General features: G+C 41.3%; 5 protein-coding genes across 17 annotated transcripts; 3 read left to right on the top strand and 2 right to left on the bottom strand.

Annotated features, from left to right (window-relative positions):
* Positions 1 to 1,230: 1,230 nt before the first annotated feature.
* SNU13 (small nuclear ribonucleoprotein 13) lies at positions 1,231 to 5,343 on the top strand. Its single transcript, XM_089523731.1, has 3 exons — positions 1,231 to 1,371; positions 3,541 to 3,661; positions 4,525 to 5,343. Exons 1-3 carry the CDS (start codon positions 1,369 to 1,371, stop codon positions 4,785 to 4,787), a joined length of 387 nt encoding a protein of 128 aa, XP_089379857.1. The 5' UTR covers positions 1,231 to 1,368; the 3' UTR covers positions 4,788 to 5,343.
* Positions 5,344 to 8,610: 3,267 nt separating this feature from the next.
* On the bottom strand, positions 8,611 to 32,863 carry XRCC6 (X-ray repair cross complementing 6). Of its 3 annotated transcripts, none has more exons than XM_089523729.1 (13): positions 32,544 to 32,863; positions 29,695 to 29,788; positions 28,289 to 28,401; positions 26,415 to 26,553; positions 23,810 to 24,064; positions 22,537 to 22,720; positions 22,070 to 22,256; positions 21,197 to 21,365; positions 18,536 to 18,697; positions 15,571 to 15,700; positions 12,826 to 12,926; positions 10,067 to 10,180; positions 8,611 to 9,067 (listed from the first exon to the last, which is right to left on the bottom strand). In XM_089523729.1, the coding sequence occupies exons 2-13, from the start codon at positions 29,771 to 29,773 to the stop codon at positions 8,868 to 8,870; spliced, it is 1,833 nt and encodes a 610-aa protein (XP_089379855.1). In that variant the 5' UTR covers positions 29,774 to 29,788; positions 32,544 to 32,863; the 3' UTR covers positions 8,611 to 8,867. The 3 variants fall into 3 exon arrangements, with proteins under 3 accessions (XP_089379855.1, XP_089379853.1, XP_089379854.1); XM_089523727.1 differs by having other exon boundaries at positions 8,611 to 9,070; positions 32,544 to 32,861; XM_089523728.1 differs by lacking the exon at positions 32,544 to 32,863 and adding an exon at positions 32,104 to 32,271 and having other exon boundaries at positions 8,611 to 9,070.
* A 249-nt stretch (positions 32,864 to 33,112) lies between these two features.
* On the top strand, positions 33,113 to 46,459 carry DESI1 (desumoylating isopeptidase 1). Its single transcript, XM_089523730.1, has 6 exons — positions 33,113 to 33,354; positions 39,339 to 39,360; positions 41,077 to 41,146; positions 41,749 to 41,858; positions 42,834 to 42,956; positions 44,659 to 46,459. Exons 1-6 carry the CDS (start codon positions 33,144 to 33,146, stop codon positions 44,750 to 44,752), a joined length of 630 nt encoding a protein of 209 aa, XP_089379856.1. The 5' UTR covers positions 33,113 to 33,143; the 3' UTR covers positions 44,753 to 46,459.
* Positions 46,460 to 56,518: 10,059 nt separating this feature from the next.
* Positions 56,519 to 82,299, top strand: PMM1 (phosphomannomutase 1). Of its 7 annotated transcripts, XM_089523724.1 has the most exons (9): positions 56,682 to 56,780; positions 60,023 to 60,086; positions 64,177 to 64,294; positions 65,348 to 65,424; positions 69,790 to 69,881; positions 71,718 to 71,817; positions 72,171 to 72,246; positions 74,104 to 74,219; positions 81,396 to 82,299. In XM_089523724.1, exons 3-9 carry the CDS (start codon positions 64,228 to 64,230, stop codon positions 81,582 to 81,584), a joined length of 717 nt encoding a protein of 238 aa, XP_089379850.1. In that variant the 5' UTR covers positions 56,682 to 56,780; positions 60,023 to 60,086; positions 64,177 to 64,227; the 3' UTR covers positions 81,585 to 82,299. The 7 variants fall into 7 exon arrangements, with proteins under 7 accessions (XP_089379846.1, XP_089379848.1, XP_089379852.1 ...); XM_089523720.1 differs by lacking the exons at positions 56,682 to 56,780; positions 60,023 to 60,086 and adding an exon at positions 56,519 to 56,667; XM_089523722.1 differs by lacking the exons at positions 56,682 to 56,780; positions 60,023 to 60,086 and adding an exon at positions 56,519 to 56,667 and having other exon boundaries at positions 78,213 to 81,481.
* Positions 82,300 to 83,115: 816 nt separating this feature from the next.
* CSDC2 (cold shock domain containing C2) lies at positions 83,116 to 112,503 on the bottom strand. 5 transcript variants are annotated; one of them, XM_089523714.1, is made up of 4 exons: positions 112,299 to 112,503; positions 96,477 to 96,666; positions 93,812 to 93,934; positions 83,116 to 88,173 (listed from the first exon to the last, which is right to left on the bottom strand). In XM_089523714.1, the coding sequence occupies exons 2-4, from the start codon at positions 96,650 to 96,652 to the stop codon at positions 88,011 to 88,013; spliced, it is 462 nt and encodes a 153-aa protein (XP_089379840.1). In that variant the 5' UTR covers positions 96,653 to 96,666; positions 112,299 to 112,503; the 3' UTR covers positions 83,116 to 88,010. The 5 variants fall into 5 exon arrangements, with proteins under 5 accessions (XP_089379840.1, XP_089379842.1, XP_089379841.1 ...); XM_089523716.1 differs by having other exon boundaries at positions 96,477 to 96,663; XM_089523715.1 differs by lacking the exon at positions 112,299 to 112,503 and adding an exon at positions 111,293 to 111,395.
* Positions 112,504 to 119,380: the final 6,877 nt, after the last annotated feature.

Below are 119,380 nucleotides of genomic sequence, written 5' to 3'. Positions count from 1 at the left end.
TTGTTATGTCATTTTATACCCAAAAGGAAGGGAGCCCTGTAGTATTAAATGAAAACTTGATCTCCTCCTTTGCCACCAGCAAAAGCTAAAGGTCTTCTGTAAAGTCGAAGGCTTTCATGGCCAGCATCCATAGTTTTTTGTGGGTTTTTCGGTCTGTGTGGCCATGTTTTAGCAGAGTTTCTTTGATGTTTCGCCAGCATCTGTGGCTGGCATCTTCAGAGAAATGTCAGAAAGAAACTCTGCTAGAACATGGCCACACAGACTGAAAAACCCACGAAAAACTAAAGGTCTTCTTCTTATATTATTATTATTATTATTGGGCCTGAACAGACAAGCCGAAATAAAGCTGCTTCGGGCCACTTTGGAGGTATGCTGTTTAATTGACAGGTGCATCAAGAGGCCGAAAGCTGCACCAAATCTGTGCTCCAGTGTGGCTTTGGCGCGACTTCTGGCTTCTTAGGTTGCAAGCGGCATTTAAACACTATGCCTCCAAAGTGACCAAAGCAGCTTCATTTTGGCCTGTCTGTTCAGGCCCATTATTACTGTATTATTATTATTATTATTATTATTATTATTATTATTAATGTCGTTTTATACCCAAAAGTAAGGGATCCCTGCAGTACTCAATGAAAACGCCAGAGGTCGCTTTATATCTGTGTTGTTTATTTATTATGGCAGTTATACCTTGCTCTTTAGAGCTCTTGCAGCACCTTTGAGACTCACTGAAAGAAAGGAATTGGCAGCATGAGCTTTCCTAGGCTTCAGCCTACTTCCTCAGATGCGTTGTTGTCCTTGTTGTTGCAGTTGTCTTTCTACACTCCAAAGGAAGGGAGCCTAGGCTTGCCATAATTGTCCACTTTTACCAGGGACAAAATGTGGAACAAATTCAAGACCAAACTGTAGGACAACTGCAGGACAAAACTCAGCCCAAAATGTAGGACATTGAAGAAAAATGGTGGACCTTAAATGTCCTACATTTTGAGCTGAGTTTTGTCCTGCAGTTGCCCTACAGTTTGGTCTTGAATTTGTCCTACATTTTGTCCCTGGTAAAAGTGGACAATTATGGCAGCCCTAAGGGAGCCCCGCCGCCGCCGCCGCCGCCGCCGCCGCAGTGTTCATTGGAAACGTGACCTCCGCCTTTGCCACCGCCCAACGCTAGAGGTCGCTGCTGCTGCTGCTGCTGCGGCGGGAGCTCTTGCAGAGTGGAGCTCAGTCACAGGGGGGCATTTCCTGCCGTGACCCGACGTCACTTCCGGGAGCGTGGTTTTCTTTCCTGCGTTGCCCAGCGTTGCTCGTTCGTTCATTCGCCTCCTCCTCCTCCTCCTCCGTGAAGCTTTCGGGCCGAGAGGATCCTCTTCCTTGGCGGCCATGGTGAGCGGGGAGTGTGCGCGCCTGGAGGCCGCGTTCGCCTTCTGGGAGGGAGAGTATTCTCGGGCAGAGGGGCTCCTCGTGGCTTGCCTTTCCCCGCGTGCAGGAACCCAGGCCCCCTCCTCCGTCCAGGCCTTCTCTCCAGGAGAGAGCTTCGCAGGACTCAGAAGCAGGGAGGCTTAGAGTTCTAGGAGCGTCCCTAGGTCCTCCATCCCCCCCCCACTGGAATGTCCTCCATTTGCAGCCTCCTCCTCCTTGGAAGCGAGGAGCACATCAGGTCGCCCTGGCGAAACGGAAGCTCCTCGCCCGCTCTGCCCAGCCAGGCTTGTGTTTCGATCGCCCTGATGGGTTTTGAGTAGAAATGGGGAAATAAAACAGAGGGCTCTCCATATCCAGGGATTCAAGCATCCAGGCTTGAAAAAAGTATGCCTCTCAAATGACAAGCCCTGGTTTTGCCACTTTCTGTAAGGGGCGCCATTTTACTCAGCCAGAGATGTTGGCACCCACAGGGAGTCTTCAGCAGATAGCAAGGGACCACTCTAGATCTTCTGTATTATACACTCCCCCTCCATATTTGTGGCTTCGATATTTGCGGATTTGATTATTCACAGATTTGATTAATATGTTCCCTCTAGGAATATCTAGGTCCTCCAGTCCAACTCTATGGTCAACTTTAACTAAAAATTACACTGAAGGACCTAGAGGTTCCTAGAGAGAACACTCCACTAGGCCTTTGTAGCTCCTCCAGCACAATCTCTATGGTCAGTGTCTGTTGGACGTTGACCACAGAGTTGCCCTGGAGGACCTGGAGATTCCTAGAGAGGTGACCTTTCAGATAAAAACATGGTGTTTTTGTTATTTGCGCCACATGTATATATTTTATGTATATCTTATATACAAAAGATATACAGTGGTTCCTTGCCATCTGCTGAGGATTCCCTGTGGATGCCAGGTGTACCTGGTGTGGAGCAAGAAGGGGTGTCTCCTCTCCTTCTTGCTCACCAAGCAGGACCCAGAGACCACATCTCCACCCCTCAGCACTTCCTTCTGTTGCAGGACCTTAGTATTCAACTTACAGGGAGTGTATTCAAAGATTCATTGTCAGGCTGCTGGAATGCTATTTGAAAGAGACAGGTCTGCAGTTTCTTGCTTATATTCTACACTTTGGGCCCGAACAGACAGGCCAAAATAAAGCTGCTTCAGGTCACTTTGGAAGTATGCTGATTAAATGATACATGCATCCGAAGAGGCTGGAAGCCGCACCAGAGCCATGCTCCCATCCTAAGGACTGGAGCACAGCTTTGGCACAGCTTCTGGCCTCTTAAGATACGATAACAGCATACCTCCAAAGTGACCCAAAGCAGCTTTATTGTATTGGCCTGTCTGTTTGGGCCCATAGTATCGGAAACAAGGTCAGATCTAAAAAGGAAATACAAGCAAAGGGTGAGCAAGGGATCTTGTTTTGAACATGCACTTAATAAAAATGAATGGAAACACCATTTCAAGTCCTTCACTTAGAGCAGAAAAATGAATCTATGAATAAATATACTCAACTGAAAGACCATACACAAAGGGTTATTTCAGCACCTTTGAGACTAACTGAAAAATAGAAGTTGGTCGCATGAGCTTTTGTAGACTTGAGCCTACTTTCTGAGATGCATGAACTGAAATGCAATTGCTATTGGTGTGGAATGAGTGTATTCTCAGCATATTAAACTTAGGACGATGAATGTTAGAAGTGCAGTGGTGGCGCAGTGGTTAAATGCCTGTACTGCAGCCATTCACTCAAAACCAGAAGGTTGCGAGTTCAAGACCAGCAAAAGGGCCCAAGCTCGACTCAGGCTTGCATCCTTCCGAGGTCGCTAAAATGAGTACCCAAACTGTTGGGGGCAAATTAGCTTACTTGCTAATTAGCTTACTTGCTGTTCACCGCTATGATCTTTGGAATAGCGGTATATAAATAAAACAAATTATTAATTATTATTAAGAGCAGGGACTCTCTTTGGTTGTTGAGTGGTAAAGTGACATTTGAGCGATGAAAGAAAGGGCGTCTTAAAAATGTAAGAGTTTAAATGATGGAAAGATAACTAGCTAATAATGCATTAATGTAGCTGAAATAAACTTGAAGAATCTGACTTCTTTCTTTTACCCTAATTTTGTTTCTTTCTCTAGATCGAGGCAGAAGTTAATCCTAAAGCTTATCCACTTGCTGATGCTCAGCTCACTAAGACATTGCTGGATCTTGTACAACAATCCTGTAACTACAAACAGTTACGCAGAGGTGCCAATGAAGGTGAGATATGGTTATTCTTTTGTTCCAGAGCATTTCACATACTTGTAACGTATAAGGTTTTTGTTGTTGCCTCAAGATTCAAAGGACAGAATGCATGTATATCAGTATGCAAAAGAGCCTTCTATCTTTCAACACTTAACAAAGTAGGTTACCAGCAAGGCTTTTCCAATGTAGCTTTGAAAGTGTCATCTAAACTTTCATTTCAATTTTTGTTACATCAGTCTGAGTCTCAATCTAAAACTGCTGAGAGGAAATTCACCCAGAGGTCAACTGATATACTTTGATTTATGTGTTGCATTCCAGTCTGTCCACAGCCCTTTATAAGAAGTAATGATAACCTGTGAAGCATGTATGTGTGGACAGGGCCATTTAGTATTGGAGGTTTGACACACAAGATAGCTAATCAAAACTGCATGTGAAGGATAGTTTAATTGCAAATATTGCTATTCAGGATGTCTGTATTTCTAACATTCCAGGTGGAATAAATTAGCACTTAGTTCTTTAGATGCCAGACATACCTTTATTTACCACCAAGTTGGCTTCAACACAATAGGCACCCTAACACCTCCTGGTCTTGCAAACTCAGGACCATGGCTTCCTTGAATAAAAGGTGCCCATCTTGCCTAATAATTAAAAATTATCAGTGTTATTAGTTTCTTTACAAGCGCAATAATTATCCAAAAGTGATTTATATGAAACCTGTTCTGCTGGGTCTATTATTATTATTACTATTAAGCTTTATTTATATAGCACTGTAAGTTGAACCTAACAACAGCCCCTTTAACCTAGTTTGACATAACTGAATATAACCAAGTAATTTAAGGACACCATTGTAGTAATTGTACCATTTCTTTTTTTCACAGCCACTAAAACCTTGAACAGAGGAATAGCTGAATTCATTGTGATGGCTGCAGATGCTGAGCCCCTTGAGATCATCCTTCACCTCCCACTACTTTGTGAGGACAAAAATGTGCCCTATGTATTTGTACGCTCCAAGCAGGCCCTGGGACGGGCATGTGGTGTTTCTCGGCCTGTCATCGCTTGTTCCATTACTATCAAGGAAGGCTCACAGCTGAAGCCACAAATACAGTCTGTACAACAAGCCATTGAAAGACTATTGGTTTAGGTCTTTTGAGCCACTCATATTAAACATAAATAATTTGAAATGTTTTCTTTAAACATTTTCCCCAATCTTGTCATTTGTACAGTACCTTTCTTTAGTTTGTCTACCAAATAAATCTTACCCATCTCCATTTCTCAGTCATATTTGCGCTTAGACTTTTCAACAAAAGAATTCTCAGTCCATTGATTTAAAATCTTGCTGATGAGGTGAAATAGCTATGTCCAGTGGGATTTAACTAGGTCAGTTGCCCTTTCTCTCAATGAAGATGCATTTGTGGATCAATTGCCTGTTAAAAATTTGAGTTCTAATAAATTCAGGGAATCTAATGTTCTGGCTGATGTGATGACCTGCTGAATTTACTAATATCCCTTGTTTTTATGAACAAGTGAAGGACAGATAAGAGCCGAATGTTCAGCTTTGATAAGAACACGAAGAAATAAATGGTAGGTTACAACCTTTGTATTTTAACTTCTTTTAAAAAGTAGTTCCTTAATTATCCATTATGTCTAATGTTAAAATACTCAGCTGTACCATAAAGCTTTATTAATTAAAAGTTGTATTTGAGGCTGATTTCTTAGTTTGTAACATTACCATTACTACCTTATCCATATTTGCATTCTCATATTATGCTGCAAGAACGAAAGAAATATACTTAGTCCACCTTGTGGTGGCTGGGTAGACAAAGTAGTTGCTATCCATGGCCTAATACATTTATGAAACACTGCAGGCCATTACAGTTTTAGGTGGAACACACTGTCCTTGACAGCAACTTGCCTCTCTCGTAACATTGGATGTGCCATTATACACAAATGGATTTATCACTAGTACAAATACACGAAGGGGTTAGTGAGTGAAAAAGATAGATAAATAAATAAAAGGAGGCAAAGTGATCCCTTGAAGCCACTGTGTAATTAAGGAATAACACTTCCTTCCGCCCATATGGAAGAAAAATGCCACTACACACCAGCACAAAGCAGGGCAAGCCATCTCTCTCATTATGACCTTATAGTCTTTTCTGTCGTCACTTACCCGTCAGTACTCCTGCAGGATTCAACAGTGCCAGAATTTAAACTCCAGGATGCTTAAGTTGATTGAACTGTCCTAGTAGCAATGACTGATTACCAATTATGTCTTCCCATTGACATTTGTTACATTTATATCCCACTTTTTCTCCATTGAGCACAAAGATGGCACATACAAATTCCCTCTCCATTGTATTTCTATAACTCCAGTGAGGTATATCAGACTGTATCATTGCCACAAGGTTTAGCAAGTTTCATGACTTAATATGGGGTAGAATACAGATCTTCCAAGTCTCACTGCCCACATTCCTCACAATTATACTTTGGCTCAAGGCATTGCAGGCTGGGGTCATGTCCAGGATCCACAACAGAAGCAACCAAATCACATTGCACCTTGCACAGCAGCCTTGAGTCTGTTCTTATGTTGCAGATGGGATAAAATATTTGAATGACATTGCCTGCTGAAAACCTAACCAAAGATGGGGCTAGCCACAGCAGCTGTGCGCTGTTCTCTTTGTTGCATTATGTCGGAGTGGATCAATGTTGTCAGGTGTTGTATGCCCCAAAACCATGCAGAAAGGCCCAATGCATGAAAATACACAAAAATTGCCACACAAACTCTAGATACATGAAGGGGTTAGTGAGTGAAAAAGATAGATAAATAAATAAAGTAATACCATCAAATACTTGTTTTCATTTGTAGTCCTCAAAATGGCAACAGGAAGTGATGCATCATCACTGAGACTAGACAAAAACGGAGGGTTTAGACTTGCTGACTGGCCCAACAGTGGCATGGGGAGGAAACTCATTCTTGCCCCAATCCCCTCAGTTGCTCATCCTTGTATTAGGCGGTTGCAGCATCAGTCTTGATGCTAAGTTAGCTCAGTTATATGGGTTTTGATTCTCCACACCGAGTTTTCAAAGGTACTGGTAGAATTCACCAATTGCTATCTTTCTAGATGGTCTATTTTATTACATAGCTTTTAAGAAACTCTTTGCTCCTTGTGAAGCTGGTTACAGAATTGTGCCAGATTCATTCATATGAGGATATACTTACATTTTCTATGTTCTCTTGACAACCTACGGTATTTAATTTTAAGCACTTTTAATTGAATTGTTTTTAAAATACTACATTTATCTATTTACCTGTTTCCCATTTTCATCAGAAGAAAGACTCAAGCAAGCAGTAAATAAACCGCTCAGATTCCCAGTGATTGGGCGGTATATAAAATAAAAATAAATCCTATTATTATTATTATTATAACATGTTGTGGTCAGCCACCATGTTGCAGGAAAAGTGAGGAAGGTGACTTGGTTGTGAGAGGAGGAGTTATAGTGGTGGTGCCCTTCACTTTAAATTACTTCACTTTTTTGCTCACTTTTGTATGATTTTAACTATTGTTTTAATTTGCAAGCCGCTTTGTGTCCCATGTTGGGGCAAAAAGCATGATATAAATACTGTAAATGTAGTAACAATAACAATAATAATTTATTTAATTAAATAGATTGGATAGTGTGGTCTAGTGCATATACTTGGTATCCTATATGGCCACAATCACATCTCACACATAACTATCTCAGCAGATTAATGCTTGGAGAGGAAACCAATAACAGGTCTAACAAGGGGGTTTATACCACGCATGCTCTGAGCAAAACTAATGATCATTTGCTGGATGTGAGCACACAGGTTCAGAGCAAAGTTCCTGTGAAGACCTTTTGTAACAGAACAATAATACATTTAAAAGATTAGTGTTTTGTTGTGTGTTTTTTTATTTTGACCACCAGCTGCTCAGGAGGAGTATTAATATCATTTTAATAAAGGGGAAGCAGAGGCAGGCAGAAAGGCAAGCACCTACATTTCAAGTTGGATTTCAAACTTAAAAAGTACTTCTTTGTATTTTAATCTTGTCCTTATTTTTCTAAAAAAAATGGGGGGGGGGGTTGTAAAAAGAAAAGTCTGAAAGTTAATCGGAATGGTGTCTTTTTTAAAGAGTTCCTGTGGTTAGTCCACTATGACTGCTTCTTGGCAAATGTTTAATATATATTTTTAAGTGGAAGGGCTTAAATGTCTACATTAAATGATAGTAAATGTTACATATGACTTTCAAATACCTCCAGTATTTATTGGGTGCTCTTTTTATCCTGACCTTTTGTGATGCCTGGATTTGGCTTTTGAAGCTTGTTCTATTTTGGGGGGGACATGGCAGTGTCTTTTGATACCTGTATTAGTGTTAGCCATCCTGCAGTTCCCTAACACCCTCCAAGATAATCTGTATTGATGGTCTAAGCATCTTGATTTTTCCCCTTTATACATGGAGGTTATTGAGGAACAAGAGAATGGTCATTCTGATTACTACTATCTAACCATTTTAGAACAATGGTGAGTGAATATAACAAATTATTAGAAATAAATTATTTGAAAATTTTAATACCACTTTATATGTAGATTTATTTCCTATCAGTTACAGCCTATGTTAAATATTCAAAACAGCTTGCTTACAGGATAGTCAAACAAAAGCTTCTGACTACAATTCAGTAGTCCACATGATGGAAAAAGTTGGAAGCCTCTGTATTACAGTAAAAGCAGAACAAAATCACTTAGTTCTGATATTCAACAGTATACACTTAAGCAAGCATTCTTCTCAAACCAATTAAGAGCTAAGTTACAAAAAGGTTACTAAAGCTCAAACACTAGGTTCTATAGAACAATGCAGTTCTTGTAACAGCCTACTTTTTCCAAAAACATATTATTCATCATTTTGTATTGTTGCGTTTAAAAGAACTAAAAGAAAAAAAGACACCAATTTTTAAAAAGTCTATTTATTAAAGATATAGAAAAGTCACACAATTTGTCATAAAGCCTAGAATCAGAAGAGGAAGAAACTTTTTTTTTCTATCAGTAAGTCATTCCATCCAGGTACTATAAATCTCTTGGGGCGGCAAACATTCCTACATGCTTTTGATGTGATTACAGATATCCTGTATCTTTTTTTTCCCTTGTCAAGATCTAAGACTTAGGGAGCAGATGATGATACTGAGCAGCTGACTGAGTGCACAGAACTCAGTGCTTACTGAAATATTCAGTCACTACATCTAAAAGCTCTTGCTTCTTTGCACCCCCCATCAGCTTATAAATTCTGCATACTTCCTTCAGAACTGGTACAGTAAGTTTACCCAAAGTGCCTTTTTTAACATGATTCCTCAGCTCCTCCTCAGAGATTTCAATCTTGACTTTCTTTTCGGGTTGTTCAGTACCATCACCTGCTGTAAAGAGATTTTCCAGTTAACTGTTTGCTACTTAGGCCTTGCTATCATTCAAATACCTTACAAAGAATCCTAGAATGACAAGATATCACATAGATTCACACTCTAATCATTTTTAAGCCGGTCTAGCCAGTGTCAAGCTACAAGGATGTAAATAGCTTAATACCTCCAAACAATACATACTTTAAGCTTTCAGAGAAAACCAACTGTAATCCAACCACAGGCAGTTATGAATCAAGAACAGAAAATGACAGATAGGCCTTTAAATACCTATCTATATATTTATGGGGTTTTTGCATACTAGTATGTGGTCAGATTAGACTAGGGCATGTATCCATCTACCTTCGGAAAGATAAGTCATACCATATATACTCATGAATAAGTAAAAAAAACTGACAAAAATTGACTAAAAAACCTGGATTTACTTACTATTATTATTTAATACAACCCACATATCATTGTTTGAATTGTATATATATAAAGCCATAAAATCCAATCCAATATGCAGCAATCAATTCAAATTCTTTACTAACTTTCTCCTGACATCGTCTGTAATGTCATCATGCCAATTTCCCTTCTCTCTCCCTAATCTTGTGTAAACCCCTTCCCCTTAGTTTGAAATTATCATCTGTTATAACCTGTTTTAGATCAGGAGACAAATAGATGGAAGATCAACAATGCCATTTACACCTCCCACTGCACCCTTAAAATAAACAGATCCACTCCTTCTCTTTAGCTCTTCCTAAGTATATTCCTTCTATGCATTTTAAAGAGAGGAAAAGATGTTTGTGACATACCCTAAGTTTTATCCTTAACATATTCGTGGGCCATAGCATAATCCATAATTTTGGCCACAAAGCCTGCCCTTGAGGTCAATTTATAGATTAGTATATATGGTACTTGGATTTCACACCAGAATTTTGAAAATTTTAAAGAAAAGTTGTATGTCATTGGAGGATATATCTATAACTTCTTTATGCGCTCTTCAAGTCTCACCTTGTTTTCGCTTTGTAGCTTTTCCATCAGGATCATAGCCTGGTGGGTACACTAGTTGCTTGAACTCCTCCACAAGGTTATCCAGCCTGTGATCGATGACCTCAACTTTGGGCACTGGAAAGTAAGAAAACAACCCAGAAGAGACTGTATTAGAATTTACATTAAAATATATAGAAATAATAAGTCTACAAATAAAGTTTACATGCACTTTGAACTTAAAAGGAATACAATTCAAGAGCATCATCATTATCATTACTGTTATCCTGCCTTTTTCCTATTCTAGGACTTGAGGCATCTGACAATAGTTTAAAACAAGCACGGTTAGCAATTTATATCATAAAAACACTACAAATGCAAGACAAACTACCAATAAAGATCAGACTAAAAAATAGTCATTAAAAGAAAACAACAGATACAAAATACAACCCATTATATAAGGTTCATTACTCTTTAAGTAGCCTGTCTTCAAAGGCCTGGTGAACCAAAAAAGGCCTTAACCTACTTGTAGAAAGATAGCAAAGAAGGTGCTAGTCTAACCTCTCTAGGAGAGGAATTCCAGAGTCTGATAGCAGCCACCAAAACAGCCCTCTCCCAAGTTGCCACCAGATGTACCTGTGAGGGTGCTGGAACAGGGAGAAGGGCCTCACCAGAGGATTTCTAAACAATGGCAGGCCCTTACGAGAGATTATGAGCCATCAAATAACCTGGATTAAAAACCTGCATAGGGTTTTATAGATCACAACCAGAACTTGAATTGTGCCTAGAAATGGGCAAGCAACTAGTGGAGCTATTGTACAAAGGTGATGCATGCTACTAGTACCCAGCTCCAGTTAACAATTTGACTGCAGCCCTTTGAAGCAAGTGAAGTTTCCAAACACTCTGCAAAGGAAAACCCACATGTAGAATGCCACAATAATACAAATGAAATGTAAGAAAAGCATATGTCACCATCATCAAATCTGACATCTCTAGGAATGGGCACAGCTGGCACACAAGCCTTAACTGGGCAAAAGCACTTTTGACCTCTGCCAAAATCTGAGCTTCCATGCTTGGGGCTGAATCCAGCAGTAACCCAAGTTTAGATCCTGCATTTTGAGGGAGTGTAATCCCATCCAGCACAGGCCAAATACCTATTCCCTTATCTACTTTTCAAATGACCAGGAACATGTCTGTGTTGTCAGGATTCAATTTCAATTTGTTTCAGCCTCATCCAGTCCATTGCTGATGGCACGAACCAGTTTAGAACCAAGATAGCTCCCTTGGATTGAGGTGGAAAGGGGTAATGGATCCATTTATATATTCATGGCAGCAGACCCCAAACCTCTGGATGATATCTCCCAGCAGTTTCATATATATGTTAAATAGCATAGGGGACAAAACAGAAAACTGAAGCACCCCACTGACTAGCAACACCTGGGTTTGCACCTCAAAGAAGGATCAAAGCCACTGTAAAAGTGCCTCCAGGTCCTATCCCACCAAAGCAGTCTAGAAGGATAACATGATCCATTGTATAAAAAGTTCCAGTTCCTGAGGTAGGTCATCCACTAAGACAACCAAAAATATCTCTGTTCCATAGCCAGGACTGCAACCAGACTGAAATTAATATAAATGATCTGTCTCATCAAGGAACACCTGGAGCTGGGAGACCACCACACACTCCAGTACATTGGCCAAAAATAATGTTGGAAACTAGCAATAGCTGTCCAAACACAATGGGATCCAGGGAGGCCTTTTTCAGTAGCAGTCTTATAACTGCCTCTTTTAAGCATGCCAGAACTCTATCTTGCTTTAGTGAGGAACTGGTCACTCCCACTACACATTGACCCAATCTCCCTCTCTCTTTTTTGATAAGCATAGATCTAGCATGCATGTAGTGGCTCATATCAGGAATACTGTCAACATCATGCTGTACAATTTAAAAAAAAACAATCATTGGAAAAGTGGAGACCAATATTACATTTACAGGATCTGTATTAATTATAGCATACAAGTCAAAAGGAAATCTGAGTAATTTTATCTGCAAAGTGCTGACCAAGTTGTTCACAGCAGGCTCTCTCATGGGCCTGCCTGGGAAACATACCATGATGAGCAGACAAGTATGTTTTGAATGCTCAGGAACTAGTAGCGTCTAATGAAAAATATTGCTTAGCAATATTTTAATTTGTAAAAAGAATACATCTAGGACATAGTGAATGAAGTATTACTTAAACAGGGAAGGAAAAAACAAAAATTGACACTGCACAGGCTGAAGTGCTTCATTTCTTTGTTTCAACCTTTGCTTCAATATGACAAGATGTCAGAAATGCTAGATAAGAAAAAGCAGTAAGAATAATTAGTTAATTTTAAATAATTTAGTTGATCAATTGCATTCCAGAAAGCTAAAAAAAAATAGTTAAGGAAATCTTCATTATTACTCATAAAGGTTCTTGGGAAAAGGAAGTCTAGAGTAACTAGTACACCTAGCCGCCTGGAAGGAATCAATTGGACCCCTTTAAAAAGATTAAGGTGTTAGTCTGCTGTATCAAACGTTGAAAAACAGAGTCAAAATAGAATTCTAGCATTAAGCTGGGCAAGTTAAAATCCAGTTTTTGGTGTTAGGCAATATTTAGTTGCAGTTTACCAGTAATTTATCTGGTTTACCCTATCAGATACTGCTCTTACTCTTATGTCATTCTTAACTGTGTTTCTAAACTTTTATGAATAGTTGGAAACATTTTTTTTTTTAAACCACCATTTTCAGGACATCAAATTATTCTTACTGGTCAGATCCTCAGTTTTTTCAGGTTCCATCAAGTCCAGTGCCAGGGCTTCTAGGTTCATATAATGCTGCTGCAGAACTGGATTCTCAAAACTCTCACTCCTGAAGCCCAAGTAAAAAAGCAAAAACAAAGTGAATGTTGTCCAAAAACTAACACCCACAAACCGTTGTTATTTCTCTAAAAACATTTCTCCAACTTATGATTCTCCTATGGAGATGTGATAGCTGTTGCCTCCATTCAAACAGGATAAAAAAGACAGGGGCAGTGACAGAACAGAATGCAACTGGGCAGGAAAAACCCCCTAAGATCTGCAATATCTTTGTGAAAACATATTCAAAAGCTTTTTGCTCAGATACTGGTGAGTTTTTGAAATTTGTCTTCACCTGGAATAAGGTGCAATAACTTTGTTCTATGAATGAAGAACAAGAGAAGCTCCAAAATATCATTCTGTGTGAGCTTAAATACATTTATTATTATTATTATTATTATTATTATTAAGCTTTATTTATATAGCGCTGTAAATTTACACAGCACTGTACATAAAATCTTTTAATTAGACGGTTCCCTGCCTTCAGGCTTACACTCTAAGAAGACACGACACAAAAGGAGAATGGAACGGTGGGGGGGGGGGAGAGGATCAGGTCCAGCATTCTTCTCTCCCTCTGAGGCCTGGATCAAGGCAGATGGACAGATGGAGGGCTCTGTATCTTAAGGATAGGCCTGATGGCATTGGCCCTCCCTCTCTCCCCCTCGGAGGCCAGGATGGAGTCAGATGCCTTGTGGGAAGGGTTCAGTTCCTTTAGGGAGGCCCGATGGCAAGGCCTACCTTTCTCAACAACAGGCTTTGATCATACTTGCACTGCTAACTGCCCTATTCAATTATATGTATACCTCAGTTAACGAAGTAGATGTGTCCCTGAGAATTACTACTTTCACAGAAAATGTGGTACTGGAATCAGAAATAACGGGATAAGATATAGGTTCCTAGAATAAGGGTAAGTTCCTACACTACAAAAAAGAGAAGCACAGTTCAACATGAGAAGCAAGCTGTTTATTCAAAATTAACAATCTTCATGGGTGGAATGAAACAACCAGGTCAGTAAGCCTTGCATAAGTAAACAAAAACATTTTGAACTTTCTATTGGTATGCTTTTTTTATGATTTCCATTGTGTTGATCAAATTTATAAATCCACTTTTTAAATATGCTGGGGGTAGCTGGTGAGATAGGCATAGCCTCCCTCTAACTTTGTTTTGTTCTTCATACATTCTCAGCAAGACATTCTGGAAGCAGCTGCTGCTTACCTTGCAATTGCCTACAATTACCTTGCAATTACCTTTCACCTACAGGCAATACCACTACTGTAGGATCAGCTAGAGCAGAACCCCATTCTTTCCCAGCTTTTTTAGACTGCATGCCATTGGCAGTTTATATGTTGATTTTATGATATCTGTACAGCATCATGTATACCTATGGCACTACACAAATTATTGTTGTTGTTGTTGTTATTGTTGCTATTGTATTGTTTACTGCAAACTCACTACTGTGACCTGACAACGTGTATGTTTCTCCAACTCTGCTTCACCATCCTCCCAATGCTGCTAAAAAAATTCCTGCTAGACAGCAGCTGAGGAGAAAAAGCAAGCTGGGCAGCAGTAAAAAGATTTTATAAAAAGAGCTTCACTGTCAGAGGCTTTGTTTACATATGCTTATAATATGTCCTGAAGACCTGAGTACTACTTCTAAAAAAGCAAAATTTTGCAACTACTTGCCTATGCACTTGGAAACTGAAGTCAATTAAAATTTTCCAGTGCAAGTTATATCAGTTGCTTATGTTGTATGCCAAAATTTGTTAAACTGACACAACCCTTATTTATAACAGGCATTTTGAATATGTGCTATATATTATATTCGTCTATGGCTAATATCCAGATATTACTATGCCTTATTTTATTTCCCACCTTTCTTCCAATATGGGACCCAAACTAAATAAATATGTTCCTTTTGAGCAGAAATGATTTTGTTTCATTTCCAAATGTACATCACTGCATTCACAGATATACTTGATGTAGAATATCTAAGTCTAGGAATGTTAGGCTGTTTTGTTTGTAACAGATCTGAATGCACAGAAAGTTGCACTACTTGAAATGTTAAGCTCATTTCAAGTATAGTCGCAAAATTTGGATCCTCTGTTACCACCAAGTAAGCTGTAAATATTGCAAACATACAGTATCTAGAATCCTCAGAGCTCTTCTCTAAGAGTTGTTTGCCAAATATACATATACAGCGCGCTTGCATCATATGCGGGCGCGCTGTATGCGGCTTTCAGCATATGCTGAAAGCCATGCGGAGTGCATGGGGCGGCACATCCCATTCGGATGAATGGGGCGTGCACCTGTGGTGCGTGTGTGCCGCCGCATTCGCGGTATTTGGCTTACACGAGGGATCCCCTACGTAAGCCAAGGGCAGACTGTATTATACCCTGGTGGGGCAGTGGTTAAATGCCTGTACTGCAACCACTCACTCAAAACCAGAAGGTTGTGAGTTCAATACCAGTGAAAGGGCTCAAGCTCAACTCAGGCTTGTATCCTTCCGAGATCACTAAAATGAGTACCCAGATTGTTGGGGGCAATAAGCTTACAATTTGTAAACCGCTTAGGGAGTCCTTAAGTGCACTGATAAGTGGTATAGAAATGTACTTGCTATTGCTATATTAATTTTGCACTCTTCTCCTCTGCATCATTACCTGTATTTGAATCGAAGCTTCTGAACAATTTCCTTCATTTTGTTCACTTGTTCTTGATTAGCTGGGACCTTCTCTGTAAAGTCAATTTTCCGTTTGTCATCTGCATATGGTAGGAAAATTAGATGAAAACCTAAGTAGAAGAGGAGAAAAATAAATGGGAAGAAGTTTCACATGAAAATTCCTTTGTGTCAATCCAAGATCCAATTTTCAGAATCTAAATTTATAGATATAACCCAGTTAGCAAAATGTGACACTAAGTTAGAATCAGTAGAGAAGTGAAAGCCCAGGAAAAAAACTGGAAATTATTTGTTGGGGGAAGCTTTTTCTGTTTTGTTCTGAAATCATTTTTCCAGAAAAATTGAAAAACTGGATTATGGGATCAATCAAATTTATTATCACCACAGATCAGTCATAAAAAGGGTAAGAACAGAACACAGCAGAAAATCAGGTTTTAAAAATACAGCTCCCAAGAATTCCTGTATATCCTTAAGTTCAACAATCAGCTTCTAAATCAATACCAAATAGTAATCACTAGGAATAAGGTGAGCCATAATGGGATCTGACTAACTTTCCTGTGGAACATGCTAACATTCAAAACTTTGGAATCTTCAACACAGGTTCTTTAAATGAATCTGAAAAGGAGGTATAAAAGATTTCAGAATTATATGAGAACTTTTCCAAAATGGGATCTATATGCTGTTTATGAATGTCCTTATAATACAGGCAATATAGCAGAACATGAGCAGCCATCTGAACCATGCCTGACTGGCAGGGGAATATACACTGTTCATGAGGATTTCATAAGTATCTGCCTTGCAGTGTGGCTCTGGCAGAATGCTGAAACAGGCCAAGGTAAAAGCATAATGGCAGATGGAGCAAGGTTTGTGCTATAGTTGCCAGTTGTAATAATAATAATAAAATAAAAAATTATTTAAATCCCGCCCCTTTGAGGTCAATCAGGGCGGCTAACAATAATAAAATACAATACAATATATATCAAAAGGATAACAATGAATGTTTGCATTGTGTTCCTGCAAGGCTATATCCCAGATCTCTTTCATTACTGTTTCCTTGGCTCTAGGGAGTCCCACATACAGCACAGCTGAAGAGGAAAACCCATACTGTTGTATATAATCTCAAGAAATAACAAGAGAGTAATTTCCAGGTGAATGTTCTCTCATTTTATGATGAAAAATTAAGCAATGTAAAGTGTATATGAAGACATTTAACTAGACAATCATCCTTCTTCCTATGGCTGTATTGATAGTTCTCCTGTTTGTTTGTTTGGGGTTTTGTTTTGTTTTGGTAATGATGTAATACAATCTGAAATTTCAGCATATCATGAACTTCCTTCAGGAGATTGAAATGGCTGCACAAAAATTATTTGCTTTTCAAATAACTTGCATATAGTATTTCAAACCAAAGGTCAAATAGAATTCATACTTGAATGTACACATCTGTCAGAAACATGGAATAAAGAATACAGATTTTGTTTCAATTGAAACCACAGCAGAAATTCCACTCATACATTACTGCCTTCTCATCTCCTTTAGTCCCCTGTTGTGTGCCTTTTTGGCAAGTTTCTTTAGAGGGGATTTGCCATTGCCATCCTCTGAGGATGAGAGTGTGCAACTTGCCCAAGGTCATCTAGCCTCCTACACCTTCCTAAAATTTGCTGTTTAGTCAAAGGAGCCCTGCCCACATGTGTCATCCTTGGGGGTACAGAAAACAGCAGTGGGAAGGGAGAAATGGTGGCATTCACCTCGCAGAAATGTCATCATGTTCAAAGTATCTTCACACCCAGCGCCGTACATCTGGTGTGACTGCTCCAAGATGTTAGGATATGGTTATGAAGGTGATATGTTATGTAATACACTATACATTTAGAATGTATCCAAAATAATCTTGTGTACTGTTTATTGTGCAACTGGATGCTAATGAATGTATTAGTAGCAACCAAAATAACTTAAGAGACAGTGAAAACTGAATATAATAACATATAATCATTAAGACACAATGATAAATGGAGAAAAATCTATATCCACCTATGATGCTAACATTAATGTTATAATCTACCAATCTTTCTGTTAAATAGCAGGAAAACATCTGGCAAAAAGGAGAGGATTTACTGTAACCAACTCTTGCTCTTTTCAAGCAAGGGAAATGTGTCAGGAGGTAGTGAGATTTGTTGCTATACGTTCTTCTTTATTACATATTCCAAATGACGTTTTGCCAGTCATACACTGTTTTAGGCTATTTCCATTTCTTTTCTGAAGCATTCTGAAATATTTTGCTGCTCCTTGAAAAGTGAGGATTTTTTTTAAAATAAACCAATACATTTTGCCATCACATGAATTGTGTTAATCACGGCCAGTGTGTACAGTCCTTCACCCACCAACCAATTTTAGAATACAATCACTCTCTGTCCTATTTTCTTTCTTCCCCCATGCTCACAATGCCTCCTTTTAATCTTTTTAGTTTTTAAAAACCTCTTTCTGCAGATTTACCAATAAAGCAATAATGTCTTGAGATTGGAAATATTTTTTTAAAACCTCCACACATACTAGTCAACAGCAACTTGGGTTGAAGCTGCAAGACTGGGAAAGGCAGGCATTTCTGGAAGCCTCTCTCCACCTCAGTTCTGATTGACATGTGTGTGTGTGATGTGTACTTTTCTGAGCATATAAGCTTACTATTCCTTTTGCACTGAAGCACTGGAGTTTTTATGAAGATCACTCCCCAACACACACAAAATAGAAATAGCACTGTTATAGTTTATTATTCAAAATGTAAAACATGAGGAGGCATGAGGGAAGATGGATTGCAACACATATCTGTTGCAACATATGTGGACATCACAAAAAAGAGGCTCACAAATGAATTGAAATGTAAAGTAAGGAGCGTGTTGAGTTAGGGAAGCAACAAAGAAGTGCCATGAAATAGAAACACCAAGAATTTAAATTACCTGGAGGAGATATCTGCACATTCTGCTCATCCAGTTCTTCTTCCTGAGGGACCAGGGCTATAAATCTAGGAGGGATGTTTCGACGAGGAATGTACCTACATATGGCCATCACTCCTTTCTCCAGACACTTTGTTAGCAGGGCACTGAATAGTGCTGTGCTTCCTATAAATGGAATTCCATGTTCATAAGGTTACTTGATTTTGTGCTCAAGACATTTCATTGAAATCGTAGAAAATACAATGAGCTTTCCAAGTGTGCCCCTTGCCTTTTGATTGCATTTGCCAATTCTTTTCCAAATGACGTATTTTTCCAAATATATTTTAGTTACACTTGTTAAATGAAAACCTGGGAGTCTGCTCAGATTGCTCAAGTTTAATTATGCATAAATCCAAGGACAAACCAGGACAGATCTTTTAAAAAGAGGATAAACAGTATTATTGCCAAGTCAAATGATTGGTAACCAAAACAGAGCCAGACACAAACTATGAAAAAAAATAACTGGAAGATATACCCTATTTTTTGCATGTGGCTATTTATGTGTGGTTACCACAAATTAGAAGAAATAATTTGTTTTTAAATGTGCTGCTTTGGGGGCTGATAATAATACAAGTTGTGCATTCCTAATCCAGAAATTCAAAAACCTCCAAAACCCAAAATATTTTGTTGCCAGCCTCCCATTTCTGCCTTTGGAGCAACAGGAGCAGCACTGCTGCTCCTTCGTCTCTCAGTTCATCAAGTCTGAGACACAAGGCTGGAGAAAGACTTGAGGCTCTGTGACATGCATTAGTTTGGGATTCCTGCCATTTCACAGCTCCTCGGTCTCTCTCCAGCCATGTCTCCTTCCAGCCTCTTGTCTCTCTATAGCCTTGCAAATACAGTACATACTACACTGCTTTTGTGTATAGTATATACTGTAATGTGAATGCAAATATAGGTATTCCAAAATATGAATAAATTCTGACCCCAGGCATTTCAGGTAAGGGGTACTCAACCTGTAATAAACAACAGCAGCAGCAGCCACCCTAATACATTACTTTCAATTTTACATAATAATGGTATTCTTTACACCCATTATATGATGCAGATTATTTTACCTAATTAAAATGTATATACTGCAGTCACCCAAGGCATCATACAATCGAGTAAAACACAGTAATAAGAACATATATCGATCATCACCTTCATTCACGAATAACAAATTTAGGTGGCTAAATGCTTAGATTCAGAAGAAAAACAGAGTCAGCCCCAAATGATAATGGCTTTTATATAGTGGCTCAAGCCATTAACAGCATAAGCATTCTAGATAACCAGTGAATACATAAAAATTGTATCAAGATGTGGAAATTCCATAAAATGTACTACATTGGACGAGAACAGTTTACTTTTATTGTCATGGAGCCTGTGTCTGATGTGAACAAGCTGGCAACTTCAAGCAGAGAAAAATAGTAGTCCTATGTCATTGCCTCATTCTTCTACAGCACCTTGCTACATGAGGCCAAATCACTGAAAAGCAGCTCCCGCATGACCATTGACTACAGCACTGATCAGGCATTTGCCTGAACATAGTACTAAAACAAGGGAGGGGACATGGGCTTGCATGTACCTCCTACTCCCCCCCACACACACACACACAACATTCCCAAGCATCCAGAGGTAAATTAGACCTGTGCACACTGAATACAATGCTATGACAGGGAGCTCTGACTGAATTACTGGAAACTTGATAAATGAACACATATATAAGTCCCACTGATACAATGGATCTATTCTAGTTGGGTCTAATAATTCAATTTTGGGCTAAACTGTTATCCCAGTTAGAGCTTCTGCAAATGAATTCTACTCAGCAGGCTTTTCCGCTATTTCATTCTTTCTCTCTGTGATCTTCTTTGATGACTCTTTCTCCACAATGTTTGTTTTAATGTCAATGTCAGAATGTCCTGGGAAGTTAATGTCCTTCCACTTGTTTTTGAAAATTACTATTTCTGATGTTAATCAGATTTTATTAAATCTTAAAACCATAGTCATTATACTAAATCAAAAACATTTAAAATAAAAAAACATGCATCTACAAAGTTAAAAATCCTAAGAAAAAGAAATTTTTGAGCCTTTTAAAACCCCAGAAATCTTTTTAAACTGTTATGTGTCTCGTTTTCAGTTGTTTCCCTTTCCTTTTTTCATTAAAATTAGCCAACAGTAAACAGAGCACAAGCTAGTTAAATCCTTGTAAAAGAAAATTCAGTTTCTATTGAATCACTCAGTTTATCATGTAGCCAACAAGTTAAGATACATAATATTTTCTACAATATGAATATAAGCAAAATTCCACTAGATGTCAAATTTGTGTCCATTTATTACTCTGCATAGAGATTGATCTTTCTGCCCTACAGACAGACCAAGCTGACAGAAGATGGCATATGTTGCATTGGAAGATAAGCAATTGAATGAACCTCTCAAGTTCTGAGTGACATAGTCAGATTCTATAGTAATATTGCTAGGGTGAATATGGGGACACAGCTATCAATCAACCTCCAAATCTCATCCAAAAATTTCAATAATATTACCACCACCATTTTTACATTCCAAATCCTACTTTTCATACTGTAATTATTTCTCACTCAGGAGTACTGTATCAAATAGACCATCATTTAGAAAAATGCATACCACTAATCAAGGATTCATCTGGATAGATGAATTGAGCTGGCCTGATGTAATGATGCCGTTTCAGCATTAGCAAGGGCTTGAAGCCAATCAGATATAAGCCTGGTGAATCAAATCGTTTTGTTTCTTCCACCTCTTCTTTCTCCAGCACAATTTGACGGTTCCCATAGATCTAAAAATGGAAGGGGTAAGAAAAGAAGTGACAGCCAGCACAGTCTGAGCACTGGACAATGATCCTGGCAATCACGGTTTGATTTCTGACTCTGCCATGGAAACCCACTGGGAGACCATGGGCAAGTCACACACTCTGAGATTCAGAAAACTCTGTGATAGGTCATAAGGTTCCCATAAGTCGGAAATGACTTAAAGGTGCAAAACAATAACAATCACAAAAAGAAAAGAAGCTATGGGAATTGCAGCAATGGCAACCCACCCATTAGAAAAAAATACAGATCTCGGCAAGTGAAATTGTAATATTTACTACAAGTGTTAGCTTATAATACATTTTCATTGTAAGAAGTTAGCCACTTCAAAGAGTCTGTAGTGAGCCTCTGGCTGCATCCGCACTGCAGAAATAAACCAGTTTGACACCACTTTAACTGCCACAGCTCTAGGCTCTAGAACTGTGCGAAGTGTAGTTTGTTACTGAACCAGAACGGAGCAGAAAATAAATATACTTTGGTGCATAACTGATACTAAAAGAGCCTTTAGCAATTGCCAAAGTATACAGGGCCAGCTTACTAGAGTCTGAAAATCATGACAGACATTATAGTATGCCTGGAAGAGTTCCTCCAATGTTTAAATGACCATTCAAGTTTTCTAACATGGAAAATGAAGGAGGGGAGAATGAATACATAGATTGTCAAGGAACATTACCTGAGCCCTCTTTGTGTCACTAGGCAGAAGCAAGCTACCTGTCTCTCGGTTAAAGGTTCGTGTTTTTGTTTTCACAGGCTCATTTGTTTCTCTGTAAAGTTTCACCGGAGGCTGTTTGAAAGCTTTTTGGACTAAGTTGAAAATACCAACAGTAAGAGCCACATCTTTTCCCAGATAAAAATTCAACCTGTGTAAAATCAAGAAATACAGGCTTAAGCTTTGTACATCTTACATTGCATATCTACTTCCAATTTAAAGAGACAAAAGCAAAAGTCAGAAGAGTCTTAGTCTGAAACATCATAAAAGCAGATTCCCATATACTGACATTGTATACTGTTAGCATTTGGCCTTCTATCATCTCCTATAACTCACTTCAAGAAGATTCCCCTCCCCCAACAGGTCCCCTTACCACCCCACAAAATATGATGAGAAGTTAGAAGAAGATGATGGAAATTTTTGATATTCACCTGGCTAAGGCTCGCTTCCTTGTCTCCTTTGCTCGTACTTTCTTCATAAGGTCTACTAGCTTGCCAGACTCATCAAAGTGGACTCCCAAGTCCTCATCTTCTGCTGTATTAATGATGTCCCTGTAGAACAAGGAGATATCAAATCCTCCTGGCTTCCTCAGGTGCATTAAGTCAAGGTATATACCTAAAGTCAAAGCAAAATTGGAGTAAATTTATTGTTCACTTTTTGTACTGGAAATTACACATTATAATTCCTTCAGCTTTCACTATTAAAGTTTTATGACTTGTTTCCCATACAGCTAAAAGGTACCAGCAGGAATTTAGCAGGCCCAAAAGAACCCTAAGGTTTACAGAAATACAAAAAATACCCAGTAGGAATCCCCTCTACAGCCCAATAAAGACTATGGGCCAGACAGACAGGTCAAAATAAAGGTGCTTCAGGTCTCTTTGGAGGTATGCTGTTTAAATGACACATGCATCTTAAGAGGCCAGAAGCTGCGGCAAAGCTGCGCTCCAGTCCTTTTGTTCCTCGTCCTATCACTGGAGTATGGCTTTGGCGCAGCTTCCAGCCTCTTAAGATGCATGTGTCATTTAAACAGCATACCTCCAAAGTGACCCGAAGCACCTTTATTTTGGTCTATGTGTTTGGGCCCTAAGTGCGCTCACTAGAATGTTAACTAACTCTTGTGATAGGAAGAGGAACAAAATGGACCAGCTAAAATCCTAAACAAGAAGCATATATTTACAATGTCTCTTTGCAAACTCTCACTTATTTTACAGATTTTACAGGCACAAGCTTAAAAAGCATAAGAAAAAAGAGCCAATGGAATAAGCATGAAGCAATGGGTATGGCCTAAATATTGGCTCTTAATAGTACAGCACAACAACATCAACCCCTTCATATTTTTTTCAGTTGCAGGAAATAGAAACACTAATAACAAATGTGATCCCAAAATTAGAGCCCCTTCAAATCAAGCATTAAATTAGCACTAGGCAACAGTGTTCTAATCCCCTCTCATCCACAAAGATCTAGTGTTGGAATTTGGTACAGCTACTATCTCTCAAACTAACCTACCTCACAAAACAGCGTGGCAGAACACTGTGAAGTCCTTGAAGGGTATGCTATAAATGCAGTTTTAAAAAAATGAATAAATAAGCTCCAAAATTGTTCCTACCAAATTTGCAAAGATGGGATTCAGCAACCCCTGCTTGAATTGATGAAAAAGGTATAATCTTTATTACAAGTTATACACCTTTAATTAGAAATACTAACCTGTCTCTTGGAGGTCAGTAGCTTTAGTCCTAGCAAATCTTGCTTTAGTGTTGTCTTGATCATGAGGGTTATCTTCGTTGGTGAACAACATTATCCTCTTGTGGCTCATCTTGAGGCGGACATCACTGAAGAGATTAGAGCAAACCCAAAGTGCCTCACCTAATGAGTAATCGGTACTGTGGCCAAATGATCTGCTGAAGAGTGCCTTTCCCTGTGCTCCTTTGTACTTGGCCAATTCTAACACACGTTTTGCCCCTAACGGTAGACAAGAACAAATGACTTATGACTTGTTCCTTGTTCTTTCCAAAAGCAAACAAAAGAGAAAATGACTGCACTTCTACTCAAAGCCATGAACAAAAGTCATAATTTGCAGATTTTTAAAAACAGCTTGTGGGCGTGGTCACCCGGCCCAACGTCGCCGCCCCTGGGATTTGCTCCATGTGCGTGCAGTGCAAAATTCACAAAGAAATGCGGAGACTGGAAGGAGCTTGTCAGTGACGTAAAGCACTACTTTATTCTTCCCTTCACCCATCACAGAGCCACCTGGATACCTGGCCCAGTTGCTTCACTGAGGCCGTGGGTAGTCTTTGCCCTCTCGGCGTCCGTGTCCACACACTCTTCCTAACCCCGTTACTTCACAGGGTGAGTGTGGCTCTCCCGCCTAACCTGGTCTTGCCCGGCCGAATGCCTTTTCACAAGGTTCGGGGACGCGGTGGGCGGTATTCCCAAGCGGGGCTGTCCCGTCCCTCCTCCGTTGGGAGCCTGGCCGCCCCTGCTACGTCCCGCCGTCTCTCTCTAGCTGCCCACCAAGGCTCTTCTCCCTCTCTAAGCCCCTCTCGCCTCCAGCCTACTTCCGGGTTCCACGGCTGGTCACCCCCTTCGACCGCTCTCCGAGGACACGCCGGGTGGACAGTCAAGACTGGGCCTACACGGACTCTTCCTCCCAGGGAGAGGTTCCTCCGGGCCCTCTGGCTGCCTCCAAACTCCTGCCGCTCTTCCTCTCTCCCTCTCCCGGAGGCCTCCTCGCGTCCCAATCTTCCGGCCGCTCTCCTCCCCCCTTGCGCCTCTCCCTTCCCTTTTATCAGGCTTCCTGGGGCTCCACCCCTTCCCACCGGTCTGGCCCTTGATTGCTCCCCCGGTTCCAGCTGGCTCCTTCCTGGCCGCCTCCCCCCTCCTGGGTCCTCAAGCCTTTCTCTCGCCCGCTCAACCCGACCTCTACTCTCCTCCTCTCTACACAGTTGTCTTGTGTTTCTTGTCCCCTTTGGGAAACCAGTCAAACTCTCTACACAGGGTTTTTGGTGTCTGTGTGTGTAATCAAGAGCTTAATATTTTCTAAATTTTTTAATAAATATGGATCAAAAATGGAAAAGTAGTAGTTTTGATCACATTAAAGATGAGCAAAATAACTTATTTCAGAATTTGATTATAAAAAAACTTTTTTAGTATTTTGGAAAAAATATCATCTACTCTTAAGAGTAGATGAATCCCACCTGTTACATAAAATACCTTTTTCTTATGTTTATTTATTTTATTTACTTATATCTTGCTCTTCAGCTGCAAAACTCTCAGAGTAGCTTACAGATCGAAACTTTGACAGTTCGTATGTTTTTTCACATGTTGCTTTTTTAGTTAATGATGAATTTACAATTTACAATCCTTACTCTGTATTACTGGAGAGCCAGCATGGTGTAATGGTTAGAGCATTATCTAGGACATTGCAAGATCAGGCTTCAAATCCTGGCTTAGCCATAGAAACCCACTGGGTAACCTTGGGCAAGTCACACTCTCTCAGTCTCAGAGGATGGCAATGACAAATCCACTCTGAAGAAACATACCAAGAAAATCCTATGATAGAATTGCCTTAGGGTCATCATATGTCAGAAACAACTTGAAGGCACACAACAACAACAAACTCTGTATTACTATTATTGTTGTTGTTATTATTATTACAGTGTATTCATTTGTATCCTGCCTTTCTTCCAAACCTGGGACTTAATTAAACATATGCTAACTTGTGTGAGTTTTATCTTCACACTGGTTTTTCTTTGGGTTGTCAGGCCATGTGTTACTGGGCTAATATTGGCCAAACTACAGACCTGCAGTTTGCAGCGTGGTGGCGGCAGCAAAAAGGTTAGGGAGCGCACACCATTTACACACTCCCTAACCCTAGTACGTACTGGGTGCGGAAAATGGCGGCGTGACATCGCGAGGTGTGCCAATGGCGCAGTGTGGCGTCACTGGCACGCCATAAAAAGAAGCCGCTTTTTGCAGCTTCTTTTTCTTGCCGCCGCCAAGCTGCACGGTATATCTGCTGCAGCTTGCCGGCGGCACAAACAGCACCACCACCAAACCGTCCTTTAAGGACAGTCTGTAGCATGCCATTGTTATGTAAATTTGGTTGTAGTAGAAAAGAAAAACCAGTGTGAAGATAAAACTCACACAAGTTATCATATGTTTAATGTATCAGAGCAAGAATTCTATAAATGGGTGAGGGCAACATATTAAGTAAGTGACTATGTGACACATAACATGAAGTGCTTGAGTTGATCCTGGTCAATCAGAAAACCATCTCTAGTGGGCAAACTATTTCAATAGCTGTCATTACCTGGATTGTCCAAATCCTGAAGAACATAAACATGCTTAAAATCCACTGAATTTTTGTGTTGCTCTGTACCATAAAACACAACACCAACAAGGTCCCTGTCATGGCTGATGATCTTGTTTGTGTATACATTCTGGATGCACTAATAAAAAAAAAACACAAGTCAACTAGGAAAAAGAAAAAAAGGGGCCTATGAAGAAAAGAGCATTTTTACATTGACTCAAGAGTTTTAAGAGATGGATGAAGTTAGAATTTCTAGAAATTACTCTAAAGACCACACTGTCTTTCAAAATCAATGGCTAAGAAAATCTAGTTACAAAGATGCTTTGTACCAATAGATCATCCTCAGTATTGTCAACATTATGGGTGGGGAACCAGCAGCCCACAGATCTCCACTCATTCTTGCCCCAATGCAAAGCTTTTTCAGACATAATTGCAAGGGTCAGCTTGAAGAAAGACACTGCAGCTGCAGACAGACAAGGTATTTTAAACAGTATACACCCTTTTGTATATGGACTCAGAAAATCAACTAAAACAACTCTTCCCATAATTATTATTTTATAAATAAATAAAAGTTTCAGTCCCAGTAGCATTCCCAGATCTATGTGAAACTGTCCACATTAATTTAAGGAGTTTAGGCTCTGATTTCCTAAACAGAGTTTCAGATTATGAAAACTGACAGACTGGGCTGCATGTTGCTTAAGAACGTGCCCATTACAACAGTAAAGTTTGAGTCTCCCTTATCCATTTTTGAAATCCAAAATATTTCAGAATCCAAATTGTCCACATGGGTGGCTGATATAGTGATATCTTTGCTTTCTGATGGTTCAATGTACACAAACTTTGTTTCATGCATGAAATTATTAAAAAATATTGTATATCTTCAGATTATATTTATGTGGTACAGTATATAGGAAATAGGAATTTCATGTTTAAACTTGGGTCCCATCTCCAAGATATCTCATTATGTATACACAAATATTCCAAGATCTGAAAAACCCTGAAATCTATAGAAGTTCTGATCCCAAGCATTTCAGATAAGGGAGACTCAAACTGTATTTAAGAATGACTGATCAAATACCACATAGTGCCTACTATGAAAGAATGCTTCTGCTTCCCAATGAACTATATGTAGAGTAAGTTAAAAGTATTTTTACCATATTATAATAATGAGTCCCAATTTGGGGGAATAGGCAGGATATAAATAAAGTTAGTAGCAACAACATACAGAGGGATGCTGTCTTGAAGTTCTCAAACTCACACAGATGGAAGAGAAAAACAACATTTCCAAAGGCTTTAATCTTTTTACAGTTTTAGTTCTCCATTTAAAGACAGAATTTAATTAACAGAACAAAACCTTGTGCAGTTAACAGAAAATTAAAAAAAAAACCACCCTGAAACTTCCCCTCCACAGTAAAATATTTATAATAATAATAATAATAAAGTTTTTATTTGTATACCGCCCTTCCTTCAGATCAGGGCGGTTTACAGCAATTTAAAATACAATACAATGTAAAATAACAATAAAACCATAACACAATTACAAAAACATAAAAACAAAAAGGCCCCAGGGTTAGCCAATCCCATTGCCAGTGCGGCGGAGGAGGCTTATAGGACCTTATTCAGGGAATGCGGTCCGGAACAAAAAGGTCTTTAGGTCCCGTCTGAATTGGGCCAGGGAGGTAGCTGAGCGGAGCTCTATGGGCAGCGTGTTCCAAAGGGCCGGGGCGGCAGAATGGTAATGGTAATGGAGTTATGTAAAAATAGTAAGACCATAAAATTGAATTTTGCTAACTTCTGCTAAACTGATTATATTATTATAACACATGTCAAACTTCAAAATGTGAAATCATTAACTTTACAAAGGGTTATCTTACCTGGATTGTCATATCAAAAGGAGCCAAATCATCATTATCATAGGAATCAAACATGGCTCTTGAGGCATCCACTAAGAAAACCAAAGCATCTCGTCCTGAATATTTATATTCTCCTACAGAGGAAAAATGTCAAATGTTCTATACATCACCCTTTTTATTACATTCTTTTATTTAACATTATTTAACTATAAACAGAATGTTCATCAGACTATGCAAAAAAATGTTCTAAAGGAGAACAGAAAGGGGATGCATTTGTATATGAATCCATGGCGTGCTTCTCCTTATTAATCAAGGACAAACATGTGATTTTGTTCAACAATTTCTCTACAGTGTAGCCCATCACACCTTGCCCAGGTCTAATAGTTGTCAGTACTACTATTGCCAAGAAGTTACACAAAACAATGTGTTCTATCTACTCTACTTCAGGAGATTTTTTGTGAAAAAGCAAAAGATGAGAGGTGCTGCTGAGTGATGGAAAGGCCTTGGAAGGTAAAATACCAGAGGCCACATCCTCTGAAGCCTCTGGAGACAATGCATGCAGGAACTTTTGCTTTAAGGTATATTTGTTAATCTCAACTGGATTACAGTTATTAAATCAATATCTGAATTGTAAGCCACTACTTATGTAAATCTCATTGAGTCAATGGGTTCATTTAATTGGGACTAGCAAATGTATTTAATTCTGTCTTTAAAGGCTGGAAACTGCTTTTTAAAATATAGGAGCAACTGGGGTGGCAGGAATGGCTGTGGGCAGTAGCAGTAGCTTAGGGGGTGGCAGGAATGGCTGGGGTAGTGGAGGGAGGTGGCAGCAGCAGCTTGGGGAGTGGCAGTGGCTTGGGAGAACAGCAGGAGCGGCTGGGGGTGGCAGGAGCAGCTGGGGACAGTGGCTTGGGAGGGTGGAAGCAGTGGCTGAGGGGGTAGAGGAAGCGGCATCCTAGCGCAGTTGAAATGTGCACACTTCCACCTGTGTCGGTACCACCTTTGTGAATGGCCAAAACAGGGCAGGGAGGCTGCAGTGAGAATCCCCCAAGGATGCTGATGACAAGGAGAAGCTGCTGCCCAGCCAACAGCAAAGCTACTCTTCCCTCTCCTGCCGCTTCTGCTCCCTCCCCAGAGAGAGAGCTGGATGGCTATGAAGCCACAAGGGGCACATTCACCCCTCTGCTGCAGCGGGAGGAAGAACCCACCAGGGTGTCACCCCCTGTGAGGTGTCATCTTATGCAGTCCATACCTCCCCCTCCAGTGATGCCACTGGCCTAACAATCCCCATAAGAAAGAAATGATTTGATGGCATACAACAAATTTTTAACATTATGGTAGCAGACTAGCTGAAAGTCTGCTAGCTTGAACTCAACACTCATGTGACAAATTAATAATATATACATGCCCATAAGATTGATTCTTACCAATTGTTTCAACTTCTTCATCTTGTTCCTCCCCTTCCTCCCCTTCTTCATTTTTGTAGTAAGATACCCAGTCTGACATGGCTCTCAATCCTTGCTAAAGAGAATAAATGGAGCAGATTAACATTATAACAAAGGATTAACAAGTGATCCCAGAAATCCCTTCAAATCATAATTTTGAGAGGATAAACAATAAGAGGAGAAAGAAGAAAGTTGTTCCTTAATTCTAAATGGTTGTCTTATACAGTGCCTTTTCAGAAAACACAAGAGAGACATTTGATACATCTTCCATTATTTCTGATTTTGCTCTCTGGAACCTGGATCTCCAAACCCAAATTCACTCCCTGTATCCCAACAGCTCTGTCAACAGCAGCATTTTGTCCAACAGCTTATGTAAATTTCCCCATGATGAATAAAATAAGATAATCAACTGCAATGATAATAGAATCATAGAAGCAAAGAGTTGGTAGAGACCGCAAGGGCCATCCAGTCCAACCCCATTCTGCCATACAGGAAATCTCAGTCAAAGCATCGCCGACAGATGGCCATCCAGAATCCACCATTCCCCAAGGAAGTGTGTTCCACTGTCAAACAGCCCTTACTGTCAGGAAGTTCCTCCTAATGTTGTAATGATGTTTTAGGCTCAGTAATTAAAATGAAGTTCAATAAATAAAATGAGACAATTACTTCTGTGCCAAGTTAATAGTAAAAACTATGTGCAAGTGTGGCAACGCTAGCAACCAAATTAAAAAAAGTCAAATGCACCCTAACTGGTGATCTCTGCCAGAAACAGAGGAAAAATTCAAGAAAGCCTTGCAATTTTAACTCAGCCAACAAATTACTGTTAATTTTTATGCTGACATAACTGGAGTGTGAAGAAACACTGTTTTGTGTAAATGTTCATATTAAGAGCAAATATCCTATGGATTCTGCAAATCACGCCTTGCTGGTTTCTTTTTGCATTAGTATGAAGAACCTTCACAGGAAACAGTCATATTCATTGGCTATACGAAGCAGGGACTAAGATGTTGGTAGGGATAGATGAACAACGACTGACCAACTGAAGGATATATAAGCTGAAATGTAAGTTCCACTATGTCCAACAGGATTAATTTCAGAGTAATTGCGTACAGATAGGGTTGCCATTTCCCACTTTTGGGTGGGATTTTCCCAGTTTTGGGGCATTTGGGAAGGTCTCGTCCTGCTTTTTAAAATTTCCTGAGTTTTGGCCACCGCCGCCACCCGCGAGGGAGCCGCGAGGAGGGGTCTAGCTGGCCGGCTAGGCCCCAAACAAGAAGGCCTTCCTGTGGCTCCCTCGCAGGCAGTGGCAAAATGGCGGTGGTAGCGGCCAAAACCCAAGGCCTCCTTCAGTGGCTCAGCCAGCTAGGCCCCAGAGGAGGTGGCCTTGCCATGGCGAGGCCTCCTTCTGCGATTTTGTCCTACATTTTGTCCCGGTTTGGTGGTAGCAAATTGTGGCAACCCTATGAACAGAACATACTTTTGCCATTGGAAAGGTATGCTGCACAGCCAAATATGTTTCTCTGTAGGCCCTCACTTGCCCTATCTGCTACATAAGACAGTAACTGTAAATAATCCAGAGGGCTCTCTGCAATACTGTTGTAATATGGTTCTTAAGAAACACAAATGGAGGTCATCTCTCAGCTACGTTGGACACAGGCCCTACAACATATGCTACTGTACACTGCAGAAATAATGCAGTTTCACACCATTTTAAGTGCTGAAACTCTGTTGAACGGAATCCTGGGATCTGTAGTTTTACAAGGTCTTTAGCCTTCTCTGTGAAAGAGTGCCGGTGCCTCACAAAACTACTACCGTATATAATCGACTATAAGTCGACCTCATGCATAAGTCGAGGGCAAGTTTTGGGGCCAAAATTATGGATTTTGGTATGACCCGTGGATAAGTCGAGGGTAAAATTTAGAAGCATATAACAAAGGATCTAAAGGACGAAGCAAAGCAAAATAATGTCAAAGAACTTATAAAATTCCAGCAGACATAACTCTATGTGCTTGTTCTTAAGACTGGATGGATGAGGGAGCAGAGGGGGGTCAGAGCTTCACATATGATAGTTTTGCTTTTCATCAGGAGATGGCTCCTTCTTTTAAATAAGGGTTAAAGTACAGTACTTACACTGACCGTGGATAAGGCGACTCAGGTTTTTGGGGTCAATTTTTTGACCTAAATTTCTAGACTTATACATGGGTATATACAGTAATCCCAGGAATCTGTAGGCAGGGCAGTTAACATGGTGCGAAACTGTATTACTTCCACACTGAAGATGCACCCGTTATTTTTAAACAAAGTATACTTTTCCAAAGGGGGGGAAAATTACCACGATGCACATGTCAAGCCCTGTTGAGAAGTGGATCCTGGGGAAATGTCCAATGTTACCTGGAGTCACCAAGTCACCATGATGAGGCAGCGTTTGGGCCGTGCTGAGTCATGGGAGGTGACACTGTCATGGGCAGATAACCCTGCAACGTCACCCTGCATGGGGGAACTGTGCAGAGGGTACACACCAAGAAGAAGCTGGACTATGTCACTATAAGTCTAAGTAATGAGTATAGATACACAACTGAGTGCTAAAGACGTGATGAGGAACACACTGCAGAAATAATAATAACCTGGTTTGGCACTGCTTTAACTCTTTGTCTGGCTCTTTGCTATGGAATTCTGGGCCCTTTGGGCCCCACAACAAACTCCAACTCCCAGAATTCCATAGCAAAGAGCCAGACAAAGAGTTAAAGCGGTGCCAAACCGGTTTATTTCGACTCAGACAGCCCTGAGGGGCCGCCATTTTGCCTTCGCAAAACAACCGTTATTAGTATTACCTGCTTCGCTTTAGCCTCGCGCCACAGCTACACAACCCCTTTCCCTTGTCAATCACGACTAGGCCCCGCCTCCCTCCAATCGCAGAGGTCCAATCAGAAGGCGAGGAGGGGGGGAAGAAAAAGAAAGAATAGCTTTGCTATGACTCTTATTAGCGCTGGTCTTCCACTTTTAACTGCTCAGGCCGGCTGCCTCCCATTGCATTGTGGGATATGTAGTAGTTTAGAGAGAAAGGGCATCATTTAGAACGCTCAGCCAAATCCCAAGAAGAGCGGTAACAGCGGAACAACAGCGGCACTGTAAGAGTGCAGCGCGCGCGGTAAGGATTGCGTCACGCGCTCGACGTCACACGCAACGTCACCTTTTGGACCCGGCGGCCGGAGATGCAAGTCACGTCGCCCCGCCTCCGGACGACAGCCCCGCCCACCAGCAACTCCTCGACCACTCACGTCTCGCCAAAGCCTTCAAGCTCCGCCCACTCCCAAAGTTCCGACCAATAGCCCAGAGGCAAGCCCTGGTCACATTGTCCTCACAAAACAACGACCCGCCCCCTCATAGAGGCGCCTTGACAGGCAGGCGGGTGGTCAGTGTCAGGGCGGCGCATGCGCAGAAGGCGCGTTGCCTCCTCCTCTCCTGTCTCCTTCTGTCAGTTGGTGGTCGACGCCGGCGGCGCCGAGAGCCTGGGCTCTGCACCTCTGGGGCTTCGCGGCGGAGTCAATGCCATGGACTCGCCCCCGATGCTGCACCCGGTGAAGCTCTACGTTTACGACCTCTCCAAGGGCATGGCCAGGCGCCTCAGCCCCATCATGCTCGGTAGGGAAGGCAGGGGGACCCGGTCCTTTAGCGGGAGAGGCAGCCTCAGGCAGGAGCTGCACTTAGCGCTGGCCCTGCTTCACACACGAAGCAGCTGGATTTGGTTTCAGATGGCACTTTCCCCCCAAGAAGGGAATGGACTTCAGTCTGATTCCTCAGATGCATCTCAGGAAGTAGGCTTGCGTCCATGAAAACCCTGCTGCCAGCTTCTTTCTCTGGTTAGTCTCAGAGGTGCCACAAGGTCTAATACGGCAATGTCTTTGAATTCTCCCAAAAAGTAAGGTCATTGGAGTGAGACTTAAGTTGGCATTTCTTCACACAAACAACACCCCAAAAATAAGGGGGTACTTGAATGTAAGATGGCACCCCAAAGAACAAAGTAATTGGATGTGTATTTAAACTGGCACTTCTTCACCTCCTACTCCAAATAATAAGAGAACTGAGATTTAAGATGCCACTACTTCAGTCCCTCCCCCAAAAGGCAGAGGGGGAAATGCAGGGGCCCTCCCCATAACCTGTGGCAAAAGGGGGGTTTGTTTGGCGACCCCTCCCTTTTACCACAAGATGTGGGGGGAGCCCATGCATTTTCCTTTCTGTATTATTGGGAGTGGGAGAAGAAGCTTTTTTTTTGGGGGGGGGGGGATGAAGAAGTGCCATCTTAAATCAAACCAGGAAGATTGGGGGGACCTGTATCATTCTCCATGCTGAATAACAGAGAGGGAATCCCTCTTTCATCCTCCTCCTCCTCTTTGCCTGCCCACATCAGGCATGAATCTGTTGTTATTGTTGTTTGGCTTTCAGCCTTATGTTGACTCTAGGGTGAACATAAGGTTTTCTTGGCCAGTTGCTTCAGAGGGGTTTTTGCCATGGCCTTCCTCTGAGGCTGAGAGTGTGTGGCTTACCCAAGGTCACCCAATGGGTTTTTTGGCTGAGCCATGATTCAAACCCTGGTCTCCAGAGTCCTAGGCCAGTGCTCAAATAGCGCCCTGGTGGCGCAGTGGTTAAATGCCTGTACTGCAGCCACTTAACTCAATGCCATCCAAGGGCTCAGGGTTGACTCTGCTTTGCATCATTCTGAAGTCACTAAAATGAGTACCCAGTTTGTTGAGGATTGTAAACTGTTTAGGTGTGCTGATAAGCAGTATAGAAATGTACTTGCTATTGCCACCCCACACTGGCTCTCTGTGGACCCTGAACACACACACACCTTCCTCCACACCTTGTTATGCAAGAGGCTTCCAGGGGCTTCATAAGCTCAATCCACTCTGATCATGAAAGTGGTACTTGGCCTTGATGCAAAACAGACTCCTTCCTCTCCCAAAGTATAATAACAGGCAAAATTAACAAAAGCGTGAGGCCTTTATTGGGCCAGTAGTGAAGAGAGTACTGAAAAGCATGTTGAAAAGCAGAAAGTGAGGAGATAAGCTGCATATGCTCTGAGATGATCAATTGTTTATTCACAGAATCATAGAGTTGGAAGAGACCACAAGGGCCATCCATTCCAACCCCCTCCATGCAGGAAATCTCAATCAAAGCATCCCCTGTGACAGATGGCTATCCAGCCTCTGTTTAAAGACCTCCAAGGAAGGAGACTCCACTACCCTCCGAGGAAGGAGTTTGTTCCTCTGTCAAACAGCCCTTACTCAGTATTTTTGTTTAAAAGTTGCCATCTCAGAGCATTGCAGCTGTTCTCCTCCCTGTTTTCTATCTTTAATGGGCCAACTGAAGTGCATAAAACACATGTCGTAAGTGTTCAAAGGGAAACATTTTTCAAAGCAGCGCTTCAAAAGCTTGCAACATAAATTTTATTTATTTTGCTTGCGCCCACAAAAGTATCACTGTTTTATGGATTTGGGATGTTATTTCTCTTCCCAACTTGGCTTTTCTCCTTGTCCCTCTTCACAACCAGTGAAACACTTGGATAGAAGCTGGACCATAACTCTCACTCCAGGCTGATCAAAAAGATGTGACTGCGGGCACAACTGTCATAGGAGGGATGGATTTCAAATATCATTTTTTAAAAACTCACTACTGCGATGCCTCTTTTTCAGCACATCATAGAGGAGATGTTAATACTTGTACTTAATCTTATTCCAATGCATATAGTCACCCTAAAAAAGAATAAAAGCTCTCTTGTTGCAATTTTTGAAGAGGTAACTCAGTGCACCTTTAAAATTAAGTTTTATTCTAGCATGGTGTACCATCATTGTGTAGTGCTTTGAGCATTGGACTATGACCCTGGAGAGCAGGGTATGAATCGCCACAGAAACCCACTAGATGACCTTGGGCAAGTCACACTCTCTCAGCCTTAGAAGATGGCAAAGGCAACCCCCCTCTGAAGAGACTTGCCAAGACCCCATAATAAGCTTGCCTCAGGGTCACTGTAAACTGGAAACAACTTGAAGGCAGACAACAACAATGATGGCTGTATAGAGTGATGTCAAATAGGACAAATTGTATTATTAACACTGATCACAAGCTTTCAGAGAAGTAGTTAGCATAAATATCCTGGCAATATGTAAGGAATTAATCTGCTTGCTATGCCATTAATTACCTTTGAAATGTTGCAGCAGCATTTTTCTCTTTATGTATGTGAGGTATACACTTACAGACAAACTCATCTCCACTGCTAGGTGAATGAACCAGTTCACTGCCGTATATTAATCACCTCAAACCATTAAATTAGTATCTGTCAGAAAAATTACTAAGTCCTAAAGTGAAGGAATGACATGTTTGCAGAGAAAAATACAATCTTTTGCCCAAGTTCACAGAAGTGAAAGGTAGCAAAGTAAGTAAGGGAAAGTCCTTCATTTAGATGAAAAGTTCTCTGTTTATAATACCTGAAAATGAACAGTGCAACCTAAGAGCCTAACATAAGTGTAAGTTACTTTTGATGATATGAGAAGAAGGGGGGGTTGCATACAGTGGTGAATGCTTGTTTGCACACAGAACCTCACATAATACCTTCTGTACATTAGGGATGCAGAAGACCTGCTCCCAAAGAATTCATAATCTTTAAAACACACACACAACATTAGGAAATCAGAAAGGCAGGAGAGTTAAACAGAACCATTGTGAGTTACAGGCACTTTGTAAATACACTGGAACTGGAACTTTAAGTCAAGTGAAATCAAAAAGTTTAAAACACATTTTTTGACAGTGCAGTGCTGTGCATTTTAATTGGAAGGAAGGTCTTTTGAGTTCACTGGGGCTTATGTAGGAGTGTAGTTCAAGATAGCTGAAACCCGAGAGTGGTTCTTTAGGATATATGCATTTGGTATGGGGCTATATATACCTTTTGGAATATCATTGCTACACAGCAATCTTAATCTTCACAAATGGCAGCCTGCGAGGGATTTGAATGTGGTGAGGATCCCTTTCTGCCACCAGTGAGGAGCACAACAGATTTGCCCCACAGGTCCTATTGCCCTGTTTGTGCTTGCAAATGAGTCCATGGCCACATAAATTTGGAAGCCCAAAAATGGGACATTCTGGGGACAGTGCTGAATCTAATCTTCTGACTCCAAAGTGACATCTTTTACCCAAAAAAATATCATTGCATTTAAAGGGAGTTTTAAGAGATAAGAGAGAGGAAAAGCACAAAACACATATGCGTGCACTCCCTGACTGATGGAAAATGGCAAGTTTGTAGACTCTTACCCCTGACCCAAAATAGGAATGCGCTGCCCATTACATGCAATAATACCACCTTTAGCTGCCTTGAGTCCCTGTATAGGGAGGAAGGTAGGATACAAATAAATACATAATAACAACAGCATCACACTGTTTGATTGAATTAGATACCAAAATTTGTTTGTTGCATATGATAGATCAGATCATCCCTTTGCCCTCCACAGAGTGTTTCTGTTTTGTTTGGCTCTTGTTGTTGCTAAGTGCCCTCGAGTTGACATTTCCAATCCCCCCTGTCCTCCACTGCTCTGCGCATGTCTGCTCATGGCTCAGGCCAGTGGCCTCTCTGATTGAGTCCAACCATCTGGCATGTGGTTCAGAGTAAGGTAATTTAACTTAGATTGTATAGAAATTAATTGAAGAAATTGACTATGACTTAGCTTGAGATACATTGAGATCTAATCCTTTATTGCTAATTTCTAAGATGGTAGAACAGTGATTTCGGCAAGCAAGTGAAAACTCTTGAGTATACTTAGTAGAAGGATGAGATACTGGTAATTATTATTAACGTCTCCCAACAAAACAATGGCTGTTTTTGCTTCCATGGTGGTTCTGTGGTCACAGTGGTGAGTTTGCACGGTCACTGTGACAAAGAAGAGTGTCCCACAACAAGCAACTCATTTAGCTGTCACAGAACAGAGTGCAAGTACATCCCACACTGAACTCTGTTCCAATTAAGGCTAAGCCTTAAATATTGCAGAGTTACGCAAGTTTATCCTCAGGGTTTTTTTCTTTTCCCAACAAAAGGGTGTGTGTAGTTGAATCAAAAATTACTCTTTCTACTAAAGTTATTTTGCCAGGCTCCCAAGCAGCTTGGAGGAAACATCTTATGTTAAACAAAAACACCCTGTGTATACAAGCACGTATCTGATTTCTTTTACATAGTCCATACCTTTGCTCTCTAAAAAGCTCTTCCCAATTTTCAAGTTTTTTCACCTCTAAGGATAAAATACGATTCCAGATAGTATATTTTCTGCCACTGTGATTGTTCTATATAATATGAGTGAATGGTTGGGAACGGTTTTTTTAATTTATGAAAGAATCTTTACACTTTGCTCCCATGTATGTTTACTGAAATATAGATCCCACTGATTTTAGTGGGACTTGTTACCAAGTACATTGATACAGAAATAAAATCTGAAAACATGCTGAGAATGGGGGCGGGGGAATACTGTATTCATAGCATTTCCTAGATTAGCTTTTTTTGAAAATCACTTTCACTTTTGTTGTCAAGCCTGAGATCATCCAGTAGGCCACCTGAATTAGTAAGATACTACTGGTCAAAAGAAAATAACAAGAAATACCGTAGTTTTCTTGACGAAGATTTATGTGATCTGGCATAGCAGAAAGATTATACTTTACCATGAATCATTGTAATAAAGCTTTACATATTAGCTTACAAATTTTTTACTACCCTATAACTTCAATAGGAACTGCCATTATAAGAGGTGGGTGGGTGAGAGGACTTTCTTTCTTAGGTTTACAAAATGTTGCTCTGCTTGATTGACTAGGGGTGATTCACAAGCATTACAGGCCAGTAAGTATTTTGTAAGGTTAGATTGCAATAAGAGTATGTTTGGAACTTACAGCACATCTCCTGAACTACTTCTAAAGTAGAGCCCACCAACAGAGTATGTATGTTGATAGCAGAAACAAGCCTTATGTTACCTTTGGAAGCCTGACACTGTTTGGTATCAGTTAAGATAAACCTCCAGGTATTAGGGTATGAGTCATTCATTCCCTGTTATGTCAAATGCCAATTTCTCCATTTCAGATTGGGACAGTTTATATACCGTAGTCTTCCTTGCACTCTGTTGCGTTCCTAATGTTGGTATCACTCAGTGAGGGTGCTGGGGGGGGGGGGGGGCAGCAGTGGCCTGATCTGCCCCCACCAGCCATCCACTGAGACCAGGCATGAGCCAGCCAAGATACCGGGGAAAGGTGGGAAGGGCAGACATGTTCACACTCACCCCTCCTTCTCTGCTCCTTTTCTCCCTCAGCTGAGAGCCAGGGCAGCAGAGAAGGGGCAGATGTTAGCAGCACTGCACCCTTCCCATAGCGGGAGGAGGGCCCAACCGGGTATCACCCCTCATGTCAGGTATCACACAATATGGTGTGTACCACCACCCCCACCCCCACACACACACCTAGTGACACCACTGCTTGTTCTTTTAGAAAGGCTATCTTATGAGATTGTATGAAACTGGTAAGGAAATTGAATTGATAGCTATGGGAATTAACTAACTGCAACATGTACACTTTCTGATTATCACTTTTCTTCTTTCTTTACATAGGCAAGCAGCTGGATGGCATCTGGTGAGTAACCACATTTCAAATTACGTAGTGTTTTAATAGTGTGAAACATAGTTAGCATTCTAAATAAAGCATCTCCTGTGCAAGTTAGTATAGGTAAGTGCTTTGCCTGTTCCTTCCAATACTGAAAAATATCTCGGTTTTGGCTGTTGCTGACTGTAGCACCTCCTCTGTCCTAAGGATTCTACCTATACAAAGAAACCTTATTTGTTTTTGTTTTTTTCAGTAAGACTCTCACTCAACAATAGTAAGTGAATTAGCTTAGGATGTCCTGTTCATCACATAGATTTGAGGTGGCAGCATTTAATTGCTTAATTGATTAACAGGCTTTTGGCTTTTTAAAAATTATTAGCTTAGTAGTTGAATAAGCTTTTGGCTTTTTAAATGATGTGCTTACTAATAAAGCTGCATTTTAATTATTCAGTTTCAAAATAACTTAGGAACAATTGCTTGCGGCAGGAATCACCTTAGAAGAGGCATTTCTCAAACAAGAACCTGGCTTCTTTTAAGATGTTGCCCATTGCAACATGTGTGCAGATCTTAATAGCAAATAATGCCGCCCCCCCCCCGAACCATTATTTTATTTACGCACAAAGTGTGCAGCTTTGTTAGTTTTTAGAAACATACCTGTTGTTTAGCTAAACCTCACATATCTATCAACTTCTTTTGGCAACAGCCCTATGTAAACTGCACATATATAGGAGACAGCCTTTTCATCCCAATTGCTAATTCCCCTATGCAGTTGAACGAAAGGTTCACTCTCATTCTTGTGCTGATGTAGACAAAGCATTACCACCTGTATATATAAGAACTGTCAGGATAATCCCAACTGTTGCAAATGCTAAGCAGATATTTTGTAAGGAAACCTAAAAGAGGGAACTCTCCTCTAGCCTGAACAGCCCCATAATAATTTATTAGAATGAAATATTTAAAGATTGAGATGGGGGAAGAAGTGACAACTGGACAGGAAGAAGAATGGAATGGAATGAATAAGTAAGAGACAGGGTAATACAAAATGGAGAGAATGATCCATCTCATTTCCTATGTAGTTTATTTGTGAGTTCATACAGATGAACTTTTTAAATTTCCCTAGACACAGAATTGAGAACTGTTAAAATGAATGGGAAAATCCCATTATTTTAATGTAGCTAGTATTGGACATCATTGTGCACATGTTTATGAATGCACATTAAAATCCAGAAACCACAAATGGAGGACAGGGGACACAAAATGAACAAAACGTATAACTGCCTAGTAATATGAGCATGCCTGAGTGATTATAAAATAGTAACTGATTGTTGGCAGAAGGATGAGGGGAATGGAACAGAATGGAACCCCGAACAGAAGCATTCCACACTACATTTTGCTACAAGCTCTCTTGTGTATCTATTACTGTATGGGACAGAAGATACAATTCAAAATTAGATAAAGCTGAACATCTGTTTTTACTTTCATTAATCTTTGTTTTTGTTCTTTCTGTAAAATATGATGGACTAGAGCAGGGATTTTGGACTTCAGCTCCCAGAATCCCACACTATTGACCAACATGGCTGAGGCTTCTGGGAGCTGAAGTCCAAAATCTATTAAAAGGCACAGTTTGGGGACCACTGTACTAGAGGCTTGGTTGTTGCTGTTTTTGTTTTGTTTTTACCTATGATCTTGTCTATTCTCTGTTGTAACTTCTTGTTTATTTCTGGTCTTCTCCTCTCCTCCTCTTAGGCACACCTCTATAATTGTCCACAGGGATGAGTTCTTCTATGGTAGTGGTGGGATCTCCAGTTGTCCTCCTGTAAGTTTAGCATTCGCAGAACTCATTTTCTAACCCTACCTCTGTCTCATCCTTTTCGCCATAGATTTGTTTTTCTGTTTCTGTACCCTATATAGAAAAAGTATAGTATCATCAGATACTGAATATTAGATACTACGTGGTCCAAAACTTTAGAATAATTAAATAAAGCTTCTGGTATGTTTCATTCACTCTCCACAGTATCACCTTTCTGCGGCCAGTGCTGACTCTACAGCTTTACTTGTACAGTAGGTTTTGGGTATATATTAAACTTTGAGATTTTAAATAGCTTATCCCTAGAGTTGGCTCACCTGAGGCTCTGAGTCTGTCTTTAAAATGACAGTATTTATCTGTTCTTTAAGGTGATGTGTTAAAAAAAAACCAGTTGAAATCAAGGCTGTTTGTCTTCTTTCCTTTTATTCCCTACCCACAGACTGAGGTTGTTTCAGGCACCTTCCAGAATTTGGTTACTATAAACTCCATGGAAGTTGCAAGCATGTGGGTAAAAGGAGAGATGAGAAATCTTTCACCATGATGTATTTGCTACATAAGAATGAGAAACTGCTCTTGATGTCATAATATCCTTGTGGATATAAATTTTACAGGGTGGAACGCTGCTTGGACCCCCAGACTCTATTGTAGACTTGGGGTGCACAGAAGTTTCAGAAGACCTCTTCCTGGAGTACTTGTCCTCATTGGGGGAATCTATATTCCGGTGAGAATGCTACTTTGTTTATATTCTAATGTTCTGTGAAAGATGCAGTAATGTGGAAGCTGCTTGGTACAGATCTCACAAGCATTCTCCTTTTTTAAAATGAAAAAAAAAAGTTTGAATTGGTTTAACTGGCATTACAGAGACTGCATCCGGAATTCAGAGATAATCCGGTTTGACACGACTTTAATTGCCATGGCTCAATGCTATGGAATCCTGGGATTTGTAGTTTTGGGAGACATTTAGCCTTCTCTGTCAGAGAGATCTGGTGCCACAGCAAACTACACTTTGAGTGGTAGTAGTTATAGTGGTATCAAACTGGATTATTTCTGCAGTGCAGATGTAGCCAGAGATGCCACTTAAAATTATTTAAGTCATATTTCATCATAGAACTGAAAGAGACCTCAAGGGCCATTCAATCCAACCTCCTGCCATGCAGGAATACACAATCAAAATACCCCTAACAGATGGCCATCCAAACTATGTTTCAAAACTTCCAAAGAAGACTTCACCACACTCCAAGGGAGTGTGTTCATCTTATATTGTATCTCTTTCTCAAAAAGACTGAAATAGTATAGATACGTTCCTAATGTAGGGGAGTTATATCCCTTAGATTTCTTTGATCTCAAATATTGTGAAATCCTAGATCACTTAATTTGGGATACAAGCTAAAGACACTTTATCTGAATCATGTACTGATTTGTTGTTAGACTCTTGGGAGTTTTAGTCCATTTTAATTTAATTGATATTCTTGTAATACGTCCATAAAAGAGTGACAGTGAATCTAAACTTGATTAGTGGCATCTATACTAATAAATGTTTGATGATAGCATACTAGTGCAAAAACAGAAGCCTTCTAGATCTTTTAACAATTGTTCTTTTATCTGAGGTCTTTCTTGCTTTATATAGTTTGTTTCCACTTTTTTGCTCCTTCATTAGTTCATACATTCTTGTTTGAACTCTTCTTTTTGATCACAGAGGAGAGTCTTATAATCTCTTTGACCATAACTGCAATACATTCAGCAATGAAGTGGCACAATTCTTAACAGGGAGGAAGATTCCTTCTTACATCACTGACCTTCCATCTGAAGTCCTTGCAACGTGAGTAGGGTCTCCTTATTTTCTATGTACAGAAAATATAATGGATGAGTACACTATTATTATGCATGCCAGATTTATCAGCCTGGGTTCTTCAAGAATTCTCAATGTTTGGCACTGCTCTTGGTAGTTTGAAATGCCAATACATCTTCCAAGCTAGTCTAAAGTAAACAGCATTGCCAAGTTTTTAACACAGCAATAAGGGACAGTCAAAATTAATGACAATCAGAAAATACCCATTAACAAGTTTATAATATACCTAAATATCAAAGGAAAGTATTGATTTCAGTTAATCTAGTATGTACTTCTCTGTAAAATTAGCATATTGTCCACATTCATAAATTGCATGATGAATTCAGTTCTATGTTTATGAAGGGCTTACCTCCGAAAATACAGGATTTTCTGGCATTTCAATCAGTGTGTGTAAGAAGAAATGCTTTTCAATTCTCAAATAAGGGACATCTCATATAATAAGGGGCACTTGCCATCCCTTCAGGGGACAAACTTTTTGGCCCTCAAATAAGGGATATGCCTTAGAATAATGGACACCTGGCAACACTACATGCAAAAGATGCTAAGGTCATGACAAACTGGCGATTTTATTTTGAAGACAAAGCAACTACAATAAGACCCTCACTACAGGTAGCTGTGTCAGTTTCTTGCTCAAAATCCTTCTCCTTGGTTTCTGTTTGTCCTCAGAGGTGTGAATGCAGTAAGCAGTATGTGTGGGGGGAAATAGCATTTAGGCAAAGGTGTCCCCCCCGGAAGCCAGTGACAAGCTACATTTTAAACCTAATAGCAAATGAAGAAGGTATTCTAAAAACAGCACCCCACCCCAAAGATGACCTGGTTGCACACAGATCTCTGTCAGCTATAAGACAGAGAGGTGTAGCATGTATATTAATTTCAAGGAAGAGCAGAAATAAAGTCTAGCTATGGGTAACTGCCATCAAAATCAGCATGCTCTTCTGGTGTGTTGTGAGGCATCCTTGAAAACATTACAAGGGTTCCTAAGGCTCATCTCCTGGATTGCATTCTGTTGCTGCTTGGGATACTAGAATGTAGTGAGCAATTCCACACCAAGCTAATTTGTATTACTTTAGATGCTGCATCTGCATGGCAGAAATAATCCAGTTTGATACCACTTCAATTGCCATGCCTTGGTGCTGTAGAATTCTGGGAACTGTAGTTTGTTATGGCATCAGAGCTCTCTGACAGAAAAGGCTAAATCTCACAAAACTACAGTTACCAGAATTCCACAACATTGAGCTGTGGTAGTTAAAGTGGTGTTAAACTGAATTATTTCTGTAGTGTGGATGCAGCCAGAGCTAAAAAGTGCAGATGAAGTCTAGAAAAAAAGTTAAAATGTAGCAAAGGAGAACTGCTTCCATGTCCCTGTATTTTTAGTTCTGAGGTAGGGGGAGAGATGCTTGTGCTGGTCTCATTTGCACTCATTGACATTTGGTTTGCAGATGGCTGAGATGCTGATTCTTTGTTCATCATGTATTTTTTTTACAAGAACTATCTATTGAATGAGCACATTACATGCTCCCCTCTTTGTAGATGTGCCCTTAGTAGTTGTGCTTCATTCTTCATTAGAGTCAGCTTTCTTTTCCATTTCCACTGAGAAATTATTTGTGTACAGAGTGAGTTGAATTCATAAACATCTTCCCCCTCCCCTTTTTTATTTTGCTTGTTACTTCAGGCCCTTTGGACAAGCTTTGCGGCCTCTACTTGATTCAGTCCAGATCCAGCCACCTGGAGGAAATACTTTCAGCAGACACAATGGACAGAGCTAGCAGACATATTGGAAAGTGCCTCGATTCACCATGGCATTTCTTTTTTAAACTCCAATGCACCAGATTCCTGTCTTTTAATTTCATGCCAGAGTTCACAGCAAGATGGCATTTCAGACTTTTTAGAAAGATTATTTACTGGACTGCATGTGACATGATGCTACCAGGAAAAAAGCAATTGTCATAAAGTCAAATAGCATATTTACTTACTACAGTTGTTTTTGTCATGGTTCCCTTTAGATGCTTTTGAAAAATCACTTCTGAGAAACTGGGATTAGGAAGCTCATTTGCACGATTAAGAGCAACCTGGATGGCACAATGTATACTAGCTTTAGACATCCCTTGCCAAACTGACTTTTTCATTACCCTTTTTCCAATGTATTTCTAGCAGCTGTATCCTCAAAGGGGTGAATCTTGCAACACTAAAGTTCTAAATACTAAACCAGTACTAAATATAAATATCCTTTTTTAACAGGAAAAAAGATAAACACACTCACTGTGAAATAATTTTAAGGAATGTTTCTTAAATTTGCAATATAATTTAGTTTGTCAGTGGGAGTAATCTCTATGGTAAGCATAGGATGTATTTTTACTTCTAGATGAATGGCTGCAAAAAGGCCACCATCTGTTTTTCAGTACCTAAACTGGACCAGAGACAGAGTTTGGACTATACAGGGCCATGTGGAGCAAACCCTGCAATGCATTTGTAGTCATAAATGAAGAATTTTTTTAAATCACTTAGAATGGAGAGCTCACTCTAAGCAGTGTCTCCATGTTACAAAGAAGGCAACTGTGTCTGTTTGTCTAATATGTCACATACCTTCTATTACAATTATTTCTCCAAAAGGTTAAGGCTGATAACACAGGCAATTTAAATTTGAGGCAGATAACACGATGCTAATTCTGGGGGGAAATCCAAATCAGAATGAATGTCCACCACCTTAAGTAAAAAAGATTTAAGCATACAATTCAAAAATATAAACTGACATGATCTGCTGAAAATAAATAAGTGTGGTGTTTGACACTCACCTGTCCCCAAATACGACTCCAGTTGAGAGGAGAGGAGTGCCACACCTGTTTTTGTGAACAAAGAAAGATGACTAGTCTAGATTCAGATTTGAATCATGTCTGGTCCAGAATGTTATGTCTTCCTTCAAACATCCTTGCCAGAATATTGAGGGAGCTTTCAGGGACAAGGGCAAAAGAATACAGTATGTTACTGGTATTTGTTTACCCTTCTTTGTAGTGAGCATGATCAGAGAAGTGTTGATGGGCATTGGTTTGAAACTACTTTGCGGAAGAATACACCTTAACAAAAAAAAAAAGATCTTGCCACACCTGCACCCCAATTCACTTTTTTGGCTGTTATTTCAATTAGCTTGGAAATCTTGGGCCCTTTTTGATAGCCAGGTGGCCCCAGGTGCTCCTGAGAGAATTATGCAGCCTTCCAAATGTTTTGAATAAAAAGTCCCAGTAGAACTAGCCAGCACTGCCAATGACATACTGGGAATTGCAGTCCAGCAGTATCTGAAGAACTGCATGATTCCCATTCCCTAAAAGGTGCAAAGTAAAAATGACATGCTTGGCAAGAAGACAGGAAAACCACTTAATGTTCATATAATGTATAATGTTAATGCTTAACTTATAATAGTATTTAAATGTGCAAATATAAAATGGCACACTTATTAAGTAAACAAATTATGATCTGGAGATACGTTGTCTGTCCTTTTACATTGAGGCACCAATAACTGATGCAGCTACTGTACTTCCCAGACTATAGCTTGCCCTCTTTCTTTTCCTCGTGTGAAATAAAACTAGAATATTCCTTGCTACAGCAGAAAGGAAGAAAATGATGATGTTGGTGGAGTAATAATAAGATAGGAGGTACTGCTACTGTCTCATCCTCTCCTGCTCCTGTCAAAACCTGTAGACAGGATCTGTAATTGGGAAATTGGCAATTGGATGTTATTCTCCCTGTGGTAGCATTTTGCACCTGTTTTGCTTGCTATGACTCTGGAAAAAGATGAAAATGAATCTGGCTCTGAATGTTTCTTCAGTATGTCATCCTCTGCTTGTAGAAACATCCCTGCCTCCTCTCTTCCACTTTATTGCTTTTCATGTAGATTTCTGGTAGGGAAGAGATCAGCAGGTACAAAGTAACTTTAATACCATTACAAAATAATCCTGCTGTAGTTTGCAAAAACACTGAATAACTTAATAATTATTTCTTTCTATTTCTAAGGCCACATCAAAATTTTATATATTTACTCCTTAGTCAGGTCCACTGAATTTAAAGGGATGTACTTTCTAGTATGTGTATTTAGGATTGTGGCTATAGAAATGCCAATTAGTTGTATTTTAGTTATGTATACCATCTAACACATTCCTTCTATTTTTCTATGTGCCTTTCTCCAGATGACTAGTACATCTGCTCAGCTGGAGAAATGGTGAAAGTCCTGGAACTTAACTTGACCATGCTTCTTAGCACTTTCCTTCTCACAGGTTTAGGAATGTGCAGTGTGATCCTATCCATGTTTACACTGCTGCTGATTTCAATGGACCTAACTCCCCAACAAGTGTGTATAGGATTATAGGTGTGGGCATTTTCATTGGGACTGAAGAGAGATTATGACTCTTGCATTAGGCAATTTGATCTGTCCTCCTACTTCTACTGACCATTTGATTACTCCTGTAATAGAGATTTGCTCTATTACAGGAATAGTAAAATGGTACATTAGAAGTACATACATTACCTGATATGTTACACCTCCTACCAATTACCTGAGTATTCTTAGTGAGGCTATTTCATAGTCCATGGTCCTGTTTTGAAATGGTTAGAAAAGAGAGCCATCTAGATGCCCAGCATTCCACTCAGTCCCATGTATTTATAAGTATATAAAAGTATGAAACATGTATATGTATGTACATTTATGCATTTCCAACTGGAAGTGACTGACAATAGGCTGGTGAACCTGAACAGCCCTTTTATGAGAGGAGAGGCTTAGCCCAAGTGGTGAGTCTGTTATTTCTGGGGCATTCCCCTTTCCCCGTTTTATAATTAAAATAAAGTCTTTGCCAGAAACTGTAATTTATTTGGTTTGGGTTTATTTTTTTATTTTACTACTGACATCTGCCTGTTTACCTTAATAGAATATAGTCATCACTGGACTTGTAATAATGCTAGTAACACAAGAAGGTGGTAATATTAGTAACGTAAGTGGGTCTTGCTCAGTGTAGGAAACTGAGCAGTATCCTCCTACTCCAGTGGTCCCCAGACTGTGTTCTTTAAGGGATTTGAACTTCAGCTCCCAGAATCCTAGACTATTGACTAACATGGCTGAGGCTTATGGGAGCTGAAGTCCAAAATCTCTTAAAGGACACAGTTTGGTAACCACTGGAGTAGGTGGATACTGCTCAGTTTCCTACACTGAGCAAGACCCACTTACGTTACTTTCAGGTTTCCAATATGTAAAATTACACAACTACTGAACAGAGAGAGCTAAATGGATTTCCAGTCATTAGAGTACAGTTGTCCCTCCATATTCGCTAGGGTTAGGGGAACAAGACCCCTGTGAATATGGAAAAACCACAAATAACAAAAACACTGTTTTTACCTGACAGGATACCTCTCTAGGAATCTCTAGGTCCTCCAGTACAACTCTGTGGTCAATGTCCAACATACACTGACCATAGAATGGCACTGGAGTAGCTACAAATGGTCTTTCAGTGCAACTTTTAGCTGAAGTTGACCATAGGGTTGCACTGGAGGACCTAGACAGTCCTAGAGAGAACATATTAATGAAATCTGTGAATAATCAAATCCACAAATATCAAAGCCGCAAATATGGAGGGATAACTGTATATCAATCGCAATAGACTAAATTGCGATTAATTTAATATTTCTGCTTGCACATTTTTTCTACCCCTCAAATTAGGGTAAGGATTTTATTGTTGGCGTGCTTGTGTTACCCAAAGTGCACACTATTGAAACTTTGTGTCTGCAACACATGCCACTGAAACTCAGTACAGGCTGGAGAACTCCTTCTCCCACACATAGAAGCTGCAAACACAATAGAATGCTGAGTACTCTCAAGGAGGCTTTTAATCTTCATTCCACTGTTTACAAATCTTGCTCACACCGACATAATGTCTCACCAATACTATACACCACACACCAACCACATCAGGTATTGAAGCTCCTCTCTTATATACATATCCAGTGCTGGAGCTTCTAGCCCAATCCCTTCCTGGTGTGTTATACTTATTTCCTGTCCCCCCATGTGACATGACTCTGCAAATTTGCCACCTGGTGACTTCATGTCCTGCCAGTGTATCATCAGCTTCCTATGACACAGCAGGCTTCAAATGCTGGATCATCATGGTTCCTTCCTGAACAAGCGTTACCTCTCACCTTTGTCTCACATCCTGGACATTTTCCCTGGATGCTGCAATCCTGACATTTATCTGTAGTTATCATGCCTCCTTAAGACATTTTAGAGGGTTTAGATGGAAGTGCCGTAATCTAAATACCCTAAGGGCATTAGATATTGTCTGATATCTAATGGAAGCTAAGCTGATATGGAAGCTAAGCAGGTTCAGCCCTTGTTAGTATGGGAGACCTTTGGTCAGTTTGATAGCCTTCAGCTTCCAGTCACGGAGCTGTTCTTCATCCTAAAAAGCATTTGCCTTCTTTCCTAAACTTCTCCTTTAGCATTTTTTTTTTGGGGGGGGGGGGAGTATGTACTATATTTTTGGCACATAAGTTAAACTTGTATGTTGTGAACCACTTTGCTCTGAAGGAAAAGCGGTATACAAATAAATATTATTATTATTATGAAACAGGTAGGGTGATAAGATGCAGCTTTGACTGACCCCTTACCAACTGGAGATCATTATTTTTCTCTGTATTCTGTCCTGACAGTAGCCTCTTGTCCCTAGTACAAGTTATGCACCAGGATGATCAAATATTGTGGCACACCCATTTCTTTAAAAGCAATGCAAAATTTTCATGATCCATATAGTTAAAGACTTTGCTATAATGTATAAAGCACAGACCAATTTTCTTTTGAGATTCTTTTGAGTGTGCTCCATTAGCCAATATATATTAGCAATATGAACCCTAGTGCCTCTTCCTTTCCTGAACCCAGACTGGACATAGCATATCTTGCTCTATATATGGTAAAAGTCTTCATTGAAAAATTCTGAGCATCACTTTGCTTGCATGGAAAATTAATGCAATGCTCCTGTGGTTATTGCAATCCCTGGTGTCCCCTTTCTTGAGCACTGGAATGTATATTAAATATTTGCAAACTGTGGGCCATTGTTTTCCATATTTTTTGATAGATTTTAGTTAGAACTAGAGCAGATTCTTTATAGAGTGAAGCTGCTCTGTTGGTATGCCATTTGTTTCTGATTATTAATTTTCAATTTCAATTTGTCATCATAAAGTTGAACCTCAACTCATTTCAATAAATTACCTATAGGTGGTGCTAGCACATATTCAGCCTTAATCATGTCTTCGCTTTAAGTTTTAATCTATTTGGAATTCTTAAATTAGCTGCTTTTACTCAAGAAAAGTATAATCAGGAAGGACATTTTATGTGGATAAGCACATTTTTCCACTGCAGCTTCCATAGCCCATCATCTATTTTCCTTATGTTTAGAAACCTCTGGTTTGAAATAATGTTGGATTAACCTAAAACCCCATAAGCGACTTTGTCATTTTGACATGGGGAAAATCACCACATCCTGCCCATTATAATCCAAATTGTTAGTACAATCTGCCATATATGTAAGACCTGATGCTTTGTGTGACAAGCTCATTGTTGTCATAGTGGCTCTGACATCCTGAACTTCACTGAAAAGGGTAGGTTGTGAAAGGTCCCTCAGAAGAATCCTGAGGGTCTCCAGCACCATCCCCAGGATGGCCACTGTCAGTTCTGATAAAAAGGTATTTAAGAGGACAGTATAACAAAACCACACTGTTTTGCAGTCTACTATATATACATTTACTCAAATCTAAGACACTCCTGGAAAGGAATGTGGAATCATAACAGACCTCATAGACTCATAGAATCACAGAGCTGGAAGAGATCCAAGGGCTGCCCAGTATAACCCCCCTGCCATGCAGGAACACGCAATCAAAGCACCCTCGACAGATGGCCATCCAGCCTCTGTTCAAAAACCTCCAAAGGAGAAGACACTACCACTCTCTGAGGGAGTGTGTTCCACTGTCAGGAAATTCCTCTTAATGTTGAGGTGGAATCTCTTTTCCTGTAGCTTGCATCCATTGTTCTCTTATTCTCCTCAAATGTTCTCTTATTCTCTGGAACTGGAGCAGAAAACAAGCTTGCTCCATCCTCAATATGACACCCCTTCAAATACTTAAACAGGGCCATCATATCACCTCTTAACCATCTCTTCTCCAGGCTAAACATGTCCAGCTCTCTAACTAAGTCTCTCCTCATAAGGCATGGTTTCCAGGCATGGGTTGTTATTTTTTACTCACATTGCTGCCTTTCTGATTCTAGCCTGGCGCTACAGTGAAAACCCTAGTGAACAGATGGGATGTTCAGTCCATCTCTCTGATCAAGCCAGAATTTGGCAATTCATCATGCCAGGTCATCTGACTCCTCTGTGATTAAAGTTCAGATGGATTTTTATAGCTTTCTCATTTAACAATCTAGTGCTCAACAGCCGTACTTTAAGATTGAGGGCCCTTTCACTATGATTCCACTTTAAGTAACATCATATAGCATCCCAGGATTTGCTGTTGAAGGAAGAAAATTTGGAATTCTCAGACAGAGATCTCTAGTACCTCAGCAAACTACAAACCTCAGGATTCCATCAGATGTTGGCATGGCAGTTAACGTGGTATAATAGTGTAGTAATTGTGTATGTCATGGCAACTGTGCAGTTCCTAAATCCAAATCAGGCCTAAAATCCATTTAAAATGGGTTTAGAAAATCAGTTTTATCCAAAAGTCCCTGTAGTTGCACCATTATCTAAGGCTTAAGCTTCTTTCTCCCAAACAGGATAATGGTAGATAGTCATCCACATGATCAGGGAGAGTGTTTTGTTTTGTTCTGGACTGGACTGAAGAGTGATTCTATCACTGATTCCTTCAGGCAGGCTCTGCTTTTTCTGTGGAGTCGCAAGTCTTCCACTGATCAAAATAAAGAAGTATGTCGTGAGATCTTGCAGCACCTTTGAGACTAACTGAAAGAAAGAAGTTGGCAGCATGAGCTTTCATAGACCTGAGTCTACTTACTCAGATGCATTTGGTCCTTCTTTCTTTCAATTAGTCTCAAAGGTGCTGCAAGATGTCTCTACATACTGATTCTACAGACTAATATGGCTATATCTTTGAATTCTTCCAAAACAAAGTCTTGCTCTGTGGTTTGGGAACATTTAATAGATGATCTCATTGTCATCTGAGAAAGTAATCCATCTGACAGTTTTAACAATTCAGTCAGCATGAATGAACTATTATTGCAAACAATGCCTAGCCTTGAGGGCATGAGCCACTGCCAGCAGAGGCTGAAGTCAGTAAATCCACTTTGGGCATGAGCTTTAACTTTCAAGGAGCTATCCAAGGTTCTGAAACCAACCAACCAACCCTCATAAACCTGCAGCACCTTGGATAGCTTCCTTGAAAGGTCACAGCAAAGTCTGAAAGAAATTCTCTGTCCCATAGAGCCATCAACCACCACATAGCAATACTGGGTTAGACCAACCAATCTAGTCACATCTGTTATCAGATGTGTATGGGTGGAGAAAAGAGCTGTGAACCTGCCTAGACAACTGGAATTCAAATGCATTGTTTAATGCAAACAAACATGTGGCAGGAACACAGGAAATTCTGTCACTGCTACAACAGGATAATTCACTTTCAAAATATATTATGAATGGACAAAGGATTCATTTATTATCAACCCACTAGACACTGGAATGTTTACAGTAAAACCTTTCTAAAAATCACAAATCCCCTCCCGCCACAATATTCAGCTTGCATGCCTCCATGATCACGCCAATGAAAATTTTCAGACATAACAAAAAAGGAGCCCTTAATCTTATGGTGTTGATATAACACTCTAGTAGTTGTTGTTACTCTGATTCCTCCTTTTTCCCAGCCCACAGGGACTAATTTGTATCTGTTTTAAGTGATTCCCAAAGTGGGCCCTATGCCCCCTCAAGGGGCAGTGGAAGGATCCAGGGGGGCAGTGAGGTAGAAAGGGGGAGGTGGGAGAGTCTTCAGCCAAAGTATTGTGGTAGACGAAACACAAGGGGAACCAGTGGCCTTTAGGACCATGGTGGGGATGAGGATTACAATAAACTTCTTTTCAGGGTCCCCAGAAAACCACCACACTGCCTTGCTGATCATTTTGGGTGGTGGTGTCTCCCACTCTTTGCCTGCCCATGTGAGCTCACTGCTTTACCAGTGTCTTTTGCTAGTAGAGGCAATAAGCTATATAAATAAAGCATAATAATAATAATTGGAAAACTTGTGCAAGGCTTGGGCACAGGACATCGCTTCTGTGGCTCAGACTGGCACCATTTTGGGACAGATGGGAGCAAAGAGTTAGGAGCACATGGTGGTGGGGGAGAAGTGGTGGCAAAAAGGAGCTTTTTGCTCCACTCTGGGGCCACAACAGGGTACAGTTCCAAGAATTCCCTAGCATTGAGCCAGGCAGTTAAAGTGGTGTCAAACTGGATTATTTCTGCAGTGTGGATGCAGCCCAAGTCCCATGCACGTGGAATACCTCCAAGTCTCATTCTGACAAGGTGACCTAGAAAGCTATCGGTATTGGATGATACGGAAAGTCAAGTCGTACAGCAGAACCAACAGGGACATGCTCCCCCTGTCACCAGCATACATAATCCACTAAGGCAGTGGTTCTCAACCTGTGGGTTGTGACCCCTTTGGGAGGTCGAACGATCCTTTCACAGGGGTTGCCTAAGACCATCAGAAAACACATAATTCAGACGGTTTTAGGAATGAGATACTGCTCCTCTATCCACTGGGGGTCACCACATCATGAGGAACTGTATTAAAGGCTCACGGCATTAGGAAGGTTGAGGACCACTGCACTAAGGCAACCAAAGCAATCTCATTTAAACCCTCTGCACTGCTGCTTCATATACCAGCTGCACTAAAGAGCTTTGTTCAGAAGGCCAGGCAAAGGTGGCCTAAGTAACAGTGTGAACTTTGTATCACTAGAACACTATGATTTATCCCTCTTATCTTGGTGATCACAAAAAATAACATTCACAAAGAATCTCTTACCTTCCTTGCAGTAGGAGATGACTTAAGATTGTCCTTTGGGTGGCTTGCACTAGATAAACATGCAAATAGTTTAGATAAAAGTAATAGAACATCCTGATGAACTGGACTTTGGGCCAGGATACCTTCAGCTGTAAGAAGAGCATTCCTCTTTTTACTGCAATTGATTAAGGGGACAGCTTTCTGCAAATTCAGAACAGGTTTCTTTCATAGGAAAACAACTACAATTATAAATAAAGCAGGGGGGGGGGAGAAAGAAGGGGAAAGCATGTATGATTTTAGGTGGATACTCATGCAGCTTCGCATACATTCACCATAGTCTAAATCAGGGGTGGGCAAATGTAGGGGATGAGCCACTCTGAAAGCATTTGCTTCTGAAGTATAGGGTGCAAATACAATGAATAAACAAAGAAATAAATAAAATCTCAGAAAAATATGGTTGAGTACATAATAAAATACATCATTATTTTATTATATATTCAACTGTACATCATACATAATAAAATACAGTATACTACAGTGTGCGGCATAGTGGCCTGAGTGTTTGACTACAACTCTGGAGACCAGGGTTTGATTCCTGGCTCAACCATGAAACCCACTGGGTGACCTTGGGAAAGTCACATCCTCTCAGCCTCAAGGTAAGGCAATGACAAGCCTCCTCTGAAAAAATCTTGCCAAGAAACCCCCATGATAGGGTTGCCTTAGGATCACCACAAGTCAGAAACGACTTGAAAGCATATAACAGCAACAAAGGTGTATAGAAACCCTATAAAATGAAGATGCCAGCCACAGATGTTAGCGAAATGTCAGGAAGAAACTCTTCTAGAACATGGCCACATAGCCCAAAAAACCCACAAAAAACTATGGATGCCGGCCATGAAAGCCTTCGACTTCCTATAAAATGAATTTATGTTTCTATCGGTATTCTAAACTTTTGTTTGGCCATGTCCTCCCATTTTTCCAGGCTGTCCTCCGTTTGGTGGTGTCCTGTCTTCCTTGGTGATAAGGAGGACATCTCTGGTTCCCCTAGACCAGCATGTAGAGTGACCTATGTCCTCCTTTTCCAAGACATGTCCTCCATTTCCACCTTCTTCCAGGAGGATATTCCAAAATATCCTCCATTTTGAGCAGGGATAAGAAGCATGAATTTACCTGTATATGAGCCTTTCGAACTTTTATTTGGTCATGTCCTCCTTTTTGCTTGAATGTCCTCCCTTTTGAGCAGGGCTAAGAATCATCAAATTTATATTTACATGAACGTTTAGAGCTTTTATTCGATCATGTCCTACCTTTTCTTGGATGTCCTCTAGTTTGAGCCTTGCTAAGAAACATGGATTTACATTTACATGAGTCCTTTCAGTTTTTATTTGGTCATGTCCTCCCTTTTCTGGAAGGTCCTCCCTTTTGAGTATGCCTCGGAAGCATGAATTGGCCTTTATGGGAGTGTTCTGAGTTTTCATTTAGTCATGTCCTCCCTTTTTCTTGAATGTCCTCCCTTTATAAGCATGCCTGAAGCATAAATGTACCTTTCTATGAGTGTTCTGAACTTTTATTTGGTCATGTCCTCCTCTTTTCTTGAATGTCCTCCATTTTGGACATTGACCCAGGAGCACGAATTTACATTTACATGAGTCCTTTCAGCTTTTATTTGCTCATCTCCTCCTCTTTTTTTTCCCTTTGGAAAGTCTTCCATTTTGAGCAGGACTAAGAAGCAGAAATGTATCTTCCTAGGAGAGTTTTGAGCTTTTATTTGGCCATGTCCTCCGTCTTCTTGAATGTCCTCCATTTTGAGCATGCCTTAGAAGCATGAATCTACCTTCATGGGAGTGATTTGAGCTTTTATTTGGCCATGTCCTCCATTTTGAGCATGCCTCAGAATCATACACCTATCTTCATGGGAGTGTTTTGAGCTTTTATTTGGCCATGTCCTCCATTTTGAGCATGCCTTAGGAGCAGGAATCTACCTTCCTATGAGTGTTTTGAGCTTTTATTTGGCCATGTCCTCCATTTTGAGCATGCCTCAGAATCATACACCTATCTTCCTGGGAGTGTTTTGAGCTTTTATTTGGCCATGTCCTCCATTTTGAGCATGCCTTAGGAGCAGGAATCTACCTTCCTATGAGTGTTTTCAGGTGTTCTTTGGCCATGTCCTCCATTTTGAGCATGCCTCAGAATCATACACCTATCTTCCTGGGAGTGTTTTGAGCTTTTATTTGGCCATGTCCTCCATTTTGAGCATGCCTCAGGAGCATGAATGTACCTTCTTCCTGGGAGCCTGCCTTGAGTCCTGAGTGTTTGGAGCCCCTTCCTTCAGGGCCTCCTAATCTGGCAAGGAGCGTGGAGTGAGAGAGTGAGAGAGTGAGTGAGTGAGCGGGGGATGTGTGTTTAGGCGGGTTCCCTCGGGTCACGTGACAGGGCCTCTGCGCGGCCATTGGCTGTCTCGGGGCCTTCTCCTCCGCCGCTCCCTCCCTCCCTCCTCAGGAGGACTGACTGGGGCTCCGAAGGCGCCGGAGAGGGGGGCCCTGCTCAGGACTCAAGGATGGCCGCCGCCGCCGCCCCCGCTGAGGCTGCCCCGGGTGGCAGGCGCGTCCTCTGCCTCTTCGACGTGGACGGGACCCTCACGCCGCCTCGGCAGGTAAGGGGCCGGCAGGCAGGGCCACCGCGTGCGTCCTCCATCTCTGCCTCCTCCTCCTCTCCAGCAGGAACCCCAAAGCGCCCTCCATTTTGAGAAGGACTAAGAAGCTCAGGGTGAGCACGTGCCCTCCTTTCTTCCATGACACGTCCTCCTTTTCAGTCTTCTGCCCAGGGGGAATTCCAAAGCGTCCTCCATTTTGAGAAGGACCGAGAAGCAGTCTATAAATTTACATTTATATGATGCCTCTTGTCCAGGAGGAGTTCCAAAGTGTCCTCCATTTCCAGCAGGACTGAGAAGCATAGATTTACATTTCTATAAGTGCTTTTAGCTCAGGTGACCAAAGGTCCTCCTTTTCCCCCAGGAACCCAGGAGGGGAGGCCAGGTGGCCCCAAGAGGTGAGGGGTCCCTGGCCATGATGGAAGACGTGCCCCTGGAGTTCACTCTGGGTCGAAAGGGATGGTGCCGACAGACCGGGCCAAGGCTGCAGCTGGGCACCCTTCCAATGAGGCATTTAGGGGCCGATTATGACACTGACAAAATGTAATCAGTATCCCATAATAACGTCCGGGTGATCATTATTCCTTGACGATACCCCTTCTTCGTAAGGTGCAATCTGCAGACCTCTATCATATCAGGTATTCGGAGGGTCCAGTGTGTCAATCTGGATGGTGACTACTAGAGATAAGTTAGCAACTACAAATCAAAACAAACTTTCTTTGCCATCCCCAGCCAGTATTGCTACTCTGGTTGTGGAGGTTGCATGGTTTAGTCTGACACATTTTGGGCCGTGCCTAAGAAAATGCACAATCCGAGGAAAGGGGGTAAAGATACTGACCCCCCCGCCACCTGTTTTTACCTCTGGCACTTAATGTGGAGGTGTTGAACTGTCAGAGGACAACATTCAGTATGGACCATTCCAGGGAGCAGGAGAGGCAGACCAAAGCAACAGGCTGGGTTAAAAAAGTGCCAGCCTATTTAAGCTGAAAGCTTAGTTTACTGTTCATAAAAGAGATATGGGGGCGAGGGCACACAAAATCTGGGTAACTAACAAAGAGTGGTATTATGGGGTAGAGGGCATAGCTATTTGGGGGAGTCCAGAAAAGCTAGATTGGAGTTTGTGGAAAGACAGACCCACCCCAGCAGGTCTTTAGTTCCCCCCATTCTGTTCCAGTGGATCGGAAGTGTATCCCAAGATATCCATACCTGAGGTTTCCTTTACATCACTTGCACAACTTGGCATTAGGAAGGCGCCAAAATTAAAATAGGCTAAACTTCTTCAGGCCACAGATAGGTTTTAATTAAATATTAATTAATTAATAATTCATTATTAATATTAATTCCGTCCTCCTCTTCCTCTGCCTGGCCCTCTCCTCAGGAGAAAGCCGAGTGGCGGTGAAGCCTTGCCTGTCCTCCTCCTCCTCCTCCATCCGGACTTCTCTTCCTGAGAAGGCTGAGCAGCAGAGGAGCCATGTGGGGCAAGCATTTGCACCTCTGCCTTATATGAAAAATGCTTTTCTCTTTTTTCTTTTTGTCTGCCCTCAAACTTTCTTGGATGACTTTCAGTTTTAATTGACTGGTTGGGATGGGGGAGGGGATTTCTTTCCACTCTCTCATTTTGTCTTGCTCGCACCCTGACTGTAACACATCTTGCTGTGTCAATTTCGCACCCTCATCCCATTACACAAGAAGTTATACAACCATAAGTTGAACTTATACTTACAGAAGCGCAAATCCAATTTACACTTGCATAACTCACTTTTTTATTATTACAGAGGCCGAAAGTTTCTGCTGACCACACAGTCACCAAACTTCCTCACCCAAATCCACTGTGTCTGTTAATGCATCCCCTACTGACCATAGGAGACTGAGAAGCAGAGCAGCATCCAATTATCTTCCTAAAGGCAGCAAGGTGTAGTGGTTTGAGTGTTGGACTATGACTCTGGAGACCAGGGTTCAAGTTCCTGTTCAGCCATGGAAGCCCACTAGGTGACCTTGGACAAGTCACATTCTCTGAGCCTCAGGGGGAGTCAATGGCACCCCCCCCCCGAACAAATCTTATTTTAAAAAACATGATTAGTTTGTCTGAGGGTCGCCATACACTGCAGACGACTTGAAGGCATACAATACCCAACAATGGCATCATCCTTTGGGTCCTCTGGAGGATCCCCTGGAAGTCACAGAAGATTTATGTTGCTGTGTTATGTCATAGTTCCACCTGTGTGGAACTTTACAGTGCTTTTCCCGAGCCAGGATCTCCTCTTGATCTTTCAGTTCACAAGGATAGTTTTCTGGCATCTTACACAAAATACCAATACAAGACTACTTGTATTGCAAAAGTGCAACATTTGTTCATTCACAGACAGGCCTTATCTCAGCTGGATGGACAGTGTTAGACAAGTCTGGATAAAAGTTAACCCTAGCACAGGGGTGGACAAGTGCACCCCATGGGCCACATACAACCCTTCAGGGATGTTTTTATGGCTCCTAAGGCTCAACCATTTTTATTTAATTATTTATTTTGCAACTGAATTCCCGCAAATGACCTCTAAGCGTTGTGGAGGTCATTTCTACCCCTGGACTCTCCAGGGATCAAAACAATTTTTTTTGCAAAGTTTTCCCAAAAAAATTATCCCACCTCAAAATGCCCCAAAATACTCTCCAAGAGCCCCAAAACATAGTGAGAATGACCCTGTGATCCCTAGATGGCATTTGGGGGCAAGACATTATTAATTTTTGCAGGAAAAGAGGTAAAGTGTGTGGCCTTTCAAGAGAGTTAATGGAAGCCTAATACTCTCCTTTTAGCACATGCTAGGCTGAGTCAAATAAACACTGGCTGTCACTTGAGCATTGTTCAGTTTTGCCACAATTAAAGGGTTCTTAGTCAGTATCCTCTGAAACACAGGGAATGGCAGAAGAAGGAGTCTCCTCTAGTTCATATATTTTAAAGCTACTTCCATGATGCTAACCATTTCCCCCCTTAAGGATTATTGTACGCTTGACCAGGCAAACCCAAAATTCTCTCTAGCTGTGGTTGCATTCTCCCTCCTGTCAATCAAGAGCTGTCACTACAGCACAAAACGAAGGTTGTTCATTACATCTGTGTTTGTCAAAGAACATGAAGCAAGATATTCCAGTGGCTGCAGGGCAGTGTGACGCTGAGGTTATGTAAGTCTGTCTAAGTATAGGACCTGTTTAGACCAGTTGAACAGCTTTCTGCTTCTGACTTTGGGTCTTCCACTCTTTTATATTGAACTTATTACCCCGTTGTATTTTAATTCTAACCCGGGGAGTTACTGGACCATTGACGTAGCCCAGGAATTATGCTCCTAATCCTTGTGCCCATCTGTTTGTCTAGGATAGCCCAAAAATCAGAATTGACCTCTGAGCACATTGAGGTAGCAGTTGAATCAGCAAATGCTGTGAGTATGCTGGGCTGGAACTTGCTTTATCCTCATCAGTGGAGGATGCTTTCTCATCACTTTTGCGGAAGATTCACCTGTCACTCTGGTTGTCTTTTACTCAAAGAAGAAGGAAGATTTGTCTTTTACCTCAGGCAACAAATTATCTTAGATTAACTAAGAGAAAAGTAGATACAGACTAGGCCCCTTGCCTGCTTGAGTCTAAAGAGCATGCACATAGTGCCTGATACTGAATCACACAGTGGTCTAAATGTAAATGTTAGTCCCAATTAGAGTACAGCCAGTGAATCAGTGGGGCCCTGGTGGCGCAGTGGTTAAATGCCTGTACTGCAGCCATTCACTCAAAACCACAAGGTTGCGAGTTCAAGACCAGCAAAAGGGCCCAAGCTCGACTCAGGCTTGCATCCTTCCGAGGTCGCTAAAATGAGTACCCAAACTGTTGAGGGCAAATTAGCTTACTTGCTAATTAGCTTACTTGCTGTTCACCGCTATGATCTTTGGAATAGCGGTATATAAATAAAACAAATTATTATTATTATTATTTGCTAAAAAGTGAGTCAGCACTTAGAGAACCAGTGTGGGGAAATGGTTTGAACATTGGACTATGACTCTGGAGACCAGGGTTCAGCCATGGAAACCCACTTTGGGCAAGTCACACACTCTTAGCTTCAGAGGTAGGCAAAGGCAAAGCCCCTCTGTGCAGATCTTGCCAAGAAAACGCTGTGATAGGTTTGCCTAGGGTTGCCATACTTGAAAACAACTTGAAGGCACACAACAAGAAGTCAACACTTATGTGAATCCTATTGAGTGATCTATTAGGGGCTGGTATTTGGATTTAGGTGAGGGTGGGAAATGTGGTCTTCTAGATTTTATTGAACTACAACATCCAGCATTCCTGACCATTGGCTATGAGTGGCTGGGACTTGCACTCCAACAACATCTGGAGAGCTGTGTGATTCCTACCCCTGATTTAAGCTCAGATATCCATCTTACATGATCCACCTTAGGGCCACCCACACTCCAAATTATGTTAGACTAACATGCGCCATTTAGTAATATTATGCTGTCAATTAAACTTGATATAGTCTAGATCATCAGAATTTCTAATCCAAACTACTGTCTAGGTGAATATTATTTTTTCTGACTGTCAGCTGGTTTCCAGGATTTCAGACCAAAGTTTCTCCCAACCCTACTTGGAAATATTGGGAATTGAACCTGGGACTTTCTGCATGCCATGAATGTGGCCTTTATATCAGTTGGTACACTCTCAGAAACATTAGCTTTGTCTGGTGTTATTTTCTTTTTTTGTGTATGTGTGTGTGATTAATGTATCTTTGCTTTTATATTTTACATAACACTGTTCTTTGTATGTTTTCTATAACATTCTGTGGACTGACAGAACACCCAATAAAGCTCTTTAATTTTTTTTAAAATGGTCAGAATACTGCTACTTTATAGATCTTTCAAAATAAGAAACATAAATGAGGTGTAGTTGGTGTTGTTTCCAAGTTTATTATTACAGTGACTACACTTATTTGTAGACCTTGCTAGATACAAATTGTTTTAGAAAATTGCTCCCTTCATATGTATCTGCAGGTCCAAAAACACATTGCAGAAGTAATCCAGTTCAAGACTGCTTTAACTTCCCTGGCTTAGTGCTAGGGGATCCTGGGAATTGTAGTAATTTTGGCACCAGAGCTCTCTGACAGAGAAGGCTAAATGTCTCACAGAACTACAGTTCCCAGAATTCCCTAGCATTGAGCCAGGGCAGTTAAAGCAGTCTTAAAATGGATTATTTCTGCAGTGTGTTTTGGACCATAGGCTTTTTTATTTTCTTTCTTTTTTTAAAGAAGAAACCTTAACAGAATGATCACAGCAGACTGGGCAGGACCGTCCTAAGTGGGATAGAATGAAGGGGCTTGTTTGTTATTATATGTCTTCAAGCCAACTCCAATTTATGATGAATCTATCATAGCATTTTCCTGATAGGACATATTCTGAGGTAGTTTGCATTCTTTCATTGCATTCCTTTTAGGCTGAGAAAATGTGACTTGCCCAAGATCAAACAATGGGTTTCCATGGATTCAGACCATGGTCCCCTGGAGTCATTATTCAGCACTCAAACCACTACACCGCACTGACTCCTGAAATGGATAGTACAAGCCACAAAAGTGGAGGGGAGCTTTATTTCTTTTCTTTAACAATTCCCCCACCCCCAGTGATTTGAAGGACAGGGGCCCAATCTTGGGGTCTCTCAGGAACATTAAACAATCTTAGATCCAGTGGATCCAGAGGCTGACTGTGATCAACCTGTTTTCTCAAGGCCCAAAGTTTGAAAAAAATATTTTTGGAGACTGTAGCTCCCATAATAACTGACCAGCATGGCTACTAGTTATTCTGACTAGGGGCTGCTGGGAGCTATAGTCCAAAAAACTCTGTCCAAGCCTGGCTGGGAGATGAAATGTTCCCCTTAATACCTCCCAACACACTCATACTTGTATTAAAAGCCTTCTGTCTCTACACAGTGGTAATGTCTTTGTCAGGATTTCAGAAAGGCGTATTGTCTAGCTGTCCCTGGAGATCACGGGACTTAAACCTGGGACATTCTGCTTGCAAAGATCTCCCAGATCTCTTTCCAAATTTTGTGTTATCAGAGGAGACACAAGGAGTGTTTGTAGGGCTCAACAAATGGCATCCTGCTTCACTGTGTAGGCCGTTTTGTATATAAGAACTTTGCCTTCTGTTACTTGGACCCGTGCAGCATCAAGAAGAGAGAAATCAAACCTCTAGGCCAAAGGAGCACTTGATTAAGTTTGGGGTGTGGGGACTGCCAAAAACCCCACTTACCCTGGGATAATTTATATCAGGCTTTCCTTCAAGATTTTACAAAAGATTCACATCATCATCTGTGTGAACAACGATGCAAATAGACCTGAATAGACTCAGGATAAAACTCTCCATTCCTTTAACAGCTTTTGAAAGCTCAACTTCTTCTCCAGCGAAACAGCCACCACTGGGGAGAAAAGAGAGGGGAAAATGGAGGGGGAGAGAAAGGGATACCAGGTCCCCTCTGTCTGACTGAGGGGTGCTGGTGGATGTGGGGACAAGGGAAGGATGCCCACACATGTGAGCAACCAAACTCACAGAGATGCAGATAAACGTGGTACCTGGAAAGATGCAGTTCTGTGCTGTGAATAACAAACCTGGACTGCATGGGAGAGAGACATCGTTCTGGTTTAAAAAAACCAACAACATGTGAATGAGGCCAGAGATAGAGTAGAGGGGGCAAATTGGCTCACCATTTCAGCAGCAACAATTACAAAGATCTTTTATCCCAAGGATGGGAGGCATTCTGAATTAGGAGGCAGAGCAGAGACAAGTGTCAGCTCCCAAAGCCCATCTGGGGGGAACAGGAATGCCATTTGCCCATCCCATTCTTTAGCACTTTAAGTGGTCACCCATCCTCTGTTTCAAATGCAATTAGAGCAGTTCTTTTTAAAACACACACAGAGAGTCAAGGCAGGGTTTGTCACTTTCTCTGGAGACTAATTTGCCAGCTACCATTTAGGACGAAATGGTAGAAACCCCCCTCATCCTAAGGTAGCCCATTTAGTTAAATTGTGGGTTGTACGTCTTGCTTTTCATTGATTTTGACTCTTCCACATCTACCAAATGTAAATCTAAGGACTTTCAGCTTTGGGCACCTGGTGCCCAAGCTGACAAAAACTCCTTCTGCTGTCACAGCGTATTTATTAGCTTTTAGGGCAATGTAAGACTCCTGAATTTTTGTTTGTTTCACAACAAAGTAAAAACTGGAGATGTTTCCTCTTCCTTTAATAGTTGTACAGAAGGGGAATTTCAGCAAGTGGTGCTTGTTATTAGTTGCACAACAAGCAACATTGCTGACATTTCCTCTTCTGCACAGCCATACAGGAGCCTCTCCAGTTTTCATTCTTGCAATGACTTGAAGGCCCAACAGCAACTCAACAGTCTCTCGGGTTTCCATTGTGGCAAGCCTAGATACCAGTGTGTTGCTAGTTATGGCTTTTCCAAACAAACGGTAATTTCTCTCTTTTTCCATTGTACTCAGAAAATTGAGCCAGAAGTAGCAGAATTTCTTCAAGAGTTGCGTAAAAGAGTGATGATTGGTGTGGTGGGTGGTTCAGACTACTCCAAGATAGCCGAACAGCTAGGAGAAGGTGACGAAGGTGAGCAAATTACCCTTCTTTTCTCTATGCCCATTACTTTGCTGAATGCATAACAACAAGTCTACTGCAAGATTTTTAAAAAAAAATAAATTGGATTCATGTGGGCCAGCTCACATATGCAGGGAAAATATGTGGTGTGACTGCCTTTGGAATGTATCATTTCATTTCAGGATCTGATATTATAGACAAAGTTTCCTCCACAGGTCTGAATTGGTATAGTATGTGCCACTGGTATTTCTTTGTGTTTGAATCAACCCTTCTGAAGCAAGAGGAAGCAAACTAACAATTTAAATACAGATGTTATTGCATTGCAACTCCCAGCATCTCTCACCACTGGCTATACTGATAGGAGTTGCAGTTGAGCAATATATGGAGTGCCACACACTGCTCATCTAGGACATAAGGGAACATGAACTGCTTGGTTTAGCAATAACTAATTTACTGGTTCTAGGAAAGGCCAGTGTTAAATAACTGCGGCTGTAGTCTTGTGCACAGTAATCTTCAAATAAGACCCCATGAACACACAGAGGTTCACTTGTGAGTCAATAGGTTGAAGATTGCTGTGTATGTGCCTGAGATACCCTTCCAGATAGGTAGGCCAGGGGTTTCCAACCTTTTTGACGTACTGAGCCCTAAGGGCTCCACGGAGCATAGGTTGGGAATCACTAGGCTAGGCAAAAGAAAGCAATTGGAAAGTCGCAGTAAGAAACAATTCGGTTCCAATGGTTTTTCCATCCCATAACTGCTTTCTCACTTAGTATACTCTGTGTGAGCATCACTAATGACATTCATGAGCATCACTGTAGAGTCCATCAAGACCAGCAGTGCTAGTGAGATCACAGAATTCTTATTTATATTTATGTATTTATTTACGGTATTTATACCCCACCCTTCAGCCATAAAGGCTCTTATACATCTTATAAATCATTTTTGGACCTTAGCCACCCGAATGACCAAAAAAAAATGCATTAAAATATGTATCTGACCTTCATTTCTCTTCCCTCACATCTTCCCCTCAACATCTTCCCTTCCCCTACAAATCCATTCCCACAGTCATCGACAAGTTTGATTATGTCTTTGCGGAAAATGGCACTGTGCAGTACAAGAATGGGCAGCTAATCTCCAAGCAGGTAGGCTGAGCCTCCTTGTGTCCTTCTGCAATCCAAGTTACAAATTCCTACCTTTCCCTCCCTGCACAAATCTCTCACAGAAAAAAAATGGCATCCCAAGCCTCCCACAGTATATGCTTCCACAGAATAATCAAATCAAAAGGAAGGCAAAAATCAGGATGGGGGAACCATAAATAATGATGTTTTGCCACACAATGGTTGGAATCTGGTTGGTTAGTCTCAACTGGAGTATATCTACCGATTCAAATCTTGAATAGTGAGTCAACACAGAAATTGTTGCTGTTGTTAACTGCCACCACTAGAAAAGACACCAATGCTCAGCAAAGTAGAAACCATGAGGAAAAGAGGAAAATCACATTCCATATGGATAGACTCAATCAAGGAAGCCACAGCCCTGAGTTTGCAAGACCTGAGTAGGGCTGTTGCAGGGATGTAGCCAGGATTTTGGGAAGGGGGGGTCCAGACTAAGAGCCACCATTTTGAGAGGGTAAGAGCCCCCCCCCCCCCCAGACACAAAAAGAGAGTTGAACTTTTACCTCAGGATGGCACCACTTTAACTTCCGTCATGGCTCCGTGCTATGGAATCTTGGGATTTGTAGTTTTGAGGAGCTGTTTAGCCATCTCTGTCAGATGCCACAACAAACTACAAATCCCAGCATTCCATGACATGGAGCCAAGGGCAGTTAAAGTGGCATCAAACTGGATTATTTTTTCAGTGCAGATGCAAACTGAATCCTTCCTCTGAAGGTGTTTACATCAGATAAATTCAGGTCGATAAAGCAAAGTGCAGCTGCTCAAGCAATGAGCGGCAGCCACCCTGTTCATGCTCAGAGACACTCTGTTCATGCTTTGAGACACTGCATTCCAATTTCTGAGCTGAGCTAAGAACCCAGGCTGCATCCACACAACATTTTATTCCCACTTCCAAGAGGGATTTTTAATTCCAAGGCATACACACACACACACAATTTTTAATTCCAAGACTCATCTATCTATCTATCTATCTATCTATCTATCTATCTATCTATCATAATTTTAAATTCCAAAACATTATACCTCCCTTTCTTTTTATGAAAAACAAACCCCTTTAAGAGAATCCTATTTTGGGAGAAAGGCAGGATATAAAATCAAGCAATAAAAAATTATAGTGCAATAGTCCATCAGTGCATGGCTTGTATTATAAGACTTTATAACTTTAAAACTTTATAATTTTAAAAACAATTAAAATCACAGTAGGATCAGAGTGCTATAGAATCATGGAATCATAGAGTTGGAAGAGACCGCAAGGGCCATCCAGTCGAACCCCATTCTGCCATGCAGGAAATCCAAATCAAAGCATCCCCAACAAATTATGTAATGGGGGTGTCCATCTACATGTAGGACATTCAAAAAATAGTTCACTACCACCAAACCGGGACAAATGTATAAAAATGTAGGACAAAATCAAGGATAAAATGTAGGGCAAATTGTAGGACAAAATTTAGCCCAAAATGTAGGACATTCAAAAAATGGAGGACATAACCAACTAAAAGTGAAAAATAATATATATATATATATATATATATATATATATTTAAAACTACATTAATACAAATCCTTTTATCATAGAGATCTTGTTGCACCTCTGAGACTAAATGCATCTGAGGAAGCAGACTCTCTCAGTTAATAATAATAATAATAATAATAGAATTAAGGGACATTAGGAGGCAATAGTAGAGAAATCATGCAGTAGCTGGGGGCTTGGTGGCTGCAGCCTCTCCAACACAAATGGAGGCTGCTTTGCAAAGGAGAGGCTGAGAGGTAAGATAGAACCCGGGACGTCCCACGCCTGAAGGGGGGGTCCAAACCCCTCTGACCCCCCCCTTGGCTACGTCCCTGGCTGTTGACAATAGGGTGACTTTGAGGTCTCTCATTCATAGGGTTGCCATATGTTGACAGAGATAAATCCAGTTAATTCAGTGGGTCTACTCTAGTCAGAAATAACAACAGTATGCCCAGTGTGTTTTTCTATATCATCTTCTTCAGAGACACTGAGAAGAAATGACAAGTAGTGAACAGTACTAAACATTTTTTTAAAAACCCTAGATAATAATATAGATGTTATAACAGCACCTAAGTTATCCAGCTTAGCTTCATTAAATTCTATTCTTCTGTTATCTCTTGATGTCATTTCTTTATGCAATTGTTAGTTGAGTGGATGCTAGTGTTTTCTCTTTTTTGATTTCTTGTATTGCCCCTGAGAAGGGTGATACATCAGAAACATATTTTGTATCACATAACATTCTTCAAACATAATTTGAGCATCATTTTCTTCAGTTCTGAGCAGCATTTTTTTAGGCTTCCCCCTCAAAGGCTCAGGCAGATATATATCAAAAGCGGTGCTCAGTCAAATATTGAGGTCCCAATCCATCTAGGGCTTTCAAAATCAACACCAACACCTTGAATTCAGACTAGAAGTGTATCAGCAGCCAATGCAGCTCCTTTAGAACCAGTATAGTAAGAGGAAGCTGTTAAAAACGTAGCAGCCACATAATAGTTGCAATCCTGCATGTCTCAGCATTCTACATATGAAACTACTACAACGCTACACCATTTATCAATCCCAGACTTTCTACAGACCTACCACTCATGGCCATTCATACCTGGAGGGGAGGATCACAGAAGCATCTGGCTATGTAGCCAAATACAAAACAATTACATCATCCACTGATGACTGGTCTGTTAACAATATCCACATAGGCCCTTATCAGACGATGGGTTTTGCAGCTCCAATCTGGAGTCACTCCTGATCCAACCATGTGAATTCATGTTAAAACATGATGTATTGTCACACGTGATTGCTTTCTATGGGAAGCAGTTCCGAGCCAGATCCAAAGTCAATCCAAAGTGACTCCTGATGTGGGTGAATTGGGTAACAAGCGAATTCACAAAAATTGTTTCCAAGCTCACTTCAATTTCAATCCGAATTGCTCTGGTGTGGAAGATCACCCTGATCTCGCCCCCTTGGTCCCCTGCGTCCTGCTCCTGCATCCTCCTACTCCTCATTCACCCTGATCTCGCCCCCAGTGACTCCCTGCGTCCTGCTCTTGCATCCTCCTCATCCTCCTGCACCCTGATCTTGCCCCCAGTGCCCCATGCATCCTGCTCCTGCATCCTCCTCCTCATTCACCACCAGTGAGCCCCTGTGTACTGGTGCTTCATCCTCCTCCTCCTCCTCCATCAACCCGATCCTGCTCCCACTGGCCTCCTATGTCCTGGTGCTATGGAGGGGGCAAACAGCCGAAGCAGGGAAGGATGACAGTGTCCAGAGCATGTGCAAGGGTGCCAATTCAAATCATTGAATCCGTCTGGTGTGGTAATTTATTTTGCATTTGCTCCGCTTTGCCTCAGTAATGAGCACAATTTCGTCCTTCACGTGTGATAATTAATCACATAAATTGCCTTGGATTTAAAGTGACTCTGCATCCCCCCCTCACTTCAGAAAGGCTCCGGATTGGAGTTTCAGGTTCACGTGTGATAAGGACCATGGTCTCTGATGATTCTGGCAGCATGAAGTAGAGTTAAATGCCATTGTTGTTGCTGTTGTTGTTGTTATATCATCATCATTATCATCATCATTTTCTATCTCCCTTTTCCCTGATTGGGACTCAACATAGCTTCCTAAAGACCTTGCCTAGCAGCTCCACATCAACATTAAATAACACGGGGGACAGAATTGAATGCTGTGGCATTTAGTAGGCATAGGGCTAGACAGAAGTTCACAGTGCTTATGTTTGGAATTGGCTCTGTACATAAAAGAAGCACTATAATATCTTGATTCTTACTCTCATCCCACAGAGACAGTCCAGTAGAGTGCCATGGTCAATGGTTTAAAAGCCCACCAAGATATCCAGGGCAGCACTTCCCCATCTTTCACCAGAGCAAGTGATTAGTCCACACAAAAATGCTGTTTTGTTCCAACACTGATCTAAAACAAGATTGAAATGGGTCCAAATCAGTGCTAGTCCACACACCAGTCCCAGGAGAAGCTCCAGAAAAGAAAGAAGCAATTGTAGGCAATGAGCATAAATATGATAACCATCCCTGGCACATTGGGGTTAGCTTCTTCCACATCAGGCAGTTTAGGAAGCACTGGTCTAAATAATCTGTTTACTCCAAAAAGTGTATGAAGCCCAGCGACCACACACTCAAGCTCCTTACCCAAAAACAAAATAATAGCAGAGTGGTGCCTCTCACATGGATCTAGGTATATGGGGGTCCTCTTCAAGAGAGGGTGCACTAGAGACTCTTTCAAAGATGGACTGGGGAGAAAGGACCTAAAAGTTTCACCCTTGAGTCAACATGGCCTTTGATTTCATTTGACAGGCTATCCAGAACCATCTTGGAGAGGAACTTCTGCAGGAACTAATCAACTTCTGCCTCAACTACATGGCACTTCTAAAGTTGCCCAAGAAACGGTAATGATCCTACCTTTTCTCAGGGCATCCAGTTTCTATTTTTACCATCCAGGTAACTTGTGAGCACATAGACTGGTACTGCTGAAAGAAATAAGGGCAGAGCTAAAAAGTAACAAAAAGTTACTGTTTTGGACAAGAATGTTATTTCTTAATAGGTCTATAGTCCCTTAATCTTTCTACCAGCATTTTAAACTCATTGTGCTATGCTCACTGTAAAGGGTGGTAATTTCCAAAGGATTAGCCATCTTAGACTGTTTTAGAAAAAATATGCAGGAGTAGCTGTGTTGGCCATTTAACAAATCCAAACAAAAATCCATCAGTTATACCTTTATTGGCCAACCAAAATGCACAATATACTTGTTGCAAACTTTCAAAGTTCATGGGCTTCTTCATCAGGCAAAATGTTACAAACCAAACAGGAGAAAAAAAACAATTGGAGATGTTAGTCAGATGCCTGCCCTGTTGAGATGCAAATAGACTTTAAATTTCCTGAACTTTGAAAATCTTCCTATTGCCACATGGCCAGCAGGAGGAGGGGCCTGCCTGCAAAAGATGTCTTCTCCAGTATATCATCTTTACTAAGGACTGAAACAACATGCAGGCATCTGACTAACATCGCCAATTGTGTTTTTTTCCCCTCCTGTTTGGTTTGTAACATCTTGCCTGATGAAGCCGCCCCTGGAGCTTCGAAAGCTTGCAAAAAGTAAATTGTGCATTTTGGTTGGCCAATAAAGGTATCACTGATGGATTTTTGTTGGGAAAAAAATAGTAAGAGTCCTTTGGCATACTGGAACAAATATGAAAACAGGGGAAAATACCCCACCCCAGAACCCTGTACTACCCCACCATATCTGTTTTCCTCTGTGGTCATCTCTCAAAATGGCAACAGAAAGTAATGTAACATCACTTTCTGTTGCCATTTTGTGAGGGATTGCAGAGAAAAATGGGATTTGGGGATTGCTGTGGGGAGGGGTTGGTCTATGGGGGGACTGGATTCAACAGAGCTTTGGGCACTTCTGGTTTTGATTTCAGTACATTTTCTGCATTAGAGCCAACGTGGTGTAGTGCTGTGAGTGTTGGATTACAGCTCTCAAGACCAGGGGTCAAATCCGTGCTTGGCCATGGAAACCCACTGGATGACCTTGTACAAGTCGCACTCTCTCAGTCTCAGAGGAAAACAATGGCAAGCCCCGTTTGAACACATTTTGGCAAGTAAATCCTGTGATAGTGTTGCCATAAGTCACAATGCAAGCTTTTGAAGCTCCACTGGCTTCTTCATAAGTCAAAGTATTAAAAAAGCAAACAGGAAAAAATGTAACATAGTTCTATTTTTTTCTCCTCTGTGTGTGTGTGTGTGTATACACAAACACACACATATGTATGTATGTATATGTATATTGTGCATTTACAGTGTGGCATAGTGGTTTGACCATTGGACTACAACTCGAGACCACGGTTTGATTCCCAGCTTGGCCATGAAACCCACTGGGTGACCTTGGGCAAGTCACCCTCTCTCAGCCTCAGAGGGTGGCAATAGCAAACCCCCCTGATGAAACTTGCCATGAAACCCTATGATAGGGTCGCCCTAGGGTCACCATAAGTCAGAAATGACTTGAAGGCACACAACACACAATAAAGATATCACTGTTCTGTGGATTTTGAATGTTATTGTACTTTGCTGTATGGCCAACATGGCTACCCCTGAACTTTGTGTTACACTATGATAGGATGATTCTGACTCATTTTATATTAAAGAAGTTACCCAATTGTCTTATTTCACTACCACATATTCACATTTCTCCTTCTTCCTCTCCCCTTCTCCAAAATATGCCAAAGGGGCACCTTCATAGAATTCCGCAATGGGATGCTGAACATCTCTCCCATTGGTCGAAGCTGCACTTTGGAGGAACGAATTGAATTTTCTGAGCTCGATAAGGTAAAAAAAAGAACATTAGGCTGGAATGGGCAATGTGAGTCTGTTGAGATGCTTTATTGTGGCACACAATAAATAATGTGATACTCTATTCAGATCCGAGGGTGGTGGTGTCTGTGTATGTGTTTATTTTAAGAATAGGAAAGTATTATGCCTGTTGCTAGGATCACTTGCCTGGAAGCCAGAGCTGAGCAGAAAGATTAATCTGACAGTTCACAGCTCTTGAAAAGCCTGCAGGACCCTATACATATAAACCTTGATTTTCATGGGGGGAAATGCAGTCTGACAAGGATAAAAATAACATGAGGGGCACTCTTATGCTTAGTTCTCTCTGTTTTCTGTTGTCTCCTCTGCAGAAAGAAAAGATCCGAGAGAAATTTGTAGCTGCCCTGCAGAGGGAATTCGCTGGCAAGGGCCTGCGGTTTTCTCAGGGTGAGAATAAGAAGTGCTTTTCAGACACTTTGGCTTTTTGGCACAATTTATTTTGGGGGATTCTTGGGAAAAGAAAACTATAAAGCACTGTTTCTGTTTAAATGACAGAGTAGAGCTTTGCTTCTTTGATTTAAGAGAGATTATGTCTCAAAGATAATCCTTTCTGAATTGGACAGGCTTTTTGTATTCTCTGTAAATGTTTTAAGGCTTCGACAGTCCTGTCCACCTACAATCTATCTATCCGATATCCCTCTTTTCTCCTAATGATACTCTACCTTCAGTGAGACTTACTTCCTAGTAACTTTGTTAAGGATGGTTAATTAACTATTCTTTGCGAAAGGTAAAGATCCTTCAAGATCAGGATGTGCGCTATGGCCAGTAATGGTGCTTTGCACTGAGTGTTCCACTAGCATTCATACATTAACCATCCCTGTACTACTTCTCATGCCTCCCAGCTTTTATACTTTCAGCTGTTTGACTTGTATGCATTCAGGAAAAGGTTAAGGGTAAGACAGCTGTACTTTTGATGGCTCTTATGCATTGGAAATCCTATGAGCTCTGGGTCCCTTATTCATGTGTTAATTGAGCTTTGGAAAGTTAGGTGTTGGATTACATCTCACAGAATCCCCATGGAAGGAATTCTGGATATTGTAGTCCAAAAATTGAACATTTCCAAGTTATGTGCTTTAGGTCTTCACATGGCTGACATATGAATAGGATTACTGTCCCACCCAAGAACAGTGAACAGTTTATTCCTGATTCTGCTGCTGGCAAAGGCCATCTGTTGCTGCCACTAACATGCTGGCTTAATTTATTCATACTACAGGAGAGGTAGTCCAAAGTGGCAAGAGTGGCAGTTTGGGAGCCTGTAGCAAAACTCTGTACTGCCAGTCATCAACAGTGATGTAGACTTGACTTGACTCAATTCGTGACTTGTATATTTTTAGTGACCGACTTGCTGGCCTAAATTCATTAGGAAACAGAAAACTTATTAGGCAATGGGCCTGAGGCAGAAGGATCCTTCTAAAGCTTTTCAAAAACTTTAGAAGGTTCCTCCAATATGCAGCAAGGACAGGCTGTTGAGTAAACCTCAACTGCCTCTTCAAGTCACTAAAAATATACAAGTTGTGAATTTAGTCAAGTCAAGTCTACATCACTGTTGATGACTGTTCCTCTCCAAGAATTTACCTAACTTTGGGCATGTCTTCCTGATTTTCTAGTTATTGAAACACATACACACACCCCTAACACCACCTTTTTTCTGTTAAAGTTGGCTCCGACTTTAGATTTGACTTGAAAGTATCTTGCAAGGACTTGAGATTTGGGTAGAAGCTTGAGACTTGGAGTAAAAGACTTGAATACATCACTGGTAACCAATAGTGTGACCAAGCTCCATTGCTTAAAGGGGCTCCTTCTGTGCCTGTATTTGCAATTCACATCACAATTAGCAGGAGCCATTTTTAACATGTTCTTTGTAAAGTTCTTCTTAGTAGCTGGGCAGGAAAAGGGGACTTCCTCCTTTAAAACCTACCTTAAAAACATAGTATCCTCCCCGCTCCATATTTCTCTCAGACAAAATTGGACCCTTTTCATCATGTGTACCCTGGCCAACTGTTTTTGTTTGCGCCTTTGGCTGATGGGGCCTTACAGACGTCATTCGGTCCCATTGCCATAGAAACGGCAGCTATTGAATTAATGTGTTAGAGCAGCAGGCAGGCAGGCATGGAGCATGAATGTCTTGTCATGTAATGATTTTTTCCCTATACCCATTTTAGACCTGGGATATTGGGGGGGGGGGAGTAAGAATTCCCCTTTTAAACCTCCCTTTTCCATGTCCTTCTCATCCCGCTTCTCTAGGTGGCATGATTAGCTTTGACGTCTTTCCAGAGGGCTGGGATAAGCGTTATTGCCTTGACATCCTTGACGAGGAGAGATTCGACACTATTCATTTCTTTGGGAATGAGACAAGTCCTGTAAGTATATCTGCCTGAACCCACATTCTCTGAAAAGAGGACAAACCCTGCGTGGGGCTGAGGAGGATAATGCTGTGTTTATTCTGGTCCCTTATTCGATTAAGTAGCAGACTTTTCTCAGAGGCATGGTGCACCCTAAGACACTCACTTTTTCCCCACTGTGGCTCAAAAATGTCCTTTTAGTGATGTGCCAAAACCATTTACTGAATATACTCAACAATAAATTGCCCTCATGTATAAGCGAGGGAAGGTTTTGGGGCCAAAATCATGGATTTTGATATGGCCTATGGGTAAGTCGAGGGTAAAACATAGGTTATGTAACAAAAGATGTAAAGGATGAAGCAAAGGAAAACAATGCCCAAAACCTTACAAAATACCAGCAGGCATAACTGTATGTGTTCACGCTAAAGGCTAGATGGATTGGGAGGGGGGATATTCAGTGCTTCCAGGACAGATTCCACTCTTGTATTTGACAAGGGAATGGTTCCTTTTTAAAATAAGAGTTAAAACACAGTACTTACATTGATTCAGATTTTGGGGGTGTAATGACTGGAGCCCTTGGCGCCCTGTGTGTAGCCCTTTACTCCCAGGGAGTCCCCTCTTGTCACACTTTCCCTTCTAGGATCTCTTAGGTATCCCTTCTCACTACCTGCTGAGCGGAATGAGACCTCTGGAGGTCCTATAGTCTAGCTGCCACCACTCAGTGAATTCCAATGAACTATATTTCTTTTTCCCAAGCACACACTGAGACTTGCTTGGAAGAGAGACCTCTAGTTTCCTTTCTTGCTAACCCAGAGCAATCAGTAGCTGAGTTAAGGCACGTGTACAGGAGTAGAGAGATAGCAGATGCTTTTAAGAAAGAAGTTTATTTTTAAAAAAAGGGATAGAAAAGGATAGAAAGAATTTATGTCACGCTTGCAAAGCCCCTTTGCCTTGCAGGTCAAAGAACATGGTTATAGAGTTCATTCCACACAAGCCATTGTTGAAAATAACAAAAGGCCTAAAACGCACTGAGCTAACACGTTCCTAACTACTCACACAGTGATGGGATTTGCAGTCCTTTTGAGTTCCTGGATGCAGGGACTGCCCTTTGCCTCTCCGCCTGCATTCCCCTGAGTCTGTGTCTCCCAGACTCCAAGAGACACCATCTGGTTCCCCCCAGGAGAAAACAAAGGGAGAGACGGCGGCCGCATGGCCCAGGGGGATATTTATAGGTTCCTCAGGGAATGTTCTTGAATCTTCCCGGTCCTACTCTCAGATTGGTCAGTTAGACCTTGCATCAGCTATGATGTCACAGCTCATTAGCATGTGATGTCATCTCCCATTAGCATGTACCTCCTCCCAGGTTAACCCTTTGTAGTTCAGGAGAAGTCCTCAGGTGACTGGAGGACCAGTCATCACAGGGGGTCTGTTTTTTTGACTAAAATTTGCAGACTTATACATGAGTACATTCAGTAGGTGTTTGAAAATATGTGCTTGATGTCTTTGGGAGATAGAGATAGTCATGTGTTTTCAAAACACAAAAGAAAAAAAAATCCCATCTAAACATTAGGAAGAACATTTTTAGTGTAAGAAATGTTAGACAATAGAATAGATTGCCTCAGGTGTTAGACCCTCCATCTTTGGAGGTCTTTAAAAAGTGGTTGGATGGTCATTTTGAGGGAGTGATTTAGTTGTGTATTCCTGCATGGCAGATGATATGATTAGATGGTCCTTGCAGCTTCTTCCAACTCTATGCTACTACAGTTCTATGAGTCCATGTCTGCAAACATCACCAAAAATATACTAGTCCTGTATAGCTCACAGGAAGGCTAAAAGTGGTTGTCATCACATGCACAGCTCCATTAGTAGCAGCACACTCATAATTACCTGCTCAGTGCCCCACCTTGCCTTGTCAACAGGAAAGGTCCCTGGAGATGCTTCTTTCCTCTTATGCCCTACCAAAACATCTTAGAAGCTGGTACCCCATGAAAGCAAGCATAGTCTAACAGTGCCATCTTGTGGGGGAAAACCTCAGAATCGTGTCCTGGAGCTCTGTTCTATCCCTAATGGACAGCTGTTTCATTTCAGCATCTCAAAATGTAGTAGTCTGCAAACAGGAAACTTCCTGTGCAGTTGATGCAACCATTTTTGTGTCGAGTTACAAGCATGGAAAGTGAAAAATGAAGAGGCAACCCTAATATTGTACAGACATCGTGAATAGGGCATTCTAGACCAGGATTTTATGTTGTTGGACCACACCTCCCACCATCCCCAACCATCATGGCCAATGGTAAGGGATATAGAAGGTGTAGTCCAGTTACAGATAATAAGTCAGGAAGGTTTGGTCTAAATGAGAGTGAAGCCAAGAGCGTGGAAAATTACTTGTTTGCAGCTCCCAGGATCTCTCAGGCAGCATAGGCTTGTTTTTTTCCACAAGACCTAAAAAAATAATCCAGGTTTGTTGTAGGATTTATTTTCTGGCTCTAAGGCCAGCAACCAAGTTAGAAAAACAGTTCCTTGCTGGGCTCACATATCATAATAAATAAATTACGAGGAATGACAGGGCTGCATGGATCAGTGTGCTGCTTGTTCATAGTAAGCCAAGATTGTCATGACATGCAAGACAGACTACAGAGATTCAAACAATCCAGTTTCTTCCTGTACTCAGCTCCTGCCTCACTTTCTTTCTTTCACTGACAACATTCCATGGTCCTACTGCCCTCAACAGAATGTAAATAATTAAAGCCACTTAATCCAGGGCCCTTATCAGGTTTGGGGAGGGGCATCACATTTTCCTGTTTTAGTTTACAGAATAATATATTTCTGTACACCCAGGGTTTTTTGATTGACCCATTTTGCTTTCAAAATGATAAGCACCAGAATACCCAAGTTACCTGCTACACAGGAGAAAGGAGAGGGGCAGTTATCCAGAGCCAGAGTCCACTGCTTTGCAGAAACAGCCATTTTGACCTGGATCCCATCAATGTATCATTTCCTTTTCTTTCACATTCTCCAAAAATCTGATCCTTTTAGCATGTATTCTTGAGAACCCCGGCCATGCTGGCAAAAGGTGGTTAGAATTTACCCAACACATCTGGAAGGCAGAAGGCTGGGGAAGGATGCTTTAGAACCATTAGCAAAGTATAAATGAAGATTTGTTTATTTAATTACTTCAGTATTCATTTTTCTGGATATAAAATTCATCATTATATCTGGTGACAGTTCTTTGCTACCAGTCCACCAAATCCCAGTTTCTCCCCCCTTAAAAATCCATTACAAAATCATAGCAAGATATCATTATTTCTGTTCACTCCCTCTTAAAAGTTGTCACTATCATAGCACTTTTGCAGAAGACTTCTACTTTGAAATACTTTTCCCTTGTAAGGTATCACCAGTCATCTGCTGTATCACAGTATACTTTCACTCATAGGACACAGATCAGTTCAAATGTTTCTCTCAGGTAGTTCCAGCATTTTGCATGGGCTTTCCATGTCTTGAGTTCCCCATATGTTGTTGGACAACAGATCCTATTCACCATTGTCCATGCTAACTAGGATGATGGGAATCTGGCTCGTTAACATTTGGGAACCCAGGGCATGAAAAGGCTGCCATAGAGAGTAAGTGTGTTGCAGTAGAGAGTTGAATTAGTATTTGGGAGGACAAGGTTGAGGTCCCACCTGAGCCGTGAAATTCAGTTCCATTCTCTCAGTTTGAACTATCTCACAGAGCTAACTCACTCAAGCCCTGTAAAGAAGGAAGGACAATCAGCTGTACAACCTTGAGCTCATTAGAGGAATGGCAATACATAAATGTAATTAAGAAATAAAAGTTGGATGGCACAAACTAGTCTGAGAGGAAGCTAGTATCCTGTATTAATAAGGTATACACTGGAGTAAGTGAAAGTGGTTTTTGTATTTTGTCAATCCCTGCCTGTTCATTTTCACTGCCACATCTAGTTTCCTAGTTCTATGAAACCAAACGTAATGTTAGTAAGCCCTTCCTTATCCTCAGGGTGGGAATGATTATGAAATCTACGATGACCCCCGCACAGTGGGACACAGTATCCAGTCTCCTCAGGACACAATCCAGCGGTGCCAGGAGATCTTCTTTCCAGAATCAGTGAATGAATCTTGACTTGTGGGTCCTTTGCTGCTGCTGCTGCTGATCTCTCAGAGGAGGCCCTCGCTCACATCATGAAAGCACTTTCTGGATGCTTTCAAGATTCACTGGAGCTTAAGGTCAAAATGCACTTTGGAAACAGAGGTGAAGTGTCAAAGGTGAGAGGGAGATAATAACCCTTCAACTATAGCACCATCTCTTCTTGCTGCTTGGTACCTACAGGACCCCAGTTCCCACGCCTCTTTTCCGATTCTCTCTCCCCCTCAAAAACAAAAAAAATGAGGTAAAGTTTTATTTTTATGAAAGGGAAATGTGTGCTTATTCTGTCTTTTTTGTTTTGTTTCAATTGGCTTGTTAGAAGCTAATCAACATAATCTCATCTACACATTTGCCCAAAAGATTCTATTTCTGAGATGAATCTCAGAAAGACTAGAAAGACTATTTTAAAGGGCCCAGAGCCTGAAATTTTAAAATTTATGATCCAGAAAATCAAGTGTTCTCATATTCTCTAACAATTAAAATGGTCTGCACATTATTATTATTTTTTAATAAGTGTTAGATTCTTTTTAAGCAAATAATGGAACTGTTAAAGGAGAATGTGCTCTTAAAAATAATAGCCCTGATCTAACATTTTAAAAGATATTGACACATGACTATCTGTGCCAGAATGGAGACAGAATACACAACTGAATGCACATTCTGTTGGAAATGATGCAGTATGAATGCTGGCATCCTTAGGCAGATGTAATGTTAAATGTGTATGTGATTTTTGCTTGTGGCTCCCAATTTAGCAAACCACTTGTGCAGAAGCCTGCTTCTGTACGTAGCTCTCCTTAGCTGAGGGAGATAATACATACACAGCCATTCAGTGACCTATGAGAAGGGTGAGGAATGTGCTGTTGTAATGGATAAAATAAGGAAATATGACAATATGCTCATTTAATACTAGAATTAAATAGCTTTGTGCATGGAACTATATGAGCAGGACCTTTCATAACCACAGGGACATGCTCATACGCTGAACTACACTGGGCTTACTAATGAGCAAATGTTTGCAGCTGAATTTTAACTGTCATGTTTGCCTACAGCGTATTCCTAAAACAGTGGATGAGGGTTAAGTGGGAAATGACTCTAAAATTCTGCTAGCATGAACCAGTGAGGGCAGGAGAAGTTTACCTATGTCAACTCTGTATTTGCATAAGTAGCATGTTTTAAACTAGAGCTGGCCAGAGGAAGGAAGGGGCTTTTGATCTGCCTCTAATTTACCCCCACTCCACAGTGTCCTACTTTGGGGTTTATTCCAGTAGTCTGTTTGTACCAGTGAGGCTTTCCAGTGAGCCATCATTGGCTGAGGGGTTGATCCATGCCAACTCTCATCACTCCAGCCAGCTAAAATAACCCCAAAAAATCAGGAGTGCTCTCTCAGTCATCTGATTTAACATATTTTTCTGCAATAGAGTTTTCCTTACAGCTTTGTGTGCACAGTGATTTTAACTTCCGATTAACTAGCACCATAGTCATTCTCTCTGATACAAACATCTATCCATAACATATGGTCTGCTCCAAAATATGTTCCACTGAATTCAGTAGGAATTGCTCCCAAGTAAATAGGTACAGGTTTTCAGCCCAACATTTCCATTCTAAACAACATGGTCTATTAGTAGAGGCTGCTCTATTAGTAGAGGCTGCTCAAACTATAGCACACATATTCTGTAGAACACTCCCCATAAGAATTTAATATGCTTCAAGTTATCCTCTGCAGATAGGGATTAGGTCTCCATGAACACCGGACACCATTAATATAATAGATCAGTATCTGCAAGTTTGTGACTGACATGAAGTTGAGTGAAATATAAACAAGAGAGGAAGAAACCACTTAAAGTTCTTTTAAAGACACCATACAGTCAAGTTTGTTTATGCCAAATAAAGACTTGTCTGTTTCTGTCACTGCAAACTGTCCTCAGTGGACAATAGTAACAACAATGAGGTTAATTACTAATGGAGTAATGTTGTTATCTTTTGTCATTATATACTATCTGTTGGATTATATGCAGTCCAAATGCTGTTCCACACACATGTTGCATAACTTTTTTTAAAAAAGAAACAAACAGTGGCAGCTTGAAGACTAGCAAGTGTTACTTGGCATAGGCTTATTTGGGCTATAGCCTAAAAAGTCAATGCATCTGTTAGTTTCTAAGATGCTGCAAGACTCCTTGTTGTTAAAGAATGTATACTTAACAGTATTGTAGAATTCTGGCGGTTCTCATGTTTCTGTAGCTATGTGTGGCATCATAGAACCATACTCTCTCTTTTATTTCCCCCCTGGAAACTAGGAAGTGAAGCACTGTGTAATTTCAAACAATTGTTTTCAAAGCTACATAGTTCTGATATCAGCGATATTACTTGTTTCACATATACGGAACAGAAGGAATGTGCTAGATATTTGTTGATCTCTAGTGGGTGAGATTTATGCATCAGCAAACAATACAACAGGAGCTAGGAACATTCTGCATCATCTCAAGGCTTTTGGACAGTATACTCATTGCAAACCTACCTTTTCTCGTCTTTTTCTGTAACGTGAGATGGTGATTAGGTTTATTGGACCACAAAAAGCACACTGCAGGGAATGGAACAGGGACCAATGGACAGTCTGCTGCATAGCAGTTTGAACTACATTATCTCCTTCACGTACTAAGGTTTGGGAAGCAGTGCTCATACTAGCCCTACCTACTGGGGTACTCTTTGCTTCTCCTACCCACTTCTAGTTCAGAGTCTGAATCCTTTTTTAATACTCCATTGACCACAGACGTGTCTGTGTTCTCATCATACATATCAGTGGGTGGTTCTTACATTGAAAGGGGAGAGAAACTGTAAAAACTTTATCTACTTTTAGCTGCTTCCATTCTTTTTATAAGAAAGACACATTCAGAATTGGGCAATACTGTACTCTATTATGGGCTTTATGTGGCACAGTAGGACACAGTTCATACCACTGTACTCCAGAAAGAAAAGTGACATATGTAGTAACCAGAAAGGGCAACTTCCCCCTTTTGCTCTGTGGTCTCCCTTCTGCAGTGGGATATGAAACTCTCTGAAGTCTGCACCTGTCTTAGGTATCTCAGTGTACCATCATGCAACGTCCTCTTTCAGCAGTTCTCAAGCTTGATAAGATCCAGTTTTACCCAACCTATGCTTGCTGAGGATTGTGAAAGTTGTGAAAGTCCCACACATCCAGGAAGCAGCGGGTTGAGAAGGTTGGTGTAATGTAATACAATAAACATTCAAGAGCAAAAGGACCTTTTGCTTGCTGCTTTCTGCATCTTGCTATTTTCTGAATGATGATCTCTGTGCCATGATATGAACAAGCATGTAGAAATAAAAGGGTAATGTGACTGGACTGACCGTGACAGCACCATAAGAGTCATGTCACCAGTGTCTGTATATTTACATGTTTCTGGTGTAATTTATTTGTAATAATGCTGTGATGTTTCTGTTTTGAAAAAAGCAAGTACTATGTATCATTCCACCTCTCAAGATGCTTCCATTCAGGGCTTTTATCTTGCCTCGTGGATGAAGCATGGTCCATATGACAGTATCTTAAAGTTGTAACCCTCCTATATTTCCCACAGTCCATTAAAGAAGAGAGAGAATAGCTGTGCAATATACTTTGACTGTTACGGTGCTTTTAGAAAGGGCTTCTAGCACTAGCCCACTTCTTCTGGGCACCGATTACTGTAAGAGTAACTGGATTTCCCAAATGAACCAAAAAGGTGATTATTTTGCATCTGTAGTTTCAACCAGGAACGTATCCTTATTTTGATTTCACAAGTACTGTATATACAAACCAGGTACGTGTTGGTAACCACAGACTTGTAGGTTTTGTTCACAGGCAGCTCTTGTGTTACTAGAAATGAATTATGTTAAAGTAAAAGCTTGTCTAACTTAACAAAAATAAATGGATGAGATCTTACGACAGTGAGCCGTCTTGTGTTTTTGTAGTTAAATATTGTACCTTAATGTAGATCTTTTAAAAACTGAAGGGATGACATGAAATAACAGCTTCATTCTTTTGCAGAATTACATTTACCAATACTTACAGAAGCTTGAACAAGTCTACTTTGGCTGGAATGGAAAGATATCCACCAGGTTAAGGATTATATTATCTGCTTAGAAAAGTCAGCATTCTTTTGGGTTGCCAACATTAATTGCTGCCGTTTCTAACTGCCACTTTCTCAACTGTGTTAGAAACAAGACCTTTCATTGCTCTGCCCATGGCCATGGCAGCTGAGATGATAGTTGTGGTCTCCTCTACAGCTGGAGGAACATGAGGCTGAGTTAATAGATTTACATGTATAAGCAGCACTGGCACAGTCCCATAACACCTGCACGTACAAGCTTGCAAGTAGGAGAGATAAGGGGAACAAAATCTCCCTGAAATTTTCAAGAGCTGCTACTTATCAAAGTAATAGATTGTACGTATTGTGCGTCACATGGCTCAGTAAACCAGCTGTCATGCAAGGCAACTCCTTACCTCTTTTTTATAAAGATGGTATTTGCATGGAGTGTCCATACCATACTGCTAGCTCCACAAGATCTTGTTTGCCCGCACAGCTAACACCAACCACACTTGGATCAGGAACAGGAACACTAAGGTAAGGTACCAGATTTCCTTTCTTCAAGCTGCCTTAGATACTGCTGACGTTATGTCATTCAGGTATCCATCCTCTCCTGTTCCAAAAGAATTACCAAACCAAGGAAAACAAGACAAAAAAGGAAAGACCCATGGGAAAGTCACTTTAATGGTTTATTGCCAGTGTTACAGAGGTCAACATGGGGTCAGACAGGCAAAGACCACAGAAAAACTTGTAAAACACGGACAACTATAGGTAACAAGGTTATTCAGAAAGAATCAATTCCCAGAGAGAAGTCACAGTTTTGTGGCACTCCCACTGGTATTGCACCTTCAAGGAGAGGGACAGAGGCTAGGAGCTGCTGGTGCTGAATGTGAGCAAGAGGTCCCTCTGGTTATCACAGGAAGCAGGTCACACAGAGGGGACTAAATCCACCATGGGGAGGAGCAGGGGTGGCTTCCTTCCAATCCATGCTTTGTTCCTCCATGGGCCCTAGACAGCAGATGGAGAAACTACCAGAAATAGGACCTGTTCATATATCTGCATAAGAGCTCACTGGTTAGTTTTGAATACTTTTTTAAAAACCCACTACCTCTATTTTACTTCATGCACACAGAGATTCTCCTGTGACTCTTAAGTGTTGTTTGGATGCAAAAACACTAATTGCATGTGTTGGTCTTTTAGTCCAAAAGCTCTAAGAATATTCTCATCAAAATCAGCCACGTTGGTTCATGGAAGGAACTAGTTTCAAAAACAAGAAAATGAACCAAGTTCTGTTCTAGAATGTAGTCCACAGCCCACCACCACTTTTTTAAAATGCTGCTTGGAGACCAGCATATTTGTATTCATAGCAATAAGCATTCAGTCAATTCATATGCCAGTCTTTTGGGACTGTGTTACGTCACAGCCAGCTGGGTTGACAGCCATTTTTTAATACTTGTTTTCAGAAAAGTTCCTACTGCTTGGAAAGGAGCACACCAGTGAGAGGGCTATGTTTGAACTTTTCTTAACGCTGTACACTCCATGCACATGGAGCTTGTGAGAAAGGAATTTTTTAAAAAAAACCTCTCAATGATGTTCAGTCTGTTCCAGAAACACTCGTGTGATTTTGCTTAATGCTTAGCTCAGACCGAGATCCACTGGCCCATGGACTCCTTACAAGAGCCAGTTACCATCTCATGAAGAAACCAAAGCATATGTACTCAGTGAAACTTTCTGTGTTCCAGAATATATCTCCTTTTCACTTGCTTTAAAAGAGAATCACATTCCTGCCAGTGGCATTACTGGGTAGGGTGTCACCTGGTGCAGAGCATTTCACCCAGGAAGGGCACCTATTTGCCCCTCCTGCTACTCCATCATTGAACTTCCTCCCCAAGGAGGCAGTGTGATGACAGAGCAGCTGGGAAGCCCACGCATTCACTACTCCTGCACCGAAGGAGGGGAGGACCCAACTGGGTGTCATCCCTCCTCTGGGGTGTCATCCAACTTGGTTTGCACCTTCCTGGTGATGCCACTGACTCCTGGACAGAATCCTCCTTTGAAACAAGGTGCATTTTCCCCATGCACTTCCTTTTGAATAAAATGTGATTAAGAAGCTCTCTTCAGGGTTTTTATTTCACCAGAGTTATGAACCATAGCAGTTAGATGTGAATTCAATATACATTCATACAGTATCTCAAAGCCTCTAGAGAAGTACCCTATGTACAAAAAATGCAACTTTGAAAAGCAGTCTCATTCTCATAATGCCAGTACATTATGGTCTCTTCCTATCCGGCTCTCCTCAACTCATTCAGAAGGCACCACATGTCCTCAGCTTCTCATAAGCACACTCACAGCTTTCATTCAAACTCCTGTTACTTCCTAAAACAATGATACTTACTTTTAGTGCATCAAAAGTTGATGTGCATGTAAAACTTCTCTCCAAGGTCAGACAACCTCAGATAAGGCATTGCCTAAGTAGCTTTGAAATTGTCAATCTACTTAGAATGAGATTGCAAACCACCATGCAGACTCCTAGCATGCACACCCTATTCGGGAAACCATTTTACTACAAACATATAGAAGAATACTAGAAACCAGGTTTGTGCTTTTAGACATGACCCTGTATATCCTGGGGAAAGTAGTAAAATGTTTGGGAAAGATTAGGCAGAACTAAAACAATTGCAGTAAGCATTCAATACAATAATGCCACAAAATCCCATTATACTGCCTCATGAATCCTGCCACTCTTAAATATGTATTATCACCATTCCTCCATCTCTTTTGTACATAATCCTTCTTGGCTACAAAACAAGACACACTGGGGGTAATCATCAAAATGTTCAGGTTAAGATATTAGAAGGAAGAATTGAAAAAGAAACCCAAACATCTATCCTGAGGGAACACACTATCTGCAACAATCAGAAATACAGTACATGGACAATACTGAAACCTGCATCTCTGTAGATGCAGCAATCCAAAATACTCTTCTCCAAAAAGATTTCTACTACTAAGAGCTACTATACAGCACCCAAGTGGATAAAACAGATGCATCCCAGAGGCTCTGTTCTATTCCAAATGTTAACAGAATAGAATCTTCTAACAATGTTTTTGACTTTCTTTTGGTATGCCTTTCAAGAGAGACAAATGCCTTCAGGGGACATCTTTATGTTTTCATATATATAGAAAATGCAGTGCCATCTTTGTTTTGGCTAAGATTGAAGACTCCAGATCTACATACTATTATAAGCTTTCATGTAACTAATCTCTTTGAAACCAATGGAAATGGACATATCTGTTGTCCTTCTCACATAATATTTTACTGCAATTTAAGACACTAATGTGACTACAGATAGTGCAGCTGCTTTTACTTTCCTTCAAGAATAATAGGGAAAGAGTATCTTATGCAGAAATAGCCATCTCTTGTGTTAAATAAGACACATACATACACCAACAGGTTGAGAGCGAGACTCCAGCACTATTGGCATCTTAAACAAACCACTGCTATATACAGGGGAATTGGCACATTTTAAACACACCCCTGCTCTTTATGGTGGAGGGGTTAAGGTTAAGCTGGAGATGAGGAACTCTGGAAAGGTTCCTCTTTATCATTCCAAATACCAAGGTGTTTTTCTGTGGGAAGGGGTGCATTTTTTAAGTTTGCTAAGCGGAAGGTAGGACCATCATTCTCAAGACAGACACACATTTCAGACATACAGTTGACAAAAGGCTAAGTCAAGAGCAGACAAAGTATGATCCATGAACCATATACAGTTCCCAAGGGTCACAATGTGGCTTCCCAGGGTTCATTTGGAATTTCACAGACTTTCACTACCCTGGAAAAAAACCACTTCATATTCATATTCCATATCTTCTTTTTCTCCTTCTCTGTCTTAATATAAACAGCCTCTCCGAAGAGGATCAGTAGTATGGCAGTCCAGCAGTCATGTAAATATGTGGACAATTACTACAGCATTAGACTAATTCCTGAATAGCATTGAGAATGATTTAATATTAAAATAAAACTTGAAGAGGCCAGCATTTTTACAAGAAACCTCTACTCATTTTCCAAACTTACACATGCACAAAATTCTTGCCTCTTCCAGCGGAAGATAACTTGCACTATGACTTAACAGATGGAAGCACCAATGGATTTGACAGTTTTAAGAATGGCTTCAATGGTGATGTTAACCAGTGGTTATGCTTAGTGCCTCATTAATCCAGAATTAGAACCTGGACAAGTCTTTTTAACTACAATTCCCAGAATTCATTAGATACCATGGCAGTAGTGCCAGAGTCTTCTTGTCCCTATAGCCCAAAAAGTAGAATTCCAGGCTCTGTCTCAAACCCCATTATCTTCAGATTATAGTCCTTGTTTAAACAGAGGACAAAACAAAGTTAGCAATTCTTCCTCTGTACCATACCAGAAGAAATCTAACAAATTTAAGTGGAGCTATCATAGCAGAGGGTACCATGGCTATTTTTATAGAAATTCTATTCTGATTTTTGTATTCTACTAGTTTTCTGCACAATTTATTTCAGATACTTCCAGTGCTTTAAGTGAAAACAATAGCAATCACAGCACCATCATTCCTGTCTCCAAAGCTCACCTAGCCACTAACCTCAACAGACGCTGGCAAATATGGACAATGATCCAGGAAAATGATGCCAGTGGGTTACAGGGAGTAAACTCACTGCACTCTCATGAAGTTGAGGAGAGGAGGACGGAGACAAGTAAATACACCTTCAAGTATCTCCATAAATGGCAGTATCACTTGGGGAAGATTCTGGAAGACACTACAGCCCCAATACTTTGAAGTTATGTAAAACTGTCCCCAGAAAAGAAGGAATTTTTTTAGTGCCACACTTAGTACTGTTCAGGCTGAAGAGGAAGCTTAATGCAAAGTCGGTGGTGGTGGTTATATGCTTGGTCACTGTTCAGCATGAATAAGATAATTTGTTAAGGGAAGCAGGATGACACATTTTGTCATTCTGCAACATAAACACCAGGTCTCTTTCACACAACAAAGTTATAGTACTTTGATTCTACTTTAATTGCCATGTCCACATCCTACAGAACACTGGGATTTGTAGTTTGGTGAGCGCTCTAACAAAGAATGCTGAATGTATTGTGAAACTACAAATTCCAGAATTCCACAGGATGCAACCATGGCAAGTAAAGTGAACTCAAAAGTGCTACAATTGTGTGGTATGAGAAAGAGTTCGGTCTTTCTGGATGGAGGTACACATGCATGCCAACACACACGCACACACATACACAAACCAGAAGCTCTGATTTTGCTCAATCTGGTACAATCAGGAGTTTATGACATATAAGAGAGAAAATCCACTCTTTTCCACTTCTTGCTTGCCATCTTGGGGAAAAAAAGCACATTTGCCACCCTCTCCCCCTCAAAAGGTAAATCTCAGAAAAGACAAGATATAAATGCAAACATGTTACACTGCAAACAAGAATTGCCAACCAGGCCTCTTTCATTGTTCCAATAGTTCCACCACCACCCACCCACGCCATTCAACTCCATTTCCGGGTGGAGTTGGCCTGCAGGCTCAAAAAAGCAGTTTACGAGCCAATTATTTGGCCTGACCATGTTTCATGCTTTGTGTGTGGTGCTAAGTGAGTGAGCACCACCTCCACAGCCTGGAACTTCTGATTCTTTGGTGGGATGGGACAGATTTTGTATGTGACCTCATCTCCTTCTACTGGGACATATTCTCCCTCGATGCTGAAAAGAAAGAGAAGGAAGACTTCAGAATTCTCAACTCAGCTGAGGTGAAGAATAACTGATATCATGAAACAGAACAGTATAATAGAATCATAGAGATGGAAAAGACCTTAAGGTCCATCCAGTTCAACCACCTGCTATGCAGGAATATACAATCAAAGCACCCCCGGCAGATGGCCATCCAGCCTCTATTTAAAAGTCATACAAAATATAGTCACACAAAGTATAGATGAGTATGAAACCAAGCGGCTTCTCCAGAATCCATTGGGATATCAGTTTCATGAGGAACGTGAGACTTCATGTGTCTGACATAGTTATATCAGTCTCACAACACTTTAATTCTCATGGCTCCTCTGAATCCTGGGATGTTTACTCGGTTGAGGTACTCATAAGCCTCTGCTAAAAAGCACTAGTCAACTCTCCTAAAAAACTCAAGCCATCCCACATTACAGAACTGCTTTAATCCTTAATTCTTCTCTTCTCAGAGTTCCTTTGTAACTTCTAAGTATCTCAGACCACAAGTCCTAGGTTTTCTTCAAGACAGAGAAAAGACAATTACAGTGGTATAAAATTTAGTAATTGTGCAGTTTATATACACCTTTTGAAATCTTAATCAATTCTCAGAGGTAGAATTCCTGATTTGAAACATTTAAAATGTGTTCTTAATAGTTTCTTTAAGATTGGAAAGTCACACCAGCCAAAAACACAAGGAGATATATTGTACAGGCAAGATCTCACCTTTAAACCACAACCTGCTGCCAGCAAATTCACTGGCCATGCATTCAGCAGAACTGAACACATAGAAATATAAAACTAAATGCATAGAAGTGCACACACGCAATAACTCAAGGGGTGTTCTCCATAAGAAATCGAACTTCCAAATTCCCATTTTCACAGGCAAAGTTTCTGCACTTCTGCACATGTAAGATGACTCTTCACAATTCTACTGAACACATGGCCAGCATGCTTAGTGGACACTTGATTTGCCAAAAGGAATCCATTTCTCCTGCTTTCCATGTGAGTAAATGTAGATTGTGAGGCCATTTGAAATTTCTCAGATTAAAAGAGAAGGCAAAGGCACTAAAAGACAATCTGAAGGTGCATGATACTGTCTCATGGTTACAGCAATGCAGTTTCAACCTAGCTAGGAGACTACTTGGAAATTGCACACATAACATGTAAAATATCCTAGAAAAGAAAGAAGAATATTGGAAGTGAACAACAAGCTCCACAGATGTTCTTGTCGGGAATGGTTTGGCTTCTTAGACCATGTTCTGCACTTTCACAAGAAAGGACTTCTGGCTAGATATGGGCTGCACTTCACAGCTTTTGGCAGGAATATAGAGTGGGCCCTTGGTATCCGCTGGGGTTTGTATCCTCATGGATACCAAATCTGTGGATGCTCAAGTCCCATTAGATATAATGAATAGTAAAATAACATCCCTTGTATAAAATAGTGAAACCATTGTTTGCTTTCTAGGATTTCTCAGCTATATTTTAAAAATATTTTCAAGGTGTGGATGCTTGAATCGATAGATAAAAAAATCCATGGATAAGGAGGGCTGACTGTATTTGCTGAGACTCACAAATCTGATCAGGAGGGCTTTAAACTGAAAGATGAGGGCGAAGGGACACAGTATTATGGGAGCAGGGAAATATTATGTACGAGGGACAAAAACTTCAATGAGCAGGAGGAATTGGACCAATAGTACAAGTAGCCAACAATGGGAGGAAAAATACAATGAGGAAGCAGCTGGAGAGAAAGACCCATGCTCTTAAATGTCTCTACACTAATGCACAGAACATGGGAAATAAACAAGATGAACCTGACCTCTTGATGCACAGGAAGGCAAATATGACTTAATAGGCATCACCGAAAGATTAGTGGGATGGATCACATGATTGGAATATAGTGAGTATGCCCCCTTCCAAAGAAGCAGGCCAAACCAGACAGGAGGAGTAGCAAAATTGTATGTCAAGGATCTGTGAAGAGATCCACAATGTAAAAGATGAAAACCAAGTTGAGAATATTTGGGTAAAAACCAAAGGAGAGGGATACAACAGTGATATTATTATTTTGGGGGGGGGGGATCTACTATAGCTCTCCAAGCCTCATAGAAGATTTGCACGATGTTATCCTAGAACAGATGAGCAAATTTTCAAAAAAGAAAGAAAAAGTAGTAATGGGAGATTTCAACCTCCCTAATATTTTTTGGAAGTCAAATTTTGCAAAGAATGTAAGGAGTTTATTACAAAGAGGAATACAGGGCGCCCTTGGCTTATGTGGGGGATCCATTCTGGACCCCCCCCCCGCGCACGTATGCTCAAGCCCCATTCACTTGAATGGGGCTCATGCATGTGGCGGCGGTGTGGGTGCACCACAGGCGCGCACCCCATTCATTTGAATGGGACGCACTTCCCCTTGCGCCCCGCACGCTCCCGCACAGCTCCCCCCAGGTTTGAGCATATGCTCAAACCCACGTATGATGAGGGCGCAATATATTGAAAGTTTAAACAGGGTTTATCCCATGAAAATCACGCAATTACTATTAAATCACAATTAAGATTTTCACACACAGCAGTCATTATCCCAGGAATAACCAGGCAATAACCAGGCAATAAACAGCAACAAATCATTCACCAAGTTGATGGTGCTTTAATCGGTTTTGATCGCAACATTGTGTGAAAAACTTTTATTTTAATCACGGGATATTCCCAGGCTAATGGTACTTTAATCACGATGTCATGTGAAAATCTTAATCGTGAATGCCCCGTTTACACTTTCAATTGTCCCTATGTGATAATTGTCCTCGTGCATCCCAAAAGAGGTGTGGAGGGAGAAATGGGGAGAAAGGAGAATGAGAAAGGGAGGAAGGAAAAGGAAGAGAGGGGAGGAAGGAAGGAAGGAAGGAAGGAAGGAAGGAAGGAAGGAAGGGAAGAAAGAAAGAAAGAAAGAAAGAAAGAAAGAAAGAAAGAAAGAAAGAAGGTGTGGAGGGAGAGACAGGGAAGGAAGGCAAGGGGAGAGTGAGAAAGGGAGGGAGGGAGGAAAAGAAAGAGAGAAGGAAGGAAAGTGTGGAGGGAAGGAAGGAAGGAGAAAGAGAAGGGGAGATGGGAAGGAAGAAGAGATGGACCTCTGCCTCCAGCAGGAAGGGAAGGGAAGGGAAGGGAAGGGAAGGGAAGGAAGGAAGGAAGGAAGGAAGGAAGGAAGGAAGGAAGGAGGTGTGGAGGGAGAGATGGGGAGAAGGAAAGGGAGCTAGGAAGACAGGAGGGAGGGAAGAAGGAAGGGGGATGAGAAAGGGAGAGGGAAATAAAGGAAGAGGTAGAAGGGAGGGAAGGAAGGAAGAAAGGGGAAATAAAGGAAAGGGAGGAAGAAAGAGATGAATGGAAGGAAAGAAAGAAAGTAAAAGGGAGAGTGAGAGAGGGGGAATAAAGGAAATGGAGGAAGAAAGGCATGGTAGGGTAGTAAGAAGGTGAAAGGGAAATAGAAAGGGAGGAATAAGGAAAAGGGAGGAAGAGAGAGATGGATGGAAGGAAAAAGAGTGGGAGGGAGGGAAGGAATTGGGAGAATGAGAAAAGGAGATGGAATAAGGAAAAAGGAGGAAGAAAAGAGAATGAATGTGAGATGGGGGGCCGGCAGGGCCAGCAAAGAGGGGGAGGCCTCCAGCGCTGGCGCCCCCATCGGCTTTTTTGCCAGCCTCTGACAGGACCTGGGGCCCCGTCAGGGGCTGGCAAAGAGGGCAAGACCTCTAGCGCTGGCGCCCCGGTTGGCTTTTTTGCCGGCCTCTGATGGGGCCTGGGGCCCCGTCAGGGGCCCGGAAAGAGGGCAAGGCCTCCAGTGCTGGCCCCGCCCCTGGAGGGTGGAAGCTCCACCCCTAGTGTGTGGCACCGCCCCCGGAGGGTGGAAGCTCCACCCCCAGCACGTGGCCCCACCCCCGGAGAGTGGAAGCTCCCCCCCCGGCTTCAGCTCCCCATTTGTCTGAGGGACAGAAACCCGGCCCCCGGCTCAAAAAGGTTGCCTACCCCTGCTTTAGCATTTCTGACTTTCTCACTACAGATACTGGCTATGTGTTAGTATTCCTCTTTAGTGATTCCCTCTTCTTCCATTTCTTGTAAATGTTCTTTTTGAATCTCAGTTCTTCCGAAAGTTCATTATACATCTGTCCTGAAGAAACCAGGTAAAACTTAGCCTATCTCCATTGGCTATGAAGAACTGCAAAAAACCGTGATCACTCATAGTCAGAGAACCTTTTAAATATCTGAGATACTATCAATCCCAGAGAGCAGAGCCTGAAAGTAAATGACACCAAGCAATCACTTCTGCAGAGGAACTTCTTTCTTAGGACAGAGAAGAGGTTTTTATATGGTACCAAGCCATATGTTACCATTTCAACCCCACTCATTACTTAAAAACTGCTGAACCTTGATACCTTGGGACACATTTTCCTCCCACATAGAATCACAGAATCGTATAGTTGGAAGAGACCACATGGGCCATCCAGTCCAACCCCCTGCCATGCAGGAACTCTCAATCAAAGCATCCCCTACAGATGGCCATCCAACCTCTGTTTTAAGACCTCTAAGGAAGGAGACTCCACCACACTCAGCCTGCATTACAGTTATCGCATTGCAAAAAGTGTGTGAAAGAAGAAGCAGTGCAGTTCTGTTTACTCAGAAAGAAACTCTACCCTGTTTGGTTGAGGCTTACTACCAAGAAATGTCTATGCATGTACGTAAGTACTATACTACATAGATATGCATTTTATTTGTTGTTGTGTGCCTGCAAGTCATTTTGGACTTATGAAGACCCTAAGTTGAACCTATCATGGGATTTTCTTGGCAAGATTTGTTCAAAGAGGGTTTGCTCTTGCCTTTCTCTGAAGCTGAGAGGATAGGACTTGCCCAAGGCCATTCAGTGGATTTCCATGAAGGAGCAGGGATTTGAATTGTAGTCTCAAACCACTACACCATATTGGCTCTCCATAGATACAAATATGTGTGTTTAATTTATCTACTGCATTTATATCCCATCTTTTCTCTAATGAAATTAGAGGTATACATTGCTGCCCTCCCCACTTTATCCTTGCAACAAACTGTGAGGGAGATTGGGGGAGAGTCTCCCCCCAAGTCACCAAGTGAGTTTATTTTATACATAAATGTTACACAGTGGCATTGTGTGTGTCTCTATCATACCTTACCACACTAGTTCAGCTGAGCTTTCAAGATTACTTGGTTTTCCTTGCTAAATTTTAAATGAGATTTTGTATTGCTGAGTAATGGAAAGGATTTTCACATCACACTGTGGAGGTGGGAAGGCAGACAAAATAGGAGATTTTATGGCACATTTGCATCTAGGATATATCACACCACACAATAGCTGATGTCTCAAGCAGTTATTTAGAGACTTACAAAACTATTTTTATTCAGTTCATGTATAAAAATAACATTTTCTGTCAAAATCAAACTAACTGTGAAATGAATTCTCCTTAACAAGTGTGCACTCCACCGTGTATTACACTAATGCACTGTCACACTCTGGACTGAGATGAGAAAAAAGAGCATGGAGTGCTCAGACAAAGCATCTCTGGACAATGACCTAAAACATAAAAGGCTCGTGCACACAACTCCCCACAGAACTCACTCAGAAACATGGACGAATATGTCCTCTGTGCCATTTTCCGGGGTGATGAAACCATGGCCCTGGGAGCGTGAAAACTGCTTACATACACCCTTATAGACAGGACCAGCAGAAGCACGAGCCGTCCTAGACAGAACGAAGAAGAGGAGGAGAAAGGAAAATCAGGAAGAGTCTGAGCTGCATTGGTAGTTCCAACCAAGAAGATGCTTTCTAGACAACACTCTTTCAAATCCCCTCCTACCCACAGTCAAAACACAAATAATAATTTAAAAATTACACCAATTTAGCAACACCGTAAGATTTTTACTTTTCAAATTTGACAGATAATATGGATAAGTCCACCACCACCACCACCCCGCAAAAAAATCTTCTAAAGTCAATTACCACCAGAACTCGGGATATTAGTGAATTAGGAGAATATTTGCAAGAAGTCCTAAATTATGTGACTCCTTTAGAAACATTAGCCCCAAATTCATTAAAAATGTCAGCTCTCATCTACCTATGCTGAATATTTTTAGCCCATCCTTGCTCATACAATGGACAAGAATGAACAAAGCACCAGGACAGCATTAGTATCAGTCCATGGGAGTATCCCAGGTGGGAAAAAAAATACCTGCCTTCTGCCCAGGATATTTCCCAAGTTCCTGGTGATGTGATAAACATTGCAAGCCACCATCCTGATGTGCAGACTTCCTTCCATACGAGCCATAACTTAACTTGGGTAGAGTAGACACTGGGCCAATCTGATCTGTTCTAGAATCTTTGTCATCTTGGCTATCCATGGTATCCTCAGCACTCTTCTCCAGCACCACATCTCAAATGAGTTGATTTTATTTCTGTCCACTTTCTTCACTGTCCAGTTCTCACAGCCCTTCATGGTGATGGCTTGGACAACCCTCACTTTGGTGTTCAGAGTTATAGCTTTACACTTTAGGATCTCTGTAAAATCTTATTAATGCCCTGTCCCTATCAACTAGAAGAGTATTCAGATGAGAAAAACAGCCCTCAAAGTCCCAAGTTTTCTTCATGTACGAACCAATTTAATTTTGGGGATCCACATGATGTCTTCCTCATTCTGAAGTATTTCTAAGAACTCCCGATATTAGCCGAGAAGCTTCTGGGAACTCCCACCATTTTCGTTCCTACTTCCTAAGTCAGTTTAAAGCAACACAATATTTTCCAAAACAACATGTATCTCTATACTTGGCTGTCTGTTTGTTTACCCCAGAACCAGTGAAGACAGCTGCCACCAGTTTCAGGACACAGATTCGAACAGATACAAGAGAGGGAAAGCAAAATCTTTAACCAGTGTAAAATTGGTAAAGTACTTGAGCATTTAGACTATAAAACTCCTGAATAAAGAATGTTCAATAGAGCCCCACTCGGCCATGGAAGCCCACTGGGTGACCTTGGGCAAGTCACACTTTCTCGGCCTTAGAGGATGGCAATAGCAAGCCCCATCTGAAGAAATCTGCCAAGAAAACCCAGTGATGAGTTCACCTTAGGGTCACCATAGGTCGATAACAACTTGAGGGCACACAACAACAACAACAACTGCTACTACTACTACTACTATTTCTGAAACTTGTCTGAGTCTACAATGTGACACATGATCCATGGGAGGGAGGGAAGGAAGAGCACAAGGAAGGGAAGAAACTCAAAACATTTAAAGAAAGAGTTTGGATGCAAACCTGGGAATATGTAAGTAAAATCCAAACAAAAACAACTGGAACTCCAGAGACTTTTCTTCCCCCTTCAGGGTGAGCCCTAAAGCAACCATATCAGGAGGCAGATTATAGCTGTTATGAAAAAGTAGTAGCATGTTATTTATTTATTGCTGTACCTGCCTTCAAGTAGTTTCCAATGTATGCTAACCCTAAGATGAACCTATCATGAGATTTTCTTGGCAAAATTTTGTAGGAGGTTTGTCTTTAGTTTCCTCTGAGGCTGAGAGAGTGTGTCTTGCCCAAAGTCACCCAGGGACTTTCCCATGGCCAAGCAGGGATTCAAACCTTGGTCTCCACATTAGTTGTCCAAAACTCAAACCACTACACTATGCTGGCTTTCTTCTATTTACTTGGATTATTGTTTTTTAACGTCAAGGATAGGGAGAGATGCTGTTGTGCGAAGCAGTTCCTCAGCTGTCAACATAATGGGGTGTCTTAGGCAACAATGCACCACCATTTGGATGGGTGATGATGGGCACCATTTACTGCTTTGCTTTAGACAACTAAACGTCTTAGGCTAGTTCTGTTTATTGTCTTAGATATGCAATGCCATTTCAGTCTTAATGTGATTTCATGTGATTTAGATTCTGTCGCCTAGCCTGTTGATAACAGCTCTGGCTGATGAGGACTCAGTATAACTGCTGGACTGATAAGCAACCAAAAATAACAGAAATTAGACTAATTACAGTTTGACAGCTCTCTCTAGGATTAAAGTCATAAAGATTTATATCAGAACTGGGCCAGATTTGTACTGCATGCACAATTGAGAACAGGCTCAGAGGTATAATTAAGACAACAATTCCTCATCTCCCCCAGTCCCAACAAAGTATTCCATATCATCAAATACTACAACAAAAAGCCAGAATGTTAAGCAGTTTTAGCATCAACATATGAATTGCTCCACTAATGCCCTTCCCCAGTGGCAGAATCTGGCTACTTACGCAGAGTATGTCCTGGTTCTTTTTGTAGGCAGGGGGCTTGGTAAGTCTCGAAGAAGGTGACTACCCCTCTCACAGATCCTGCTTCCTTCCCTGTTGAAAGGGAAAATGGGCCACACAGGTGACTTTGGAGAGTGGAGAGGCGGCACAGTGGATTGAGAAGTCTGGTCAGACGACATGGTGGGGCTGTCTTCTGGAATGGGAAAAATAATAAGCATGGAACGATCCACAACTTTTGGAATCATCTTGTAGCACAAAACAAGTGAGAGAGAAACAGAAGTCCTAATGAACAGTCAGATGGTAGGGACCACTATGTAGCAATAAATAGCAGCAGCAGCCCTGCTTCCATGAATGCCTTCACAATGAGAGATTTTCATTATAACATTTCAGGTTACTTAAAATTTTGCACCTATAGGCTATTTGGAGCTTGTCTAGATTATCTATATACCACAAATTCCCCCCAGGCTGCCTGTGTGCTGTTTACATTACATTATGTTTACATTACACTGGATGAAGCCCACTCTCAAAATGTGACATGATTACTCTACATGATTCCTCTTTCACTTTTAGAAAGAGAGGAGTATTTTGTCATGCCATTTTGCAAAGCTCTGTGATGCAGGAAGTGCTACGCTGGCCATGCCACTGGGGAACACTCAGGGGCAACATGAACTTTGGTGGCTCCCAAATGTTGATGGCAGCACAGCTTGCAGTGGGTAGGTGTGGGTATTCAGTGCACCAACACCCAAGAAGCCGCCCATCCCTGGCATAATAGATGTTTTCTTCTTAGAAATTATGGTTGACTCTGAGGATAGCATTGCTTTAGGCAGTTCAGCTACCTTTGGGGGACAAGGCTAATAGCTCACTGATACTGGTACCCGCCATTCAGCTGGATCAGATCTGCTTTTGCAAAAGATACAATTGATGATGCCACGAAGCTACACTTACTATCCTGTACTATCTTGTAATGGTTTGTAGACATAATTCAAAGTGCTGATTATGATCTATCAGGCCCTATATGGCTTGGGTCCAGGATATCTGAAGAATTGTATCTGCCTTTATGAGCCCATTAGAACTTTAAGATCTTCTGGTGAGACCCTTCTCTCTGTCCCACCACCTTCTTAAACTCATCAAGTAGGAATGGAGGACATGGCCTTCTTGTATTCCAGCAAGCATTTTGGAGCTAATTGTTTTATATAATTGAATTTTCTCTTTAAGTGTTGCACTTTTAAAAATCTATGCTTTAATCTATGTTTTCAATTTAATGTTTTATATGGTTTTAATTCTATAAACAGTTCAATATTATTTTATCTTAACTTTTTATAAGTTTTAGCCATATGTGGATTTACCTATATTTATTTTATTTTGTGAGCCACACTGAGTCCCCTTTTGTGGAAAAGGAGAGACATAAATAAAATTATTGATTGATATGAAAGAAGGCTATCCTTCAGGTAGCCAGCCAGGTTCCTCCTACACTTCCCACTGTCATTTTGCATTGATTTCCTGGTAACTTCTAACCCTCAGGACCAATCCTTTCCCCCTCCATTGCTGTTGGACTGCAGCTCCTATTATCCCTCACCGTTGGCTCTTACTAGAACACCAGAATTGTACGGACTGCTCTTCATATTATTCAGCCCAGTAAAACAATTAGGAGCCAGCAAACCATTCAGCCAGTGATCAGTTGATACCTCTAGCAAGAAAACTTATACTTTCCCTGACAACCCATGAGATAGGAGAGGTTAGGAGGAAATAGCAGCCTTTTCGCTGGCTCTGATCCCATCCATAGCTTCCATCAGGTCTTCTAACAATTACCCAATAGAAGATGTGACTGCAAATAAAAAAGGGATCATTGTTTCTGCTCTACTGTTTCCATGTTTCTATCTGACCAACAAATATGGTTTCAACCTAGATGCCACTTCCAAAAAGACAAGAGCGCAGTAGCTTCATTCACATAATTACATTCGATCACATCATGCTATCTGCTGTCATTCACTTCCTAGAACATTATGGTTTATCACTTTTGGCCACCACACTGTTAAAATGGATGCTCTTCCTAGATACAGATGTGGTGCAGCTGCTTCAGGCTTGTTAATTATCTACACAGCACTGCATGGATAATTAAGAGCTGGCTGCATGATGTCTTTGGCTCCACTATTATCCTCTGACTATCTAGTTTGTTAATCTCTGGTGTGAATCATAACATTGCTTCCATTTCCTATTTTTACTACAATAAGCTGTCACTTCTGGGCTAAAGGAATTCTTTTTGCCAGTGACCTCATGTCATCAACTCTACTGCTTGCTTCCCTGTGGCCCCTGCAGTGAAACACAGTATGAAGTTACAGGCACTGTGCTGTTAAGAGCAGGGAGAGGAGACACAGGAAAAGCAGTCATCCTGGGGAAAGAAGATAAGAGAAAAAACATCTCTCCAGAGGCATCAATCTAAGCTAGCAGCATAAGCAAAAAAGGGGGGATGATGAGATGGACAGGGTAGAATTTAAGCCCTTGAAAAATAATCAGACTTTTTGCTTAGCAACCCTCACCTATTTACATTCATTGCTTCTCTAATGAACATGTGTTTATATAACCCCAGACATTAAATGCAAGCAGCCAAAGCTCCTTAGAAGCATGCCACATCAAAGGTGTAGTAACAGGTTTTGAAGGGTGCCCTTACGGAAGACCCCATCACCACACTTCAAAAGAAAAACAGCCAAAATGCAGGCAGCTCTGCAGTTCCACAGCAATGAACTGGCTCTACTATTTTAATATGCTTTCAGGCCCAAGCTCTCCAATGGCTACACCAAAATATTTTACACTATAGAGGTTGAGTATCCCTTATCCAGAATGACAAAATCTGAAATACTCCTAAATCCAAAATTATCCACATGGGTGGCTGAGATAGTGACATCTTTGCTTTCTGATAGTTCAGTGTACACAAACTGTACACTGTCATGCACAATTTTAAAAAATATTGTGTAAAAATTACCTTCAGGTCATGTGTATAAAGTTTATAAAGGTAAAGGTAAAAGTTTTCACTCTGACAAGGTTGTCAAGTCGTGTCTGACTGTAAGGGGCGGTGCTCATCTCCATTACTAAGCCAAAGAGCCAGCATTCTCAAAGATGACTCTGTGATCATATGGCCAGCTTGACTGCATAGAACGCTGTTACCTTCCACCAAAGCGGTACCTGTTTATCTACGTCTACTGATAGGTTGGCAGAAGCTGGGACTAGTGATGGGAGCTCATTCCATCATGTGGCACTTGGGCCTTAAACTGCTGACCTGCCAATCTTGCAATCATCAGAGTCAGTGTCTTAACCACTGAGCCATCGTGTATAACTTTATAAGGTGTATACAAAACATAAATGAACTTCATGTTTATAATCTTGGGTCATATCTTCAAGATATCTCATTATGTATATGCATATATTCCAAAATCCAAAACACTTCTAGTTTTAGGCATTTCAGGTAAGGGAGACTCAATCTGTAATAGAGATAGTTCACAACAATTTGTTGTTGCTGGGGAAATCCACATATACCCTCCTCCATCTGCTCTGAGGGGTTGAATTGAAAATTTGAGAGAACATGGAAGCCTGAGATAGACAGCAGATGATATCACTCTTATCTTTTTAATTGAAGGGTACATAGCCTAAATACCCTAAAGCAGTGGTTCCCAACCTTTGGTCCTTCAGATGTTCTGGTCTCCAGTTCCCATAATTCTCACTGTTGGCCAGGTTGGTTGGGACTCCTGAGATGTGAAGTCCAACATAAATGGAGGATCGAAGGTTGGGAACTATTGCCCTAAAGACACCAGATCTCAAAGGAAGGAACTGGTCTTTTCCAGCTCTATTATTCTATGATTCTATTCTATTCTAAAACTCACCTCTGAGTATTCCTTGTCTATGAAAAGCCTATGAAATTCACAAGTTCATCATAAGTCAACAGGCAACATGAAGGCACATATGCACACCAGTGCATAGCACTGCAAGCCCAGGCTCCATAACAGAACTGCTCAGAACCCAAGCTGTGAAACTCATGAACTCTAAGCTTGTCTTGGCTACCTAAACAGGCCCTATGTAAACAGGATGTAAGGGAGGGATGGGAAAAGTGTCATAATTTTTGGACCCCAGGACCCACCAACATTTTATGATCCAAAGACACCCCCAAAAAAACCATGTGGGATGGGGGCAATTTCAATGCATTGAGGGGGAGAAGGCCATTTCTAACACACTTCTTGTTGGAGATAAGTCTTTTCCTGAGCCTAGTCTGGTAAAAAAGGGCCAAAAATGTGCTGTGACACCCCCTAAATCCTGTGGGAGGGGGAAACAGCAGGATATTTAGGTCCAGCCCTGCAATGTCCCCTGACAGACCCACTGTGACCTCCTAAATGCTAACAGTTGCCTACCCCTGTAGTAAGGAATAAAACCAGTAGGATATGTTGATGTTTCAGCATTCAGTGCCAGGAATAATACACTGTTGTTGTTTTTTAACATTCTAGGCTGTGGTTGGGCAATTAACTTGAGGGGCAGAGTGCCAATCCAGACCATTTGGGGTGTTAATCCTGTCACAATGCCAGTGTGGCCATGTCAGTATTAACACAAGTGGACTGCAGGTCTACTGTTGTCATTATTAGTAAAACTTCAAAGTGTTCACTATTGTCCTAGGCTACAGGTGGGGATTATGCAGACCTGCAGATGTTGCTGGAATGCAGCTCCCAGCATTCTTCACCATAGCAACCCTGGCTAGTACTGCTGGGAGCTGCAGTCCAACTGCATATGGAGGACCACATTATTCCTTTTGTGAAGGGGCAATTTTGAATACAAGAAACACTATACATCAACGTGCCCACTAAAAATAAAACTTTCATTGAAACTTCCCAGAAAACAGACCAGCATCTAAATTAAGAAATATGAGACTTGGTTGAAGGTTATCTTGCCTCTGAAAGCACAATCATGTTCTTCCCATCAACCTCTGCCAAGAAATGCAAACATTCACTACTGGTCATCATTCAAGGCTTCTTAGACCAGAGCCTTGCCTCTTAAGGTGTCAGCACACAACAGGAGTATATTGTCATTATACATTTGTAGCAGTTTGGTACCAATTAATTGCAATGATTCCAGCCTGAGATTTGTAATGTTCCAATGTACATTTTCTGCAACAGTACTCTAAGTTGAATGCTGAACTAGAACTTTTTAACAGATAACTATTATCTCAACGAATGCAAAATCTCAGGATTCTATAATAGGTTGGAGCCATGGACTTTAAAGTTCTAGCATAGAATAGTTGAAAGAATTTACAAGAGCCATCCAGTACAATCCCCTGCCATGCAGGAATACACAATCAAAACATCCCTGATATATGGCCATCCAGCCTCTGTTCAAAAACCTCCAAAGGAGACTCTGCCACTCTCCAATGGAGTGTGTTCCACTGTCAAATAGCTCTTACTGTCAGGGAGTTCCTCCAAATGTTGAGGTGGAATCTCTTTTCTTGTAGTTTAAATCCATTGCTCTGTGTCCTAGTCTCTGGAGCAGCAAAAACAAGGTCATTCCATTCTCAATATAAATAATAATAAATAAAATTTTTATTTTTATACCTCACCTTCCAAAGATCAGGGCGGTTTACAGTAAGATAAAAACAATGCAGGTAAACAACATAGATTAATATAAAATTACATACAGTGAAATAAAAATAAACTAAATGCCCCATTAGCCGATCCTCTTGCTCTTAAAGAGGAAGGGAGGTCTGTTAGGACTTTACTCGGGGAATGCAGACTGAAATAGAAAGGTTTTTAGGTCCTTTCTAAATTGGGCCAGGGAGGTGGCCGAGCGGAGCTCTGTGGGCAGCGTGTTCCAAAGGGCCGGGGCGGCGATGGAAAAAGTCCTCCTCATGGTGGAGGTAAGCCTAGCCCCTGGTACCCTAAGTAATTGCTGCCCAGATGTTCTGAGGGTGCGGGACGGAATATACGGGGAGAGGCAGTCCCTTCAAATATTTAAACAGGGCTATCATGTCACATCTTAACCTTCTCTTCTCCTTGCTAAACATATCCAGCTCCCTAACTATTTCTCATAGGGAACAGTTTCCAGAACTTTCCCAATTTTGGTCACTCTCCTCTGGACATACTGCAGATTGTCAATATCCCTGTTGAATTGTGGTGCCCAGAAGTGCTCACAGTTTTCCAGGGGTAGGCTGACTAAAGCAGAACAGAATGGCACTATTATACCCCTTGATCAAGACATTACACGCCTATTGATGCAGCCTAGGGTCATATTGGCTTTTTTAGCTACTGACTCATGTTTAGCTTGTGGTCTACTATGACTACTACATGCTACTATAACTGTGCTGTCAATACACCTTGAGTAATATAACACCAACATGTCCTCATTTCAAATCCATCCAAATGCCAATAATAATAAAACATTGAATGTTTCATTCACTCCATATTTCTGTCTATGTCTCATAGCAGATTTATACAACCTGCAACCCTAGTGCAACATTGCAAAAGCTCTCTGTAAAAATCAGTTTACATCTCTGGCAAAAACAATCCATTTCAACTTCAGCAACCTCCTGAAGTTCCTCATTGCTATCCAACATGATGTTTTGTGAGGAATGGTATGGGGTGTCTGGCAGCAGGTTTGAAGTGGCAGAACTCCAACTTACTTTTACAAGTTGGGGGACAGATAGTCATTCTATCCATCTGAATGGTTTTCACTGCATATACATAACCCAAGGATTAAACAAAGGACTAGCAGGATGCAAAATAGAATTTGGCACCAGTAATTGCTCTACTTTACAGCTTTAGACAGCAGCCCAACTATTCTGTTAATCCCTCAGAATCAAACTGTCTTGCAATAAGACAGCTAGAAAAGATCAAGGCCCTACTATAATAGGGCATTCAAAAGAAATGTGGGATGGCAGATAACTTTGGAGGGCAAAGTTTACTCTTTTGCATTCTTCTACAGTAGAAGGTTGCAAAAGGCTCAACTTTCCCTTCAAAGGATCTATTATTTGCTCACCATCCCATGGCCAAAATTCAGCTCAAATACTCTTGAGCTACCAGAAGTAAAGTAAATTTCAGTAGTTCTGGTCAGAGTGTATAGAAGAAAAGAACTACCGGAGGTCCAAAACACATTGCAGAAATAATCCAGTTTGACACCACTTTAACTGCCGTAGTCCAATGCCAGGGAATTATAGGAATTGTAGTTTTGTGAGACATGCAGCCTTTTCTGTCAGAGCTCTGGTGCCAGAATAAACAATTCCCAGGATTCCCTAGCACTGAGCCAGGGCAGTTAAAGCGGCCTCAAACTGGATTATTTCTGTAGTATGTTTTGGACCTTAGTGATCTAAACTAAGATGGAATTTATCTAAGTGAATCAAGGAAAAGATTCCTGAAAGTTTCCTGTGAAGTTCACAAGTAATGCATTATGGTATGAGAGCAACGGCCACTAAAAACAGAACCTTCTTATTCAGAGACAGAAGGATAAAACTAGTGGGTGGATGGATAGTTACCATCCACAAAAAGATCTATTTTCCATAGGTTTATCTAATCAGATTGATGGCAGTGAGCTGGACTTTATTGCATCTTGCTGCAGTTAATTCCATGCATGTAATACTCCCATTGAGTTATCCCAAACCTACTGCCAAAAGGTTTTCAGTGGTGGATTCTCAAGCTTTAGCCTTTTGATAGGAAAGTAAAATCTACTTTTTAATGTGCACCCCTCCCCAAACAGCATCCAGACCTTCAAAGTTCTGACTTGAGCCCCAAAACACAAGAAGGCTATTTGGTACATTTATATTCTACCTTTCCTCCAATGAGTTCACAATGGTGAACATGGTTTGTTATTCCTTGCCATATTATCCTCAGAAAAACACTGAAGGTAGGTCAGGATAAGAAAGACTGATAAACCAAGAGTCACTTGTGGGGAGTCGAACCCATGGGGTACAGAATCACTCAAGTGCAAGATTAAAACTCTAATATGCCAAACTGGCTCCCTGCAGTTGGAAAGAAAATGGCTTGCCCAAGGCAGTCAAGAGGAGAGAAAAGAGGTATTTGCAAATATGAAGCTTTTGGCTAACACTGCTAAATGAGCTTTGAGAAGCTGCATTACATACTTTGTTGTTGTGTGCCTTCAAATCATTTCTGAAATATGGTGATCTTAAGGCAAACCTATTGTGGCAGGGGTAGGCAACCTGTGGCCCGTGGGCTGGATGCGGGCCGGCGAGGCCTTGGGACCGGCCCCAGCCCGGTCCTGCCACCGATTGCCGCCAGGGCTTTTGGCCTATCAGGAGGAGGCGGGCAAGGGGGGCAAGCAGTGGGCAAGTGGGGGGCAATTGTCTATAGAAGCCTCAGAAACATGCATTTATATTAACATTTTTTTAAAAATCAGCAAATTTTTCCATGTGTCCTCCATTTGAAAATTTTGTCCTAAATTTGTCCCGGTATATATATATATATATATATATATATATTATTTAATTATTTATTTTTTGGCTTCGGCCCCCCAGTTGTCTGAGGGACAGCAACCCGGCCCCCGGCTCTAAAAGGTTGCCTACCCCTGTATTGTGGGGTTTTCTTGCCAAGATTTGTTCAGAGGGGGCTTGCTTTTGCCCTCTTCTGAGGTTGAAAGAATGTGACTTGCCCAAGGCCAACCAGTGAGTTTCCATGGCTGCATAGAGATTCAAGATCTCTGGACTATAGCCCAGTGCTCAAATCAGTATACTACTCTGGATTCAGTAGCTCCTTTCAGAGGACTTTATCCTGTGGGGGGAAATCTGGGGGGGGGGAGATCAGGGATTTCTGAGACATTTGCATGATCAAAAGGTTTTCCCACACATAGTGATTAAAGAGGACTTATCCCCGGGAGGAACCAGGAATGCTCCAGTAACAAATCATTCATGGGATTTCCACATGAATTATTCATTGCTGGAACATTCCTAGTTCTTCCTAGGATAAGTTCTCTTTAATCTTGACATCATGGAAAAATCTTTCTCGCAATCACATAAATGTCCTGGGAAAATGCCTTTTTAAACCCCTGATTTCCCCCATGTGATAAAATCCAGAATGTAAAGAGAAAAAGAGAACTACCTTAGGCCTAAACACCCTGAAGGCACCAGATCTTTTCTGATCTTGGAAGCTAAGCAGGGTCACCCCTGGTTAGTACTTGGATGTGAGACCACCAACAAATACCAAGCACTGTAGGTTATATTTCAAAGGACAGAACTGGCAAACCACCTCTAAGTATTCCTTACCTAAGTAAACCCTATAAAATTCATGGAGTTGCCATTGACAGGCAAAGTTGACAACAACACTGGTTGAACCATATTTCCACATTCGAAAAATGCAGAGGCAAATGTTAATTTTCACCAGCTTAGAAGTAGCAGGTTTGCTAGCCACAGACGTATCATATATTTGCACTAATTGACAAAACAAGATATAGGGAGTTATCACACAGGAGAGATTCCCTGCAAAAACAGGATTTAAAGTGGAAAAAAACCACGAAAGCGGATTTATTAGCAGACAACATCCTGGTTAACCCAACATTAACCCAGACAGAAAATGGAAAATAGAAAAAACACAAAAGCGCAATTAATTTTGAGATGATGTCACTGTTAATGTGCATTAATACAACATTAACCCAGCTAGAAAGTAGACAAAATGCCATTCTTTTTACTTCCGGAAAAACCCAAAAGTAAAAAGAATCATGTTTTGTCGACTTTCTAGCCGGTTTAATGACGTGTCTGAAGATCAGCTGCATTTTTGTGTCTTCTTAGGCTTTTTGGGGGGAAGGGGAGTTAAATCCCATTTCTGCATGGGATGCCTCCCATGTGATAAACCCCATACATCCTCTTGTAGTAGAGGGTGAGAAAACAAGTAGAAGGTGTACCGGTGGGAAATTTGTTTGTAAAGACCACTGCAACATCCAGACAATAGGCTCTAATTATGAACAGAGTAGTTGACACAAAGGATGGCTCTACACTGAGGGACACTTCCCTCAGCACTGCAGAGGTGATTTTGTAATTAGTGTGGAAACGTATCCTAAAATTAGCGCTTGGTCTTCCTTCAGATAAATAAAAGCAGCTGTTTTCCTTTGGGGGTTTATGTCTATTTCCCAACTTTTTGTACTCATACTAAGTCTTTGTTTTGTTTTCTGCTGGAAATAACAATAGTAATATTTGTAGAAGAGAGCTAGTTTGAGCATTGGGGCAAGTCACAATCTCTCAGCTTCAGAGGATGGCAAGGGCAAACTCCATCTGAAGAAACGTGCAAAGAAAATCCCATGACAGGTTTGTTTTAGATTGCCATAGGTCAGAAGCAACTGAAAGGCACACAACAACAAACAAATATTTGTAAAACATGAAAATTATGCTGATTATGAGAATGAGGGCTATCAGCTAGTCAATGCTAATGTATTACATCACATGAACATACATTTTTGGTTCTAAGTATTTGGGTATTGAGAAATAGCCTGCATACAACACCCACAAACACTCCTATGGACATGCATCATTTTAATCCCAATTTACACTCTTGGGTTCAGATAATATTCCAGAACTCATCAATGCAATTTTTTTATTCATGTAGATTAGGGCCAAACAGAGTTGCAAGTAACTTCACTTGCATCACAGCAGACTATGGGAAAAACAAGCACAAACCCTTTTAAATAGGCTATAAAATTATTTAAAGACATTTTAAAAGGTTTTCTTAATGCAAAATGCCAATGAAACATACTCATCTGTGAAGAAAGGACAGTGAGCCAATACAGACAATGCCTGCACTGAGCATAGCCCCAGGAGGTACACTATCCTGCTCATTCTGCCAAGTGGTGAGGAGAAATTCACCACACACACAAAATGCAAACATGTGATAGAATAGATAGATAATAAAATGACCATCTACCTGGGCTCAAATACATAGGCTATTTTTTTAATCTAGTGGACAAAGTAGAAGGCATTCAGCAGATCACCATGTCCACCAGAGAATGCTGTTAAATTTTTGGGAAACCAATGCACTACTTAAATAACAACTCCACATGCCTGGATAAGCAAGATGTAGCTCTCCAGATGTCCATGAGTAGCATCTTCTATCATCCCTTGCCACTGGCTATGGTGGGTAGGGCTGATTGGGATTGCAGTTCAGAAACATCTAGTAGTCATCCACACATCCCTGCCCCTGCTGTAAACAATCATTGCATGAAGCAGGGAGCAGATCATACCATAAACTCTGTTCATTGCACATGCATAGTAGGCATGTTTAGAAGACCCTTTGAGCAGCACACAAAATATGGATCCTGCCCCACACAGAGTGTGTACACCTTGTATGCACAGACTTCATTTAGATAATGCGAACAATGCATGGATTTTGAGCCTGCAGGCATGAGTCTATACACTCACACACATACACAGTTCCTAGAACAACAATTCCACATAGAATCAAGTTTAGGCTGTACCATTCATGCTAAATTCCTCCTGTGTTATTCATCATTATCAACTGCTGAGGGGGGGGTCTTCTCTCTTGGTGGGAATTAGTGATATATTTTTTTTAAAAACCTGTGTGGATATCTCTTTTTATTTTTGTCACAAATCAGCCACATCAGTTATAGAGCAGGCTGCTCACTGAACAAGCTTCACCTCTCCACTTCCAGTAATAAGACAGTGCCTACAAAGAGAATAGTACCTGACTTTCCTCAACCCTGCCTCCATTGCAGCAGACAGAGCAAATGTCTCAGATGGCATTTTTAGCTATTCTACTCACATGCATATTTAATTTACATAAGCTGCCCCACACACCAATCCCTTCTTTTCTTCCCAGCTCCTTGTTGTTAAATCTCATAATTCTCCTTTTACATATCTGAAATGCCTTGTCAGACCAAAGAGGACTAAATTGCTAGCACACACACACATACACATATCTTGGGTCTTCCAATGCTTATCTGAACAAAGGTGCAAGTTCATTCAATCAGTGAATCAGTCCTTCTAAAGCAAGGAGAGTGTACATACCTACCAAACAAAGCTTTAAAGAGAACCACCCCTCTGCCAAACATTCCTGCTTTCCTTTCAAAAGGTTAATGAGTTCTCCCCAATTACATTTCCAAGTGGAAATTGATTTTGCTTTTCCCAATGCCTGTTCCTGTCTAATTTACACATTCAGATTTTCAGTATTCTCACAGGCTTTTTAATATTCTATGAAAGACATCCTATAGTTAAGCAAGGAAGGGTGAGAAAAAGTGGAGAGGACACTTGGTATTTGTATTAAAATAACTAGTTTTTTTAAAAAGGTGTATCAAGCACTTTTGTAGAATCTGTTTCTCTGCACCAGACTGCTCCAAATATACACATACGCCTATAAATAGTGCACACATACTCCCACCCAAATTAGTCTAGAGAACATATAAAAGATGTTTTCAGGTCTACAGAGCTCCAGAAATAGATCAGCCCCAAAATTCAAGACAGACAATACTGCTTTGACAAAAATACCAGGGTCCTACTTAAGCAGGTTGGCTGCCAAAATTGCACATACGGGTAACACTGTGGCAGAGAGACTGATCTACAAATCAGGCTCTCCCCTGTATACTGAAGCAAAGCACAACCCTCACCCCAACTCCAATTTACATAGCTTAACTAAAGCAGCAGTTCCCAACCTTGGGTCCTCAAGTACTGTTGCACTACAAGTCCTAGGTTCCCAGATTCCATTTGTCATACTGGGTGGGACTTTGGAGAGCTGAAATCCAACAACATCTGGGAACACTAAGCTGGGGCCCAATGCACTAGAGTCTATTGACAAGATTTTACAGTTCTTATGAATGTGCAAACTATACACAGGATCAGGAACCCTGAACAAAGCTCAGCCACCCATGACATAGACAGCATTTACACACCTCTTGATCACACATGTGGACAATACAGATGATTGAGTAAAAACATATTGTCTGAGCAATGATTTCTTTCAATATTATTATCACTAATATGTTTTTCTTAAACAGTCATGCTTAAAAACAACTGTTATGAACGTCACTATCTGAGAACTAAAACTGTCACTGGTTGCCTTAATGGTCTATAGCCCACACACTAATACAGTGGGCATTTGGTATCCGCTGGGCTTTGGTTCCAGGATCCCCCAAGGATACCAAAATCCATGGATGTTCAAATCCCATTAAACACAATGGCACAGTAAAATTGTGTCCCTTATATAAAATGGTAAAATCAAGGTTTCTTTTTAGAATTTCTATAGTTTTAAAATATTTTGTGGACACTTGAATCCATGGATAAAAAAATCAGTGGATATGGAGGACGGTCTGTATTTAAAATAAACCAAAGATATGAAGGTCTTATGCCCTTACTCCAGTTGACATATTACACCATACTCCTTAGAGGATCAAAACTTGTACCTAGCCTTTTTTTAAAAAAACTGTAAGTGAGCATTCTGGCTTCCAGATATTTTGGAGTACAACTCCCCCCATCCCTGGCCACCAACAATTTGCGCGGCACTAGTTAGATAACTAATCTAAAGCAACTAGAGGACACCAGATTGGGTAACAGCATTGACCATGAGATTATAATAGCCCCTTTATTCCTTTTCCCAGACTGGCAACAACAAGGTGATGAGAGCATGAATAAATTCCCCAACAGGGATGTTTTAAAGGAACCCTTCCCAGTTTTGAACAACTCCAAGAAGAAGGGAATATGTCAAAATAGAGATGGATGGACTATATGATTTGAAACCTCCATTAATTTCCTAGGAACAGGGCGTCTCACGTTTGAGAAAGATCTCCGATTCAGCAGCTACACAAATAAACTGCCTGATTATTTCAATGAGATAATGAGTGCCATTTTTGGAGCTCAAGGCAAAAGCATTCTCAGTTTTGAGCAACTCTAAGAAGAAGGACATGTGTCAAAATAAAAGTGAACTATATTATTTGAAAATTCCATTATTTTTCTAGGAACAGGACATCTAATGCTTAAGATCTCAGATGCGGCAGCTACATTTACAACCGCCTGATTATTTCAATAGATATGAGTGCCATTTTTGGATCTGAACACAAAAGCATTCTTGAGACTCGGAAACAAGGCATCTGGCGGCAGGTTTATGATCAAAACACAGCCTAGTAGTACAACCTTACCCATCCTGGTGCCCCTTGCTAGAGGCTTACGGGAGATGTAGTCCAACACACCTGGAAGGCTGTTGGGGGTTAGGGGAAGGTTTTCTAGGAGGACCAATGCAATTGAGGAGTCTTTAGACAGCACTTCCAAAAACCAGAATGCATCTCACAATGCTGGATTGTGATTGATCAACCTGAATGGGTTTTTTTATTAATAGGAATCCTATCACTATATTATATTCCTTATAATATACAGTACTATATTATATATTTATGTATACACACTATAAACACACAGAGGTAGCTGTGTTGGCCATTTAACAGATACAAACAAAAATCCATCAGTCATATCTTTATGATGAAGAAGCCCAGGAAGCTTCGAAAGCTTTCAAGAAGTATATTGTGCATTTTGGTTTTCTATTAAAGGTATCACTGATGGATTTTTGTTTGTGTGTATACTATATTATACATAATAGGAATACTAAAGTAGGAATGGTAACTATTTATTTATATCCTGCCTCTCCCTCCAGATCGAGGCGGGTTACAGAAGTGCAATTAATACAACAAAATACATAGTAAAAGCAAATCCACAAAAAATAATCCCCCATCCTTGTCACCAAAGGAAAAATAACTAATCAAAATACAGATTGAAATAGTTAAAAATACATCAGACTATCGTTTTAGGATCTTTCCCCCTTTCATCCCTCCTTTCCTTGCACCCTTATCCCCCTTACCTTCTCAGAGGCAAAATAACTGAATCCTAAACCGATTGAAAGCCCCTTTCCTTTGCTCCTGAGTTGGATGGATGTTATGGGAAGGGAAGGGCACACTGTCACTTACACTGGAGGACCAGAAAGGAAGCCCCAATGATGCCTGCCAGCCTCCAACAGACAGACAGACCCCCCTCCCTGCCAAACCCTCCAAGCAGCCATTCACACACAGCTCAAATGACCCTCCTTTCCCAGGACCTGTCCTACATTCGGGAGAACTAGGTGCCCTCCATTTCCAGGATCTGTCCTCCATTTCAACCTTCTATCCAGGAGGAATCCCAAAATGTCCTCCATTTGGAGCAGGACTAAGAAGCATAGATTTATTATTTATAGTAGTGTGTGTGTGTGTGTGTGTATGTGTTTTTAAAAAGATTTTATTTGGTCATTTATCCTATATTATTTTGTTTTTCTCTCCATTTGGCGGGGCTTTGTCCTCCTTTGCTGTCATGGCAATCCGGTGGTCACCCTGCCTACAGTCCCACCTTTCTGCCCAGGGGGCATTCCCAAAGGAAGGGCCTCCATTTTGAGCAGGCATGGCTAAGAAGGATGCCTTTACATTGACAGGAGTGGTGTTTGGTTATTGTTGTTTTTTGGGTGGGGTAGTGTAGGTCACGTCCTCCATTTTTCCTGGAAGGTCCTCCATTTCGCAGTGCCTTGTCTTCCTTGGTGGGGAGGACACCCCTCTGGACACTAGAGAAATGCGGGTCGCCCCCCTCCCCAAAAAACAAGAGCCATAAGAAACAGAGAGTTCAATGAATAATAATAATAATAATAATAATAATAATAATATTGGGAGGAAGGTGGGATATAAGAAATAATGATAATAATAATACAGGCACCCAGCTCCACCACCTTTCCAGGGCATTCCCTCCCTGGCTCCTCCATCCTTTTCTTCTTCCTCTCCTCCTCCCTTTGACAAAGCATCCCTCTTTCCTCCTCCTCCTCAGAGAAAGAAAGGCAAGCCCCTCACCTTGTGGGGAAACAGCAGTCCTGGCTTCAAGGCTCCCTGCCTTTTGCTCTGCCTTTCCTTCTTTTCCTTCCTCTCTTGCTCCCTCTTCTTCTTTTCCTTCTCCTCCTTTTTAGCACTCCTCCCCTCCTTTCTCCTTCCCTCCCTCTGGGCTACTAGCAGCAGCCCTTCTGAGGGGTTTCCAAGAAAGACCCTCCTCTTCTCTTCTCTTCTCCTGCCCAACCACCCTCCTTTTGAGCTCCTGACGTCAAGGGAGGGAGAAAGGAGGCAGGTGGGAGGGATGGGGATGCCTCCAACTCCTGGCCCAGCCTTAAAGAGACCCACTGGGCTGGGCAAAGGGGGAGCAAGGCAGCAGGGGCATGGCCGAAAGCAGGGGCAACACTTGGGGGTGCAGGCCCCACTGGGTGACAGCCTAAGCGGGGTGACACCACTGCTCCCCAAACATTTATTTGTCCTTTTGCAGAGAGAGGCTATGATCTTCGCCTGTCTCCCTTTAAAATGCTGAAGAGATTACCATATATACTCAACTATATGCCAAGCTCATATATAAGTGAAAGGCAGGTTTTGGGGCCAAAATTATGGATTTTGATATGACCCGTGGATAAGTTGAGGGTAAAATTTAGGGGCATTTAATAAAGGACAAAGAAAGGAAAACAATAGCTATTTGTGCTCATATGGAAGGCTGGATGGATAAGAGAGTAGAAGAGGGTCAGTGCTTCCAGGGCAGATTAAACTCTTGCTTTTCACCACACACACACACACACACACACACACCTAGAGAGATCTTGTAGCACCTTTGATAGTCTCTACAGACTAACACGGTTATATCTTTGAATTCTACATGCACATGCCCCATTATTTCCTACGGGGCTCAAGCATAGGCGGATTTTCCCTTGCATGGGGGGATCCAAAACAGATCCCCTGCATAAGGAGAGGGCCCACTGTACAATTTATGAGTCATGTTAGTCCAAAAAATGTGACTAAGGATTTTATATGGGTCTGGGATGGGAAGAGGTCAGTGGAGGGGTGTGTGTGTGACACTATGAGATACTGAACTTGGTGATACTAACCCTAGTGATGCTAGTGGGGTGGACCAGTGGTGTCCCTAGGGTTCATGTCTCTCTCACACACACACACCCCTCATTGACCTCTTCCCATTACCACACCATACAGAATCCTTAGTCATGTTGTTTGTACTGAAGTGACTCATAAATCATAATTCCCATACAGTATATCACTGAATGTAATGGCCACAGTGGCGTCCCTGTACCGGGTGTTACCCAGTGCAGGGGGGGCTTCTGGGGGCAGGGCTTCCAGGGGTGCACACTCCCTCCCTCCCTGCCTGCCCCATCCAAGATGGCATGGGGGCAGCATGCACAGGGGAATGTGGGGAGGGAGGGCTATGGAGGGGGTGAGAAGGTGCGGAGAGTGTGGTAGTGTGCATAGACATGGTGCAATGGGGAGTACAGGGGAAGGCCTGACCGGGTGTCACCCCCCTAGTAACACCATAGAATGGCCATGGTTATAACATAAACAACAAGAGGTGATATGATAGCCATGTTTAAGTATTTGAAGGGTTCATTGTCACACTGAGGATGGAGCAAGCTTGTTTTCTGCTGCTCCAGAGATCAGAACACGGAACAATGGATGCAAGCTATAGGAAAAGAGATTCCACCTCAACATTAGGAGGAACCTCCTGACAGTAAGGGCTGTTCGACAGTGGAACAAACTCCCTTGGAGAGTGTTGGAGTCTCCTTCCTTGGAGGTCTTTAAGCAGAGGCTGGATGGCCATCTGTTTGGTATGCTTAGATCAGGTGGTTGGATTGGGTGGCCCTTGTGGTCTCTTCCAACTCTACGATTCTATAAGAAAATTCCCCACAATAGCAACAGCTATTAACTACTATCAGGCTAATATGATTTTAGTCTGCATCAATAAAAGTATAGTGTCTATCAAGGGAAGTAATAGTGCCACTATATTCTGCTCTGGTCAGGCCCCATCTGGAATATTGTGTCCAGTTCTGGGCACCACAATTCAAAAAGGACATTGAGAAACTGGAGCACGTCCAAAGGAGGGCGACTAAAATGGTGAAGGGGCTGGAAACCTTGCCCTATGAGGAACGCCTTAGGGAGCTGGGGATGTTGAGCCTGGAGAAGAGACGGTTAAGAGGTGATATGATAGCCCTGTTTAAATATTTGAAGGGATGCCATATTGAGGAGGGAGCAAGCCTGTTTTCTGCTGCTCCAGAGACTAGGACCTGGAACAATGGATGCAAGCTCCAGGTAAAGAGATTCCACCTAAAAATTAGGAGAAACTTCTTAACAGTAAGAGCTGTTCAACAGTGGAGCACTCCCTCGGTGAATTATAAGAGTATCCTCCCTTGGAGGTCTTTAAACAGAGGCCACATTTGTGGGGGGGGGGGGGGTGCTTTGATTGTGAGTTCCTGCATGGCAGAATGGGGTTGAACTGGATGGTCCTTGTTGTCTCTTCCAAATCTATTATTCTATCTAGCAAAATTTTAAATTATGCCTTTACATTACAATATCATACTGACAGACTAAAAGTATTTGCATGTACATAGTTTCCTGTGGTTAAAGTGAAAATTTGGTAAGATGTGATGTTTTTAAAGAAAATTTTAAAATAATGTTTATTGTTAAAAAATAAAATTAAAAAAAACTGGGACCTCTCCTTTCTCCTCCCACTTAGCCTCACCCCACTCACCCAATCTCTTCAGCATTTTAAAGGGGCGCAGTGGCCCCCACGCAGACAAATGCCATAGCCCATTTCTGCCTAAATGCAGATGCTACTATGCATCACTGCGCCACCACTTTGGCTACTATGCACCACTTTGGCATCATTTGCAGTGCTGCCTTGGGCAGCAAAATGTGTTGGGCCAGAACCATAGGGATCTAGGCCACTTGAGGGCATCCCCTAGAAGACAGTATTAGCTGTCTTCAGGCAACAACAACAACAACAGTAATGATGGCAGGTCCAGGGAGACAAATGCAGGGTTTAGCTATGGGGGGAGAGATTGAAGGCATTACGCCCCAAAAAGAATACTGGCTGCTCCCTCAATTACATTTTCCTTCAATCCCCAAATTTCTAGCATAGCAGTAACTTAAATCTTTAGCTGAGCATTTAGGAATCCAGTTTAGGCCTCCAAAGAAGAGGAGCAGGCAAAGTTGTTTTTGTTGTTGTTATGTGCCTTCAAGACCATTTTTGACTTATGGCAACCCTAAGGTGAACCTATAATGCGATTCTCTTGGCAAGATTTGTTCAGAGGAATTTTGCCATTGCCTTCTCGTCAATTAGGGTGAGAGCATGTAATTTGCCCAAGGTGACCCAGTGGGTTTCACTGCCAAGTCAGGAATTGAACGCTGGTCTTCAGAGTTTTAGTCCAACACTCAAACACTACTGGCTTACCGAGGGAATATGAACACTGCAAATGTAACAGTTCTGGGTATCTCACTCTCTGGAAGGCTAGAATTTCAGGGACTAAAGGGAAATTTAATTTGGGGCACAGATGTAGCCAGGATTTTAGGAAGGGGAGGTCCAGACTAAGTGCCACCATTATAAAGGGGCTTGGGTGCGGCGGCGCAGCAACATGCACCATTCATTTTTCTAATGGAAGGGGGGGGTCCGGACCCCAAGACCACCCCCTTGGCTACATCCCTGTTTGAGGGAGCATTGCCATGCTTTCACCCACACTGTAGTTACTCCCCATGTAGCCCAGGAACCACCCTTTGCCTGCCATGATCTGAAGGCCCTGCTTCTCATGGTGACATTCAGTATTTGAAGCGAACCAGTGAAGTAGATAGAAGCTGGTGTGGAGAGGCACTTCCTATGAGGAACCCAAACCATGGAGGGTTTAGTTAGTAAACACCAATGACTTGAACTGAGCCATGGAGCAAATTGGCCACCAGTGCATTTAGAACCAGACTGACTGGATTCACCTGTGACTCCTCACATCCTTAACAAGGTAGACAGCAATGGTTTCCCACTTGCTAATGCTTCCAAATCATCTTCAAGGGCAGACCCATACTGAGAAGAGTGAAATAGTCAAGCCCCAAGACTGCAAAAATGTGGATTCATTTTGCAAAGTCCTCCTTTTTCAAGGAATTGGCATAGGCAGCTTTTTAGCTGATGTTGCTAATTGCTTACCAAAAAGCAAGATTAGACAAAAATTAAATATAATTTCTGATGTTTCTGAATTTTCTGCTGTGGAAATGGCAGCTCTGTAAATAACAGAAAATCCCACCCTCTTCAAGACTGAAGGAAGCTCTACTACAATCCCATCTGGATTCAGCTTCACACTACAAACTTTTATCTTCCTAGTTACCATTTCCAGACTCAGATAAAGGACAACATAGTTTACTGAGAAGTGAATCCCACAGATTGAAAAATATTCCTTTGATTTGAAAGTGCCTTTTCTCCTACCAAGAAGGGACTTGTTTGCAAAACTAATAGCTCAGAACTGTAGTGCTGTTGAAACTGAGGCTGGCTACAATGATAAAAGTTATAGTTGCCTCTGGAGTGCACCATATTGAAGAAACCTGCTAGATTGGCCAGATTCACCAGTCAGGGTTGAAAGCTAAGGGTGCATCTACACTGTAGATATAAGGCAGTTTGACACCACATGAAAGGCTGCAGCTCTGTCCTATGGGATCCTGAGATTGGTAGTTTCACAAGGTCTTTAGTCTTCACTGCCAAAGAGTGCTGGTGCCTCACCAAACTGCAAATCCCAGGATTCTGTGGGATGCGGTCATGGCCGTGAACTGGTGTCAAACAACATTATATCTACAGTGTAGATGCACCCTAAGAAAGGAACAAAGGTCAATTCAAGTGACCAGTTGTCAAGTTAATAAGAGCTATGATTTATCAAAGGTTTGTTACATTTCTGTCCATTTTTAATGTCTGGGGTAACCACTTGGAACTATGGATAACAGAATTGTTCTGAGGATAAATGCCTGTAAGATAATACTGATGGTTATATTGTGTGTGTGCCTTAAGTCTCCTGTCTTACAGTGATCCCATGGCTTTCATAACATTTTCTTAGGTGAGAAATACTGAGAAGTGGTTTTGCCAGTTCCTTCCTCTGAAATATAGACTACAGCACTTGAGATTCATTGGTAGTCTCCCATCTAAGTACTAGCCAGGACTGACCGTGGTTAGCTTCCTAGACAAGACAGGATTTGGTGCCTTTAGGGTATTTAGACATAAAGTAGTACTCTTTTTCTCTGATGCTTTACATTCTGAAAAGAGCTACTTCTCTGAAATATAGCCTACGGTACCTGGTATTCCTTGGCAGTCTCCCAACCCAGTACTAACCAAGGAGATGCAATTTAGCTTTCAAGATCAGACAGGATCTGGTGCCTTTAAGGTATTTAGGTCCATATTAATATTTGTAAGCTCCTACAAATGAAACAAGGTGTGCCAATGGTTAAAAAACAACAACAAATATCAGAATTGACCAGACTTTTACTACTAAAAAGGTATTGGATTTAAGATACAGAGTAGGTCAAACCACCATGGGAGAAATGACCTAGCTTGCCTCTGTGCTTTTAAAAGCAGCTTGAGCTATATAAATCAGCTGCTGTGCTGACAACTTTAAATGCAGAGAAAAGGGCTCTCATGCCTTCACTATTTATGTAGGAAAATCATTTGGGCAGCAAATGTGCTTACAAGGAGATGAAAAAGGGTAGTACCTGCTGGAATGCCCTATTTTCCCCTGCCACTCAAGGCCTACCCCTCTTCATATCTGGTTACCTGCAAGTAATTTCTTTAAAGCAAAGCTTGGAGTTCTTTTCTTTGACCCACTTTAACATCCTCAGAGACAACGCATAGCATCTGTTAATTCCAAAGTGCTGGTTAGTTTCCAGCAGTGCATCCCTTGAAGGAAAGTGGTGTTGCTATAAAACTGGTAACACAGTTTGGACTACTGGGTGCTAAAACACTTGCTTCTTATTGATACCAGAAGTAGAAAAATATGTACCTTCAGACTGCAGTTCCTATTGAATTAGGCCAACATAACTCAGGTTGATGGGAACTACACTTTAAGAACATGTAGCGTGGCAACTGTTCCTCATCCAGGGATGTAGCCGGGGGGAGTCCTTGGGGTCCGGACCCCCCCTTCCGTTAGATAAAATGAATGGTGCATGCCGCTGCGCTGTCATACCCAAGCCCCATTATAATGGTGGCACTTAGTCTGGACCCCCCCCCCCCTTTCCCAAAATCCTGACTACGTCCCTGACCCATCTTTGCTTTAAGGGTTTATATTTTTGTATGTTTATTCCCAAATATTCCATTTTGTTTGGTTTCAGATATTAGCTGATTTCTTCTCACCCATTCTTGGTTCTTCCAGCCTAATGCCATATGAAAGTAAATAATTTAGGGGAGTGAAAATGAAAATGGATTGCAAAGAGCTCCAGAAGGATCACTTCAAGCTAGAGGAATGAACAGGAAAATGGCAAATGAGATTCAGTGTAAACAAGTGTGAAGTGATACATCCTGCAAAAAATCCAGAATTTGTGTACATGCTGATGAGATCTGAGGTAGCTTCGAACAAATAAGAAAGGGATCTTGGGTCATGTCAGATAGCTCAATTGATAGGTCACCCTGGTGTGCAGCTGCTGTAAAAACAAAACAAATTTGGCCAAGTGGAGCATTATTAAAAAGGGAAGTGAAAATAAAACTACCACTCCCATACTGTCCTTATTGAAAGCCAAGGTGTGACCACTGGAATGTGATACACAATTCTGATCAGCATACCTAAAAAATGGTCATTGGAGAGCTGTGTGAAAGGAGCAACCCCAAAAGGCAGAGGGAATTACCGTAACAACTTTGGGGCCTGTTTAGCTTAGGGGGGGGGAAGACAAATAAGGTGAAATGTAACAAAGATGCACATGTTTTATGCATGGTGTGGAAAAGGTAGATAGAGAACATCTCCCCCCACTCTCATAATACTAAAACTCATTGTCATCCACTGTAGCTAAATGCTCAGAGATTCAGGATGGATAAAAGTCAGTAGATCTCCCAGTGTGCAGTTAAAATGTGGAACTCGATGCCACAAAAATTATTTCTGGCTACC

The sequence above is a fragment of the Sceloporus occidentalis genome, unplaced genomic scaffold (genome assembly GCF_023333645.1).
Source record: "Sceloporus occidentalis isolate IW3139 unplaced genomic scaffold, rSceOcc1.0.p SCAF_5, whole genome shotgun sequence".
In the NCBI taxonomy this organism is placed as follows: domain Eukaryota; kingdom Metazoa; phylum Chordata; class Lepidosauria; order Squamata; family Phrynosomatidae; genus Sceloporus; species Sceloporus occidentalis.
This window is presented reverse-complemented; position numbering and strand designations above follow the sequence as displayed.

What these genes read in the sequence shown, in the direction of transcription:
- CSDC2 (XM_089523714.1), bottom strand. Translation starts at nt 96,652, where the DNA reads ATGTCGTCTGACCAGACTTCTCAATCCACTGTGCCGCCTCTCCACTCT. An exon ending in AGAACCAGGACATACTCTGC is followed by an intron (nt 93,935 to 96,476) that starts GTAAGTAGCCAG and finishes CGTTCTGTCTAG; the next exon opens with GACGGCTCGTGCTTCTGCTG. An exon ending in ATATTCGTCCATGTTTCTGA is followed by an intron (nt 88,174 to 93,811) that starts GTGAGTTCTGTG and finishes CTTTCTTTTCAG; the next exon opens with CATCGAGGGAGAATATGTCC.
- PMM1 (XM_089523719.1), top strand. Translation starts at nt 59,988, where the DNA reads ATGCTCCTAATCCTTGTGCCCATCTGTTTGTCTAGGATAGCCCAAAAA. An exon ending in GGCAGCTAATCTCCAAGCAG is followed by an intron (nt 65,425 to 69,789) that starts GTAGGCTGAGCC and finishes TTCATTTGACAG; the next exon opens with GCTATCCAGAACCATCTTGG. An exon ending in GGGCCTGCGGTTTTCTCAGG is followed by an intron (nt 72,247 to 74,103) that starts GTGAGAATAAGA and finishes CCGCTTCTCTAG; the next exon opens with GTGGCATGATTAGCTTTGAC.
- XRCC6 (XM_089523727.1), bottom strand. Translation starts at nt 29,773, where the DNA reads ATGTCAGACTGGGTATCTTACTACAAAAATGAAGAAGGGGAGGAAGGG. An exon ending in TGAAGAAGTTGAAACAATTG is followed by an intron (nt 28,402 to 29,694) that starts GTAAGAATCAAT and finishes TTTCCTCTGTAG; the next exon opens with GAGAATATAAATATTCAGGA. An exon ending in AAGCTTCGATTCAAATACAG is followed by an intron (nt 12,927 to 15,570) that starts GTAATGATGCAG and finishes CTTGGGCTTCAG; the next exon opens with GAGTGAGAGTTTTGAGAATC.
- SNU13 (XM_089523731.1), top strand. An exon ending in ACGCAGAGGTGCCAATGAAG is followed by an intron (nt 3,662 to 4,524) that starts GTGAGATATGGT and finishes TTTTTTTCACAG; the next exon opens with CCACTAAAACCTTGAACAGA.
- DESI1 (XM_089523730.1), top strand. Translation starts at nt 33,144, where the DNA reads ATGCGCAGAAGGCGCGTTGCCTCCTCCTCTCCTGTCTCCTTCTGTCAG. An exon ending in TTGGGGGAATCTATATTCCG is followed by an intron (nt 41,859 to 42,833) that starts GTGAGAATGCTA and finishes TTTTGATCACAG; the next exon opens with AGGAGAGTCTTATAATCTCT. An exon ending in CCATCTGAAGTCCTTGCAAC is followed by an intron (nt 42,957 to 44,658) that starts GTGAGTAGGGTC and finishes TTGTTACTTCAG; the next exon opens with GCCCTTTGGACAAGCTTTGC.